Genomic DNA, 144,179 nt, shown 5'->3' with positions numbered 1-144,179 from the left:
CTTGAACTTCTGCTCATTTGGTTGGACACAAATTAAGGCGTCATTATGAACAGGAAGACAAATGTGGCGTTATCATTTCCAGCAGGGCCGGCCAAAGCCTTTTTGGGATCCAAAGCAAATTTTCATTTGGGGCCCCAACATGTCAACACCAGATGTTTCATCATTCCTGAGCTACTCTGTGTGTAACATAACTGCTATCATTAGCATCGTTTGTAATTAGTGTACATCATCCCAGTGATTTCAACCTTACAGGGGTAGCAAACTAAAAAAAGTTAATAATTTGGATTTTAAGCTGTAAAATGGTGTTTCAGTGCCACATTGTTTTAAATATTTATTTCAGCTGATATAGCAAATTTGCATACTCTAGTTAGCAAGTTTGATATCTTACATTTTCCCAACGGTGGCAGCAGCTAACACCAGGAAGAGATTCAACTTTTATTTGTTGAGCAACAAACAAGCTATAATTGTAGAGATGAAGAGGGACTGAGCCAATTTACATGTGCAACAGGATTGGTTAGTATGAATCAAAGTAAAAAAAAAAATATATATATATATAATTTATATAATTTTTTGTCATGCAAGCTCAGTGCTCTTGAGAGCCCCCTGGTAGTGCGGGGGTCCTAAGCAGCTGCTTAATTGCCTCTTGCTGCCTTGACTCACCACACTGATGTAAACTTCTAAAACCTGAGATCTGAGTGTTTGCGACTCCTGTGTGTATTTTGGTAATTGAGTGTGAAAAATACACACTTTTACACCCATTTGATACATGAAGGCTGTGTTGTGCAATTACGAATCGTCTCAAAACAAATTCAGAAGTAGAATTTGAAAAAGGAAAATGATGAGATGTTTACTGTTCCTCACCTTTTGACAGCTTGAGCATAAAAAGCTGAAAAAAGTAATTATATATATAAAAAAAGGTAGAAAACTGAATCAATTATTATAATGAAGCCTTTTGAATACAAACTTAAGAAAAAATTAACACCATTAATGACAATCAAATTTTATTAGGACCTGTTAACGGATCGCAAACAACTTGACGAAATGTTTTTAAACCTTGAAAAGCTTTGAAGTGGAAAATTAGCACCATCCAGTTCCTATTGTTGGCCCTCAGAGTGCATTTAGAGCTGCAGCTGAAGGTGAAATTTACAGCAAAGCCTCCTTCACACCAGATGAAGTCCACACTAAATCATTAAGATCCAGTCAGAGCGTGGGAGGTCGTAGCAGGGTCACGACAGGTCGACTAGCCTGCTGTTTTTGGCTTGAACAAAACTTTTGTAGTGGTTTGTTGTTTCTCCATATTGGTAGCATATCTGGGACCCCGAGGCAGCAGTAACAGCATATGGACTCTGTCCTACTAATGAATACAATGGGCTGCAGTGCCAGCAATCCTGAAAGTTCTTATAGCATTTTTTTTGTGTGTGGAACATCTACTAGTTTATTGTATCTTACCACTCCTCTTAAAAAGAAGAGGAGATTAAAAAAAGCATTTAATGGAGCAATTTGTGCTCTCGAAGCCAGTAAATACTCAGTATTCAGATACTATAATAATCTAGCTGAGATAGAAGGCACACACCTCCAAATTGCACCAACTCCTGTCGGAGATCAAGCACACCCAAACTCCTGAGTTTTTCAATAAACAGGACCCCTCTAAGCTAACAGTAAACACTCTCCATGTCATAGAATATAATATGCTTTACTGGTCTCCAAAGGGAAACTGGTTATTGGTTTATATCATCAAGTACTGCATCACACTCAGCTAAACTCAGCGGAGGAGAATGACACACACCTCTAAATTGTTCTGAAATTCGGCTTAATTCATCAGTTGCTGAATCAACCAATATGTTTGATGTAATAACATCCTTTAAAGTGTAATAAAACATTAGTTAAACCACAACATCCAATCATCAATTCAAAATGTAAATGTAAACTTTGAACACATTTCTAATAGTTTCTGCCACATTATGTAGTAACATTATTGCATTTTGCGCCAATGTTTACAAAATGTAGCAACTCTTATGAAAATGTGATGCATTGTGTAATGAACCACTATTTGTGTTCATCAAGTCATAAATCCTTTACTGCAGCTAGATAATATAATATAATATAATATAATATAATATAATAATAGACACATGATTGATGTCAATAGATAATAAGTCTGGTAGAATATACAGAATATTAACTGAACTCCGATTCAAAACCACACAGCATTCTGGGGGATGTAGGCAAAGGAAAGGCTTTAGCCACTCAACCTGTCACGGCTAGCTAAGCGAAGTTGGTGGGATCTACTAACTCAATCACTCTTTGGTTACCTAGCAACAATCTGTTGAGTAACTGGCGCAGCAGCAGTTTAATGTTTTGCCTTTGTGCCTCATAACTGCTGAAAAATAAAGGATGCGTCGGAGTGAAAACTGTGGATCAAACAGGAAAGGTAACTTCACCATCCTGGCTCAGTTTCAGATCTAAAAGACAAAATTGAATCAGTAATCATTGATGTTAACTGATATATGAAATGCTCATATGGTAAAGAGTTTTTCAGCCATATCATCCAGTCCATCCAACATACATCTAAATTGTAACTTTAGTCAATAAATGCTGAATCTTTGGTGAGTTAGTTGCTTTTTCAGACTCGCAGCCAGAACCCTCAATATTAACCTACATGTTGTTCAAGGGCTTCGACTTGGGAAGCTGGGAACACACTTCTTGTCGTATTTGTAGCATAAAGGTGTAAAATTTTGAAATTTCATGAGAAAATACTAAAAAGAAAAAACCTTACATGAGGAAATGCAATTAAGGCAGGAAATGGAAAGTTGCAGCAAACAGATCAGGCCAGAGACGGATCCCGTGAAGAACAATGAAAATTGAGGAGCTTATATACAAGACTGGTTGGAAATGGAGAAAGACCCAAGTGAACTAATTAGAGGCAAATGAGGAACAGCTGAGGCAGAATGCAGGCAGGGGTAGATGAGGAAGGAGACTAATTAACACAGGGAAGCAAAATAAAGACTCCTACCCACTACATATCAAAAGAACAAAACTAATAAGAATAATCAAAGAGAAATAAATCCAATGAATAGAGATTAGAACAAGAATAAACCAAATTAATATGGACAAGGAAGTGATCAAAAGCCAAACACCTCAGGATCATGACACGTCTAAATTGTGCCCATGATTGGCTGTGCTGGTTGCTGGGGGACTGAAGGAAGTTACAATCTTTTCAGGCCGCAAGAGTCGATGAGCCTTCCAGTGACAGCAGGATGTAGCAATTATAAACCATTTTAATAGGTTAAAAGGGTCACAGCAGCTGGTAAATGGTCTTAATCTAGCCTGAAAGTGTGGACCGTTGAAGTTGATTAATGTGAGAATCTACAGCAAAAGAAGAGCGTCGACATCACACAGCAGCAAATTGTTTACAAAAGTAATAATGGATGGAGCCACAAGATTATAGCAAGACAAAGAAAGTCAATAAAAACAAAGTACAGCTTGCATTGACCGCAACTTCTGCAAATTAGTCTTTTTAGACGTTTCGTCAGAACCAGGAGTGGCGGCGGCGGGATGTATTTCAGTGACACAGACTTATTCCATAAGTTCACTATTATATTATCAACTATTGTTTACATCCAATTTACTATGTCTGGCTTGTTCTGATGCAGAATCATGTCACACGTTTTGGATTAAATATGACTGTTTTGACTGCAGACGCTTTGAAAACAATCAGATATAAATCCACATCACATATGAAAGCCCACAGATCTTTTTCAACGGTGTGAAAAAGTCGGATATAAGTCGAATATGGGCAGAAAAACATCGGATTTGTTTTCCATTTGCTTGCTGTGTGATTGTAGCCTAACACCTACAAGTTTAGATGTTATATTATATATGAAAAAACTAACAGCTACGCAGTATTTTTAAAATCTATTTTTAAAATAGTTTTCAAACTATTTGCTTCCGAGTCGTAACATCAAAGTTTCCACTGTGAGCTGCAGGAACTTAAAGGAGACCTTTTCACCTCCCCAAAGACACTTTTAATAGCAGCGTGCTAATGAAATGAATCATAAAGCTGGTGTTTATTACCGAGGTAATGTCTCGTCATTTAGTTAATGAAAACATGTCTGAGGTGTTATAATTGTCAACCTGATGATTAGGAGATGCATTCACTCAGGTTGATCTTCAGTATGAAGGTAATGATTCCTGCCAGCAACTCTAGAATGGACTCACATCAGTGAAAAGCGTTTTTTCTTGTTCTTTTCTCCTTGTTTTTACCATGGTGATGAGTCTCCTTCGTAAACAGAAGGCTCATTAGTTTAATCCTGAGCGTATTCAGCTTAGCAGGAATTCATAAAGACCCAAACAATGCATCGGTGCACGCTAACAGCTTTCTGTCGGGAAGACTCTCCCACGGCATTTTATCCCTTAATGAGTCCTGATCAGCTGCTGAGGAAAAGGTGGAAAACACAGAACCACAGCAGAGGAACAACTCTTCAGTGCACTCAGGTGATTCAGCTACTGCAGAAAAAAGGCTGACTTAACCCATCATTTTGTTTCTGTTTCATTCCTTTTTGTGATGTACTTGAATTTGACGCTGCAGGTCTTGATGCAGCGTCAACGAACGAACGAACGAGAGAAAGAATAACACGGCGTTGTCTGCAACTTCTGTCTTTCAGACAGCAATTAGCAAAAGATGCTTAATACAAGATTTGATTTGTACAGACCTTTCACCAGGTGAAGATAAAGCTAATGCTTCTTGATGAATTTTCTGAAGGAAATATTTATAGACAAATGCTTTTTTGTTATTATTATCATTATTATTTAATGCAAAATATGTAGTTTTGTACAGTTTTGGTTTAATTACGGCACTGACTCTGTTATTCTTCCAACAAATTGCCTTTTTTTAAACTCCTGTGAACAATTAATCAGTTATTTCAATAATCCACTTATAACTATTAATCTGATTAATCGTTTCAATACTAGAGGAACCGGAGCTCTGCTGATAAAAAAAAAAAAAAAAACTATTGTAATTCGGGTTGCAGTGAAAATAAGTTCCTTGTGGGCTTTTTAAAGAAAGGAGGTCGATGCTGAATACCTTACGCTGTCAAAGGGCCATATAGATGTAAAGAAGAACGGCTTCTGAACGCCTGACAACCTTTATTCAGAGCTTTATGTAGCTGCAGAGTCCTTGTCCTGTCCTTTGTTGTGCTGCTGGGAGCTGCAAATTTAACAAACATATCATCTGACAGCGTCTCTATAAAACTCCTCGACGCTTGTGCATGATAATGAGATTCAAATCAACTGGGATGTGGGCTCGTTGTAAAACAGTGGGAAGGTTTCTCCTGCTGTAATAAAGTAATGCGGGGGCCTTAATTGCAAGTGGCGTTAAACCCATCAAAAATAAACCGATGCTATTTTTAATAAACGCCTGCAAATGTGACTTTTGCACATTTACCGAACTTAGAACAGGAACTCAGCCTATTTCCACACTGAAGATTATTTTTAACACCAGCGTAAGTGTCATTAATTTTTAATTAAAGCAGATTAATATGATTAGTTGGAGTGAAAGCAGTCCTTGAATTCTCATGTTTCCTCCAACTTAATGCTATTCAAAGGTGACCTCAGGGAAAAGTTGTGGTGCAAAACAGAAGTCAGATTTTTACTCTGAATTATCATCTGAGACCCGACAGAGGCTGGAATAAAGACAGCTGGCCAGCGCTAATAAAATTAACAGATGCAGAGGCTCGTATCAGCGGCGCAAACGAGTATCTGTCTGTTTATGAGCAGAAGATGGCTTCATTTCCTCTGCCTGCAATTACTGTGTTAATTCCTCCTTCCATCATCGTCTCATCAATATTGCAGCCAATGCCCTGATGATGATGATGATGATGACAGCATCAGATGCTCTGCTAATAGCTGAGTGGAAATGCATCAACAGCATGGGCATTAATATCACTTATGAGGCAACTGCGTGCAGAGATAGAAACTTTATCAACGGCTCGGTGGTGGCAGCACTGACGGCGTTTAAAATATTGGCTCTCAAAGGTGCAGACTTCTGATTTTGTAGGTTAAAAATTCAGGATTCTTCTCTGGCAAGAGTCTATGCAACATGTTGACTCTACAATATTAACGCACTCTGCCAGGCAAAACTTCTCCAACTATGTACTTCTGCAAATTGGGATTACGAAAACAAATTAGCTTATTGGAAACGTTATAAAACGTGTTTAAATTAGTGTATTTCACAAAACTGTAATGGAAACACTTTATTCACATCACACAAGTCACACCATCAACAAATGGATCTTACTACTGGCAGAAAAGACAAAGAGGAGGACGACGGCGCAAATTGATTCATGTGTGATTTTAATTGCGTTTATTATTTAACGCATTTGAGGAACACCTCAAATGCAAAACTGCATTTTTTGTTTTGGGGGATATTATGAGCGAAATATCAACAAAGTTTTGTAATAGAAACGTAACCTGTGAGGACATCTCTTGTCTATAATCCTCTTGAGAAAACTGCAAAAAATTCCTTCCAGGTTTAGTTTTGGACTTTCATTTTATTATTTTTTTTATTTTTCTGTTTTTATGCCTCCTGCACAACCAACAAGTGGTCAACAACAGCAAAACACTGGTCTTTCCCAGCAGCCATTGTACAGCACATATAGCGGTAAAACCAGCTGACCAACAGTACTGGAGCGCTACTTGGGTTGCTAGGTAACGAATGCGACTCAACATTAAATTCATTCAAAGTGAAAGTGAAATTAAACAAAATTGAATTGAATTATATTTAATTAAATTGAAGTAACTTTAGATTTCCGAAAGTAGCATTTATGATAATCCCAAAAGTAGCAACATTATTTAATTTAATATTTCAGGAGGTTTTTGAAATGCTTAATTTTTCCAAAATGAATTTATCGCCAGACAATTGGTGGATGGTTTTAGAAGCAGCTCAGACCCACAAAGACACACAAAATATGTCCCTTAATTAGGCTTGACATTTCATCTGGAAAGTTCACAAATGATGGCTTGACTGTTCCCACAATGCTCATTACCCACACATAGATAGCTGAGAACGGAAAAGCAAAGAAATTTGCTTTATTGTAAAAGCAGCTGCCAGGCGTTACTATTCCACTCATTACATGAGCCATAACAGATTTTTCTCTTGCTTCCTTTATATTGAGAATACAAAATTCACCGATGAATACCCAACAAGAGGATACAAAAATATCACAACATGTTAGATTTATCCCCTAATCGAGAGGTAGCTTCCTCTCTCCCACCCATCAGCCGTAATTGCTTTCCAGGCGTGAGCAGGAAAGAGCCCGGAGCTGTGTTGTGTTTGGCGGGAGCAGAATGCACCAGAGATGAGTGGGAATCCAAAAGTATGCTCCAATTGGGACCAGTGTGGTGGAACCAAATCCCCATTCTCTCCTGCTCAGGCGAAAGTGAGCATTTTTAGTATTCTAAACAGAGCTTCTGTTCAAAAATAGAACGAACCGCTGCAGTTTTGTAATGTGGTTCAAAGGCAGCCCTCACACAGACACAAACACACAAAGTGCAGACTTCAGTGGTGGTTCGCATTAGCTGACAGAGTCATCGACCATAACGGCCTAACTGGTGAGGCTTTTTTTGTTTCCCCATCCAGCTGCTGAAAAGATAAATCCTAATGAGCGGTGAAAAATGACTTTGCGGCTGGAGGAAAAAAAAAGAGATGTAGCTGTCAGAGATGAAATATTAAAAATCTCAGTTCTCCAGCTGTCACCTTTGCTTCGGTTCATAGAAGGATGCCTTGTCATGTCTCCTTGGCACAGATAGACTCCCACTAACGCCTTCCAGCAAACTGTACCAAGTCAGGGAGAATTTGCAGCCTGGATATGTCTAAAAGTGACTCTAACCAAGGCTTCAGCTGAAGAATATCTCCTTTTTTTAAATTCTCTATTCCATCTCAGTGGGGTTTTCAGAAGCTGCTCACAAAGGAGGAAGCACAGAGACACTTCAGATCTACTTTTTCTGAGGCAGCTCAGCAAAGACAGAACTTCTCCTAATTTGATAAACATTGTTAAAAAATTGTTTAAACTTCCACAGTTCGTTCGCAATTTCCATCTAAAGTTCACACCCATACCATCCAAAGCTAAAAACATCTTTTTAGCAAAACATCAACACTTAAAAAACCCACTGAACTTGTCTTTCATCAAATGTTATACACATCCTGAGTATTTACAAAAGTTTCCAACTTAAATTTTCAAAAAGATTTTCAAGCAATTTAAACCTACAATGCAGCTGGTTGACTTCTTTAGCATTTGAAGTGCAAAGAATACCGAGACCAACAGATGAAATACATTTTTGACTTAATTTCCCTGACAGCGACATATTTATTTCTATTTAACATTAAATAAAAGTTAAAGCATCACTCTAAATATCAACTTCAGCTTTTCCCAGACCAGTTTATGCTAAGTGGCAAGACCCTTAGCAAAAATGGACATAACAGATGCTAACAATAAAGAGTTAACATCCGTTTCCATTCAAAGGTGGACCATTTTAAAGGCATAACTTTTTACTTCATGTACTTGCTGACAAAGGAGTATGATATCATGCACCTTGGCTGTATGATTTATGGAAGGCAGACAAAGTCAAAAGTTACAAATACCAAAGACACAACAACTGCAGAACGGTCAAGAACAACAAAATCTGTCCAGGAAACATCACTGCAGAGGTTCTGGCAGTAGAAACTGGAAACTTACAACTAAAACAGCCAACATGTGACCGACTGGCTGATGGAGCAAATGGCAAACTGGTCGAGATTTGAAACAGGAACCAAAACCCAGACGGGGTTTTCTCACCTGATAGTTCGGTGGACTCGGCTAGATTAGGGACCAAGATGGAAACATTTGTTACATTTTCAGCTGCTGCAGTTCTCTTTCACACTGCATGGTGTCAAACTAACCAAATCTAGGTTAGTTCCTAGGAATTGTAATAGAAAATGTATTAAAAGGTGGAAAAGTCAGAGGTTTCTTACCCACCTCATCCTCAAAATCCAACATGGGTGTATTTAACAAACGTGTCACTAAAGTATTCGAAAATGCTGTGAAATTATTAGTTGAATATTCTAACAGTCATTAGTCGTTAGCACCTTAATTAGCAAAAAAAAAAAAAAAACTGCTTTTCTCTGTTTCACTTTTTACTATAAATACTTGCTCCAATTTTACTTTCATACACGACCTGACAGTTAATTTGGTCTCATTTACCCGGCAATTAATCATCAACATTGTCCTGAGCTCCATGAAAGGCATTTAAAATTATGAGACAGTGGTTATAGACAAAATACAGGTTTATTGGTCGACCTTATGAAAGAAAAATCAACAAAAGCTGAAGAAATTCTCTAAAAAGGTCATGTAGAGAACCAAAACAAGAGATAATAGGCAGCCAAACTTGGAAGAAAGTTCAAAGAACTATTGATTGAAGAGCATGAATTCACTACAAGAAAGTCTGAATGCTTAGAAGCAAAAAAAATAAAGCAATTAGAGATGACAGACACGCTAATCCCCAACCGGGAATAGAAGCAGAAACGTCTGAGGAGCAAAGCCGATTCAAAGTACTGAGGATTATCGACTATGACCCGATAAAAACGTTCCCAGCTCCTACGGTTACGTCTTAAACAAAGCTGAATTTTAAAAATGAAAAGTTTTATTGTCTGTTGAGAGAAAAGTGAGTTTTCTGGAGCTTTGTCGTCTGCTTGAATCCAACATCTTGTGGGAACAATATGGCTGCCCCACCGCAGCCCAAAACAAATGAATCATCCGAAACAAATTTGCGAGGAAAACAATAAAGGAGAAAAACTGCGACTTCAACGGTTGCCAGAAAAAGTTCAAGGTTTTCCTTTTAATCATGTGAAAATCCTCATTGTGAGTCAGGAACAGGAAGCCACATTTGTTCGTCTCCGGCTCCACATCAAGGTGCCCCTCCTGTTTGACAAGACTCCTCCATTACTCCCACTGCACCTGACTTCCCGCTCAGGAATCTGCATGACTCCGGTGTCAGGGCGGCAATCAGGGGAAGAAGCTCACGCATCTCCGCTGAGAGGCAGGCACCAGCGTTTTTTCTTCTTCTCCTCAGTGAGAAAATAAAAAGCAGGATAGGACTAAAAGAATGGAGGCCCCGCTGGGATTACACGCCATCTTTCACGTATGTGTTGGTCGGTGTCTTTCCCCTCTTTCGATCTGCTGTCTTATTCGCTCAGGCTGAACCTTTTCTGACTCGTCTATTCTCTTTTATCACCCTCTCCTTTCTATACCCTTCCTCATCTTTGTCCTCTCATTCTCTTCGCCCTTCTTCTGAAAGAGTTTCTCCATCCCCTTCATCTCCAGCCTAACTTTTCCTCCTTATCTCTCAGCAGCACAAACTGCAGAACGGCGGCACAGAAAAATTGCATTTTCATTTAAATGCACTGCAGCCCTGTTTAGTCCACTTTAATCAAACTCTGGTTGATTTTTCTAGAAAGTCTGGTTCGTTTGGGGAGGCGTGAATGTAAAATCAAACTCTGACTAACCAAAAAAGCGAACTCCGCCTAAATACTGAGGTCTCGGTTGAGATGAGGTAAACTCTGATGCAAGCGGACTCGAGCAGGAAGTGCAGGGGATTCTGGGTAAATACAACCAAAACAAAAGGGCTAGCAGAAGAAATGACTTGTGGTCTTTAACCAAATACAAAAGAAAAATCCAACAACCGCTAAAATCCGTCATCACTACAGTTCTTTTTTACATTTTGTCAGGTTTTCATGTCGTTCCCTTCAGTAGTTTTTGGTGCAGCGCCCCCACAGGCAAGGAGGGGAACAATTAAAACTAATTTGAAATTAGTTTGGATTGTTTGACAGTGTGAAAGCAAATCACACCAACTGAAAATGTCACAAGTGTTGCAGTGCTGGTCTCCAATCGGACCGAGTCTCCTGGACTATCAGGTGGGGAAACATTCTTACATTACAATGAACAGCGTCCCATAACTTGAACAACAAAACTATTTAACTAACTAAACCAAACCCATGGGTTCTTTTTTTGTATGCGAGAACTACTTGTTTGATGCAATTGGTGTATTTAAGCAAGTTGTATTGTTGCAGTTATCAAATACATTTGTAATTCAGTACATTTAAGTAAGTGTTTAAAAAAATAAGCATTTTAAATCAGTTCAGAACTGTTTTACGACATCAAATCAGTATTGATCATAAAAAAAGTAAATCAGTGCACCTATTGACAAAATGTTAATCTATATACAATATAAAATGAACAAACAGACAGCTTTGGTGGGGTGGCCAATCAGATTTTAAGGGGAGCCGGACCCCTTTAGCCCCCCTTGTGGCTATGCCCCTGTTATTTTGTCTCTTCCCTTTGCAGGCCTACCAATACTGCTCCATAAGTAGAAAGAAATTACCCTTCATTGTGACCCAAATCAAACATGCAGCAGTAAAAATATTAAGCGCGGAAATCTTTATGGATTTTCAGGAGCAAAAATAAGGCAGAGACGGTGGAGGAAAAAGTATTTAAAATTCCTGACGAATAGCACACAGCCTTTCTGACACTTTCTGTGTTGTGAAGGGTTTAATACTCTTGTGGAAGATAAAGTAAAGCGGTCAAAGGCTGACTGGCATCGCACCGCTGCGTGCCGGCTGGCTTATATCTCAGACAGATCAATATAGCAAAGAGGTCAGGCAGCAAAGAGGAGGAAGACAAATGGTCAAGTCGGAGGATTTTTCTAAACACTGATCATTCAGTGCTGCAGGAGAACAAAAATGAGATAAGGATGATGACTTTTACAAGCCATGTGGTATCCTACAGAGGACGCAGTCCTCAGAACTGGAAAGGGCAGCGTTCTGGAGTGGAAAAACGCATCTATATCATCAAAGTATTGATTACAAGAAATATGTGGGACGATAAAACGGCTGGTGTGGAGAAGTGTAACCGATCTGCAGAGGAGCCGTGGCCCCTAATGATGTCCCCTGTCACCAAAATGCCAATAAGCTAAAAGCGGAAAGAAAGAAAAATAAATAAATAAACCTGCGGTTTACTTATGATGCTCGGCTGCTCCGGTTCACTCGAGGAAAATCAATTCTCATCCACAGCTGCGCTCAGTGACGCATCGCAGACAAATCCTCATCAAATCAAAACACACATGGTCACCGAGTATTGGCTTTTCAGGCCGGGCAAAATGTGCTGCGTCCTAAAATACGACATATAGCACATTCATCTAACGCCGAGTTCGATATGTGAGCGATCAGAGTGACTGAAGAGAAAAGACTAACTGCACCTCTGGAGCACAGATTACACAGATTTTGTCTTCTGTCAATAATCTAAAACCTATACTGATACATCAAGTCAAAGCAAAGATTTTTAATGATTTGAATTGCTAGAAAAAAAACCAAGAGGCCCACATACAAACCACTTTTTCCCAACTGTAACTTTAAATCAGGTTAAATGTTGTTTAGTTGGTATTAACTAAATCATTTCTATTTGTTTAAGGGCAAAATAAAGCAACTTTTTAAATGACTTTCTTAAAAGTTAGGTTTGGTTACCAGATGTAAATCATTTTAATGAAAGCAGACAGGCACAGTTTGAGGCAGGGTGTCACATTGGCCAAAATAAAAAGTAAAAAAAAGGGACCAAGAAACAAAAACTAACATTAAGCAAATAAAGTTCTTCCTTTATTTGTAGGAATGAAGTTCATTTTAGATCCAAACCTCAAAATAATGTTTTAAAAGAAATGCATCCAGTTTTCATGTTTTTTTAGGCTCAAATGAAAGTTTATTTCATTTTCTTTTTAAATGCTTTCTATATTTAGCCAAATTTGATAAATTGAGTAAATGCTGGACGAGGCGTTTCAAAGTCATCTTAAAATGCGAGGTTCTACTTGTAAAAAAACTAATATTTTCGTGTTAGGGTTTAAAATTGAGTTTGTAATAATGTCACCCAAATGGAAAAATTTATAATTTAATAAACAATTTATCCTTCTTTAACTTGCAGTTGGGATCACAACAGAAAATGAACAGCTCACACACATCGCTTCTTCGTGGAAACATCAGAAGACATTTTCCAGTTCCAGTGATTAATCATTACTGGTTCTGCAGAAGAACCAGCTCACATTTCCACAACCAGAAAGCCAAGATGGAGCCACATCTTTACATCAACAGAAAGGTTTCATTCGATTAATGCATCTTGTCCCTGTTTTATTCTTCATTTCTGAAACACATAAGTGCTTTGAGACAATTTCACCAAACAAATCATGTGATTTATCACAATATACCTGCAACCAAGTGCCTTAATATCACCACCTTAATTTAATAACACTGTTTTAAACGAGCACTGCATGTTTAATACGATCTAATTCAGCCGATCTCTCATCTGCAACAGGACTGAAACACAACTGGAGAGATTTATGAACACCACCTGGCGATCTTAAACAATTAACAGAAGAAGGAAATGGTTTTTTTATGGATTTAATGAAAAATAATTAGTGAGTGAAGCTGCTGATTCCAACTTCAACTACATAACCCCATGATGGATGGCATCAAAATAACCTTGGAGGTGATGCAAGACAGTTATTTTTCTGAAAATGTTGTTTATTTGTTCAAAACGAAAGAAAAACTAGACTCCAAAGTTTTTGGATTTGTTTGGCCTGCTGTTCCCAGTGAGGCTGTCTCCAACTTCTGATGAAACCGATTCTTTCCTGTTCCAGAACCAGAGCCTGCAGCCATAGAAACACAAAGAAATTGTACCAAATACCAGCAAATTCTCCCCAATGGCAGAGGATGAAATTAGTCTGAGAAACACAAGGAATCCATCTCAGACTCAGTTTTCAGTTAAATTTTATTACAGGACAGCCAGAAAAGCCATGAACAAAAACTATTTAGTACACCCAAGAACGTTTTTGACCATTTTTGAGAAACATCTGCAATAAACTCCCAGCTATCAGCACAAAAAAGCGAAGGAATTTGTTTTATTTGTATGAATTTCCATGATAATTCTCAAGAAACCGGAGGACCTGATTGATATAATTTGGCAGTAAACAGATAAAAACTGCACTGATTTGAATGGTAACAATATTTAAGCAGACTTAGTGTTTAGTCTGTAATCTCTAGAGCCACATAAACAGCCAATGATGATTGGCCAGATGACTAATCATCACCTGTATCCAAAACAAATCTGTGATTTTACAACAAAATGACTGAAGAAAGAAAGAATAAACCTCAACAAACTAAAGTAATGCTGCAAAAACAAAATAATTAGTCTGTGAGGTGATTTTACAGTTTCACTACGTCCTCAGACTTTGGGCCTTACAGTTGAAATTGTGCTTCCTGCCATAAATTACTGCTGAATGATTGTTTAACTCATAAAGACTAAATTTAACTGCATCTCTTCCAGGAAAGCAACCAACTGAAACTGTGTTTATTTGACAGAACTAAGACCAGTCTTTCTTTTTTATACTCGTTTTAAAATATAATCCAGATTTCTTTCAAGACATATAAAGTTCAGGGTTTCCCTCAGTGTATTATAGGCCTGGCGGGCCACCAGACTTGGCATTGCTTATTTATTTTAGTTCTTCCTTTAATTATTGCCTTTTTTAAAGACTTTATAGTTGGTGTTTATGCATTAATCTTCCAGTCTACCAATAACGCATAATTATCAGGTGATATGTTCAAATTTCCTGTCAACTATAAACATATTTTATCTTAAAAACATGGCTGCCAGCTGGACGGATGACTGCCCTAAAGCCCTGAGAACCATGTGGGCTTAACAAGTTTTCTTGGGTAAAAGTATTTATTGCGATATACAATCATATTGTGGTTTTGAGACCATTTTCATAATGAAAGTAATGCAAGTTTGGTCTCTCAAAGACTAATAATAAACAACTAGCAGTGGAACTGGAAGACATAATAAATATTCAAAATAAAACAATCAAAATGATAAACACAGAGGAAATGAAGCCATAAATAAAATTGATTATGAAGTCTCCGTAAACAAAACTGACCTTCAAAAACTATTAACCATCAGACTAGAAATTATAAATATAATTTTAGTTTCTCATGTGATAAACTGATTAATTAGTTATTGTGACCAGCTTTTATATAATGTTGAAGTTTTACACATTTGAATGTTTCTGTTTCATTTTTTTGTTTATACCTCCATCAAGGCTGAGTTTAACGTTGACGGTCATTTACCCACCAGGTTAATTTTTCTGGTGTTCAGGAACGACATGTCGACTCCTAAAGCTCTGCAGCAAGCTTTGCATGCTGTTGATTTTCTGTAATCTGTACAGCAGCAGCCTTCTGTAAATGCACGCAGCTTGCCGTGCAATTACTCATATGCAAATGCCGTAATCTGACAATATGCGCTTTCCAGAAGCTGGCAGATCTCCCCGAGACAGAGATGGCAGCAAGAATTGAGCTGCCACTCATGGTGTCCACAGTCCTGCCACAGATGGATTGGAGAACGGGCCAACTAGAAACCAGACCAGGAACCCGAAGCCACAGCAGTGACTTTTCATGTCGAGATCGTCATATAGAGGCAGGGAATGCAAAATGGCAACAAAGAGAGGCAAAGATGACCACAAAAGGACAGCAGGGTACAAAATTACTCTGGATACAAAGAAGAGAGAGAGAGTGGAGACACCCAATTATTTTAAGACGCAAGATTAAATGTGGATTGATACATAATTATAGAGACAAGAAAGAAGCAGAACAATAGAGAACATTGTACTCATAAAATGTCAAAAACAGAAACTGAAACCAATTCATAACGGCTATAGAAAGAAGGGAAATAGAAGCGGTAGAGGAAATATCAATTTCATCTAGAGAATAATTAAAAAGAATAATAACTTTCCAAATAGCAATGAAAAGTCATTAAAGGGAGTTTAAAAAATTACATTCATAAAAAAGAAAATATGGATTTAATTTTTCCGGAAAGTCAAATGAGTGAACAAGAACATAGAATGACCACAAACAGATGCAACATGTGTGGAGATAGAAACACAAACCAAAGACCGAAGCATCTAAAACGGAGAGAAGAAGTGCGGAAAATAGCAATTCAGACATCAAAGTGTATAAAACGAAAAGTAATTCTTCTCAAGGATGCAGCACTTCAAAACAAAGTCATCAAATCGCAACAAAGAGATGCCAAATGAAAAAAAAATATGAAAGGCTACAGAAAAGTCACAGAGATGTGAAAAATAGCATTTAAAATATGCAAAAAATGCCATTGAGACAGTTTGAAATATTACATATGACAGATAGTAATTAAGGATGCAAAAAGGACAAATAAAAAAGGCATAAAATGACCACAAATAGATACAAAATGTTTAGAAAGATGCAAGAGACTTATGAAAGTTTCAAAATGGCTGCAGTGAAATAGAAAAAGCATTCAAAACAAATAGATGTCAAGGTATCAAATGAGATAAATATGAAATAAATGATTGAAACATCTAAAATAGGTACAGAGAGAAGAAGTATGCAAAATGCCAAGTCTGAGATTTTCAAATATATGAAATGGAAGGATCTCCTCAGGGATGCAACGCAAAGTCATCACATCATAACAAAGTCATATGAAATGACAAGAAATACTAACGGCTGCAGAAAAATCCCAAGAGAAACATGAAAAATAGCATCTAAAGGTTGTAAAAAAATGCCATTAAGACTCTTTAAAATACCACACAGGACAGATATTAGTAATTAGGGACACAAAACAGACAGATAAAAGGCATAAAGTGACCACAAGTAGCTACAAAATGCTGAGTGATGCAAAAGAATTTTGAAAGTTGCAAAATGGCTGCAGTGAAATGGGGGAAAATATCGTGCAAAATGGGCACAGAGAGATGTTAAAGTATCACAAATGGAGGATAAGAGCTCTGAGGGATGTGGAATGGCTGCAGAGAGACAGAAAAAGACCAAAAACCTGCAGGACAATTTTTATTAGAATCAACCTGACACAAAAGGAGTGATGCACACCGTAAAGTAACCGCCGTGGGAGAACAACTCCTGTTCAGTAGAATAAAGGAAGATTCAGCCCGTCAACAAAATGTTGCCTGAATAAGCCTTGTGAGCAGGTAGGTCTGCTTTACTTGCAGAGCCTTTAGCTCCCTGCTACTCACATTGATTGTTTTCTCCTGGTAAACAGATGGAAGTCGATACCCGGCGGTGACGTCAGGGTTCGGCTCGCTGAGGGTCTCCTGGGTTTATCAATTAGAGGGGAAGAATGCAGCCGAGGATTTCATTTGTAGCTTAAACCGTTATTAGCAACGACAGGTGGGTATTGAGTGTGGCGCAACACTGTTGGAGAAAATTGTGATAAACGGCAGAGAGGAGCCTCTCCGCCTCTAAGTAGATGAGTGGCGGACGGCAGTAAGAGGGAGCATGTGTGTGCTTTCATGTTGGAGGTGGAAAACGAGAGCTGGACTCCTAATGGAGGAAATTTGAAACCGGCTTCACCTTCAAAGGCTCCGGCTGCTACTGTGCACTGCATTAGATGCACATTCAGAGTTTTTCACCCCGCTGAATTACAGAACAGCCACATCTGCCTACCTTATGGTCGATGATGCCGATGTATCCCTGGAGGGCCGGCAGGTGAGGCTTCGCCGCGCTGCCGGAGGCTTCGGGCGGCTGCTGCAGATGTTCATGCTGTCGGCTGCGGGTGTCGTTAGTTTCCCTGGAAGGACTGTTGAAGCTGCCGTTGTACACGAGGAACAAGCTGGCGCACAGGAGGAGGACGAGAAGCACGGCTACCCCATGGCGCTGGAGACAGAGACGCAGATGCAGACCGATTAGCCGAGCTGAACTTGAACTGGGCCGGTGGAGTCGAAGGTCGGCCCTCAACGCGCGGGCGTTCCTGCGTGTTTCACACCTGGAGCTAATGAAGGGTTCGTTACCAGACCTCTGCAGAGTGATGACATGGTGAGGAGGTGATTCAACCACTTAAGCTTCTGTGTTGGCGAAAGACTGAATTTAAAGGAGGCCTATGATGCAAAATTCACATTTTTAGTGTTTTTATGCTTCTGTTTGGTTCTCAACTGCTTCTAAAAAAACTGTTAAAATTATGTTTCAAAGCACAGAGGCAAAGCGTGACCCGTGGAGGCCTTACTCCTTGACGCAGCAGTCACAGGTTCATGTTTGTTTGTTAAATGGACTTGAAATAATACAAAACGCAAGAAAACATCATCTCATGCCCCACTTTCCTGTCCGACAACTGCTGAATAAAGGCCACTGGAGCAGACGAGACTTTAAAAAACAACCAACAAACATCCAGACAGAGCTTAGCAATAAGTTTGTGTTTTTTGGTGTCTGGAAAATGAGCCGTTTCAAAAACGTCCAGATTGGTAACGTCACCAATCAGCAGGAACTGTTGATTGGTGACAGTTCCTGCAACCCCAGCGGTACTCCGTCAGCAAAAATCACAAAATGTTGCTGGTAAATTTGATCCATTTTCTACTGGAAATATAACATTTGAAACATTTGATAGTAACAAGTTACTTTTCAGCAAGACATAGCAGCTTGTTTTCATTAATAATCCCTTGAGATTGATGAAAGAGCCAGATTATTTCTCTTACAACAAAACATTTTCCCATGAGATTGAAGCTGGTACTTCTTTTTTATCATCATTGAAAAATTATTGCCTTAAAACAAGTCTGCTGAAAAATTACTTGCAAGTTAGTTTTGTCTTATTTCTAGCGCACTAAGACATCTGCAGACCAAAAATACTTGCTGAAGATTTTTTGTTTTTGCAGTGTGTTTATTTCTGCGACTATAATGAATTTCCGATCTGTTTAAACTGAGAAAATCTTCACTTGTTTAAGCTAAAAACAGCATCTGTGCTGTCATTTTGGGTGTTTTTATCTCTGCGACAGTCAGAGAGCAGAGATTAGGCAGAGGCTCCATGCCGCCGTTCGTCTCGCCGGTTCCTGCCGCCTCTCATTCTCTGCCTGTGTCAGTAACAGAAGGACTGTGAGCTTTCAGCTTATATTGTTACATTTAAAGCAAAGAGAAAGGCGTCGCAGCGAAGTTTAAAGTAAGGGAACGAGAAACATTAATAACAGGTTCCCACAGAGACAGATATGTGCGTTTGCGTCTGACTGGCTGTTATCTTGCCACCGCTTCGAGGAATTACTCACTTCCCAACAAACCCACAGCGATATGACATTTTCCACCAACAGGTAGATTCATTACCTCGGGAGGGAAACCAGAACCAAACACCAGAACACAAATTCAGGAGTTTATTTAGCTGGAGTTTAAAATGTAGGTCACGTAAAACAAATAAAATAAATAATCCTGGTATTGTTTGGATTTTTTGAAACCACAAAACCTTTAAATTGATGCTTTTTTAATGCTTTTCCACTGATGTCACCATTCAAACAACCACATTTAGACACCAGTTCATTGGCGCCTCAATGTGAACTGATAGACCTGAAAGTTTCAAAGTCTGTAAATCATGTAAAAATGGCATAAAGTTTAAACAGCCATTGATTTGGTTTAGTATGAATTTAATCTTCTGTTTTGCTGTAACATCAATGTGCTGGAAAAGACTCTGAATGTTTAACTTGCAGGCAGGAACTGGAGCGAGAGAAATCATATTCATATCAGTAAAAACGCAAACAGGCACAACATTATGACCAGCTCGTGTGTCGCCGGTTTTTCCACCAGGCATTTTTACAGAGACACCTTGTGGATGCTGTGCAGCTGTGACTGAACCAACTAGAGGCAACTCAGCGTCACTGCAAAAACAAAAATTTACCAACTATATTTGGTCTCGTTTCTTGTGCAAATACCTTGGTACACTTGAAATAAGACAAAACTAACTTGGAAGAAACTTTTCAACAAGACGTAAGAGCTTGTTTTAAGCCAATAATTCCTTAATATTGATTTTAAAATGTACTAGTTCCACTTACAATAAGACATTTTTCCCATAAGTGAAATTCCAGTGGAACTAGTACTTCTAAAAATCAACGTTATGGAATTATTGACTTAAAAGAAGTTCCTATATATGTTGAAAAGTTGCAAATAAGACGCTAGCTATGTCTTATTTGAAGTGTAGGAAGATATTTGCACTAGAAATCAGACCAAAAACATTTGGTAAGATTTAGTTTTTGCAATGTGTCACTGACATGCTGTGTAATATAAAAAGACCAACATTTACATAAAATGGTGCAAAAATAACTAATTTCATGATATTTCATTATGCATCAAGTCCATTTAATGGTGCTGAAGAAAAACATCTTTCCTGGGAGTCTAAAGTATCCTCCTAAAAAAAATGCTAAAATGAAAAAATAAATGTTGGTCGCTGTCAGAGGTCATAATGTTATGCCTGATCAGTGAATCATAAATTATGCACATTGTAAATGCATAGCAGGTTCCCCACCTTCCACCTCTCTGTGGATGCAGCGCAGATTTTAATATTTAAAAGAGTAAAAACAAAATCTCCCATCTGCTATAATTAAAAACTAATGTTTTATTCCCATGGATAAAGAAAAAAGTTATAGAAATGATAGAAGTGATTATTTCATGCAGGCATTTTCAGTTTGAGTTCAAGTTAAAACAAAACACATCTAACCTGCATTTGCAATACAATCTTCTCCTCGTTTGTAAAATAAAAATACTGCTTTTATACGGACGAAAACGAAAGAATAATGTTTTTTATTCCGCGTTTATTTTATAATTTAAACGTCACATTCTTTGCTTATGTGCATCAACTGGACGAGTAAAACTAAAAGTTCAAAGAGATTCTATGAAATCGCATCAAATCCAACTGACTTTCACTTTTCCAAGATCAAAATTCGCCCCTAAACATCCAATAACTGGAGATTTATTGCACTTTTTTGAGCTGGGTGAATGAAATGTTAGCGTTGGGACGGCGCGCTGAGGTCCGGGCTGTGGCGGAGCTCTGGTGCCAAACAGCGCGCACAGCTGGATGTCCAGAGCCTCTAATCCCCTCAGCGACATCGAGATGCAATGAGGCGACCTGATCTGGCTGCACTCGAAGAAACGAGAAGAAGAAATAATCCCCCCAAACAGTTGAGACATTTACCATAGGTGTCTTCATTTTGCTGCGCGCTGTCTTATCGCTGCGGCTCAGTGCGTCTGGCTCCACTTTCTGCTCTCATGGTCCGGACTCATCCTCCCCGCCCCTGGATCCGCTCCGGTCCTGATCCCAGCCCGCCTCGGAGCGAGAGTGTCTCCAGACTGGAGTCCGGGCGCGATTCATACGGAGCGCAGACCGCGGCGACAGATGTTTGCTGTACTGTACATCTGCTGGGTCTTAACGCCGCCCGGCTTCCGGTGGCGCTGGAGGAGGCGCAGCGCAAAAGAGGCGCAGCGCAGAGGAGGGAGACCCACAACTTTCACTATGGGGTCGAAATAAATGCATAAATAAATCGTGACTGCTTTACGGATGAGGATTAAAGTCACTGAAAACAGAAAAAATAATTCAGAGAAAATACAGTCTTTTTCTTCTCTCACTTCTTCTATGCAGTTTAAGTCAATAAATCCTTAATATTCACTTAATCTGTTTATTTCAATTGTAACATGGAAATGTTTTCAGTGAAATAATCTCCCATTGGAGTTAGTTTTTTTTATTATCAATACTGAAAAAGCTCCTTATTGATTTAGAACAAGCTCCTGTATCATGCTGAAAAGTTTGTCTTATTTACACTTGAAACTAGACTGAAAATACTTGTTGTGTTTTTGCAGTGCAGGTTGTGAGGACCAAAGCCCTCTTCAGGTTACTTCTCAGATTATCCAACATTTAGTTTTGCACTTTGGCTCCACTTATTTCAAAAATATGTTTTTAATTCAGGGGTCAGAAATAAACCTTATTTTACAACATCTTTTCTATTTCCCCCTACAAACCTTAAAATATTCCCCAAATCAAAAAGTTTTCAGTCTGTTTATAATCTTTCAAATATTCAGATGAGTTGCTGAATGTTTTATATAAATAAATCTGACAAATTAAACTAAATATAAGATACCTGGTTGATGTACCTGCACTTGATCTCAGTTTATATGAAATGCTCATTAGATATTTGTATGATGTGTAATTAGCTGATTCACTAGGAATGAAATTATCTTCCAAGCTGAACACATCTGCTGTGAAAAGTTTCTTACTCTGCATTAAATACAGCTGATGATGTTGGATAAAGATGTTTATCTCACCGGGTTAAGAAAAAAATGCATTTTGACCTTTTAGCACAAATTTAAAAAATAATTTCTTTTTCTATAATAAAACCTCTTAATGCCACAACATTAAAACTTGTTTCTTTCCTGCAACATTTTTCTATTGTCTAACTTTCCTTTTAGTTAAACGGTTGGTTAACGACACATTGCAAAGAGTTAGCAAAGCTTTTTTTTTACATATTTATTTCATAATAATATCATCCAGTTTCTTCCTCGCCGCCACTAATGGACCAGAATCCGGTTTTTAGCTTTTAAGCTGTAATGCTTCTAATGTTTTGAGGTTTATCTTTCAATCAGTGACTCATAATTTGTTTTTTGGTCATAAAGTAAACAATGTTTCAAATTTTCCACCCAATTGAGGAACATTTACCATTTATGTCTTTATATTTCATGAATTTATTGTTTATTTGTGGTTAGAAGCTGCAGAGTTGACTGGCAAATTAAAAGAAAAGTGCTAATATTTTTCCAAATCTTGACAATAAAAGGGGTGTTTGGTCTTTTTTCTTTTCACATGGGATTTTAAAAGCTTTAAAACTTTTAGCTTTAATTTCTCTCTAATCCTGCTGGATGTGATGCATTTCATATCTCACGCACCAGCAGCGTCTTTTAATGCATTAATATTAATATCTTGTGTACTATAAAGAACTTCTCAAGCCAAAGTTCAAAGAGCTGCTTGAAGAGAAAACTTGAGACAACAAAATGATGCAGCTGATTTGCAGAAAACATAAAATATTTGTTGTTTCTTTTACAGATAGTAGAAAAAAAAAACTTTATAAACTGAAAATTGTTTGTAGTTGATTATATAACCACAACCAGATGTTTTAAATGCATATTAAATGCATAAGTAAAGAACAACTGTGTCATTTTTGATCAAGATGCGTCATTTAAATCCTTTATTAAGCAGGTAAGTCTTTCCTCTCCACTGTCGCTACATGCATGCTTCATATGAGGGATTGCTGTTAAGTCAACGACTCAAAGCAAGCAACTGTTTACAGTAGCTACATCAAGGAGGAGTGAATGTCATCTTCTGGGTTTCCCAAGATAGAAAACTTTAACTACTTGAATAATTAACTGCACTTAAAGCTACAGCATATCATTTTTATTTTTAAAAATATATACGTTAATCATCATTCCAATGTGACAGTATAAGACATAATCGGAAAAGAAAAAAATCTAGCTCCTCTGCTTTCTCCCAGTGCTAACTACAAATTTACACCACTCTGTGAGAAACAACTAATCAGAGCCGAGAGGAGGGTCTTAGCGCTGCCAATCACTCTTGAGCTCACCCTCTGCTATTCTCAACTACCTCATGAATGCCAATAATAGTTAGCATGGCCACACTTGAGGCTGAAAAAAGGTTTTCCCGCAACAGAAGGTTAATTATTGATGAACAGCTCTAAGACCCGCCTCCTGGCTCTGATTGGTTGATTGTTGTGCATTTTTTCAGACGGCAATAGCAGCTCAGGGAGGAGGTGGAGATCAAGCTTTTCACAGATTATATGTCTCCTTTTACATCAGACAGTTTCAACAGATGTATAAAAGATATTTTTGTAAAAGTTGTTTACTGCAGCTTTAATTCACTGTCTGATAACTAGGATCAAATTAAGTGTATGACTAGATTAAACTTTTTAGCAAAATGCCTTCAAATGACATGTTGTGAATTGTCGCTATATAAACGAAGTGAGTTAAAATTCAACAAAAAAACAAAACAAAACAGCAGAAACAAGTAAACAAAGAAACAAAGTAACTACACCAAAAAAAGAAGCTTGTTTTGGCGGTCCACCAAATTGTTCGGTGATAAAATTAAAAGTAAAATATTACACTGCAAATAAATTACTTTAAAACTGTATAGCTGTGAATTGCAGCTGGTGAATCATCTTTAGGTTGTGGTTTATCCACCTATGGACAGTGCCATAACAAAAATTGGGGGCTCGTCCGGGATAGCGTCATCTAACGGTGCTTCAAACATCAGGCACGTTTGGTTTACATAAGAGAATAGTCCAAATAAAAACCTTAACAGTTTGAGATTAGTCTGGAAGAAAGTGTTCTCATTACAAATGAACAGTGAGAAATATTTGCAGTCTATCCAAAGTTCAACATGAATTGACAGAATTACAAACTCAGCTGTTTTCTTAATCAAAATTCTGAAAATTCAAACATGATTGATGTTTGAGTTTTTCCAAAAACAGAAACAGAAGCAGGGATGAATTAAACAAAAACAAGCTGTAAAGATTTGAGTTATTCTGTGTGTTTATTTTAGGTTTCTGTGTCCTTTGAGTCTCCGTGTTGTCCTGTCTTCTCCTTGATTGTTCCCAGGTGTGTCTCGTTCCCTGATTACCTCTGTGTATTTAATGCCACCTGTGTTTCTGTGTCTTTGTCGGGTCTTTGTCGTATCTGTCCAGCTTAGCTGTCTTGTCACGTCATACCTGTTGTTAGTCTTCCATTGATACCAGATGCTACCAGTTTTTAACTTTAGCCTTCTGTTCAGGCTGTGCTGCCTGGACTTTGGATTATTTGTGCTTTTTCTTCATTAAAACATCGCTCTTTCATGGATCCTCAGCGTCATGACACAAGCCAGTCAGAGAAAAAAAACACAGCTGAATGTTATTTTTAATAAATCTTTTAATTTTAATCTTTCAGACTTTGGTATTAAAATATCTTTACAGGATTTTTCCTTCACATTCTACATTTCAAAGATAAAAACAAGCTAATCCTGAGAGGAGCTGCTGAACCGTTTCGCCTGTTTGCCTGAAATTGCACTCAATCGACTTGAGGTTATAAACAGTCCTGAAGGAATAGCTGGACTTTCCTGAACTCACTTCAGTGTTTCCATCAGAGTCACGGGAAATAACATGAAACCTCTTAGTTTGGATCGGCTAACAATACCTTCCAGAAAAGCAGTTTAACTCGAATGATTTTTTCTTTCTTTCTGTGTTTGTTGAAGGGAAGTAATGGGAAACTGGGAGTTTTTAATCTCTAGTAATTTTACCCTTATACAAGTGAAAATGGTTCTTCTTTCTATTCAATTAGAGCAGTTTGGAGGTTTAAGTGTAAAACCAGACCATCAAAAGTTCTGTGGATCAGAAAGCAGCTTCTACCACAAAAACAAAATCTAAACATGTCACAAAAGGTTATTGAGGCGTCTTATTTTCCAGTTCCTTTCTCTTGTTATTTCCATTTTGTACTTTAAATGGAAATAGCAATTTCCATTTAAAGCGATTTTATTTGGATTGCTCAAATAAAATGAAAAGAAAAGTGATGGTAGAATCAGCTGCATACCTGAACTCTGTTTAAAAATGATTTATAATTTCTTTAAAATGAAGATTTCTGACTCAATTTTTGCTATAGTGAAGGAAAACATGTCAGGCTTAAACTATGGCTATAACATAATATATATGAACATATTTGGTGATGATAACCTCCAAAGTTTGATGATTGTACATATTTCACTGTCTATGTCAATATTTAGCAGAAATGAGGAAGTGAAAAGATCTGTTGTCTTGAATTAATTTAAAATAAAAAATGTGTCCATTTTTGAAGTAGAAAACATGCTTCTACTTACAAAGACAATAAAATTATGAAATTACGAGGATAACATAATAAAATTATGAGAATAAAGTTGAAATAACACAAGAATAGTCATAAAATTACAATAGTCAAGATAATTTGATAATAAAGTCGTGCGAGAATAAAGTCACAATAGTATAAAAATAAAGTGATAAAATTATGAATATAAAGTCAAAATAATACCAGAACAAACTTGTAGTATTACAGGAATAAAGTCATAAAATTATGAGAATAAAGTAATAGTTACAATTAAAGTTATATTATAAGAATAAAGTTGTAATATTACAAAAATACAGTCATATTACAAGAATAATCACAATTCAAGAAAAAAGTCAAATAAATATGATAATAAAGTTGCATTACAAAAATAAAACCAGAATGTTACAACTTTATTCTCATAATTTTATTAATCTATTTCTTACTTTGTCGTATAAAACAGATTTCCTCTGAACATCAGACCAACAGAAAGATTCACTTCTTTTCCAGCTATTTCTCTTTTCAACTCAATATTTAGCGCTGCTCTACTTTCTGTTTGCGTTCTTCGATTGTCTCAGTATTTGTTTTTTATCATCTGGAAAGTTAATTGTAAGAACAAATCTTGGTGGAAAAAAAAGTGAACATGGAAATATTTTTTCCACAGGTGAAATAGTGTCTCCAAACAGTGAGACACATTCCTGCAGTCACACTCCTGCAGGTGTGACTTAGTTTATCTAAAGGTGTGACTTTAGGAGTGAACACATTAAACAAATACAAGCCAGTTGTTTATAACATCTTTATAATTCCTGCTCTCTTTTGTTCTCCAACTGTAATTAAGATACATTTCTACTTTTTAAGCAGAGATTGATTTACCAGAGGAGACAAATTAGATGAGAAACCTTTCAATTCATCCTTCATCTGTTTTTGTCCAGTCATTTGAGAAGTGGGTATTGCAAATAAAAGTGATTTTATTTCTTTTGCATCTTTTATTATTTTCCAGCAGATTTTTTCTTTCTGCAGTTAAATCATACAGAATAAACATCACATTATGTGTGGAAGAAGTTTTGAAATGATTTTTTCACATCTGAATTTGAATGGTTGTGCATAAACGATTGAAAACCCTGATCTCTTTGCATGAGGATGTAATTTAAGACTCAGAAGAACAATTTTGGTTTGAGTCTCCATGAAAACCTAAACAACATAAACAAGAATAAGTGATTAGATCCAGCAGAGATAAAGTTAAAAGCTTACCTATCTAACAGGTGAACAGGGAAAAGCAACAGTGGAAGAACATTTTATGGAGCAGACGTAACAATCGCATCTTTAGGATTTCAAATGTTGGAGATTAGCAAAAAGCAGCCCTGGACTGAAACTGGAGAACAAAAACTTTTGTATCCTCTTGTGCATGTGTTGCATAATAAAAAACAAATTCTCTTCTTCTATTTGAGCATAAGGAGAAAACCTATTCTCTAAAATCAGAGGATGAGACTCCATGTAGCGTCTTTCTATGTGAAGTTTGACCTGGAGCGCTGAATCAGTTTATGAACCACCTGATCCAGCTCTTTACCCCCAACCCAGCCACCCCTGAAACTCGATCCCCTCCTCCATCACGCCTCAGGGAGCAGCTTAATTAAAGACCTGGTTAGAGCTGGGGCTTCCCATCACCTTATTCTTCATGCATGCACAGTCATAGCACAGAAGCAAATCCCCTAATGGACACTGTCCTGACCCAATACACAAAGCGTCAATACAGATCCTGCAAACAGGTTGTTTTTAATGACTGACTGACTGAAAAAGTAGGAAGGATTAAATATTGTTAAGACTGAGGCTAATGATTGACACAGGTTTACTGAAATTTACCCCAAGTCTAGATTGAAAGGGCTTCATTTGGTTTTGTCCCATCAACACAGTGGTGTCCAAAAGAAGGGCTCAGGGTGGCCATGGCCCCGTCTTTAAAAATGTTGGCCACCGCACTGGTCCCCACAGAAAATCAAGTTAAGGTCATAGAAGGGCAGGGGGGTCATTTTCTTCAATCAAGACTGAATATATATACACTTATACATATACATGTATTAAATCATATATTTTTACTTTAATTTTTAATCTAATTATCAAATTAATTGCACTTATAAAATGTAACTACCATAAATGCATATAAATATATTTATTCACTTTTCAAATATATAAAAATATATATTTCTAAATATTCTTAAATATTTTCTTGAAAAAAAAAACATGCACAAGGAAGAGGAAATGGCAAAAGAAAATATATATTTCTTGATGAAAATCGATGTGTAAGGACAGAAAAACTTTTTTAATTAAGTCAGTTTTGGACCTCTATACATTTTTAGCTGTGCCCTCCTAAAACTTTTACTGGGCCGGTCTTGTCAATCTAAAAATCTACAGATTTTCCAGTGTAGCTAAAGGCTAAAAAATATATATAAATAAATACAAAACAGACAAGAAACAACAACACTGCATCTCTGTGGAACAAACCATAATATTTGTTTTACTCTTAGCATCATCAACTGGGAATTATATACTTTTATTTCATCTTAAACATATTTAAGAACAATAGATAAACTAAATGAAGACAAAGATAACTGTATGAAGAGATTTGAACAAATTTTCCCAAGCTCTGTAATATTTATTCAGTTGTTTTGCTTGGTAAGATCAAATATTTAAAATTTTACAAATACTCTGTCTCCTCAAACCTTGTGTAAACAATCAGCATCCTTGAGTTGCTTTCTGAATAGCATGAAAATTCAAATTTTTTTCTCAAAGAAAAACAGCGTGCTGTCCTCCATTTTCAGTAGAAATTGGAAAATGAAGGTTTGAATGAAAAGCAATGTCAAAGTGCATTCCAGACGAAAAGAAAAAGCAGAAGAGAAAATTAGAATCAAAAATATGTACAGCACTGTTTAGATGTGAAAAGCATTTAAAAATACGTCTCACATGGCTTGTGATGCACTGTTTCCCTCTGCAGACACTTGAACAAAACATTAAAATAAGCATTTTGAGAACTGGTACCAAAAGGTGACATTTAAAAATGTAGACCTGAGTGTGAAGATAGATCTACATCCTCTGCCCGCCCCAACCTTTAAATCTGTTTAACATGCAGGAGTTTTCTCCTGTTTATTTTGGTGATCAAATTAAAAGCAAAATCATGCACTGCAAATAAATTACTTTAAAACTGTATAGCTGTGAATTGCAGCTGATGGATCATCTTTATGTTTTGGTTTATCCACCCCTGGACAGTGCAGTAACAAAATTTGGGGGCTCGTCCGGGATAGCGTAATGGTGTGTTCACACTAAATGCATTTTGAACATCAGGCACATCTGGTTTACATTCAAAGTCTATGTGGAGGCATGTTGAAGGCCTGTTGCAGTGCATTCCATACTTCGAGGGCGATTTGATGCATTTGACACATTAAGTGCTTCCGACAATTAGGAAGGCAACAGAAAACAATGGCTAGTTTGATTTTGGTGCCTCTGACGCATCTCCATATATCCTTTGAATGCCTGACGTGCAAAACATTAGGTAGGTATAGAGCAAACTGGTAAGCGTATCTGCATTCAAAGTGCACACGCATTGGATGGGTTTTTGACACGCAAAAGGTGTGAACACATCAGAAGTGTCAAACTCCTTTTAATTTTAGGCCATGTCAAGATCATGTTATAACCACAAAGGTCTATTTGTGGCAGAATATACAGATAAAATCTATTAAATAATAATAAAATGCTGTCTCTGCATTCGATGAGGACTTCTTGAAATTAAGTAATATTTAACGTTTATTCACAACGATGTCATTTGGTGGTATACAGAAAAGAAAAACTGCTCTGATTTGATTGATAAAATTATTTTTAAGAACACAATTGTTGTTTTGAAAGTTATATTTATGTAACGTAGAGTGCAGTGGGCCAGATAAAAAAATATTTTGGGCTGGATTTGGCACAAGTTACATATCATCGCCACTTGGGCAAGGCTGTACTCATGCAAATATCTTAGTTCACTTGAAATAAGGCAAATTTAAAATTTCAAGTAACTTTATAGCAAAAAGCTTGTTTTAAATCAATAATTCCTTATTGTTGATGAAAAAGTTCTTGTTCCACAGGCAGATTATTTCATCTGCAACATGGAAATAGTGTCTTGCTGAAAAGTTACTTAAAAGTTAGTACACTTGAAATATTGCTAAAAACTAGGCAAACATTCTTGGTAAGATGTTGTGTTTTTTGCAGTGTATTTGAATGCTGTTTATTAACCTGAACCTGAAAAATTCCTGACGTTTTTGCTGCAATCTTGAACCAAATAGCTTGCGTCTGTGCACTATGCCGTCAGAAATCCATTTAACATTTAGCATTTATGGCTTTTCTCATCTCGCTTGCATGTGATGTTGCTCATTCACCCCAAACAGGACTTCCAGAAAGCCCACATTAAAACATGTTGGCTCATCATTTGTCACAGGGCCCAGGGGTAATGAACAGGGTGAATTGGATGTACTCTAATTATGGAAAGGACAAAAAGCCAGTCAGAGTCCCCCATCAAAGTCCCCCTGCAGCACCGCAGAGGAGGAAAGCTTTCACTCATAAATCAGAGAAAGGGTCAGGATCTGCAGCCAATTACAGAAAACAAGAAAGTAAGAGAATCAAACCCAGGATAAACAATAACTTTGCAAGAGCTAACAGATTCATGCATGTTAAAGAAACTGATCAGCATCCCCCACCATGAGCAGCCTCATCATCATGATCGAGCTGGCCCTGACAATACGCCCGGAGCGCCCTAACCTTGGTGCTACAAGGGGCCATTATGATCGATCAGCATGCTCCAGAGGCTGCCCACCCGCATGCTAGGCTGCTTACAATTTAAATCTGTGGGTCTGTTCGTGGCCTGATGGTCACGGTGAGGTTATGCTGAGCTGAGCCGCCCACACAGCGCGATCTGTTGCATACTCACACCAAGACTTGCTCCAGGAATGACTTGAGTTAAAGTTCACACAAACCTGTTGTTTTGAGATTCAGTACACATTTTTTTACTTCTTTTTTTCCCCCCATTTCGATTCTGTGGGTGTCGAGGAGCAGGATTACAAGGGTAGACTTAATCAGTCGAGGAGCTGTGCGCTGCAAAAAACAAAATCTTGCAAAGAGTTTTCCCCTTAATTTCTAGTGCAAATATTTGTCTACAAATGAATTAAGACAAAAATAACTTAAAAGTAACTGTTTAAGCCAATAATTCTTGAATAAAGACTTACAACATGAAAAATGTCTTGTTACAAGTGAAATAACTGCCAGTGTAACTAGTACTTTTTAAAATTAACATTCAAGAATCATTTACTTAAAACAAGCTTCTATATTTTGCTGAAAAGTTACTTTTAGTTTGCTTTATCTTATTTCAAGTGTACTAAAATAAGATGATGAAATCAACATCTGAAGTAACCACAACCCAGTACCTAGTAAGGTGCCAGGAGGAACTCCACAGTAAATTGGTGCTGTAGATGAAGAGCATTAATTCATGTGGAATGAGAAACTTAAAAATATGACCTGATAATTGATGTAAACAAAACTAGACAACAGTGACATCCATGTTTCTAACTGACAACCAAAGTTTCCGAAAATAGTCACCTGACTATATAGACAATCGGGACGTCATTTCATTTCGATGGCTTCCACCAAATCCATTATTAGCTCTGCTATGATCCAAGAAAACTTTGAACAAACTGTTAAAACATTTTATTTGCGCACTGTTTGTGAGTCATTAATGTTTTGCAGAATCAAAACCACGTAGGCTGTAACAACGCTGCAAAAACGCAAAATCTTACTGAGTATTTTTGGTCTAGTTTCTAATGCAAATACCTTAGTGCACTAGAAATAAGACAAAACTAACTTAAAAGTAACTTCAGCAAGATATAGAAGCTTGATTTAAGTTAATTCTTTACTGTTGAGAAAAAAACAGATAATTGTTCTTATAACATTGGAAAAATGTCTCATTACAAGTGAACAAATCTGCCAATGGAACAAGTAATTTTTCAACAATATTCAGGAATTGACATAAAACAAACTCAAAAATCTTTCTGACATTCTTGGTACGTTAGTATCTGTCTTATTTTAAGTGAGCTAAGATATTTGCACTACAAACTAAACATATTTGGTAAAATTTTGTGTTTTTGTGTGGAATGTAAATTACTAATATCCACAGTGGATTACTGTGGATATTTACATTCCATGCTTTAATCACTGCTGTTTTCAATCTTTTAATGCTATAACTGTGTACATTTTGTTTTGTTCATGTGTTTCATCATTTTGTGCAATCTCTTCTGTTTGTTCTTTTTTCCTCCTTTCTTTATATTTGCTCTGATGTTTGTTTTTTTAGATAAATGAGTTGTTTCTATACTGTGGTACTTTGAAAACCCATTTCTGCTGTTATTTCCTTCCTTTTTTTAACTCAGCTGGAATAAAGAGCAGCACTTTTCCAATTTTCTGATTTCCCAAAAAGAAAAATCTCTGCATAATGCAGCACTTCTTAAAATATTGCTACCATTAATGCATTTATCCACCTCTCCAGCTAATGGAAACTCAAATTTAGTCCCTCTCACAAATAGCACCATTGTCATTTGAATCTTTGCAAATAGATGTGCTGAAATCCGAAGTAAATTCCTCCTTGATGGTTGGTTACGGTTTGTGTCAAAGGTAATTTCCAATTTCTCTCCATCCTGAATTATCCTCCAACAGAGAAACCTGCTGTCTGTCCAAAGCAGAGGATTGAGGGTCAGGCTCCGTCCTCTCCAGCTCCACTTGCTGGTAATTACTGGCCGCGGTTCAGAGGCCTGTCTCTCTTTTTTTGGCTTCCGACTAGTTTGGCTGCAGGAGTAACAGCTAATTAACTTCCTGAGTATTGTTGTTTATCTGACTTTATGATCTGACTGCGTGCCAGTTTGTCTCTGTCTCAGAGACCGGCCTGGATTCCCCTGACATTAAACACACCACATGGTGTGGCTGTAAGCTCAGACCCGGAGGGTTGGCAGTGTGCCGCGGCTCCTGCTTCACCGGGCTAATGTAAATGCTCCGTCTCATCATCAGGGTCCACAGGGAGCAACTCACATCCGCCCCGACATGCTCACTCTAGCAGGGGGGAAATAAAGCATGGCCAGATGCTGGGAACAGCCTCATGGGTGAAGAGGGAGCTACTGGAGGTCAGAACTGAAGGACTAAAGAATACCAAAGTCATTTATTACTCTGTGCAGGAGAACAGAAGCTGCGGATTTACAGTTTTAAGAGTTGCAACTGAAGAATATATAAGTTTGGTTACCATAACTTCAGAGACAGTCAATCTTTGTGCATATGAAATATTAAATCTAGCATGAACATTTTGAGTTAGGTAAACTTAGAAAAAGATCCACAACTAAAACAACGGTTGCCTCTAAACTCACATAAATTATTAAAGAGGGCCTTCAGACAGGGGAGTATCCAGCCACAGAGAGTTTATCTTTTATCAGAATCAGTGAATTCTTTAGTGTTGGTTTAAGAGTTCAGTAAACACTAAAACTTGTAAGAAAAGTCTTCTCTGGATAATCAAATGTATTAAGATAGTTTCCTTAAGCATTAACAGCACATTCTAAATAAGTAGTCTCTAATCATACTATTTGCATGCATTTTATATTACTGAAATACAATAGGATCAGGAAACTATTTTACCTAAAATATTTTCCAAAATATTTCAGGTATTCCAAGAGTTTTTCCTAAAAGAAGATAACCCTGCAGTTTTTAGACCCAAACTTATAGTTATTATTTGGCATTAGATTTTTGTGCCAGTTTGTTTAAAATAGAAATCAGTGTCTTGTTGAATTACTGAGACAGAGAGCCATTGCTTCTAGCTGCAGGTCATAAATTTTCATCTGGAATGTAAGAAGGAGTCGGCTAGTACGAGCAGGTCTCAAGCAGGGTAATAAAATTAACATTAAAACAGCCTGCAAGGGAGGACACACCTTCTAATGCATATATTTAAATTAAGGGAATACATATTCTTACAAAAAGGTCTGTTTTACAGTGGAAGATCGAATTGCTTGGTGCTCGGGTGAGCAATTCCCAAAAATGCATTTTTGTCTTTCCTTTTCAACTCGTTGCAGGTAACTATGTTTGTCATGTGTTGGACTTTTTGATGATCTGGGTGTAATGCTAATGTAAAATGTTTTATGCATTGAATTCTCTGGATAAAGCTCTAGATATATCTGAAGTCTGATGTCGAATGGTTGTTTTTTTACTATTCCCACTGCATCTGCAGAAACCTGAATCTGAGGAACTAGAGGAAAATTAGCGAGCCAAGTGAAGTTATTCCTCTCGTTTTAACACCACTTCTTAAGGAATGTTTTGCCGCTTTAATTTTGGGAAAATAAGCGACATCTCAGTCCAATTGAAATTGCACAACAATGAGCCAAACTATAACATCAAGACCAACTCTGACCTAGTCAAAGTCTGACTGTGCCTTATCAAATTTATTATTATTAATGTGATGATTCATTAATTAAAATAATTGTAAGCTAATAATAAAATAATAAGGACATATCCTCAAAAAACTTCCAAAAAACAACACTCAGAGCAGTATTTTTTTTTCTCTTACATGCACCACTTTTACATATTTACAGGCATACTTAGTTTTTTTTTTAAATATTTTTTTTTTCTGTAGCCAAACATTTTGTTGCCAAATTATGTGCAATGAAAATAAATAAGCCAAAACAGTATAAAGAATAAACAATGCATACATTTTGCATTTTAGATTAAAAACCTTTTCAGTCTGTATGTGTTCTACACAGAACTTCTCAGGTGTCTTATTATAAATATAATCTTTATTTGAAAACCAGAAGTTTCACCTGGTTCAAATTCCGGGCGTGTGACGTCACACTTCCGGGAATTTTGTCATAGCGACCGTCAGTTGCTAAGACAACAATAAACGAGCCACAAGCTTAGAACCAGCTCTCGTCTTGTTCCGATCTACTTATAAACAATGTAAGTATATTATAACTATTACTAGATTACAGTTTCCGAGTACTCTGCCCACCTCTGTGTAACACTAAGATAAATATCAGAGATATTTACTGTAGTTCTTACTACCGGACTAGCAAAATTAGCTTAGCTAATGAAAGCTAAGACGGACACGATAGTGTTTGTTGCTACATGTACTTACTCTTCCGGTCACCAGAAGCTTGTTATTGACGTGAAGAGTTAGTAGTTCCTTCACAAATCCGTTTAAACGTCAATAGTATGCGTCCATGAAGCTCCTCCGTGGCGTAAAGCCTCTTCCTGTTCACCAGGTGGTGAATGCGACTCGTATACGACATTATCATGACGGTCTGAACGACACAGGTCGGATTCTTTTCCGATGCTTCCCAGGCCACTTGCATATCCGATGTATCCGATTCCAGGTCGCGGTCATCCGAATTGAACGTCATTGATACTCGACAAACGTCATTATTCTGCGCCCTGATATAATGAGGATTAAGTTGTTAAAGTGCGGCTCCGGTCGGACAACTTCAAATATATATAAGCACTACTCCACCGTTAGCATCCACGTTTACTTCCGCAAACACCGAGCACTTCTTCTTCTTTTTATGGCGGTTGGCAGAACACTGAGAACGCTGCTGACGTTATTGCGCCCCCTACTGCGCATGCGGCGTATTTTCAGGTCGTTTGTCCGTTCACGCTGCAGAACACATACAGGTCGAATTTATTTGGAAGTAAAGAAAAAATCGGATTTGACAAAAATATCGGAATTGTATCACTTCAAGTTGCAGTGTGAACGCAGTATCAGAGGCAGATAGTTCACATTGTTCAAATTTCTCTTGAACATTCGTTAAAAGTTGATATATATGTACTTTCTTTTTGTTGAAGCTCATCTATCAGGCGTTGCTGCGCTTCTTTAACAAGATGGCGGTTCACTTCCGATTCAGAGTTTTGGAAACGATGTATTAAGAGTAACTTATTAATTGGAACAAGTGATACAGGTCAGCCCTACATTGTGTTGATGTTAAGTGAGCCAGAAGGAGTTTATTTCAGAACTTATTTTGCATTTACTCATCTGTAGATGCATTTTTTGCTACAAATGATCAAGCATGCTGAATAAATGCAATATTTTTGTATTTTAGACAATAAAGTGTATTTTATTATTAAGAAATAGGAGCTTAATTGTTTGTTTCTATGTATTTTTAGTATATTTTAGTATTGCATAAAATAATCTTACTTTGTAAATAAAAATAATTAGAATGTTTACTCTTTTTTCCTGATTAATTGATAGAATAACCAATTGCAATAATAATCGTTAGCTGCAGCATTAATTATGACCTTAAACAAGCTGTTCATGTTCGGAAATCCTCTGAGATAGCTGAATTAAAATAATTTTGAAAGCAAGAATGGACAAAAATAAATGTATTACCAGTCCAAGCACTGGATCCCAGTTAAAGCCACCACATAAAATAGCTGCAACCACTTTTTCATGCAGGGTAAGGCTGATATAAATAGTTATTTTCCCTCAATAAATAAAATCTTTATTTGAAAACCGCATTTTGCATTTTCTCAGTTTATCTAGCCCAAACAAAACTGGACAGAGGAGATACCTATGGAGGAAAATACTTTTTCACAGAACTGAATCTGCAAAGACAGCTGGACATCTTGTGGGTGCAGAGGGATGCAAAACCTTTCATTATATGCAGCGTTTTTTCCCTTTGAGCATGTGTTGCTGTGCGCCATGTGATTACTGTGTTATGTTCAGGAACCCTCTGAGAACAATTGAGATTGAGAAACGTCCAAAGACACCAGAAAGCCTCACAAACAGAGCCGGCGGCCATGTTGAAATAGAAAATACACACGTCAGGCTGGGATGCATTTTCTTCTTTGCTAAAAATCCTCTTTCACCGTCTGCATGTTTTTGGCAAAGTTAATGGATTTTGAAGATTCATCTTGCCATTTCTCCTGAAAAGGTTGCACAAGCAACCCTTCTGAGGCAGTTACATTAAAATGTCTTCTTATCGTTTCCTCTGGTAAGATGTTCCTGCAAACCCTTATAATTCGTTCCAGAAGGTACAAAATACAAAAAGCATTCCTTAGATGTGTGGAAAAAGAAGGACTCATAAGTGTCAGCACTGAAAATAATTAGATGACTGAACAAAGTAAACCAAAAAAAAAAAAAAAACATATTTAGCCAAATACAAACACAGCAGAATCTACAAAAGGTAACTGAAAATGTTAAAGGTTTGAAACACAGGCTGTGTGTCAGAATGTATCTTTTGGATTTGCACTAGAAACTAGACCAAAAATACTTGGTAAGATTTTGTGCTTTTGCAGAGCAGCCGTGTATTGTTCGCTTTAATCAATATCTAGTCGTTTGTGTAGAGAGTCAGGTGTGTTTGTGGTGTGAATGCGTAATTAAACTAATGCGGACAAAAGCGAACTCTGGTCAGCCTAAAAACTTCGTTCCCCGTTCTGTTGACGTGAACTCTGGTGCGGTTTGAATAAACATGTGAATGCAAGTGGTTCCTTCCAAAAGCAGGAAGCAAACTATAGCGCAGGGCATCTTGGGTAAATACAGCAGCTTGGGATGTATTTACCTAATACATCCAATACCAATATCTTGTCAAATAGCAAACTCTATATTTCAGCTTCATGTAAAATATTTTAGCTATACTCTGTGAATGGGTGAATTTTTAATGAATAATTTTGGGTTATGTTCCACAGAAAGAGCAGCAAATACGGAACTCTGAACATAAAAGTGTCTATTTATGTCATTTTTAAAGGCAACAAAAATAGACCAAGATTTGTTGAATTATGGGACGTAATTAATTTTTTATTCTGGATTCATCTTTGTTTAATAAATAATGATAGCATGGAATAAATAACTTTACTGTTGCCCCAAATCTGTTTTAAATTTGGACAAAAAGGTAAAAACTACTTTTCTCAGTTTGAGTTTACTTTCAGATATACTTCTAAAAGAGATGACTACATTCATGCTAATTTGCATTTTGATTAGATCATTTGTAGAAGTTTATTCTCTAAATGTTTTACAATAACTAGTTTATTTTTTAGAAAATGCTTCCAGGAACAGAGCGATCTCCAGCCTCCTTCAATGCAGCTGACGCTTCCTGGCATTGAATTTGACGGAGCAGTCAGTCACATTGTTCAGCTGTCACACACTGCAGGACGTCGTCGGCACAAAACTGAAAATGTCTGAAGGATGCATAAAGAAAAACTGTGGCTAATGCATCTGCAGGAAAAAGCTTGAGAGCGGCTTGATGGATTGAGATGACTTTTCAGGAAACAGCTCAATTTTACCCAGGCAGGCCGGAGCTGATGGGGGGTGTAAAGTTTTATTACAATCACGTGAGGAGATGGATGTAAACAAGGACATTAAACTGAAACATTATTGGAGATTGTGGTTGTATGTTGCACAGCTTTCACTTAAGTTCCTGCTATATTTTTGCTACTTAAGTGGTTTAATGATTGTATGGAAAATCTCAGAAGAAAGCCATACATGACAACAGAGATTTATTTCGTCAGAGCTGCAGCTGCAATTAGTCACAGCTGAATGTTTTCTGTTTCCTCAGATAATCTCAAAATCGTTGACATTTAGTGTCAGCTCCCGTACATTTTCCTCCGAGTGTTTGGAGAAAGCGAAGGCAGGAGCCGAAGCCACTGGAGGGGGGAGAGGTAGGCGTAATCAGTCTAAACACCAGCTAATTAGTGCAGCCGTCGTATTTCTTTAGTCAGGTGGGTGTAAGAACAAGGCCACCGAAGTGAAGTCGACACCAAAGCAGCAACATGGAGGCTTTGTGAAACCTGTATAAAATTAATTATAAAAATGACACACTGCTTTATTTTTCACACATTTTCCAATTTACACATGATGTGAACTGTTGGCTGACAGAGAAGACATAAATAGACCAGGATCTGCAACACCTCAAAGCATTTAAACACTTTATTTCCTCTCACTACCTGAATGAATATCAGACTAAACTTTTTCTGATTTAATTCAGTTATGAGGTCAAAATTACTTCCACTGTTACCAAGTATTTTTGGTCTAGTTTCTAATACGGATATCTGACTTGAAATCAGACATAAATAACTTACAAGTAACTTTTCAGCAAGTCTTAGGAGCTTTTTTAAAGTAATAATTCCTTAATATTGATGAAAAATGTTTGTTATGAGTGAAATAATCTGCCATTTGCTCACAAAATAAACAGCAAACAGGAAGAAATATCTTGAAACATCAACCAAAAAATCCTGGGCTTGTGTTGATCTTTCAAATGGATAATGGCACTGAAGCCAAATTGGTTAGAAAATGGGTTAAAGTTACCAAAGTCAAATATTTTGATGTCCCATAAAAATATCCAAACTCGTTCTGTCAGAAAAATATTGCAACAAGCTGGTGGATGTTACAGTTTCAGGCAATTTTAACAAAAACTACAAACCTGTTTGTCATTTTGGCATTTCTTAATTTTGGAAATCTTAACTAATCCAAGTCGAGAAACTTTTAGTCTGACTTAATGCTACAAACGAGGGGGAAGAAAGGTTTATGTGCCGTTTCACTCAGTTTACCTAAAAATCCGGTTACAGTTCAAGGAGTTTTTCAGTGTTGAAATCAGTGAAGTGCACCAATTAACAGGATGCAAAAATCAGGCAAAATCCCCCCAAACACGACGCACATGTCTTGTACTGATGAAATATGCAAATGAGTCGACGCTGCAGAGAAAACAAACACAGCTGGAGATGAGCGCCCAGTGGAAGGTGATTTGTTACGCCGAGCCTTGACTTGATGTTTGATGACTAATTGGCTGTCAACAAAGCACCGAGATGGTCGTTAATGCAACATGTCAGGAAAACAGGAAGTGATGACAGAGGAGTTTAGTAAAAATGAGATGTCAGAAACATGGATAATTAGATTTAATGATTTTTCAAAAACAACTCTCAGCCTCACTAAATTTATGTGATGTGAATATTGAAACGCTAGAAAACTTTTCTTGTTAATCAAGTTTTCTAAAATATGTCAACCACAGGAAGCACAATATTATTTGCATTTGGACTTTCTGCAAATAGTTTTAGGACATTAATTAGTCAGATAAGGATGAAATAAACTCGGCAGAAATGTAATATGCTTAAAGTTTTTATTATTATTTTAAAATTAAAAATACGACTACGTCTCAGTCTAATAGAAAACCTTTGGGATGGTGCAACAGGAGATTTGCATTATGGATGTTCAGCCCACAAATCTGCAGCAACTGCATGTCATGTTCCCAGTACTTCGTTGAATCTGTTACAAAGGGCAGTTCTGAAGGCAAAATGGGGTCCAACCTGGTAAGGTGTACCTAATAAAGTGGCTGGTGAGCAGAAACTGCCTTAGCACTAACACAGAAGCTAATATCTACAGACTTCCTTATTTCCACTATAGCCACAAGCCATCCAATACCAAGTCAAGTAACTTTGAGCTTTTTTATTTCTTGCATTTTCTTTGGAGTATCTCACAGAAAAACAGACACATTTTCCATTAATAATCCTCAAAGTTTTGAACCTGTGAATACTGAGCTGTGACTAGGCAGTTTCCATGTTTGGACATAAACTGTGCAGGGAAATAATTTTCACAGTTCACAATGTCTTTACAACAACAAAGAACCTTAAAAGAAAAGCTTCTGTGCGCAGAAATTTAAATGTACCTAATTTTGAGTCTTCATGATGTGAGCATTTCCATCCACCACAGCCTGATTGCATTTTAGTCTGGAGTGTTTGAATGGCTTCCCAAACCATTCAAGCATTAAAGAATTTTTATGAGGCTGTTAAACAAAACGAGCTCCATTCAAATATTTTCAAAGGCAGAGCAGAAAAAGCTAATATTTGTACAGTTAGGACTTTCCACCTCTCTTTCTTCCCCTCATCTCTCACGTTTCGCCGCTTCTCTCCTAAAGCGTCCCTGAGCTACAGTAATTGTATATTCCGCAGCACCATCTGGCCCTGGAGAGCACATTTCTCTTGCTAACATGTTTCAGAGGTCAAACGCTCAGCACGAACAAATTTGCACACATTGAGTCCATCCTGATCGTCTCATTGTCCTTGCACAGTTTCATTTGCAACAGAAAATCCTAAAATACACGGATTCAGATTGGACTGTAATCAGTGCGAGCAAGACTGAGTTCACACTGCAGCCCAAAGTGAATCAATTCCTATTTTTATTTATTTAGTTTTGCCTTAATGCTGCCTGTATCTGATGTTTTTGTGACAGACTGAACAGCACAGGTTGGATTCTTTCCCAATGCGACCCGGACGGACCACTTGGTGTCCGATACGCATCCGATTCAAATGTGACCCAAAGTCCAGGTCACATCGATCCCATCTCAACGTCACCGACAAACGTCACTATTCTGCTTCCTGATACACGTGGAAAGAAAAACAACCATAACAAACTATAACGAGGATTAAGCTGTTAATATGCTGCTCCAATCAGACGACTTCAAAATTGTAAGCTACGCTCCACTGTTAGCATCCATGTTTAATGCTGAGTGCTGCTTTGTCTTGTCATGGCAGTTGGCAAAGCACTCAGAAAGCTCTCTATGCGTGACTTTATTGCGCCCTCCACTGCGCATGCGGGACGTTTTCGATCACATACGGATCGCATGTATTTGGCAGTGTGAACGACCAGGGCAAAAATACGAAGCCTAAAGTAAAGCGTCCTAAAAAGCACTTCTCCAGCAGCTCATTAGTTCTCCCGGCATTATAAATTACATCATGTCCATTACTCCTGCACAGCTCTGTGTATACAGCACTTTAGAGAAATGAATGGGCTCGGTAGCAACGCTCGCAGCCATTTGGTTATTAGTTAATACATCACCCTAGACACTGTACCTCCTCAGACTCTCACAAAGACAGCTGGAGACGTGTGGATCCCTGACACCTTTGGTTTATTAGCTGTCACTAAGCACTACCTCCATTTAAACATTTCTGCTGATTTCAAATCAATAGTTTTATTAGAGACGCTTCTTCCCTTCTGAGCTGCCATAATCCATTGTGGGGAAGATTCAACAAGGTGTCATAAAAATACCTTTGAGATTTTGACTCCATAGTGACAAGATAACGCAACACAGGATTACTGCGTGTTTGTCGGCTGCACATCTATGTTCATTATCTCTACAAAATGCACCACAACCCCAATGTGCCCAGTTGGGTTGTGATCCCAACCGTCTGGAATAATCTGTCCTTTCAAGTCCAGAAATACTTTTAAAACATGTTTCTTTTTTTGTTTTAAGAGGTTAACCATCTTTAAACATGTTTTTTTTTACTATTTTTGATGTGATTTTCATCTGTGCAACTGTTTGTGGACCTTAGTTTATTTCACAAAGCTCTATAACTCTGTGAAGGTGGTACAGTATGGTGGTGTATGGCAGGATGTATTAGTTAAATCTGATGCGCCTTAAAGGGATGGAGTGTTAAAATATTGAGCAGTTTGTGTTATTCTCCATGTAGGTGTGCAGAATCATGACAGAATCAGAGCTCAAATAAGACAAAATACACTGAATGAAGACGACTGAAAACAAAGTATTTGCTCTTGGATGAGACCTGATTGCATCAGAATCTGAATTTAAATTATATTTGAAGCTGAAAGTAATTATGTTTACCTTTTACACATCAAATTCTATGTCGAATTACGAAACCATCCTTCATTTCATTACGTTTGACTTCCAAGGAAGTAAAACATTTTAATGAATTTGTCCAGATCAACATTTGTTCTGGAGATATTGCAAGATGTTTGTTCATACTTGATACTTTAATACATTATTTGCACTCAATTATTGTTCAGTAAATGCTTATACAAATGCAATCTGAACAAGTAGAAGAGTGAAAAAGTGTTGGGCCTAAAATAAACATTTGTCACAGTATCTGAAAGCCAAATCCTCAGTTTAAAGATGTTGCAACATGTAAAAATACATGTTAATCACATGCTTTATTATGTGATTAAATAGAAATAAACATGGATTTTGTATCATTTATGCTCGGCTACTTCTTTGTTTATTTCACGTTTAATCATCATCTGATCATGTTGGGCTGAAAGTTATAATCAGTCTGTTTTCCTCTAAGTAGAGGCGAGATGTAATGATTTAAAGTTTAATCATGATAGTTTGTGTTACTGTGGTGTGGAGCATGCTCTGCCATGGTAGATATCATAATGCATAAGGTGTAGCGTAGTGTGGGACAGTATGTTTTGAATTATTTGAGGTTGCTGTGTTAGCATCTGGATCTCGACTAGAGGCGTTTCTGTAAAGCTGTTTGTGTCGGTTCATGTGACCGGATGACTCTTCAGAGGACAGGAGACTCTGCAGCTCACTGTTAATAAATTAAGCTGAGGTCAGAAGGGGCGCCACAGCGGCAGACATGTTTACTTTCCCTGTGCTGTGTATCATTTTAATAAACAGAACAAAACGCCTGGGATCCTCATAGGCTCTGCGTGCAAATTAGTCCAAAAACATCGTATAATAAGGAGATACTTAATTCCCTTTTCTTTCTAATTGCCCAGTCTTGGTCAAACCGGTTGTCACTGGAGACGTCCAGCAGGAATGAATATGTCTCAGACCTGATTGATGCTAAAGGAGACTCTTATTATTGCGACAAACCAACTATGGTCTCATCAGGCTTCATTTCCACCCATGAACCAAGTGACAAAATGCATCTGAGAAAAATGTCGACAGACTTTCACTTCATTAGAACCGAACTTTGACGAACTGGTTTAACTTTGAGCATCGAATCACAAAGCAACTTTACAGGAACTTTGATTTGTGCGAGTATTTTACTGGGTTTATGATGCATTTCAGCATAAAATACAAAGTGGGGTATTATTTTACGGTGAACAGCAATAGGAATCTGAAAAGTGTGGCGTGCAAATGTTTTCTAGGTCCCTTTATGCGGATTGTCCTAAATTAAATGCAGTACAACCGACGACCTTCGCTGTTGAACACCTTATGCTGCCTTCACACCGGACAAAGGCGCGTCAAGTTGGACGCGTTTGCACTTTGACATTTTCTCTGTGCAATGGCAGATGAAACTCGTCTTTAAAATGCATGGAAGTTTGTGATCATCAATATGACAAAACATGAACTACATTGAAGCAGTGTGAAGGCACACTGCAAAAACACAATTTTTGTCTAGTTTCAAGCACAAATGTCTTAACATTAGGGAAAACTAACATCAAGTAACAAGATGTGGGAGATTATCTTGAGTTAATAATTCCTTAATATTAATTTGAAAAGTTCTGGTTCCATTTGTAGATTATTTCACTTGTAATATGTGAAAAAATCCAGTGAAACAAGTAACTTTTCTATCAATATTAAGGAATTGTTGACTGAAAACAAGCTTTTTATAGTTTGACTTATTTCAAAGATATTTGCATTCAAAACTAGACCATAAATACGTGATAGGTATTTATGTTTATGTCTTCAAAACCATCCTCCATCCTCATTTACTTGGAAAACATTTCTGTTGTCATAAATTAGAGGGATTGTATCAGCTAGTCTTTTAATTTCTCCTCTTCATATTTTATGGATTGCTGTGGCAGAAAGAACACAAATGAGTGCATCGATAATCAGGCTCCTGTTCATTTGTGCACAGATTACATCCAAACCGCAGCTGTCGGGAAAAGTCTGGACTCAGCACCGTCTCTTGGCTCGTTTTTAAAAATCTAACAAGACGCCTGATGTGATGTGACGGCGCCGCCCGAGTCCCACACTCATGGAACATGAGCGCGTCACCGAGTCGGGCGTATTCTCATTCTGCACACTCACTTTTGTCTTGAGAGGAATTTAATCACACAAAGATTGTTTGATGGATTTCTTTAATCCCCGAAAAGAGAATAAAACACACAGAGGACAGAATTTACATCAGAAAATCACAGTGAATCTAATTATAGCAAAAAAGCAGACAGCAAATGACAGACTAACAACATATAATCACTTCTTAACAAAACGCACGCTTCAGCAACATGCAGCAGGAGTGTGTTGGATGTGTTAAAAAAACATTCTGTGCAGCTCAAACTCTCCCTGTGATACAATTTTACAAGGACACTTGACCTGAATGATTTAAAGGAATGGAGTGCCACAATGCAAAATAAAAAGCACAAGAAAGGAGGCGACAGAAATACCGTTGCGAGAAAGCACTTTGAGAAATTGGCAGCTGAATTCACAAAGAAATTCAGAAAGAAAGAATTGAAGTCAGACCAGCAGGAGTTCTTTGAGGAGCTGCTCCTGAACCCGAGGAGGCAGGTTTCACCTCCAGAACCGGAGGAATGAGTCCCGTCTTTGTGCAACTCGCTTTAATTAGAAGCCAGCAGCTTTTCAACTATTTTTATTTTAAAATGACCTTCAGTTTGCTTGAACACTTGTTTCTTCTTTCTTTCTTGGTTTACAGCAAAGAGAAAAAACATAGTAGAAAAAGACCCTCATCAGTTTCAGGTTAGAGGAAGGATGGATCTGAACTGTGAAGATAAACAGGCAAAATGTGTGAATGTGAAAAAATTATATAAACCCAACAATCCTTTGGATGAGTCAGATTCAAAACTGAGTAGTAGAAAATCCTACAAGGAGTTTAACACCTTGGTTACAGTATATTTCATATGGAATGAGTTGAATTCTCAAACAATATATAACATAAAATATATATATATATATTTTAATATTTCATCATGTTCCCTTAGCGTGAGAGACGGAGACACTCGCTGTTCTTGAGTCTTAAGCTCTGGTTTTAAAATTCAGTGTTCTGGGTCTCAGCCAAACAGTTTTTGGGCAACATACTGACCCCTGCACTGTCACTGATGTATTTTTAATTGCTTTGGACACCGCTGGGTAAATCTAATGTGTTTTTAAGGGAATGGAGTGTTAAAATATAGAGCAGTTTGTGTGATTCTCCGACCTGGTGTGCAGAATCATGTCAGAAGCTCAAATAAGGCAAAATAAACTGAATGAAGACTGGAAACAAAGTATTTGCTCTGATTGCATCCGGACCTAAATTTAAGCCTTTTAAATTATATCTGAATAAATAATGTTGACCTTTTAAATATATGATGTAACTAAATTTAATGATATTTCCAAAGATATTGATATGTACTGATGCTCTGATTGAAGAAATCAATTAAAAAAACAGCAAAAATAACAACACGGCTGATTTAAAAAAAAAAAAAAACATTATTAATTTGAAGATATTGTGTCGACAATAAATCAGAATTATTAAGAAATTTATCACAATAAATGATATGATAAAGGCCCACTCAATATCTAAGTGGTTTTATATTTGATAGATAATTTCTAATTTAGTATTATTTCATTTGAAAAAGTTTAAACTCCCCTATTTCAACATATCAAAGTGAGACACCCTTCGTCACTGCAGACAGAGTGTCTGCATGGTGTAACATGAGGTTAAGCAATTTTGTTGTTTTATCAATTCTACAAATTTCGTGACTTGAAATTTGCATCAAGAAGCAGAAAAGGTGAATAAAAAGAAAAAGCCGATGAAGAAGATGATCTGACAATGACTGTATGCAAACACAGAGGAAGGTTAATAGTGCAAAAAGAAACAGGCCAGGCTGACGTAGTGAGGAAACACAAAGATGAATGGTAACATAAATAAGCACAAAGTGCTAAATAACACCAAGGTTAAATTCAGAGCATTACAACCAACCACAACACAGAAATCAGACAAATTTAACTCAAAGTCCTACAAACTGTGACAGTGGCAGTCTGAGTTAGCTTGATATAACAGAAAGATAACACTGAATCAGCATTTACTTAATAAATGTGTCTGTGTGGCAGCAAAATGGCAGCTACATATGTATTTGTTTCTATTTAGTTGTTAACACAACCCCGATTCTTCCTTTGAGTTTAGGATCCGTTTTATAGATAAATTGTCAGAGTTGGATTCACAAACACCTAAAGATACGAGAAAAGCAGCCAGAGTTCACAGAAAAACCATCAGAAATCATCTAAACCGAGTGTCAAACTCAAGGCCAAATACGACATAGCTTTTTATGTAGATAACTAATAATATGTTATCAATCAAATCAAGGCAGTTTCTATCTGTTTGCTGCCAAATTATGTCAATTAGTCCCTCCAGGTTCATGAGAATATCATGGAAATTCCTGCAAAATCAACAAATCAAAATACATTTTTTAACACTAATACATAATTGGGAGTTTATTGCAGAGTTTTCTCAAAAATTGTCAATAATTTTTACTTGTACTAAACAGCTGCCTCAGCCTTAATTGATGTCAGATTATAGTTCATGACCCAAACAGCGAGTAATAAGTCGCATTTATTTCCAAATTTATGCCACAAACATTTTGATTTCTATTGCAAAAAAAAATCACTAAATTGAAGGGACTAATAATATTATTTAATTTTACGAATTTATTGATATTTTAACAGTTTGTGAACAAGTTTAATCAATACATTCTGGCACCACCGGCCCTTTAACAGCATTCAAGCTCTTGATTTGGCCCAAAACGAAAATGAGTTTGACTCGCCGGCTGTAGAGACTGAAGGATCACATGGAGACAAAACAAAGCAGAAAGAACTGAGGTATCAAGAGCTTTGCAGACACCTGTATGTAAAACCTTTTTAAATGTTTTTAAATCTTACAAGTTTCATAAAGCAAAATATCTCAGTGCACCTGAAGAAAGACTGAACTAACTTACAAGTAACTTTAACCACTGTCAGATCGATACCATGAGCAAAACATTGTTTTGTATATTTTTTACCTTGTTTTCAGAGGAGTCATTTTTACAGAGTTGAAACATCTTTTATGTTGAAATAACACAGAAACCAACAGAAAATGTCAGCCTGACCTTTTTGTGCTTTGCAGTTTGCACAAAACAAGATATATGATGTTATTTTGTGAATGTTAAAGGTCCTCGCTGTTCAATTTCACTTTTTGTTTTATTATCAAGCCATGTTGCTACAATTTCCCTCTAATTTCTTTTGTCAAGACGAAACTTAAAGATCATTTTAAGGTAGTAAAATCTTCTCAATCTCCAAATTCAGTCCCATTCAAACTTATGTGACAGTAATCAACTGATAATTCAATAAAACATATTCTTTCATGGGTTTTTGTATGTTTGCTGAACAGAAAATAAGCTACAAAAAAACTGCACCCAAATACAATAAAGGCAACTGTTATTAAAAGAAAAAAAAAAAACACAACAAAAGTCTTGGAGTAAATCTTGAAGTGATGTAATAAACATCCTGTTAAAGTCGCATTAAATGATGATACAACAGCAGAACTTTCCGCACCGAGTGAAACGCGGTTACAGTGTGTAAGAGTGATGAAGAGCTGCCAGATGACGGTACAATCCCAGGCTGAGAGGGAAAATCCTGAAATATGGTTGTTAAACTGGAAACAAGCACAACTGTGAGGGCTGCACTGCAAAAACACAAAATCCTACCAAGGACTTTTGGAAAAACGTCTAAGACATTTAAAACAAGACAAAACTAACTTGCTAATAACTTTTAGGCATGATATATGAGCTTGTTTTAAATAAATAATCCCTTAATATTGATGAAAAAGTTCCAGTTCAAGTGGCAGATTATTTCATTTCCAACAAGACACGTTTCCCATGTTATAAGTGAAATAATCTGATCAATACAAATTAATTATTTACTTAAACTTATATCTTGCTTAAAAGTTACTTGTAAGTTAGTTTTGTCTTATTAGATATTTGCTAGTTTTTCTAGTAAAAATTAGTGGTGCTGAAAAAACCCTGAATCAATTCAAAATGCTCAAAAAGAAATTTTTAATCTGCTTAATTCTATAAACTAAAATTATAGTTTAAAATATAGTTTGTAAAATAATGTTATTTTATGTAATAAAATAACAAAAAAAATTTTCAGAAAATTATTTTATTTTATGACATTCATTCATAAAATGATTTATGAAATCTCTGTAAACAAAATCATCCAGTTTTTCATAAAAACAAGGAGCAAAAAGGGAGAAACAATAACTCCTGCAAATGGAAACTATTGAGCTTATTTTAATTTATCATGTCATTAATTGATTTATTGCGGCAGGACGATGTACTGTTTTAAATAAATGTGTTGTCGCAAAATTTAAAGAGAATCTCAAACATTTAAAAAGAAAAGCTGAATTATGAATTAAATATCCAACAGATCCCTAAAAACTGGAATTTAATCCGGCAGACTTTTCATGTCTCACAAATAAACTTGGTGAGATTTTGTGGTTTTTTGCGGCGCGGTTTCCCTCCGGAGCAGAACGAAATCCTCAACTTGTTCAGCGGAAACCTGGACTCCCAGTTGCTGGGACCGCTGACCCGGACCAACCCCCAAAAACCTTCGGTCCAGCTCAGGAATTTAAAACAGGACAATTTTACATTTTGCTGATGCAGCAATGCACCTGTTGCAACTACAAGTATGCCGCGATTTGCAGGCAAAGCTATAATCACCATTTCAGTGAAAACTGAGCTAAAATAAAGCTCCTCCTGAGCTTTTAGTCGTGTTAGCCTTCATTTGCTTTATCAATTGCCAGTAGCCAGGAAGTTAATCTCTATGCATTTAGTTTCTGATAAACACTGGAATTTATTTGCCAAATTAAAACAATTACTTTAGCTTTGTGAGTTAAAGCTTTTCTCTGCAGACTAATAAGGAGCCTAAGCCCACAAACGGATTAATGCATACAGCAGCTTTATGGAGCTCATCATTCAGTGCATCTGCTGGAGAAATAAGCACAATTACTGAACGGATGAATCACTGGAGCAGCTGTGTTGTCTCACAAGGATGTCTCAGGATGTCTCTGAAAGGCTGGATTTGAGTTGGAGCTTTTTGAGATACAGGACTTTTCTACAGAATAATCACGGTTATGATTTTAATACAACATCATGGATTATGAGGGAAGGCTTGGAGGGTCTAGACCAAACACTTACACTGGTGCCACAAATAATCTGCTAATGTTTACACTCGCACGGGAAAATTATACACCTGTACATCTTTGAAAAGCAGAAGTAGAGCCTCCTGCACAGCCAACAAGAATGCAGCAAGTGGTTTCTGGATGGTAAGTCAACGAGAAAGCACTTATTTTTTCCAGCAGCCATTGTACAGTACATACAGTGGTAAAACCAGCTGACCAAATGTACTGGAGCTGAGCTTGTGTTGCTCAGTAACGGCGCAGCGCCTATAGAATGTGACTCAATAATCAGGAGGATTTTGAAACACCAAAAAACAAACATATTTCCAAACCCTGGTGTTTTTTCAAACCACTAGGACAGTTAAGACCAAAAAGTGATATTTTGCAGAACGTTTTGAAGGTCAATTTGAGTTACAGACACTTCATAATTAACTGTAATTGTTGTTTTAGTTTTTTTTTTGTTCATTTACTTTGAATATTTAAAATGTCTTATGGTGTTAAATGTTCAATAGAATTTAAAGTTCATAGATATTTGATCATGTTTATTATGTCGTTACATTTTATTCATGTGTTAATGATTTAAAAACACAACCCACATTTTTTAAACGGACAAATTTTTAAACGGACAAATTTTGAAATATTCTGCATTTTGCAGAGATTTCTGTTTTGTTTGTTGATTTGTGAGTTTCTATTTGCAGTATGAAAATCCCAATGTTGCCTGTTCCTGTCCTTTAAAGTCTATTTATTACCCACTTCTGTTGTTGAAACAAATCAGATCAAACTCCAACAATGACTTTATCAGCAGTGATAAAGATCGTCTCCTGGATTATGCGCTGCTGCATTTGTGTTTCTTGTTGCGGCTCTGCAGGCTGTTATTTCTGTGGCTTAAAGGGAGCTGAAAGAAGGTCTTAAAGGAGTTTAATTACCGCGTTTGCAGAACACAACTTGACAGAACGCATTTTGACTGAATGTGACTGAAGCTGCCGTTTGTTTGCAGGGAAACTCCACAGGGGTCCCTTTAACTTGAGGCACATTAACGCTGGTTTGTTTTCCAACAGGCTTTCAGCTCCATGTTAATGTTTTTATCCGCGGCTGAGGAAGAAAATCCATTACATGCCTTTTTCTTTTTCGGAAAAGCAGTTAGTTTATACCTCGACCAAAACTTTATTACTGTGGTTCGATATTTAGCTGCTTGTTTTTTCCTACATTTAGAGTCACGTTCACGCAGAAGCCAAATGCAACTCGAATCAGATTTTTTCACAGCAGTCTGAAACGGTCCAACTCTGACATTTTCGCCTGGACAAAAAAAATCCAATTTATGAGGCTTTAATATGTGCTTCTAAATCAGATTTGTATCTGAAATGTGTCTGTAGTCACATTTTATCAGCTTGCGTCACGATTTGGGACCAGAAGAAACCAAACGCAGTGAATCCGGATGCAAACAGCAAATGGAGCAAAATGAGCCGACGCTTCCTTCTTCTTGGCACGATCTTGTGACAATACTGTCGGCGCTGATTACTTAACAACTTATTGATCCAAAGACGGCGGCGTCCCATTTTTACTCTTGTAAACATCGCGCTGCTTTGCGTCTAAGTGGACATAGGCCACATGTGTCAAATTTAAGTCCCGGGGGCCAAATCTGGCCCACCATAGCTTTGTATGTGGCCATCCAGATGCTAGACTAAACACTAAGTCTGCTTAAATATTATGTTATTAATCAAATCAATGCAGATTTCATCTGTTTACTACCAAACTCTATCAATCAGTCCCTCCGCTTTCTTGAGAATAATTGTGGAAATTTATACAAAATCCACAAATTTCTGCACTTTTTTGCACTAATTGCGAGTTTATTGCAGATTTTTCACAAAAATTGCCAAAAACTTTCGTACTTGTACTAAACAGCTGCCTCAGCCTTAATTCATGTCAGATCATAGTTCATGATCTACACAGCGAGTAATAAATAAGAGCAAATATTTCCAAAATAGTCCTACAAATAGATTTTTATTGCACAAATATCACAAAAAAATTTAGAAAATCCTGGAGGGACTGAAAAGGAATTTGAGTTTAAGAAATTGTTGGCGATGGTGCCATTTGAATGCATATGTGAACACTGAGAAGACCAGAAAGCGCTCTAAAAGCAGGAAGTGGACTACAGCGCAGGGCATTCTGGGTAAATCCAATCAAAACAAAGATGACGTCACTCCGTCTTTGTTTACATTTTGTGACAAAGGAAGTTGCACTCAGTGTCTTCTGTGGTTTTTGAGTCTTTTACTTCAGTGGTTCTTGGTGTAGCGCCTCCACAGGCGAGGAAGGGAACAGATTTATCAATTATTTTGATTGTTGAAGTGTGAGAGCAAACCACAGCAGCTGAAAATGTAACAAATCTGTTGTAATTTTGGTCTCCAATTTGACCAAATCTATCAGGTGTGAAAACAACCTTTGAGTTCCTGCAGTTTTGATGATTGTGGCTTTAAAAAGCCATAAAAAGCATTGTACTTGTATACTGAATTGTATCACTTTTGGTCCTTATTGGCTAAGCATTATATATTATTTTAGTAATTTTGGCTAACAATGCACATTTTGTTCCAAACTTTTAGCCCAGTTTTCACATGTGACTACAGCCGACCTGCAAAGTACGATAATCCTGTCTGCTTACGCTGCAGCAGAAGCATCTCACTGTCCTCTGAGTTGCCTAAATTAGAAGTCTTTGACTCTTTTCAGTTGTCATTGCTGGTCCCACAGGCCCCAGCAGAGACCCACTGGTTATTCTTCACCGTCCTGTAACAGACGCGATGAGAAGGTACCGAGCGAGGGTCGAGCGCGCTGCACCCAGAGACAAACGGGATGAAGTCCACACGGCGACGTGTTACACAAAGAGGCACAAAGCTGGATGAGAAGATGAGAGAAAGAGAGCAAATGCATCTTCTTCTTTGTCTATACAATGAACTGCAAAGTATATTGCAGGCACAAAATGATAATGGGATACAATTAACTTCAAATGGTTTCACTGCACACATAAATCTCCTCCTCTGTAGGGGCACAAACTGCTGGAGATGGACTCTCTAATTGCACCTCGCTCTCTGTGCTGCGCTGCTCACATTGTCATTGGCACAGTAAATCAGAAAACCCTCCAGAGACTGAAACCAAAACCACAATGAAATTTAGCTTCACTGGATTATAGCAAGAAAAAGGAGCCGACATCTTCAGGATGAAACGCAACAAAAATGATTTACATCTTTACCGACAACCTGATTTTTATTTTATTTTTTTTTTATCGCTTTGTGAAACAATCTTGTTTGCTGAAGATTTTTTAAACGGATCGATGCAAATTGAAACCGACAGAGACGAAGCTTGTTACAGAGTAATTACAACCTGACTGGAGGTGAACTCCAAGAGGAAACAGCAGAGAAGCTGATGAGACGTCCAAGCCGACACAAATCGTCCGGTTGGAGTTCTTCCCCCCCAAAGCCAAAGCGAGTTAACGCCAGATAACGTCTTTTCGTCTCAAGGCGCCGCTCTTTCTGGACTCACAGAGCCGCAAATGTTTGGTTCTGCCAGTTGGAGCAGGGAGCGTTCCACATTCGTCTGCTGAAAACGTACAATCCAAGAAGCCGAAGGTATGAAAGATGCACGTCCACGTTTAGTCTTCAGATTTCACTTAATTCTGAAGAACCAAATGGGAACCAAATAACAGATACAGGGAGAAATCTGAAAACTGATGTTTGTTTTAGTGTAGATTTTGTCACGCTCAGGGTCGGCCGGGGTCACGACAGCTGCCACGGAGGGTTGAAGAACTTGATGGAGTGGGTTTTGGCCCACTTGGCGAAAACAGACTTCTCTGTGATGAAGCGGTGTCCGCCGTAGGGGGCGCTCTCGTGCAGATGGTACTCTGCACACTCGTCCCGGCTGCCCGCCTCGTAGTAGTGGTAGGGAACCTGCCTGTAGCCCTCAGTCCTGAAGGGAGGAGGAGAGAAAAGTTATCAGACAAAAATCCTTCTCTACTGAAGAGGCAGAGAAGCTCGTTACACATGAATGAGGTAATGAAAGCTTTTATTTTGAAGGAAGAGTTCATCCAGTTACCAGGTCTGGACACCAAATAGTAGGACGGTTAAATCTCACAACTAAAACTTTTTTGTTTTATTTTTTCTACTTAGTGGTGAGATTTGATTAAAATTACATAACAGGTTCAACAGTTAAATGCTCCAATTCAACGACTGTTAGCTGCTGCAACATGGTTAGCATTGAGATGCTACTTCAGGCTAGAATAGCATCTCTGAGAGGCTAACTCTTATTAGCACAACTTGAACACGTTTATGGTTTTTCTAGCGTTCCTTTACTTTTTTTTTTTAAGAAAAAAAATTAACCCCCAATGGACCAAAAGAATCAGTTTTGTCATCTATTGCTGTTTTTCAAACAGTGCTTGTGCATCACATTTACAGATGTACCATAAACACAACACGAAGGTTCCTCCTCTACACTTTAGTATCAAGAATATAAAAATGTACTGAACTGCTCTAAAATATAGACAGAATTAATTAATCAAAATTAACAGCTTAAAGTTCCAACCCTTAGTTAATTGATAGATCCAATGAATTACAGTTTAACATCTATATGCTGCCATTTTTACCAAATGTGTCACATTGGATGAAGAACATCAATGAAGATCAGTTTTCAGGCCAAAAAATGGACTTTAACTGGGCCAATGCGACATGAATGGTCTTTATAAAAAACAAAAGATAAAATTAAAAATGAGTGAATTTGACATTTGAAGGATTGTGGACTTAATAAGGATAGTATTGATGGTAGATGGCTTGAAATTTTGCACAGTTGAACTTTAGCAGGATAAAATTTTGCTCCATAATGAAACTACCAATTAAAATTATGCCTGATTTCAGAGTGAATGCGAGGATTTTGCCTCACTTTGGGCGCCGGCCAGCTTCGATGCTTCTGAATGAGCCGTTAACGTCTTCAGCCAGGATAAACTGATACATTCAATCAGCAGCCAAGTGCTCTGTCTGAGCTCTTATCCGTTTCCAAACACTTTCCTGCAACTACCGCTCCCAGGTGGCTGTGTGTAACACGCCGCATGGGGAATCAAGTTTCCCCATCCTGCAGCTCCCGGATGAACTGCGGCTGCATCTGTGAGCAAAAGGTTTATGAGCCAAAATCTTACAAATGCTTTTCAATCCCAACTCGTCTTACACAAAAGCTTTTCAGAGAATAAAACAGGAAAATCCCAACAACAGGGTTCAACCATCTGTGTTTTTATTTTAAAAAGAACAATACTGATACTATGCAAAAGTTTTAGACTACATTTTATTATATTCAAGCAGCTATTTGTTCTTTTGATCATTTAGCGTTTTCTTGGTTTTTTTACTGGACTTTCACTTTTTCTCTCATTTTCTGTCCAGGATGTTTCAATTATTCACCTAGAAGCAGATTCATTGTTAAACTCTGAGTGATAGGATTTAACCTTCACAAAAGTTTATCAATATTTGTTAAACAAATACTTACTAATTAAAAAAAATAACACGCAATATGCCTTTATTGTGTTATATTAGTGATTAGTAAGGATGCATGACATCAGAACAGCAACTATTTGGGACTGGGCAATTTAAAAAAACAATCATATCACAAAATCACAGAAAAATTAAAACTAGCCAATACCAATATCACAATATGTAATAATTCAGATTATTTGGTTTTGATGCTTCTGATTATTTTAAGAACAGTAGAAAACTATTTTTTACAGAATAACTTCTCTGTTTCTGTCTTTATTTGGGTTTTTTTTTTAATGTTATTTGTATTTTTAACATTTGTTTCCACCAGTAGAGCACTTTGTGCTTTTCTGACCTATAAAAGGTGCTGTGTAAATAAAACTGACTCACTTACTACCTTTAATGGTGCAATTAGATAAGATTTGAAGATTTTATAAGGTTAGTTTTGATTTCAAGATTTATTTTCAAAACCTAACCATGTCGACTTTCTGTTATGCCTATCGATTAAAAACATTTTGAGGTGTCAAATGTTTGGGCTGACTGTATTTTAAAGATATTCATAAATGTTTCCCAGAGGTCATCAAAGGTCAAGCAGCCAGTCCATGAAATATGGCGACAATCAACTGTGGAAGCAAATTGTTTCTGTTTGTGCCGTTACACTTTTTAAGATTTTTAATTTTTAAAAAGTTTCCAGAGGTCATCCCTCCTCATGTTAACAAATCAAATAAAATTGTTATAAATTTATTGTTTTTGCATCTAAAACATTTGTAGCACAGTTGAGTAATAATTATTCTTAGTATCTTTAAATTTATAACAGCACAAAAGCTTTACACCAATTTTGAGTAATTTGGGATTCAACTTCAGCTATTTTACTGCCATTTAATTGCCCAGCTCTAGGCAATTAAACCGTTTAATATTACAATTATCTTCATAATATATGAAGCGTCTGGTTGTATTTGCAGATGCAAAGTGTTTAAAAAACTGAGTTGAGTTTTTAAGTTAACTCAGAGCTGCAGAAACTCCTGCTGGGACGACATACGTCCTCGGTAATAAGACAATAAAAACACTAATGTAGACCAGGGCATATCGATGAAATGTAGTGTGTTATCTGAAGGGCTTTGAATTTAGTGCATCATGAGACATACAAAATAACCAGAAGAGTAAATGTGAAAACATGCAGCAAATGTCTCACTGCAGAGTAAAGGAAGTTATTGTGTTTTCTCCTAAATTTCCTGTTTCTAGTGTTTAATACAAAGAATATGAACTAAACCACAGCGCAGCGGATCAGGTTGAGTGTGTCCTCTGGTGTGTTTTTAATGGCGTCTGACAGCTTTATGAACGGATGACTTGTGTAACAACTGCATTGGGAGGATGAACGAGACAGAAGAGAAACGGTTGTAACAGCAGCAGAGAGCGACTGGCGTTCTGCCAGTTCCCTGTAACACACAGCCGCTTCTCCTCTGCGTCACACAGCGGGGCGCCGCGTTTAACAAATACATTCAGTTTCACCAGAGCTGGAGGAAATACGTGAGTGCTGGACAGTGAAGATAGTCACAGATGAGATCGCACTCATCCACACAACAGGGTAGCACGAACGCTAAAGCACGCTAAACGAAACATCAGCTTCGCTATCAGCGCATTAGCGGAAGTGTGTCCACTGTCGTATCAACGCTGCGGCTGGACAATAAATCAATAGCAATATCAATACATAATGTGGCTGAAATAACACCCAATAAACTCCCTGAACTCCAATCCAGAGCCGCACAGCATTCTGGGAAATATAGAGGTCAGCTAATCAAAACTGGTGGAGTCAACCCACTCACTCACTCTCTGGTTACCTAGCAACGCACTCTCTGGTTACCTAGCAACGCACTCTCTGGTTACCTAGCAACGCACTCTCTGGTTACCTAGCAACGACCTGTTGAGTGACTTGAGCAGCAGCTGAAGATTTTCTCATAACCATGTGAATAATAAAAATTAAAAAACAACAAGGAGTGAAAATTGTTTGGAAAACAAAGGTCACCAGAGCAGTTTGGCAGATATTTAAAACAAAAAATAATAAATCATTCAACAAATATGAAATGATGAGTTTTTCTGCCATATTTTACTTAAGAAAAGGTCCAAATAAAGTTGTTTTCTAGTATCCTGTAACACATTTTGCTGGATGATAAACTGTCCCAGAAATAATTTAAATAAATGATACTATTGTTGTTTAGAGACCATTTTCAAGTATTATAATGATAATAATGACATAAAAAAGCAAGAACATATTCTCAAAAATCAATAAACTTTAAATTCTAATGAACATTTAACACTGGAATTGGAAGATATTTAAAATCAATCATTCAATCAATAAAACAACAGAGACAGTTTTGGTACAATTAGAGAGAAAAGAGAAAAACAATAAATCAGCAAATGGAAATTGAGCCTGTTTTAATTTATCATGTGACTAATTGATTATTTATTGCTTATTGCGACAGGCCTAAGTACAGGTACATTAAAAATACACTCCAGTATACAAAGTACTTGTACTTCGCTGCATCCTGCCAGTGATTTCACCATCACTGCAGGATCTGCTGCAGCTTTGAATCTGAAAACCTTCAACCGCTTCATGCAAACATGGAAGTTGTCAGTTCGGAAACATGGAAAAACACAACATCTGCGGGCATCAATGAGGACGGGGGGAAATAAACGAGGCACAGGCAGAGAGGGGGAGAAGTATCCAGTAACTGCCTCACTAAATCATCAAGTCTCCTCCGTGCCGGTTGAATTACGCGCGCCTCTCTGCCATGTGTCTGCAGCTCTTATCTCAGCTCCCGCTGCGCGCCGGGGAACGCAGGAAGGATGAAAAGCTGGATTTCCAGCATGCATTTGGGAAGCGTGTTTGATTCGGGGGGAAAGAGGAGGTTCAGGTGGATGATGAGTTCATCGAGAATGCGACGCGTTTCAGAGGGAGAGAGTAAGAAAGAGAGCAGCGTGTTTGTCATCCCTCCTGCAGCCCCGCGGTAATCACTCAGTCAGGGAAACGACGACAGGCGCGTTTACAGGACAGACTCAAAGCAGAAGGGACAGCGAGACAGGCAGAGACAAACCCAGTAGCACCACAAAAAATCCAGTATGGATGCCAGAAAGGAAAGTTAACCATTAAACCCAACAGCTTGCCTTCAAAATGGACAGTGGTGGAATAGCAAGATATTTATTCATTTCAAACAAGTTTTTAAAAACAAGAAAAGCAATAAGCAGGACAGAGAAAACATGTATACAAAAAAATATGTCAAGTTAAAGAAATATATCACTAATTATCAAAAATGTTCAATTGAAACCATGTTATTGACCTCTAGCGTTGTGTGCATGTGCAAAATGTCTGGATATAAACAGTAACATGCAGGTGTTCCAGGTTTTCAATGCATTTGTTCTTTACTTAATTATATTTAATCATGGAAAATTTCAGATTTTATATAAAGTATCTGAACTTTCCAGTTCTCTACACTGTGAAAACAAAAAATTTTACCAAAACCATTTGCTCTAATTATCGTAACACAGTTGAAATGAGATAAAACTGACTCAAAAGTAACTATTCAGCATGACATAGCAGTTTGATCTGATGTTTTTATTTCCATAAGTGCAGGAGGCGAGGAGGCAGTGAGGTGCGGCGTCGCTGGTGTCTTACTTGCAGTAGGTGTCGTTTATCATGCCGTAGACATGGATCTCTTTGCACATGTCCATGGCCAGGATGAGGGTGAACCAGCCGGTGCTCAGGTAAGAGCCGGACTGAATCCTGCAAACGCAGGCAAAACAAAAAAAATCTTGGTCAGAATATTATCCATCACAATTCAAATATTAATTACAGAGTTTCATTACAGCTGTTCCAGGGACCTTTGCACCTTTTGCTGATGCGTTACAGCTCAACCGAGTCGTTAAATTATTCTAACAAATGCTTCCACTGAGAGCTGGATGTAAATTTGAATGTAACGGTAATAGCAGGTCAGCAGAAACACCACCGGCTCCTTGAACAGACGCCGAGTTCAATGTGATTTTCAATTTAACACTCAAGTTTTGGAGCTTTTACACTTGACTGGAGATGATTCCAAAAAACTACTGAAAGGCTGAGAAACAACAGGCAGCTCTTCAATTATTCAAGCACCTGGTGGGCAAATCAATACCAACATGTATAATCTTTTCATGAGCCCCAGACTATTAGTGTTTGATTTGTGGATGTTCAAAGTTAAGACATGTCAGCTTTGATCATTTTTATCCAGACAACATGGAGTTCAAGTTTCATCTTGGCTGGAGGTTGAGAAGAAAAGTCTGATGTCTGCAGGTCGGAGCGGACAGGCGGCCACAGACTCCCCGAGGCTCTCTGCGAGCCAAAATATACCGAAAACAGAAATATATGTAGATACATTTAATTTTTATTTTATTTTAAAAGCACCTGTGGCCATCTGGACTCTCCAGAGACACAACAGACTGAAAATCTAAGCCATTATTCCATAAGAAAAAGAAACGCCAGAAGAAATGTGGACCAGATCCCAAAATTAATGACTTGTTTTCTTTCCATTATTTGAGGTATGAAAGCTCTGCATCTTTTTGGTTATTTTGACCTTTTCTCCTTGTCTGCATATAAGAACTAAATTTTTTCTTGAAACATCAGAGACATGTTGTCAGTAGTTCATAGAATGAAATAATGCTCAAAGAATGAAATAATGTTCATTTTGCTCAAACAAATCTGAGAAACTGATCATTTTAAATGCTCTTTTAATTTTATCTAGAGGTGTATATTGAACCTTATTCGACTGAAAGTTTACGAAACAGCCTAGTAAATTAGCGCTTCATAATTTATCTGGAATTAAATATTCTTTGTGTCAAACTTAAGGCCCGAGGGCCAAATCTGGCCCGCCGCAGCTTTTAATGTGGCCCTATAGATTCTTGTCTAAACACCAAATGTTCTTAAATATTATGTTATACAAATTAATGCAATTTTAATCTGTTTACTGTCAAATTATACCAATCAGTCCCCCAGTTTCTTGAGAATTATTGTGGAAATTCACACAAAATTAATGAATCTCTGCATGTTTTGCACTAATAATCAGAAGATTATTGCAGATTTTTCTCAAAAATTGTCATTCACTTTCTTACTTGTACTAAACAGCTGCCTCAGCCTCAACTGATGTAAGATTATAGTTCATGAACAATACAGCAATAAATAAAAAGCCGCATTTATTGTCTTAAATAAGCGCAAATATTTCCAAATTAGTGCCACAAACACTTTGATTTTTAGAGCAAAAATGACAGAAAGAATCACAAAATTCTGGAGGAACTGAAAAGATGTTCAATATTATTTAATTTGAGATATTCATTGATATTTTAACAGTTTGTGAACAAGTTTAATCGATACATTCAGTTACAACTGGACATTTAAGAGCATTCATGATCTTGATTTGGCCCAAAACGAAAATGAATTCGACTCTCCTGTTCTATGGGAAACAACTGGACTAAAGTTAGAAAAAATTCAGAGGAAACACTATTAAAGATCAACTTTTCCATGAAAACGACCTCTAGCCAGACAAATTACTTACTTTTCCTCCCAGACCTGAAGCCGAGCGGAAGCATCACTCGGCTTTCACTCTAAATGTTTAAAAACAGTTTGCAAACACAAAGCTCATTAAATGCAGCGAAGTCAAATAGGAAAACAGGAGAGAGATTTGCACTATGTTTGTTTTACAGTGCTTATAGCTCTGAAAAATGGGATGGGAGCTGAAAGTAAGTAAGTTCAGAAATAAACACGTTTTGGGGAGTAGTAATGATCCAGTCTCACGCTGCCCAGTAATGATGCCTCTGCTCTGCAAATAATGGGAACAACAGTTCATCTCTGTGCCTTTCGTGCCCAAACTGAAGACTTTATGAAGCTTTTTAGTGCATTTATTCATGTTTGCCATTGAAACAGGTGATTAACAACAAGTGATTAGATCATGCTAACTCTGGAGGAGCTGCAGAGATCCTCAGGTCAGGCAGGATATTAGGAAAACATGATTCAGCTGAAAATGCATAAGTAAAAAGTATTAGCAAATCCAGCAACTTGGCTAAAAAGAGATAAAAAGAACCATCCCCCTATTAGCATCTTGGCATGATTCTCACTCTCTCCTGGAAACTTTAAACATCGATTTGAGAAGTGCAAAAGTGGAAAAAACATTACAAGAGAGAATTAAGAGACCACTTAAAATGATCAGTTTATCTGATTTTACTTTTTATAAGTTTATGTTTGAATAAAATGAAAATTTGTTCTTTTATTCTCTCATATTGCAGGCAAAATTTAGTTTTTATTTGCAGAACATTCAGACCTCAAACAATGCAAAGAAAACAAGTTTATATTAATTTAGAAAGAACAATACTAATGTTTTAACTCAGGATGAGTTCAGAAATCAATATTTGGTGGAGTAACCACGAGGGGTTTTTACATTTTTTCCAGAGCTGCATAAAACACCATTTATTTTTAAACAATTTCTGTGTGATATGGATAAAAACTGTCAGGAGAAACTCTGAATAAATAATGAGGAACCACTGCGTCAGCCAGAGATACCAATCCAATCCAGAAATGTAAGCAAGAGGAATCAATTTAGAAACCAATCATCTGCTAACTTTCAGCTGCATTATTCAAAATGTTTGGATTTTGAACCCGACAAACTCCTTCAAACACTGATCCACACACGCGCTGGAGGTTGTTGGGGAGGAGAAATTACCAAAAAAAAAAAAGCTATTTGTCGTAATAAAAGGGTGGAATAGTGTGGAAGGGAAATGGGACATCATCACCGATACGCGTCTCGGCAGCTCTCAGCCGTCTGAGCTGTCAACACATCACCATCACCCTGCATTATTCATTAGCAGTTTGCCACTTCAGCAGCAGACAAACAGGCTAGCACGCAAACACAGGCCGGCACATGCACCACGTCCCCGACGGAGAGCTGGAATAAATGAATGGGGAGGAATCTGCTGCACTGATAACTAACATTTCAAAGCTTGACGTCTGCTGGATGCGGAGGCCCAGAGAGAGAACGTCTGATAGCATTGGAGGCCCGAAACAGGCAGCAGTGTTTACCTGTGACGGTTTTAATGGGACAACTTTGCGGAGAGGCGGCTGTTATTGTGTGGTCAATTTAAAAGATAAGGCAGGCTGTGAAGTCGCTTCGGCAGGCGACAAATAACATCCACAGCCCGGGGACACGGAGAATGCAATTTGCCTGTTTGGTTACAGCAGAAGAATCTCCTTTTACTCAAAGGCGGCAGACAAAATGTGTCATAAGGTCTGACTCGACGGCGCTTTGCTTTTAAGAGAATCCCTTTTAGTCTCCACTGAACCTCTTGTCTTGCAAAAAGAAATAAACAAAGCTGGAAAGAAAGTGCATAAAGAAACTTTCTTTCAATAACCGAGGAGAGGTGAGGTGGGAGTTGCTAGGAACAAACAACCCCCTAAATCTGAGCTGCAGCTCGTCAAGCTTTACATCGAGAAGCTAAGCCGGCGTGGAGAACTGCCCGGGATCCGCCAGACACTCATCTGCCTCCGATTCCGCTCAATAACTCGCTCTTGACATTCGCAGCAGGAGAGCTGTCCATTTGTGTGAGATAATCTGCAATGACGGGCGATTCAGCTGAACCGTGGCGCGTGATGGCTCTGCATGCTGCTCCGATACGATCTGTCACCTGTCAGAAACACTCAGAGGAAAATACCTCAGCGCCATTGTGGCAAGCTGATGGCTCAGAGAGGACGTCATGCTTACATGGGATTCAGAGTCGGCTTTTCAGGAAGATTTTTGTTTTCTTGCCCAAAATTCAGCAAGATGATTGATACACCTTTCATAGATATTGTGAAGTTTCCTCTTCCTTCTTTGGCCTGCAAGCAAACCTCCTGTGGATTTCCCTTTTTACAGGTTTAAACGACGTAACTCAGGTCAGAGGTGTCCAAACCTTTTGTCATGCAAGCCAAAATTGCCAACTCGAAAGTAGCTGTGGGCAAAAAACAAAACAAAACAAGAAACCCATTAAGGTTCCTTGAAGAATTTTAAGGAAACTTACTATGCTTCACTCAACAGGTCACAATATGGGCAAAACAAAACACATATTTCATTTTTTACACAAAATCATCCTTAGATAACAAAATTTTAGTCTGCTCAGTTCTGCTTTTTCACTGTTCTCGGGCTTTAAGTATAATTGCTGCTGATGCGCAATTATACAACAACAGTAAGACCAGCTGACCAAACATGCTGGGCTCAGTTGGGGTTGCTAGGTAACGGCCCAGTACCTGACTCAATTTTCAGACACCAAAAATATTAACTTGTTGACAAAAAAACAGCTGAATGTTTTTTTTAATAAAAAAACAAACAAAACATTTTGGTGTTTTTAGAACCAGTAGACACACAAATAGAAGAACAAAAATGTATGAACTTTGAATCCCAGGTCTCCTTAAAAGACTTTTTTATTTCAATCAACCTTTCCAGCGAAGGAGCTTTGAGGTCACTAATCCGTTCAACATCAGACGATGTGAAGGGCCGATAGGAAGAGAGGAATTTCTCCATATTCCAGGCCATGTTGATCTGTTTCTTTTGTTTCTTTTCTCCTGTTCCTTTGCTTTGTATCTGGAGCTCTTCTATAATCTACTTATGATCCACCAACACACACTGTGAATACTTGTCATTTCTTTCCAGGTCTTCAGGTTTTAGTGTAAAACGCTTTTCGGCTGCAGAGCATTGATCCATGCACATCCTGGGTCTTTTAACCAACTTGATATTTTTCATAACAACCTGGTAAAACCATTTCATCCGGCCTCTTTCATTTCTGAGAGCATGTCAAGCATCTGTTTCCCTTTGCATCTTCTTTGAGTCTTTCTGTGTTACTTTAAACAAATTGTCATTCAATCACAGCCTTCAGTATGTAAACAATAAGGTCTCTGGCTATTTCACTGCTTTTCCACTAGACAGGTTCTGATATTTTCCTTCTTCCTCATCAACATGTGAGCTTTCACTCCCTGCTGCAGACAAGTTTGTTATTAGTTTCTTCCTTCGCTCAGCAGTAATATGAGACAGGTTTTTTGCCTGTGGGCGTTTCTGCATAGAAGAACATCACACAACGTCTTCCTGTGTCGAAAACTAAACTGCGACGCGTCCTCTACCCCGAGCCCTCCGCACCGGGAACAAACAGTAACAAAAACAGGAGGCTTTTATTGGTGGTGCGTTTTTCCTTGAGGAAGACCGCGGAGCAGAGTAATTTATTGTAATGATAAAACAAAGGAGGCAGCTGTGTGGGCTTGCTGAGCCGGTCTCTATTGCTGCCGCGAGGCGCCGTGAAGCATGGCGAATGACCTCCACAACCTGCATTATGAAAAGAAAATTTGCTCTTTTTTGAAAAGGCCTGGTTTTTGTTTACTTTCATATACAGAGCCATTAATAAGGCAGAGAAAGGAAGTTGGGCCACGGAGAAAACGCCTTCTGCTGATGAAGGGGAGGCTCAGCCGATTGTTTGACGGTGATTTTGTCTTTGACTCCCATGATTCGCTACAGTAAAGTACACTGACTTTCTTTTCATGCATATTAAGCAGGTTAGAGCGTAAATTTGATGTGATGAAAGAATATTTGGAGTGTTTCCTGTATGCAGATGAAGAACTGGTCCAACGTTTTCCTTCAGCTCCTGTTTCTGTTGTTTTCTGTCCTGCAGCTACAGCAAACAGGAAACTGAAGCTCTTCTTCTACTGAATATCTTTTCTAACATTCAGCTGCTTTCATATTCAGCATGAGAAAGCACCAAGGTAACAATGCAGCACAGCAGCAAACAATGTCTGCTGATTAACTTTGGCATCTTCAATCTAGGGAGACATCCTGTTTAAAAATGACAGTTTTCTAGTCTTTACTTCAGCCTCACACTTTTAAATTTTACATTTCCTGCAGAAGAATGAATATTAATGAACTTTTTTAGTAATTTAAACTACCACTACTACTTTTTTATTTGTATAGGTGGCCTATTACGCTTCCTTGAACAGGTTAGCATACACAAAACATGTTGATCACATTTATTTCACACAAAATTATTAATTATCATTAATTATTCTTATGTAATGAAATTTAAGTCAGAGCAGTTCTGTGCATTTTGAGCTGCCTTCAGCATGAGCTGTTTTAAGGCGTGTTGTCACTTTAAATCCAAAAACTTTTATAGCCCACGCCCCCAACTCAACATTCACACGCAAATGGGAAAATGGCTGCAAACAAATGTGTAATTATACAGCCGTGCATCTTTGAAAAGCAGAAGTAGAGCCTCCTGCTCAACCAACAAGATTGCAGCAAGTGGTTTCTGAAAGTTGAGTCATCAAGAAAATAGTTGGGGGGTTTTCCAGCAGCCATTGTACAGCGTGCACAGCTGACTAAAAGTGCTGGGGTCGCTAAGAAACGGTGCCTGTGATGCCGAGTAAAATTAGTCGTTTTCAAAACGGCTCATTTTCCAGACACCAAAAAGGATAAACTTATTGCCAAATAACGGCTTTGTGTTTTCTTTACGGTATTGGGTTGTTTTTAGAAGCAGTAGGAGCCAAAATGAACTTATAAAAACATCCAAAATGTGAATTTTCCTTAATAGTTCCCTTTTAAAGTTAGATATGAAGTTATCTCCTCCAGCCATGGACAGGAATGTGGGAACCTTAAACCTGAATTGACTCAGATAATCCTGCCGATTCAAAATGTCTGGTTCTGTTCTGTCATGTTGGTTCTTTTACTTCCACAACTCAGGAAACAAGCCAACAAACCCCTTTAATTAAACTCTAGAGAGACCAATGAATGATTGATGACAGCCAGACTTTATTAAATCTAATAATTTTTAGAACCTTCATTACTTATTTATTATTTGATGCGTTTCATTTCACGTAATTAAATCGCAGAAGTTTAAGTGATTAAAGATTAAAGAAACTTAATAAATGATGATGGTGTATTCAGTGATGATAAATCCTTTGAGGAATACGCACCATCTAGATTTGTGATTAAAGCTGTTTCATTGTAAAGTGAAGTTTACTGGTACAGCACATTTCAGCAATAAGGCAGTTCGAAGAGCTTTACAACATAGAAATATTATAAAGTCACCAATTATGAAACAAGCAATAAACATCACGTTTTGTTCAATGACGACATCAAAATTATCAAGCACATCAAATATGATATTGATCAGTGTTCCGGTTATTGTTAATCAGTTTTTAGCCTTGATTCAAAGGAACTCGGTGTTTCAGCAGTTTTGCAGTTTTCTGAATGCTTGTTCTGTAGAAAACGTTGCGAATCGTCCTTTGTGTCTCTCGTTTGGACTCCAGTACCGACATCGCAGAAACTGAATAAACACGCCTTCTCATTGAAGGAGCTTGCAATTTTTCAAACATTTGTCCTGATCTGGAGAAAGTAAGGTGGGATCGCTATTTTCTTATATTTCTCTCAGAGTCCCCTAATGGCAGTCCATCTACTTTCTGAAAGAAAATGTTTTTATCATACTCCTAAATTACAAATAGCTCTAAAATATTATTGATGCAACACAACACTTGTAGTAAAGAACTGTTTTGATCCGTCCTCTTGGAATCTTTTAAAACACCTGAGTAGTCGTGTCGATTAGGACGAACGAAGACAATAAGTTAAGACGCTATTTTCATTCCAGGTTGTGTAAATTAAGGTGTTGTTAAGTTAGGTGGTCCGTGATTGGGATAAATGATCCCCGGCCTCAAAAACTTTCCCTGAAAGGTAATAATTGTTTGAATCAATGATCATTGGCATAGTTTAGAGGTAAACATCGTTTTTAGGCCAGGTATTGTTTTGAACGTTGCTGAAGAGTCTTTCAGTTCTGTAAAAGAAACAAAAGCCAGCCTAAAGCAGGTATAGTTTATTTCTGTTTTATGATACTTTGTATTTTTTTTATTATTATTATTGTTTTGGAGTGTTTACTAAACGCTGCAAGTGAAACTTTCATCCTCAAACATTTCAGCTGCACTGACTTTATTCTAGACGCCAGTGGGAAGGTTGTTCTGTTGCTTTCCTTTGTTTAGTCCTTTGATATGCATTACTTTATTTTGCAGGGATTAGTCTGTCATGCTGCAGTTCCTTAGGGGATAGAGATATTGAATTTTTACTCCCTTGAGTTCCTCTTTGCTTTTGGTTCAATATTCTGCACCATTTTCAAATCTCCTGTCTCTCAGGGGATTCCCCTTCCTATCACTATTTTCTGTGCCACTCCATCTTTGCTGCTGGTTTTTATCAACCCTATCAACAATTTTTCTCTCCGACCCTTTAAACCTTCCACATTGCTCTGTTCGTCTCTCTCACAGAAAGAGTTAACGACCTTGTATTCCTCCTGAAGCACCTCCAGTGAAGACACAGAGCAGTGGTGCTAAAAAGAAAGAACAAAAACACAGAGTCTCTATTCCACAGTAAATTTTAAAGCATTTTCAGGTTAAGTTTTCAAACTTTTCAGCACCACAACCAAACAAAAAGTGTTTCGAATCCCTTCAACTATTGATAATTTGAAAAAGTAACCACTTTCAAAGACTTTTCTTCAAGCACCTTTACAAACTCTGAATATGATTTTCCAACTGAACTGACTTGATAATCTGGGTTGCAATGAGTTTCCTACGCTCAGAGTCACATTAAGCTCCGTTTAGGTGATGATGAGCAAAGAGAGAAGACAATGCCATAATGAAAATATCACTGCAAACAGGAAGAAATTTATTACCCTTGAGAGCTGCAGGAAATGTCAGCGCCACAAAGCGTGGTGGTGTCGCTGCCCATGATGGTGGCACATTTTATTCCGCCTCTCTGTCATCATTATTCAGCCTTTGCTGTTGTGTCTTTGTGGAAACTTGACAACTTTGACGTCCGAGACCGTTGTGAAATAAGACAATTATAACCTTTAAAGACAGTTATTCATGGAGCGCTACACACAGAGAGAGTTTGAAACAAGACCTAAACGCAACATTAGGCGAGTTTTACATTGAATAATATGAGAGATTCACTATGTAGAGTCTGAGTTGTTGAATTTGCAGTCATGGGGAAAAAGAAAGATGTTGACAATCAAAGTGGTTCATTTAAAATCAGCAAGTCTCATCACTGTTATTAAAGCAAGTTTTTGCAGCTTGCTGTTTTAAATGTTATAGAGTTTATTTAATCATCAGTGGAAAACATTTCAGAGAGTTGATAGTCTGTCAACGTCACTCCAGAAATTGCAAGACAACTTCCAAAGCTACATCTCAGTTCCAGCCACCATTTTAGGAGAATTAGACATTTGGAAAGGTTTCAAAAGGGAAAGTTGAGCTTCCAGGTTTCTGGATTAATTAATTACTTTCAGACAGATGAGACCAAAGTGCAAATGTTTATCTCTGACACACAGAACTATATTTGTGGAAAGCCAAACATCATGTCAGCAAAAACACGTCATCACAGCTGTTAAGCATGTTTGATGACGTTGACTTTGATTTTTATCAAGTTGTCACTAGAGCTTTAAATATTTTAAATTGCAGTAATCTTCACAATATCAACGCTAAATGTTTTCGAAGTTAGCAAAAATGCTAAGGTGCCATATGAAGCAATAGCTCTGCTATTGGGCAGTAAATCAAGACCTGAGCAATGTCAGTATGAATATTCAATCATTTCACTGAACACAGCATTCTGGGAGATGTAGGCAGAGAAAAGGCTTTAGCCATTCAACCTCACAGCCTAGCTAGGCTAAGTTGGTGGTTTCAACCCACTCTCTCTTTGGTTACCTAGCAACTCACTCTCTCTTTGGTTACCTAGCAACTCACTCTCTCTTTGGTTACCTAGCAACCCACTCTCTCTTTGGTTACCTAGCAACCCACTCTCTCTTTGGTTACCTAGCAACAACCTGTTGCGTAACTGCCACCAGTATTTCAAATTTCTAAAACAAAAAAATCGACTCAATAATCATCGATTTCGACTGATACGAAGCCATTTGATCGTGTTTTTGAGCCATTAACCGTCCAGACCTAATTAACACGAACATGTCTAAAGTAATAATTCTTCAGTTACGTTTATATAAAAACGTAACTCCAGCGCTAAGTGTAATTTATTAAAAATAAAACACCAATTTAAAATTTTGAAGTATTTTAGAAGATCATTAAACCCAAGATTAAAAACTCAGTGACATTATTATATCTGCATGGTCGAAAGCCTTACGTTAAATAAAAATCAACAGAGAGCAGATGAAGACTCCTACTAAAGCATCACATTTTAATGATGAGCAGTACGGTGTCTTATTTTTCCTGACTCGTACTCCCTTGCTGCGCCCTGCTTGATCTTGGCTGCTCTGTTTACTGACACTTTGCATGCAGAGAGCATCTATCATCCTATCTTGCTTCACACCGGTCGCATTTGTCCCCCTGTCAAGTTTACAGGGGAGGGAAAAAAAAGCAAACACAAACACCCAAATGACCGAGCAGATGGTGCTAAACGACGGGAGCCAAAACAGAACATATTTTCCTGCTCTCGGCCTCCCTTCTGACGCGCGCCGAGCCTGATCTCCTCGTCTCCGCCTGGCAACCGGCACTTTAATAATTCTCTCAGAGCAGAAGACGTTGTCTGGTGCTTTCATGCCCACCTCCTCCCCAGCAGTTTTCTCTCATTAATTCTGCATCACCCCAGTGAGTCTGAGGCAAAGACTTTGAGGAGAAGACGGATGTTAATCTGCGACCGTTAAAGTCTGAGGTAAATGTCTGTGAGGTGTTTGTTTAACAAGCAACCTTACATCCTTTGTGCCCCGAGCGGGACTGCCCGGTACTGATAAAGTACACTCCTTTTCTCATTTGTGCTTCATTTTGGGGGAGAAATCTGGTCTGAACTGAAAAGATGACATGCATCTCACTTTGGATGCTGCAGCACCAGCAGCTACATCTATGGAGAGATTTATTAGTCATCAAAAAGCATGAAAATCCACAGCTGAGAACATAAAGCAGGGTGGCAATGTTTATTGCTTTCCTGCTGGATTTCCACTGCTGCCAGGCCTCTAAGGGAGTTTTCACAGGAGCCATTCTTCCGATAGCGCGAGGCCATTGCATTTGGTTGTATTTACCCAGAATGCACTGCGCTATGGACACCTTCCTGGTTTTGGAGCGGCTTCCGGTCCACTTGGTATTCACATACGGATTCAAATCGCACTTCAACCAGAGTTCTGTCTGCGTCAGAGTTTGATTGCACATTCCCGCCTCCAGAAACAAACTGGACTTTCTAGACAAACGAACCAGAATTAGATTAAAGTGGATTAAACATGACTGGTGTGAATGCACCGCAAAACTACTCATGTTTGTTTCTGCTCCCCAACCTCTTTAAAGAAACAAATATAGCAAATATGTGATAATAAACTGATTTTAATTATTTAGAGTACATTTATGGTTTGGTACACAGAGAAAACCATGAAAAAAAAATCCAAGCTTTCAGGACTTCTTTGAAGATTATATATTTTAATTTTTCGTGTTTTTTTTATGGTTCTATGAAAATGCTGCGATGCTCAATAAAAAGTAGAACATGCTCTATTTTTATTTTGTACGAATGTTAAACAAAAACTACATATGAAAGTATAAAGATTATCTAAAAAAATCTGAAAATATATTAAACTTTTTGATTACTCTGGTACAGAGATTTAATTCACCCAAGAAGTGACAATTAGTTGGGGCTTACAAGCAAATGTACAATCCAAAAGCACTGATAGGGTTCAATATGTAATGTTTGGGTGAAAAAGCCAAAGAAAAGTCAACATTTGTAAAGTTTTTGTTTGGAATAAAAATGTTGCAATATTACAAGGATAGAAAGAAAACCAGAGATCTGGAATATCAAGCAAAAATTGATCATATCCATAATAAAATAGGGCTTAACTAAATTAACTTACATTGCATCAACTCTGCAATATAAAAGAAAAGAAAGTAGTAATTGTTTACTAGGATGAAATATGTTGGAAAAGAAATGATAAATTAGCAAAGGGATGAATTGATCTGTAATCACAAGTTTTTACTTTTTGTTTTGTCTTGCAGAGCTTTTCTTGCTTGGTTGCATGATTTGCTTTTACTTAATTTACCTAAGCTGTGATCAGCGCCAGAACTCTTCATGTCTGATTTACTCTTTCAGTGTGAATCTCCCATGTCTAATTTTTGGATTTTTTTCCATTTTAAGCTTTAGCTGTGCAGATTTTTAAGAATTAGCAGGAATTTTAGCTCCGGTTTAGAAGTACTTCTAGTCTGAATATTTAGTTAATACTTTTTAAATACAACTCTTTTCAATAAATCAGTAAGATTTACTGCATTTATATGATGCTGAATCATTCATATTTGATCATAAATCATAATTATGCTTACTCCAGAAGTAGGCTACTTCTAGAATAAAAAATTCAACAAAGCAACAGTCTAAATTGTTAAATTTTTTACATCCCAGAGGAAAAAATACAATATCTGTACAGTAGAAAGAGAGGTGTGTGTGTCTGTGTAACATCGCCATTTAAGTTGTTAATTGAGGTCAACTGGCTGCACTCTAATGCCTGAAAAGTGAATCACAGTCAAATGCAGCCGTCCTCTCTGATAGTCATTTCAAACAATTACAGCCCACAGACATGCCATCCTCTCAGCCATGCTCCGCTGTGGCTTCAAAGCTCGTTTCTCCTTTGAAACAAGCAGGCAGATTTTTCAAAATGATTGCGTAAGCTCGTTTCTCATTTCAAAAGACAAAGCTCGATCCGTCAACCACCCTGGACGCTAATCAAAGGCAACCACACACAATTTTTGGCTACGTTTTAGGAAATTCAGCAGCGGTGATAATCCTCAGTGACTCCATCGGTGGGATGACGTGATGCTAGGAGTTATTGTCTCCTTTTCTCGCCTATGTTGTTTCCCAGCATTTGACTAATAAATTATCTTTCAGTGAAATACAATGAAGTCCTGCAGTATATAAGCTAATAAAGGGTGCATTCACACCAACCCTGTTGAGTCTGATTTAATCCAATTTTAGATCGTTGGATTAAATCAGTTCTGTTCGTTTTTGATGTGGACCAAAAAAACAAACTAGTCCACTTAAAAACCTCGGTTTCGGTTCCGTTGAAGTGAACTCTGGTGCAGTTTGAATGCAGATGTGAACACCAAGTGGACCGGAAACCACAAAAGAAGGAAGTGGAGTACAGCGCAGAGCATTCTGGGTAAATACACCCAAAACAAATATGCGATTGTAACGCTAACGAAGTGTTGTCTTTTACCAAAGACGAAAGAGAAATTCTGCAACCGCTGAAATTTGACGCCACTCCATTTTTGTTTACATTTTGAGAAGAAGGAAGTTGCCCTCATGTCTTATGCAGAGGTTTTTGGTGCAGCGCCCCCACAGGTGAGGAAGGGAACCACACCAGCTGAAAATGTAAAAAAGAAAATGTATTTCCTTTGTATTTATTGTTTTTGGTTGTTGTGTTTTATTTTGGATATTTAAAATGTCTTCCAGTTCTGGTGTGGAGTAAATTAATCTTTATTATTCTATGAGGGCAAACCTGCATTTATATTAGATTAAAATGTTCTCTGGACATTTCAGGGACAATTTATCATCCGGCAAAGTCTGTTATTGCGAAAGGCTTGATGTTACTGTGTCCAGTTTTTAGCAGCCTGCACTAGCAATTTACTTTATTTACGCATGAATGGAAGAAAAATATCCTTTTTATCTGTTGTAAATGAAAAACATACATTTGTCAGGTTTTTTTTGTGCCAAAGAGGTTCTGCACTCTTGATGCACAGAGCTATGTTGATAACATCTATTTCACAAGGACTCTGCTTGCCATATCTCACCTCAAATAAATCCAAAAGCGTAAGGTATGCATTCTGCACATGGGTCAGTAATGACCTTGTGCCCTAGCGTCATGGACACAGACCACCTGTCACATGTCCACAACCTCAATATTTATGTTTCAGCAAAGCAAACATTAGGACGGTAAATATCAGACGCTTGACAACTGAAAGTGAACATAAAAACCTCAAAGAGTCACGCTTGTGAACCACATGTAGGCTGAATGTGGAAAAGAAAAAAAAAAAGAGTAAAACCTTTTATTATGTGGACTTTTATTCTGCAATACCAGCCACATAACTGGACTGCATGAATCCAAGGAAGTGTGCATCTGTATTTCACTTGTGAAAAAAAGAAATAGCTGAATGCATAATTTATGTTCAGAATGAACGAGAAATAAAAATTACTGTACAGATTGAGTTCATCCAGAGTCCAAGAGATGACTTTTGGCCAATCTGGCAGAGCAGCATTGATTACAACGCTTCGTGGGTCAGATATGGGACAAGAATTAATTAAAGGTACCCCATTATGCTTCCTTGAACAGGTTAGTGTATAGGCATATGAGCTATAAAAACATGTTCATTACATTTTTAGATAATAAAAATTTAGTTGCTCAGTTCTGTGTATGATCTGTTTCAAGGCTTCTTGTCACTTTAACTCCAAATAAGCTGTTGCTGGCCACACTCCCCAACTCATCGTTTACACTCGCCCGTGAAAATGGCTCCAGAAAGATGCACAAACATACGTCTTTGAAAAGCAGAAGCGGAGTCTCCCGCACAGCCAACAATAATGCAACACGTAGTTTCTGGATAGTAAGTCAACAACTAAACTCTCGTCTTTTCCAGCAGCCATTGTACAGTGCATATAATGGTAAAACCAGCTGACCAAACAATCTGGAGCTCCTCTTGGATTGCTAGGTAATGGACTGGGCCAGGGTTGCTAGGTAATGGCGCGGTGTGACTCAACTACCTGGAGGATTTTAATTCGTTTCATTTTCCCGAAAACCACTAACTTAGCGAGAGAAAAAAATTACTAGGTGTTTTTGTTTAGAAGCACTTAAATCTAATTTCTGAAGTCTACCTAAGAGAACTCCAAAATATGGTTCAATGCCTAACGCAGCCTCAACCAGTAGCCAGATTCTGCAGGAATGGAAAATGGATGAACGAATCTCCTGTTGTTTTCATTGGACCACACTTTTCCCTGGATTTCATGAAATCTTGATTTTTGAATTCTGGATTCCAAGATGAGAAAATAATCCCACGATTATTCCAAACTGTGGCCAAGACCAGACAAAGCAGCATGTCTTTTGGTAAAACAGATGAGTCTTATCTATGCATTATTCAAGGTGAGTCTGAAGCGTCTTGGTAATCAAAGCCCTAGTGCCAGCTGAGAGGCTTTTTCAACCAAAGCCGCATAACAGATTATTGGTTTTGCCCTCGCAGAGGAGCAAAGTCCAGCAGGGTTGGTACCAACACAGCACTGCTACCTTCATGCACAACTCCCATCAACCATTTATGAGTATGTAATTTACATAAAACCAGACCTTGGTGTGTTTGACCTTGGTGTGTTTGAAGGTCTGAGATGGTTGGCAGGGATATGAATACATTTGTCATAAGTGCAACTTTTCCACTCAAAAGCGAGAGTGGAAAACAGCATGAGGCAAAGCTGGAAATTTCTTCAACCTTTCCAGCATAATAACAAGGAGCCGATCTAAGATGAGAGACTAAAAACCGAGGATTAGTGAGTCTGATGAGGGCCAAATTCAGAGGTTTCTCCAGGGGCAGAGATCAAGACAAAGACCTAAGACCACCTATTACACACAGAACCGCTGATTATCATTGATTTAGAGCTCAATAATCAATTAATCTCACCTGGTTTGCTGAATAATTTAGAGCCGCTTTGAAACTGGAGCTATTCCTTTTCAAAACCCGACAATAGGGAGTAATCCCACTAACCGTGGCGCCGGTAAGCTCTCCCTCGCTGCTCTTAAGCCACACCGGGTCCCCTCTCATACAGTAAAGGAGATTTATGTAGGCTCACATATAAATGTGCTTTGAATTCGATATGTAACACCCTCTAGCTCCTGGTTTTACAGGAGGCTTAGAGAGCACACCGTCGTGACTCTACATTTTTATTTTCGTCACGTCGATGGTAAATAATGCTCCGCACAAATCAAAAACCCTAACCAGGGTGACAGATGGAATAATGAAGTGATCATTCTTCCTTTAAAGGGATATATTCTCATCAGTTTGGCACTTTTACTAAACACAGGGCTTCCTTTTCGGTTTTTATGATTTAAATATTTCCTTATTAAAACATTTTATGCATCTATAATGTGTTTAATCCAGAGATGTTGCAACTTTATGGGAAATGAGAGGCGGACGCAGTGTGGGAGGTAAGAGTGGCTGATGTAAGCAAAACTGGAAGACTTTCATGATGAGAATATATTTACCAAGGCTTTGCAGTGAGATTTTTATTTATTGTTTTGATTATTAGTGTAATGCTTTTCGTGTCTGACAGGAGTGGATGAGAGGAAGCTTTCCACTAACGATTATTCTGATGATTCACTGGATAAATAAACTGACACATTCTGCAGTTTTCTTATTAAATAATTTAAGCCTTTTAAGTACAATATTTTAAAAAAGCACATAAACAAATAATTCATTTTTTAAATTAGAAAGTGAACATTTTATTTCCTAAGACGTAATAAAATTAATTTAGAAAACGCTACCATATGGCTGAAATACTGCCGAAATAGTGTTTCTGTTTTATCCACAGTTTTCACTCCAAACTGTTGTTTATTTTTAAGCCGTTCTGCTGCACAGAGGAAAAACCTGAAACTACTGCTGCACTATATACTCAACAGGTCGTTGCTAGGTAACCAAATTTTGGGCGGGAACTTCCTGTTACCCAGCCGGTTGTTGCTAGGTAACCAAAGAATCAGTAAGTTAGCTGAGGCTACCTGAATTAGCTCAACTAGCTAATGTAGGTCAGCTACTAGGTTGAGTAGCTACAGCATTTCCTTTGCCAAATGTATTATCTATTGATCACAAATCTATCGGGATACGAAGTTATTGATTTATTGTTCAGCCCCATAAACGCCTGATCATTTGAGAAGTTCAGTCGTTTCTGCTCGACTTACAAACAATACAGAGTAGTTGTGACTAATCAACAAACTTTTATTTTGATTTTTTTGTACTGATTTTAAACCAGCTAAATCTATGCCACTTGAGGAGCTCTAGGTAGAACATTAAACATTGTTTACATGTGTTCCATTTTTGTACAGTTTTGGGATTATTTTTTCTCTAAATATGTTATTCTTTCAGCAAATGGCCTGTTTTTGACTTTGTATACTCCTGATTAATCGATGAATAAATTAGTTAATGACTATTTCAATAATCGATTCATCACAATTAATCGTTTCAGCCATAAACCTTTCACCATAAAACTGCAAGTACTTTGATTTTGTAATTTCAAAAATGATAATATGTAACAGTGGTGAAATGAAGGCAATTGTTCCAGCTGCATTTCAAAAAGTTTATAATTATTACCTGGGCTTTTGGGCTGAGACACAAGAATGTACAACGTCTAATTTGGCCTTTAAGTCTTTGCTGGAATTACTATAATTTAAAAATCAAAGTTGGAGGAAGGTGCCAGCCCCCGTTTAGTTTAAAATGGCTCATTGAAGGTGGCATTTATCAGGGGAAACCCACAAAGGAAACATAACTTATCAGTGGTGGAGAAACTCTGGTTTTGGGGATTTCAACACTGTAGCCATGAGGTCACTGCCGCCCATTTCACACAGCGTTGTGTATAATTGGAAGCGAATAGTTCACTTTTAATTTAAAGTTGAGCATAGAACACTGACAGGATGCATTACGACTGATGGGGCACAGAGCATTATGAGCGCACTCATTTTTCTTGCTTAGGACACAAATTTGAGATCCATCTTTGTCTGGACTGCGACCGTAAATGCATTATCTGACATGACGGAGTGACTGTTGCCTCGCATTAAGCAGCAAGCAGCATTTTAAATCCAAGTGTCCTCTGCAGATTTATTGATAGTGTCTCCAAAAAAAAAAAAAAAACAGCACATCAGAGAACAAACACCAGAAACAGTGTTTGAGATTCAAGATATGCAGCAGTTTGCAAAGTATTCCTTCCAACTCAACATTTTGAACCACACAATTTGATGGATTTCATTGGGATTTTGTAAGATTGGCCAACACAAAGTAAAATAAATCAGTAGAAAAAAGCAGCAGAGTGAATGGGAAGATGGGTGGAGCAAAATACAGAACAACCGTTCCTGGACATTATGGTAAAAATTAGGCCATTGATGCAGCAGGAAGAAGTTGTCCAAACTCTCCTCATGCAGGCAAAGAAAACTATTTTGTCAAAGACATGAACCTCGCTCCATTTCTATATGAATGGCCATGCTAATGGACATTTCTGTTTTGATAAACTTGGATATTACGCTGATAGTGCGATGGTCATTTTTCAGCAACAACGCAAAAGGGGAAAAAGCTGCTCACTGACGATGACTACCATTGATTTTAGCTGTTAAATTAACAATATCACACGCTAAATCTGAAATATGCTACATAAAGTAAAAAGGGACACAGTGCCTTGCTACTAATTGTCCACGGTATCCCAACCAGCAGCAAAAACTGCCAGGGAAAGAGGAGCAGTTCAGTTATGCTACCTTGACTTTGACAACCGTAACACGTGGACGTGATGTGGAATTAGGTGTTTTGATTCAGTTACAAAATAAAAAAAAGGTAAGCCACACCAACTCTGACGGATCATCAGTACAGCAGGAGTTTAAATTAGCTAATCAACCACCCCTGTGTTAGACAGGTAATAGCAAAGGTAGCTAATCTACCACTGCAATCACTTATTAATAATCGCAAAATAAACATCAGACCTAAAAAAAATAATACTGTAACAGACTGAATGTTCGGTTCTAGGTGTGGAAAATGTTTCAGTGTCTTGTGATGTTGAATCCTGATACGTTAGTGGTGTACTGTATGGGTCGGCACCAACTGCTCTGATGAAACGGTTCTCACCTACATTAGCTGCAATGTGAAGCACCGAGGTGGGAAAAGATAAAAGTGGACAAGAAACAGCAGCGGAAGGTGGGAGAGTGGTAAAATTTTACAACATGGAAAACTGGGAAATATCTCACACCGTGTGCGATGGATGGCACACCGCTCTTCACACGTTCTCACCTTCACACAGAAACACTCGGTTCCCACACAGCAAAGCGCTGAAAACCTGCTCCGTTTTCTACATCAATCACACAAGCAGAGCAAAATAACTCTCAACCCTTGGCTTCTTTCACAGCAGGAAAACAAGCTGACCAAACATTCTGTAGCTCAGCTTGGGTTGCTAGGTAGCGGGCAGAACTCCACTGTGGTTGCTAGGTAACGGGCAGAACTCCACTGTGGTTGCTAGGTAACGAGCAGAACTCCACTGTGGTTGCTAGGTAACGGGCAGAACTCCACTGTGGTTGCTAGGTAGCGGGCAGAACTCCACTGTGGTTGCTAGGTAACGGGCAGAACTCCACTGTGGTTGCTAGGTAACGGGCAGAACTCCACTGTGGTTGCTAGGTGAACCTTCTTCAATTCTAACCAAATTGATATCAAATGTTTGTGCAGGAAATTTTTCATTTTGTTGCCATCATTTTAAAGATATTTAAAAAGGATATTTTTAACTGCTGTTTTTTTTTTTACCCATATAGCATTTATTCATATTTCAGTTTTTAAAAGTTAAGAGGGAAGATGTGAGTTTATTCATTCAATCTACCCAGATGGCACTATGGGAAGAAATTAAATTTGAGCTCAGGAAAGTGGATGAAACAAATATTGGAAAAGATGACAGACAAGGACTTGCTAAATTGATTTGCTGCTGATAAACTGAATTTGAATGCGAGATTAGACTGACTCAATTTGACAATGTGGAAATGTATCTGTGTTGGATAAGTTTACTTTATGTTCCAGGATTTAAAAAACCAACAGAATAAGACGAACAGAAACCAAGAACATGATGTGTGGAAGGATAACAAGGATGAAAAGGAGGCAAGGCTGGATGAAAAAGGCTCATAAGAGGGAAGAAAAAGATTGGAAACAGGAAAAAGGACAATGGGTGAAGGAAAAAGACTTGAAATTAGGTAAATTGAATGAAAACAGGTTTAAAAAGAGGAGAAAGAAGAAAGAATGTCTGAAAGACAAATGAGGAGGATGGAAGAGATAAATAATGGGTCAGAAAGTGGGTCAAAGGGAAAACTGAATCACAGGAACCTACATGAGAATTCATAATAGTCATGAATACTTTGAAAACCCAAAGAACTTCCTATTTCAACAGTTCAAACACCAATTATACATAAAAACATCAATACAAACAGGAAACTGTATTAGCATTACCACAGTAGCTAACCTCTACAGCAGGGGTGTCCAAACTTTTTGCAAAGGGGGCCAGATTTGGTGTGTTAAAAATATAGGGGGGCCAACCTTGGCGGACGTTCTTTACATATAACAGCAATTAATTTAAATACATTTCAGCGAGCTGTTGTGTGTTTCACATTTGCTTTTTTATTTTAATTTCAGCCATCTTAAGCATATGTTTTGGTTCATTTGAAACATACATATCAAAATTCAATTAACATTGAAAATTGAAATTAAATATTCATTTAACTTCACTTTTTTAACACTAACTTTTTTGTAACAGTTGAAGAGAAGTAATTGTACTCTTGGGTGCAAATTACATTTGAAACATAAAAAAAAATCTCAAAATGGGAGTTTAATATTTGCAGAATTTTTAAACACAATAACAGAGAAATTGTCATATCAACAAGTGCAGGGCTCATTTAAAATATGACAGTAACTATAAATGTTGATTGGCACACCTCTCTCTCGCTTGGCGACCCGGGGACAGGACGCGCGGTGATGATGTGCGCACTAGTGAAACGGTGAAAGGTTTGCAATGCTTTGCGATCAGCGCTGCTACCTCGTAACTAGCCTTTGTAGCATTCTCGTTTGACTCTCGAGCTTTTGTAAAATATTGCTGCTGTGAGATTAAGCTAGCTTCAAGGTGTTTCAGTTTCTCGCTGCGTTCATTACCTGTGATCTTGTCATATGCCTCAGCATTTTGTTTGATAATGTCGCTTCACATTGAACTCTTTAAAACAGCCACTGTCTCTTTACAAATGAGGCAGACACAGTTGTTACGTATTTCAATGAAGAAATAGTCCAATTTCCACCCATCCTTGAACCGTCGGCCCTCGCAGTCAACTTTCCTCCTTTTGCTAATTGCCGCCATTTTAGAAAATTGGGGGCCTCACATACTAATTTGCTGTTCCTATTTGAGCCTCTAGATGTCAGCACTTAGAACACGCAAGTAACAGCGCTGCTGCCCAATGTATTACACGCGGGCCAGGCGTTATTGATTCTATGACGGAGGCTGCGGGCCGGATGAAAATTGACCACGGGCCTCATTTGGCCCCCGGGCCGGACTTTGGACATATCTGCTCTACAGTCTTCCATATCTCCGCCCCTTGAGGCTACAGCCAATCAGATTCAAGCAACATAAATCCCGCTCCTAGATTGGGTGCTTTGAAAATGCCAGCCAATAGCGTGACAAGTAGGATTGTGCCTATATTTTAGCTTCTTAGGCTGTTTTTATTTTAAATATTCTCACTCAAATTTCAAAACTTAGAATCCATGAATTCTGGACTGCAAAGAGCACTAATATAAAATATCAATATAAATATTGAAATTTATGCTAAAATCATCAGTGAGTTGGCAAACAGCTCAGTAGTCACAATATTTAATCAGAAGCTGCAGTAAACAATGTCTACCTTCCAATAAAGTTACATGTAAGTTAGTTTTGTCTTATTTCAAGTGAACTAAAATATTTGCATTATAAATATTGAAGGGCATTCACTGTTTTTGCTTCAAAGCACTTACAACTATTCCAATTCTATGCATTTGATTTAAAATGTTCAGTAGCAAACGTTTTTTCTTTTGTGAGTTGGCAAATTGATTTAAAAAAAAAGAAAACCTGAAAGCCCAAAACCTGTATTAATTTGTATTTAATATTTCCTATTTATTGAAATGGTTTTGGCCAACTCATATCTTTCAAAAAATAATGGAATATAGTAAATACATTTCAAATAAAAATGAAACAAGAATACTATTTTTAATTAGCTAATTATAAAAATGTAACATTGTACAAGAAATTCCCTTAGTTTAAGATCTTAATTCATATTTTTTGACTGTCCCAAACCTTATTCTTTTAGTATAATGTCTTCATCTTTCAAAAAGGTAATTTATTTTGCTCTTGCTGCTATCAAAGTTTCATTCAGTTCTTGATGCTAGACTAAAACAAGATGTTGAATAAAAGCCAACGGAGCTGTAAATAAGTAAGAATCTAAGCGGTGACAGACTGGAGCTTTGCGTCACAAGTCTATTTCACCTGTTTACATTTGTATTTTCTAAAGCAACAGCGTTTGATCTAATTAAGCTTTTAGACGAGGCTGACCTCCAACATGACTGGTGGAGCAGAAGCGTGTCGCTTTGCTGCTGTGTGGTTCATTCAGGCGCAGTAGATCAGAGCAGAAAATGCATTTACAGCTTTAGAGTCTGGAGGCTAACCGTGTCTACTGCCTGCTTCCCTGCCCAGCTGCTACAACGAGCGATTCATGTGAGTTGAATGCGATTATGTTCGCATAAGAAGGTGCAGCAGTTTCTGTCAAAGCCAGTAAGACAAACGTCTGCCGGGTTCGTAACAAAATTATTGGGAGTAAAAAGGCAGACGGTGAATCTAATCTGGTATAAATATGGGAGTAAAAGGCATAAAGTAAACACAGCATGTTGAGCTGGGCTCCAGGAAAACTGTTGGTGTTTTAACTAAAACATTGAATAAAAGTTTTATTTCATCAGAAAACTGGTACAACCAATCCTTTTAAATAAAAAAACAATTTTTCCATAAATCTGTAATACCCAAAACTCCTCATAGTTTTAGCTTCAGGTGATTTATATTATGAATAAAAAAGAAAAGATAATCTCCTACTAAACATATTTTCTATCCAATTATTAATTGGTTAATAAGCTCTAAACTGCATTGATGTTCAGTGCTGAGTTTTCCGACAGGTTGATGTTATCTTGTTATTCTTTTTGGTTGAATTGCATCCTTTGCTACATATAATCAAACGTTCACGAAAGGAATGCTAAATACTTTTTTTTTCTTAATTAAAAAAGTATTTAATTATTTGTTTATTTGCATCTTTAATGCATAATTGATTACTAAAATAATTTTGTTTCCTGCTCATATGGTGTGAAGTGCACCAGTCCCTCCTGAAGCAAAACACCCTCACAAGATGAATAAAATGAAAATATTACATTATAATACATGTTTTCAGAGCAACACCATGAATTTTTGTACTACTTCAACCTTCTTATTTTATATCTGGACATTTACAAGAAAAAACAAACTTTTACTATTTTTATTTTGCCTTTTTGTATGTCTATATTTCTGATTGTGATTTAATTTGACCTTTAATTGATCTCAGAAAAAGTATTTCTCCCCTGAGTTGATTTGCAAATAATTATCTGTATTTTATGTTGATTTCGGACTTGTTTTACGGAAGATAATGATAATTTCAAGTTAAAATTTCTGAAAGTAGATCTAGAAGTGCACTTTCACAGTAACATCGAAACCTTAAAATTCTTCTTTGCAAAATTCCTATTGTTAATATTCCGTTTTTAGTAAATATTAATAATTCGGTAATCTTTTCTGACCAAAAATAGGAAAGGTTTAATTAAAAAAAGGTGTATTTTATACCATTTGTTTAAACATCTGGTTTTAATTAAGAAATAAATTGTGAATTTTTTTATTACAATGCTGGCTTTTTAGATCCACCACATGTCTGAAACAGAAACTTCAACACTGACCAATTGTTAAATGACTTGCATCTAATTTGTGAAGGTAATAAAAGTGAAGGAAGCGAAGAGTCACACGGCTTTGTGAGCGAAAGTCCTGAATCACCGAGGATAAGAGCTATTCCACACATTTAATAACAGAAATCTGCTGACCAGCTCAGTGTCGCGTTCCCTGCTAATAAATTTGCTGGTATCATCCGAGAGTCATTACATTATTAAACCATAAATGCAAATGACCTTTAGGGAAGACTGCACTCTGCTTTTATGTGACGGTTTGCTTTTCTCCCTCTGATGGGGTCACACCAAACACAGGAAGGAAAAATCTTCCTCCTGCTTTGGGAGAGGCCAGTTCAACGACTTTTCCATTTGTCTGAATTGACCGCCTTTGACCCAGTGAACTCCCAAGAATTAGTTATTCAAGCCTAAGAGTTTCCAGTGGCTTCACTTAATAAGATAATTTCACACCAATTACAAGCTCTCAGCGCACAGAAGTAATGTCATTACACGCTTGCTTGGTGACAAATTCTTGGCCGGGATGAGGCGAGACGTGCCTGAAAATCATAGCTACACGACGGGAAACGGTACAATAACTCCTCCTCCTGCTCTATGTTCTCCTTAAGGAGGTCATAGTGATAAGCATAAAATTACAGCTAGAAATAACGCGCTTACGCCTCCTACTCGACAAATCCTGATGCCGGCTGTTTGTCGTCTTGTCAGGGAAAACACAAGGCAATTACAGATACAGTTGGGCAGGACGCAGGGGACCGCGCGGCTGGTGACTTATTTGACACCAATTCACCGGCACAGCGATGCCGACTGAATTATCAAAGTTCTCTGATTGTTTTTTAGCGCATTAATTCATTTTCAGTTGAGACACTTCAAGGTCTCCAATCGGGTTTTCTTTTTGTTTGACTCGTTTTAAAGGCGGTGAAGCAAATATTTCTTTTCAATGAAAAGCCAGTTGCTTCGTCAGAGAGTTTTAACAGCTTGAACTCCGATTGATCGCAAACAATCGGCTATTTTGGCCTGTTAATAATGATTTGCAAAGAACTACAAACAAAGCATTGGAAGTTCACCAGAAAATCTGTGATTTAGGTTTTACTTCAAATATCTTGGTACACTTACATAAAGTAACTTTTCATAAATATAAGGGAGTTTGTTTTGACTAAATAATTTATTAATATTGATGAAAAAGTATCACTTAATACATGGGGGAAATGTTATAAGTGAACGAATCAGCCAATCGAATTAGGCCTGTCGCAGTAAGCAATAATCAATTAACTGCATGATCAATTAAAAGAAGCTAAATAATTTCCATTTGCTTCATCACTGATTTATCGTTTTTCTCTTTTCTCTGTTTCAACCAGAAACTGGATAATAAAAATCTTCAGTTTGGTGATTTGGTCTCAGTTATCTCTAGTTTTATTGATATAAATGTTTTATCTTCAGCTCAGACCATCATTTGTTTTGGCCAAACTGTGTTATCCAATGGGTTAACATCGGAGCCCTTTGAAGATTGTGTTATTGATCCTGACAGTAAAACCTTTGAAACGATTAAACCAAAAGATCGTTTCGAGGAACTGGATTTTTTTTGTTGTTTTTGTGGGGGTTCATGTTCTTTCAATGCAACGAACATGCACCCGCGTGCCCTAAGGCCCCTGGTCCCAATAACCCCAAATATAGATTCTGAAATTAAAATATCCATGGGGCACCCAATAACGCATTCATTGTACATGAATCAGCTGTATCAAATGTAAATATTGTGCCCCAAAACAATTAAATAATCACATCGAAAAGTTTAAACGTTGTCCTTAGTTGTTTTTATTTTTATCATTATTATTATTCCTATATATAATAGTGTGTGAGAGATCGTGTCAGTAACATTCGTTAACTTAAAATACTTTGCAGAACGGCACTTTACGAAGTTCGATCCATTTACTTGTATTAGCTTGCTGGCAGATAAGCCACTTTCAAAATGGCGGTCGCTATAACGTATCGCAACAACGGGCAAAAAGTACCGTCATCCAATCAGTGATTTCACAGGTCTCCAATTGGGACATACCGTTTCTGTTTTGATAATGTTGCAGTGTTTTTGTAATCTGTAATTGTGCTTCGTTAATGTTGTGGTGTTTTTCATTTTGTTGTTGTGTTTTTATAGTTTGTATTTGTGCTTTCAACTTGCACCTCAGGGCCACCATAGGTTCATGTTCCTTCAAATTCAGCAGAATATCAAAGCTGGAAAAATATGAGCTATTAAACCAGGAAGTGAACAAAGAAAGTATTTATATTCTCACTTGTACCAGAAAGTTTCTGAACACACAAATCCCCCGCACTGATATTTAAATTAAACTGTTGGAAAGTACAAAAGCATGCAGCTGTTAAAAGGCTGTTCATAAAAATAAATAAAAAACAGGCTGAATCTCTGAGTCGGCGACTACAACAAAGACGAGAAGCGGTTCAGCTGAACGGTGTTTCGTTAGAAGCTATTTTAGGATGAGAAAGCGGCGACTGCCAGGGGCGCATACAGTTATGTGAAGTGGACAGCTGGAGATTATGGAGCGTGATTACACAGTCCTGACATTCACAGCAGAATGTGACTAATTTGTGACTACAAAATGCAGATTTTTAAATTTAGTGCTTCTTCAATGTGGACGTTACTTAAAAAGGGTCTGTTTTTGTTCCATTGGCGTTAACTTTCAACGATCCTCTTGCTCCTTTTAACTTTGGAAAGTGTCTTCATGTTTTATTGCTCATTTTTACGCATTCATATTTAATCGCAACTAGAATATCTGCAGCAGATTCTGCTTTTTATGCTTCAACAAACAGAAAAAAAGCCTCATCAGAAGAAAATTCAGCTTGTCATCTAAGATTTTATTGCTGCCATTCTGCCTCCTATTCCATTTAACTCTCAGTAGGAGTTAAAGTTGAATGAAATGGATGTTGTAAAATAAGAAAAAAGAAAAAAAAGTTATATAATTTCATGCTTTCTGCGTTTCAGGGTGATTTCTATTACACAGAGATAAATGAGCCATGACTAAATGACATCTTTGTTGCTGAGAAGTTTTTTACTTATGGATGTTTTTTTTTTCTCAAACTTTTCTGTCATTTTTATTTTTTAATTCATAATTCATCAACTCACTTATTTTTTTAATGTGTAAAAAAAATATATCAGGTTTTTTTTTGTAATTGTTGGCGATATAACATCTGATCCAGAACATATCTTTAAAATTTGTTATTAGCTGCATTTCCTTGTCAAAACTTTGTAGGTATGCCACAAATGTTGAATAAACACAATTTCATAATTGTAGTGTTTCCATTAAATAAGAAAAAATTTAAATCATGTGTAAATAAGTTTTATCACACAAACGAAAAAAAAACAAACATTCTGTGCCTTCATCTTCCAACTACTTCCTGTTGTCTTCTTCATAGTTTTCAGCAGTGGTAACATCCGGGTTGTTGGTCATGTGACCTCCTATGTGACACAGAAAAAAAGAGCTTCCATTGCAGTTTGTGAAATACGAGCAAATTGGTGTTTAAGCAAATTTAAGTCAGTATTTCCTATTTGCACAGATATACAGCTAGAGAGAAATATGGTGTTTGTTTTTTGAATTAATTGAATAAATAAATATACAACCAGTTAAATACAGGAACATTGCAGTATTTCCTGATAAACTGCAGGCAGGATGCAGAAGAGCGTGTGCTTCTGGTGACGTATTTGACACCAATTCACCAGCGCAGTATTTCAAAACTTTTTGGTTATAAGTGAAATAAACCGCCAATGGAACTTGTACTTTTTTAACAAATATTGGTAAATTATTGACTTGTAAGCTCCTATATTTTGCTGTAAAGTTACTTGTAAGTTAGCCTTGCCTTACTTTAGGTGAAATAAGATATTTGCGCTATAAACTAGACCAAAGCAGTTTATTTGGAAATAAGTGACTAGAGGCCATACAATTCCTCACAATAGGCTGAACTAAGCAAACTGATATCTCATCTTTCAAGAATATTTTGTGCAAAAAAGAAAAAATATAATGAACATGTTTTGTGTCACGCATAGATCCCATCTTTACCCCTTTAAAACCTTAATTTCCCTGGCAGGCATTAAGACTGTAGAAAGAAACTGGCGAGTGTGTGATAGATTTCAATAATTTAAGAGTGATGAAGGCTGAATCAACTCAAAGCTGCTGGAAACAGCAAAGCCCCAGTTTGAGGAGAAGTGTGCGGATGGGAGGCGGAGACCCCGGCCACACAGCCGCTGTAAAGTGACAATGTGATTTAAGTGCGGTGTCTTCGTCAGGTCCGTTATCTGCCGCCGCTTACAGGAGCGCGCCGATACGCTCTGACAACCACAGGAGGCAGAGCTGATAACGGAGCGGCTCGGCCTGTCCGACATCCGGCCGCAGCCCACACTTACATGAATCACAGGCTGAGGAGGCTGTCGCACACATTTACAGTCACAGCTTTTTATCATTATATGTTACGATGAATTCCCTCCTTATTGCTTGGAGAGAATCAGGATGATCAGAGGCAACAAACGCTGTTTCATCTCAGTCATCAATCCTCTAAACTTAAAGGTACTTTCTATACCTCACATGATTCTCAGCATGAATGTCAAAATAAATGACCTGGTGTAACAATGAGAGACACACAGTAATTAGATTCTTTAGAATAGTTTGTGATCTGAGATTTTTATCTGGAAAAACAAATAAAAAAGGTAGGGGTGCACCAATTGGTAGTTTCTGGCCGATCGTGGATTACCGATCTTTTAAAAGCTTGACCTGTTAACAGTTAACAAATTAACAACAGTTGCTACCAACTTAGTGACTTTCTTGCTATATTTAGCAATAATTCAGACAAAATACAATTAGTTTCAGCCAAAATCTGAATCAGCAGTTCAGGCTTGTCAAAGATCGTAATCAGTAATCGAGCAGAAAACTGCAATCAAGGCACATCTAGTTATAAATGAGTGGAACTAGAACTTTAACACTAATATTCTGCAATTATTTACTTAAAACCAGCTCCTATATCTTGCTGAAAAGTTATATATAAGTTAGTTTTGTCTTATTTCAAGCACACCAAGATATTTACACTAGAAACTAGATCAAAATTACTTGGTAAGGTTTTGTATTTTTGCAGCGTGTTCAGCTCTGACACGGCGTTTGTCTTGATCAGGCATGCAAGTGGAAGCTGAAACGCCACATCTTCTCATCTGCTGGCGGCAATGTGGATAATTAGAAGTAGTGTTGATCTCTGTTCCCTCTTTTCTTTCTTTTCCAGGCTGATTATTATCCATGCACCAGTATGGAGGCGCTGACAGTACGCCACTGCATGCACAAATACAAATTACGGAGGAGCTGCTCCAGTAATGCGCTCTTTAGAGGGTTTTTTTCTGGACTCGGGTCTGAAGTTAGCTAAGAGAGCAACAAAGAGCTGCAGGGTTGGATCAGTTTGAATTAGCTCCAGCTAATGACAGCAGTTATTCCCTTCTGATTACAGTAAGCTACACGCCGTATAACCCAATTTGAAAACTGTTTCCGTGGATATTCATTGTGTCAGAGCGCTGAAGTGTTTGCAGCCAAAATTGTGACAAGACAGGCACAGGCATGTAGAGAAACTACTCATTACATATTCATTCAAAGTGCCTCATTGTTGCTCTTCGAGTTGAGTCTGTGTTACCAATCAGCATCGATTGACGGTTCGCGTCTTCCCGGGAGCGTAACGTCCCGTAATGAGATTCCTCTCCCTGAGCATCCATCCCTAATCCTGCACCTCTAGCTGCGCTGTCTGGGTTTCTGCACAGCTGAGCCGCACTCAAACCGGGACGCCGAACATGAAATTCAGTGTTATTGCTGCCATCCTGAATGAGAACCGCACAATGGAGCTGAAATGAAATGGATGCTACGCATATTACCGAACATGTTAATCCTCTTAAGAAGTTAAGAGAGGTCTTGATGGCATAGGGGAGCGGCAGGAGAGCGGCGCTCTGCGGAGATGAGCAGGAAGAAATGAGGTTTGTCCTCAACAATGGCACGCCTGCAGCCGCCTTCCTGCAGTCATTAACCTGCAATTCTCTCAGGCGGATCAGCAGACAAAGAGGAACAACATGAGCAGCTTTTAAAGGGCAAATATATCCCAACCTAAAAACACTGAAAGAATGAAATATGCTTCAATAAACTAATTAAAATGTATCTGATAGGAATGCACCGATTGCAAGATAGATTACCGATCTGTAAAAAGCCTGACCTGCCAATTATGATTTGTTTTTGACTGAAATGTTGATAAATATCACAGGAAAGTTGCAGAGTTGGCAACAGTGGGGCAACTATTGTTAGCTGCAGACATTCAGACATGAAACCAAAACACAAGAAGTTGATTATTTTGGTCAAACATGTAAAAAATACTTTCTGAAAAACCTGTTAGATTTTTCAGAAAGTACGATAAGAAATTCTAAATATAATGTAAAATAAATAACGCATGATGTCGCTCAGAGCAGAAAATATAGAATTAGACTGAATAGAACCTCCCCTATAGATCAGGCATATTGTCACCGACACAAAATCTAGAATTTTTTTAAAATATCAGGATCGATATAGATATTGATGTCGGATCAGTGAATCTCTAATCATGAGTTGGTCTTAAAAAGGCAAATATATTTTAGATCCAGAAAACCTATAAATACTAGAAGTAACTATTTAAAGTAAGTTTGTTGATAATCTGTCTAAATAATTATCAGCAATCAATCTTTATGTTTTTGTGCAGATTTTTTAATTTTCATTTAAATTTGTTTAGTTCTGCAATATTTTTAGGCAATATATATATATATATATATATATATATATATATATATATATATATATATATATATATATATATATATATATATATATATACACACAAGATTATGAATTATACATAGAAGTAATTAAATATCCATGTCTGAATATGTCAGAGAAATAAATACACTGTTGTCTTTTAGATTATGAGCTAAATAAAAATCCTGAACGCAAGTAAAGATGAAACTTTGTAAAAAAAAAAACATAATTTGTTCACTTTAAGGTGGAACATTACACACGTTTAGGTCAACTGTTGATAAAAATTATTGTTTATCTCACAGAAAACTGACCTGCAGCTTTAATTCTGAGTTTTTTTATTTATTTTACAGAAAATGGAGCGAGTCAATCTGTTAGGGCAGCTGGATCTCAGAAGGAGTGCCAAACCCGAGCTGCCTAATTAACCAGCGTTTCCCCAGACCAACAGTTTTGGATCATCTCCTTCCCTCTGCGGCTGCTCTCCACAGCTACTCTTAAACGGCCTCATGTGTCACTTTGAACCTCTTTACAAGTAAATCCAACTCTGATGAAAGATCAGAGACGAGATGATCTGAACTGCTAAATTTAGAAGACCTCATGGCAAAACAGACAAACAGAAATCAGGAGTAGGGCTGCAGCTATTGATTATTTTACTAATCAATTATTCTGACCAGTAATCAGATTTTTTTTTTAAATCAGCTGATTTTTACATTGAGCTGCTTAAGCTTATTTTATACAATACAAAAAGTATGTAAATAGTGCTAATGAACAAATAATTGAACTTCAAATAATGGAGAGTTGACATGCCAGTCTTATCCACACCCCAGAATGTGCTGCACAAATAAACTTAAAACTTGATTGATTAAATTAGGTGCTGATTATTTCGATACTTGATCTTAACTCCTTTGTGCCGAGCGAACAGGAAGTGCTGTTGGTCTCACCTGTCTTTTCCCGTCTCCTTCTTGAACACCATGTCGCAGTAGTTCATCCGGTCCTCTGTGGTGGCGTAGATGCGAGCGTGCGGGTAGTTCTCAGACGCCTGGCGCAGCATGTTGTACACGATGCCCTTCCCGTCCTTCCTCATGTTCCGCAGCGGCCCCCACACCACGTACACGGTGTCGTTGCCCTGGCCGAAGAAGTGCTGTGGTTTCTGCAGCAGCAGCGGGACGCTGGTGTGAGAGACGACCCTGAGCGTTGTCCGCCGCCCGACGTCGTTTTCGAACCCTCGCGTGGGAGCGTTGTTCATGCGCCAGATGCAGGGAGAGCGGTCGATCTGCGCGCCGGCAGCCTGGCCCAACATCTGACCGGAGCTGGACACGATGCTGCACAGCTCGCAGTTCAGCTTCAATGGCTGGGGGGGAAAAAACAGAAAAATATGTTTTTAAATTATTTTCTAAAGGTTAAAGATCAGGGTCAGCTACAGAAAAGCAGCCAGCTTCCTCTCCTAAAAATATATCGATTTGAAGAGCAAAAGTTTGGTGGATTTTATTTTAGTAGATGATTTGCAGAGAAATCAAGTCAATAGTTCAAGCAAAAATAAATAAACTCTCAAGTTTAGTAAGAGATAGAGTTCAGAACTGAAGAATCTGAAGGGTCAGCCAAAACTTTACTCTTTTTCCAGTAAGAAAGCAAAAATAGCTTCTTCCACTGCATAACCAAAGTAACGTCAATATCTCCACCAGCTCTGTACATTTTGACTGACATTTCATATTGAGATGTGAACATTAATTTTAAACTTTTGTTTCAAGCGCTGGACTTTGACTGGACCATTCTGGCACATAAATACAATTTGATCCAAGCCATTCAAAAGCTTTGTCTACATTTAGAAAGGACCTATTAAGAAAATTATTTATTTTTTTTTATTATTATTTTCATTTGTGCCCAGGCACTTAAAAAAAAAACATATTTTGGCAATAAGTTCATGTTTTTTGGTGTCTGGAAAATGAGCCATTTCAAAAACTTCCCAATTGTTGAGTCACGTTTAAGAGGCGCTGCACCGTTACCTAGCAACCCCTGCAAAGTTGCAGCCTATAACCTGTCAAAATTAAATGAAAACAAAATAACAAAAACAAGCAAAAAAAAAACAAAATGAAAGACGACGGGCAGGATATATGTAATTTTTGTTATTGTTCAGCAAGAGAATTCAGCCTCTTGCTGAATTCTTGTGGTTGTGCAAGAGGCTCCACTTCTGGCTTAGTTTAGTTTAGTTAGAATTCACATTTAACTTCAGCAGCAAAAATGAAAAGACAACATGTTGATTTACCATCCAGAAACCACTTGCTGCATTCTTGTTGGTTGGGCAGCAGGTCCCACTTTTGCTTTTCAAAGTAGAAGTAATAAACATTGAGTTGGGATGGGGGGTGGACAGTGGCAGCTTATTTGGATTTAAAGTGACAGGAGGCCCAAAAAACTCAAAATAAAGTCAGATTTCTTTTAATGTGCTGAAGGACGCATGATAGGTCACCTTTAATAAGTGCTTGGGCTGCAGCGGAGGGTCAAATGCCTTGCTCAAGGGTGTCTCCACAGGCAGCTTTGTGGGCTTTATTTCAGCGTTTCCCACTGAGCTGAGCCAATCTGTGTGCGCTGAAAGGCGTGATGGAGTTATGAGGGCGGCCTGCGATGATGGATGAGCGGCTGACAGCTCAAGGCAGCTCTTCGGCTGCAGAGTGACCCGGCCAGGTGCCGAGATTATTTCATAACCCTCTGATTGCATCCACAGATGAGAGGGGAGAGAAAAAAGAAAACAGAAGATGGAGTAATTTACAGAAGATTGATGTCTCTTGAGAAAGGAGATGTTTTTGTTTCATTTTAGGGGCTGATCTCCTGTAAGCTCGCCGTCGAGTCGTGAGCTCAGATAAGCCAAGTGGTAATGAGAGAATCTGCTAGATTATCTACTGTGACGATGTTTACAACCGCTGTTCATCTTTAAATCAGGGACATTTCACTGAATCTCCATTAAGTGCATGTTAAATAAAGCGTCGGCTTCTGTGTTTTGGTGTAAGTGAGATTAATCTCATCAAAACAAACTGAGACGCAAACAGAAAAATCTGAAGAAGAAGGCAGATTTTATAGACGGCAGGAAAATGGAGGAAAATAAAACATTTAATCTACGAAACACGTCTTGATTGTCCGTCCAACCAGCCATCCAACAATCTATTTATCCAACCATCTATTCATCCAACCATCCATCCAACAATCTATTTATCCAACCATCTGTTCATCCAACCATGTAACCATCCAACCATCTAACCATCTGTTCATTCAAAGAACTAACCATCCATCCATCAACCATCTATTCATCCAACCATCCATCCAGCAACCATCTGTTCATCCAACCATGTAACCATCCAACCAACTAACCATCTAATCATCTGTTCATTCAAAGAACTTACCATCCATCCATCCATCCAACCATCTGTTTAACCAAAAATCTGTTCATCCAACCACGTAACATCCAACCAACTAACCAACCATCCAGCCGTCCTACCAATCAACAATCCTACCATCCAACCATCCATCTGTACCAGAACAGACCACGATAATGCGTCTCTTCTTTTCAGACCTTTCATGTAAATAATTGAAAAAGTCGCCTAATTCCTGCCTTCAAGTTAAGCGACTGATTGATCTTCACATAAATGAGTAATTCTATATTTCAGTAATGTCCTTTCAAGGTCTTCAGATATTCTAAAGGTCAAATACTTCCAAATCAAATAAAAAAAATCCTCCTATATTTGAGCAAACTGGACAGTATACCAATCAGTTTGCAATTGGCTGGTTGGTATTATCTGTCTGAAATTCTTTCCATTGAAATGATGAATGTTCTGTATTTGCATCATGACCCTTTCACAAGCCCGTTATCATTTACCCCTTGTTAACCTATTGTGTCTTTCGTTGTCTTTGGTGAGGTCAAGATATATACAGAAGGCGAACATTTCCAGCAAGTTTTCTGCACTTTCAGCTTTTCAGTGATGGAAAACGTGCAGACATTGTTCTAAAGCTGTAAAACCCAGAGATAAGGCTCAGCAGCATTTCACAATGTGATAAATTTAGGTTCTCTTGGGTCTCTGTTCTAATTAACTGCCTTTCCCAGGGCTGTATTTTATGAACTGTTGCATAGCCCTGCAGAAGCTGCACAGATAGACACTAAAGGAAGTCATAAAGTGCTTAATCTTTAATTAGAACTGTAAACTTTGGATTTAGGTAGAGCTAACTGACAAATCGCAACTCCTCAGTTAACTTTGAAGCAATAACACACACACACACACACATTTCTTTATAATCACTTGTCGACTGTCACAGTATTTATAACTGAATAAAACTTTAAAAACCTTCCCTTTCAAACGAGAGTCTGTGATTTCTTTTTCCTGAGATAAAATCAGTTGAACTTTTGACGCCTCTTAATCTGAAATGACTTGAGGCTTTAGGTTGATTTGACTCAAACCTGTTCTTAAACTTCTTTTTTTTTTAATCAGCACACAGCTTCAGATATTACAGCTAGAAACTCGCGACCAGGCATAAAATCTGACCTGAACCTTCAGAGACATATAAAGACGATTACAAAGTCGGCCTTTTATCACCTGAAGAACACTTCCACGACTAAAAATACTAATATCTGAGCAAGATCTGGCTTCTTCTGAATAGCCAATCAACCTTTGTTAAATGGAGAACCAACCAACATTTAGCTTTATACTTTTAATATTGGAGCAACTACTTTTAGTTTACTTCGTAACCCAGAACAAGAATCAAACCTGGAGAACCAACATTTAGATTTATACTTAAACAACATTTAGTTTTATACCCCTCTAATCCAGAGCAAACAAACTAAAGATCAGGAGACCCTCGGTAGTTTGATACATCAGGAATCAACATTTGGTTTTGTACTTTTAGCTTTTTGTCCTTCTTTTGGTTTTGTTGTTTCATTTGTATTTTCTTCTAAGTTGTGTATAAATTCAATTACCATACCTTACCCGCAAGTGAGTGTAAGTTTTTAACTGTGAAGAAATTAGATAACAAATAATTTTGATAATCCAAACTGAGCCAGAACAGAGATAGTTTTATTTTTATAAAGTGTATGTAAACATCTGGCTCCAGTCGGAAATAGATGTATAAAAGCTGGTCTAATGAGAACGAATCCTGGAATCAAGATACAAACAAATCTTTGTGATTCCATGAAATGTAAACTACCAGTAATCACAACAAAGTGCATTTTTATAATCCCACTAATCCCAGCACTCAGCAGAGCCTCTGATATGAAGCCATGAGTGTGGAAATATGAAGTGGGTTATTTAAAAATAAAAGCTGCAGCCATAGTCGTCGTTAAATTAAAGCGCTGGGCTGTGAACTTAACCTTGACGTTCGCTAAGTTGCTTTAAACTCAATTAATTAATAAGTAATAATGATTGCATTAACAAGCTGCAAATCGCAGTGTCTCTGTGGGAATTTAAAGTCCTTCTTACAAAAATAGTCTTTGCCGTCGTGCAGAGATCTAATTCTGCTGCCGTCAAATAATTATTTTTAGCGCTTATTTCTCTCTGTGCAAATAAATCTTCCAAATTAAGCTGGATAATATAAGAGGGCGAAAAAGACTGAATCCTTGAAACGATTTGGGCAAAAAATACCAGTTGAATCTTCTGCAAAATCTCAACTTAAAGGAAAAGTTAGTTAACAGTTCAGACGATTCCCTGACGCATCTCTGGCTAAACAGTCTTGTTTTTAATGGTCAAAGGCAAACAAAATAAAATCAACAAGAAACGCTGAGAAATGCAATTAAAACCAATTTTTGATTTAACATCAAAATCCAGGTCATAAAATCTGCAACTTGCAAAAACCAACAACTTTAATTAACTAATAACTCAGACTGAAAGTAAATTGATCAGAAGCTAATAAAACAGCTTCTTATTTTAATCTCAGAGGTTTTTAAACATTCAGAAACCCTGATTTTAATTCAACTCACAGAGGAAAGACTTCGAGTTTCTCCACTAACTGATTAATAAATAATTACTTTGCTAATTAGGAGAACAAGTTTGGCTTGGGCAATGCAGTTTAGTCAATCTCTTGTTTGAATTAAGAGCATTAAAGACGACAGAAGGGAAATCTGAAAATATCTGAGCAAATGCTTCTATAAACCTGATAAAATTGAAAAATTTCTCTAAAGTTGCAGAATGTAACTTTTGTAGAAATAATATATATATATATATATATATATATATTTTTCATGTTTTCTGAAAGTGTCACTATGTCATGACAGTATAAAATGAGGCAAATCTGTGGAAAAATGGAGCCTTCTTCCAGTGCTAACAAGAAACAACCAATCAGAGCAAGGAGGCGGGTCTTAGTGCTGTCAATCACTCGCCTCTGTTTCTCTCTGCTGTTCCTGATAGCATAGAATGTTGTGAATGCTAAGGCTAGTTAGCTTGGCCACCGATGACAGTTGTTTCTCTGCCATCAGCACATTTGGCAGTGAATACATGAGTGTAATTGACAGCGCTAAGACCCGCCTCCTGACTCTGACTGGTTGTTTTTGGTCAGAAGTAAAGAAGGAAGGAAAGAAGTGGAACAGATCAATCTTTTCACAGATTATGTGTCTCATATTAACATAACACAGAAAACATATTTTTTAATAAAAATTAAATACTGCAGCTTTAACAGGAAGCATCCAGAAGAACTTAACATTTCATTCATTTGACAAAGCGAACAGGCAAAAATCAGCATGCAAAAGTTTCTGCTCGGCGTGTGACGGACCGGAGGGCATGAATGCAAAGTGCTGCAAGACAAATGTTTTGCATTTCTCAGAGAAAGCAGAACAGGAACAATAAATCACACCTGCAGACAGACTCAATCAAATGAGGAAAATAAGGCCGGGAGCGAAGGCAGCTTCCGCTTCTGCCAGGCTATGCATAATACATGCCAGGGAAATGACACCGTTGGGTGGATCAGGTAACACCGTCAAACAGAAACATCTCTGCCTCTCCATGCTGGTCTGTTGCTCAAAAGCTACCGCAGACGTTAAAGCCCATCGCTTACCATTCAAGTTCACAGCAAAGAACTAGCAGGGAAAGAGCGAAAGAAGCAAAAGTAATTCTGCAGAGCCTGCCTTTCTTTTCCAATGACTTCCCTAAATCTCCATAGGGAGAGGCCGGTGATTTAAGCAGGCTCGTCTGAAGGCTGGAGGAGGCGCAGACGTAGAGATTGGTGTAATGCATGATTGCCTCTGGGCCCGTGTTTTGTGGATGAAAGTCTCCAGAGGAAGAGGAAGATGCTGCGCATTAATCTGCCAATATCAACCTTTTTTTTTTCCCCTCAAATGCAAGACATCCACTTCTCACGAAGGACGAAGCGTCTTCTGCTACTCTGAAACGCGCCTGCAAACTAAAACCTTCATGTTTTTTATCCTCATCCTCCTTCACCTTTTGCTCTACAGATCTTTTATTTATTTGTGTGGCTATTTATTATTTTATTTGTTAGCATTCTAATCCTTTTTAGATCACTAAAAATGATTTGATGTTTCAATTTACATAAATTACAATGGAAAGATAATAAGAAGCAGTTTGAAGGCAGTCAAGGCTGTTTGTGTTTACACAGAAATATGGCCAGATTTAGGTACAGTTACATTTAAAATGTACTTTTAGGAGTATTTTTTATTACGCTGTACTTTTTATTTTTACTTTTATGAGGTATTGATACTTTTACCCAAGTAAAATTTCTGGATTTTCTACCCACTGATGAAAAACAAACATGTTTTAACCAAAACTCAGACTCACACCTGCAGTTTTTGTTAAGGTTTCATCAACTTTTTTATTTTAAAAAAACTTTTCTGTTGAATGATTTTGTTCATTTTGTTGCTACTGATATGAATTATTGTCATTTTAATCCTTAAAATACCAACATTTACACTTAACTTTATAATTTGGTCCATGTGATTTTTAAATATCAAATGATTGGTGTTTTGATCAGTTACACAGTACTTGAGTAGACTTTTTAATCAAATACCTTTTTACTTTTATTTGAGTAATATTTTTGGCTACTTGTATTGCAGACAAAACATCAGACGAGACATTTTGGGATCAGTTGCACAGTTACAGTGAATTAAGGAAATCTTTACGAAGATGCTATGTTTGCATTTCATAATCTCTTCCTGTGGATCGGAGATGAGATGAACTATAAACACGAATCTATTCAATATTTATGTGATCTGAAGATTTTGACCAAGAAAATAAAACTAAAAGTGAGAAAAGGATGCAGCCTGTGCAGCTGTTTGTCATTCAGAAAGCAGCTCCAAAGGCCATTTTACTCAAAACGGGACATAATTTACAAAATGGGCATCAAGCTGAACTGAAGATTGGAAACAAGATTGCTGTCTGGACTAAAATAAGTCAAAAGTTTCGAATCCGATCACGAGAAACATCATGTTGAGATTAATGTGCTCAAACAGACACAATGTAGAAGAATTCAAGGAAATGGGGGGACAAACTGTGGCTTTGAGAAGACCTCTTAATAGTGGGGTTAATTTACATAAAAGGCTTCTGGTGGAAACACATTAACCTTTACTTGGCGTGATGGACGCCTCACACATCATGCCAAGATCCCTCACAGTGCAAGATGAAAATGTAATGGTCAAAAATGACAAAAAGACATTTTAAAAATACATCTGATCAATAAAACATGCCAGTTTAGAAAAAATCTGTTTTGTTGTTTTTTTTCCACTTTTCTTGCATTAACAAGATGTTACTACTGGTGGAAACTACAAAGAAGAAAACAACAGGAAGTTTTAGGAAAATGATGTTTTTTAATGACTTATCACATGAACAAACATATTCATGTGTAATTTTAATTCCAATTTTTTATTTAAAGGAAACACCGCAATTAAAAATTTTGTTTTTTCAACATTCATTTCAACTGAACAAAAATGCAGGTTTTTAGGTGGACCAGAGTTGACGTTTCTTGGTCCGCATCAGAGTTTGATCAGCTTTCACAAACAAAATGAACTTTCCAGATAAAAGAACTGGAGTTAGATGAATCAGAGCTGGTGTGAATGAACACTAAATGTGGAAAAAACATAAATTTCAGCTGTTGATTTTCATTACGTATGTCTCTCACCTCCTGTTTCGGGATGCTGACGTAGCCAAGGTGAGGCTTGAAAGCCTTGTATGACTGCTTGGAGAACATCCAGTGGTTGCTGAACGTCTCACCAAACACAGGCTGCAGGAGGAAGTTCTGCGAGAAGTTCACCACGACCACAAAGAGCGAAACCACCACAATCAGGCTGGTGGCGATAAGAGACTTCCTCTGTGGAGAGAAAGGAAGCAATAAGCAAAACCTGGAGATAATATTTTACGCGATTCACTGGCTGCAAATCCAAATGTTGACATAGAACAAATCTGCGGCCAGACTGTGGCGCTGTAAAACCAGCGCAAGTTTCACCAACTCAAATTTAAGACTTTTTAAGACCATTGTAAACATAATTTAAAACCTGTAACAAAACAGAAATGTACAAAAAAACAAATGCAAATAAATAAATCGTATGTGCTCACAGCAGAAGTGACCCAATAATGAATGTGAACATCATTCAACCAACTGGTGAAAAGCTAACTAGCTAGCAACGGGATATTAGCAGCTAGCTACCAAGACCTGCAACCGCGTTGCGTCACAGAACGTAGCAGTAAAGTCACATGAGAAAAAGGGAAATTACATGTAATATCTGAGATTAAATAAATATTTTTTCCATAACAGAATTCAACATATGTGATTAACACATTTAAGAGCAACTTTTTAAAATTAAAGACATTTTAATGTCTTGATTATAGATATATGAAATTAAGACTTTTTAAGGATGCAGTTTTTAATTTTGGAAAACAAAACAAGATTTTTTTATACAGCAAAGCAATGCCTGGTATATCGGCAGTTGCCCAGGGCGGCATTCAAAAAGGGGGCACATGAACACAGAAATAAACATATTTATTTATAAACAAGTGTTTTTTTGCTTTATGAATGTGAAGTGAAGTTACTGGAGTAGTTTACCACATGAGACTATAATACGTTTTAACATTTGGCTAAAATATGGCTGCTAAATACGCAGATTTGAAGTCAATGTTAATGAAGGAATAGAAATTGTCTGTTGGTTTGCAGTTTTTGTTTGGTTTTAGTGATCTGATCTGAAAAATAAAACATGTATTTAATTAATTACTAAACTGGCTTTTCACCAAATCGTGACCTATAAAATCAGACTTCTACCTGTCCAGGTGTAAATTAGCATATTTTTCTACAATCCTTCTAAAAGCTTAATAAAATGATGTATGCTGCCCGCATATAAATAAATAGCAGTACAAGCAGGAGAAATCTAATTTACGTCCTTTAATTGGTTGGTGGCCTGCAGAAAAAGGGTCTTGTCTCTCTGAGACGTTTCACAGCCACTTTTTATTTTCAAATAACAGCCATTATCTACCAAAGAAAATTCTCTATCAAAGAACAACACGGCCGATTCAACCTTTACAGAGTAAATACTTTAATTTTAAGTCTTAATTACCTTCCAAGTTTAAGCTAATTTGGAACAAATTATGAGTCAGGAAAGTAGATCTGAGAATTGAAAGCTTTCAAAGCAGCAAAGGGACTTTGAAGAAAGTGTTAAATTCAATCTTTGCCTTTTTGATTCAAGGCTAATGACTCAGTGTAACATCTTCCCTTAAGATCCAAGTATACGAAGGCCTCTCCTCCTCCTTCATCAGTCAATTTGCAGAGATTACCTCTTAATCTCCGCTCACTGAAGTGCATCATTTCATCCCGGATGTGAGGGAGAAGATATATTTTTAAAAAGCCAGCTCAGCTTTTTAAAATGTTTTATAGCGATTGAAAAGTAACGAGTGGATGTTGGTCCACCAGCTGAAGTTGATACAAATTCACATCATTTATTAAATAAAGTCCACAGAGACAAACCAACAATAGAGTCCCTTCAGGAAGATCAATGGGACTTTAATAAAACACTGAAATGGTCGACTTGTTCAAATACAAAAAGTACAGTCACTTTCTATTCAAGGGTTTTATCAGGACAAACTACAACATTCTCGTCTTTAAGAAACTCACAAAACAAGCATCAGACTTCACACTAGCTGCGTTTTCATCCACCATATAAGTGTGCAAATTGTAAATTCACTTAATGCAAATGCCACTTTTGAACAATTTTAATGTTTTTGCCTTGGAACTAAGTGTTTCTTTCTCAAACAACCAGAAGTTACTACTGGCAGAAACGACGAAGAAGACGACAGGAAGTGGTAGGATGACAACATCACATGTTTTTTTAATGATTTATTAAGAACAAACTTAATCATGAGTCAATTTAATTGTTTTTTATTTAATGGAAACACAATTGCAAAATTGTGGGTGGGTTTTTTTCAAAATTAGTGGAACGTCAACAAAGTTTTGCAATATTTGCATTGGAAAGTCAGCCACAGCTTTTATTTTAGTGTATGAAATAAAACACTAAATGGAAAATAAAAATCAATACTTTCCAGAATTACATAGTGTTTTCAGTTTGATTGATGTTTGCAGACATTGGTAAAATTAGTTTTAACCGGAAAGAAAAGATTACAAGAAAGCATGGAAAACTACTAATAAAGACCACTTTAAATGTTTGCAAAAGATACAGAAACTTTAATTTCAAACCTTTGCACATCACTGCCACTTGGCTCCAACAACAATCAAGCAAATTATAAGCTTCCCCCATATGAATAAAACTTCTGCACCTGTTATAGAAGGAAAGAAAGAAGTTCTTTACTTTTCCATATTTTCTCCATGTTTCCTCAGCTGACTCACCCATGGGATCTGCATTGCAGTGCCACAGCAAAAATAAAACTCGCTATAAGATTCAAGGTCCAGAGATTCAAAATATAAACCTGAACTGACTTGTTATTGCAGCACAGCGATTGACCAGCGGGACAAACTGGCAGTGACATATAAATGTAACTGTGCAAACTCAAAGTGTTTTGCTTAAGGATTATGAACAATGTTCACTTTGCATAATCTGCTTTCTCCCAGTTTCTCCAGGTAAAGCAGCATCTGGGGCAGCATTGTTTTACAGATGGCAGAATCTGGAGGTAATGGGTATTATGGTCCAGCAGAAAGAGCTGGGAGTGATGAATAATAAATAAGCAATGGAGGAGGAAAGGTCTCATAGAGGAGAAGCAGAACTGGAGATCAATGCACAGAAGACACAAGAAATCAGGATATGGTAAAAAATAAATAAATAAATTATCTGATTGCTACAACAACTCAGAGCCTGAGGCTGATGATACAAGATGTTTCATTTTAACTCGCGTTTACTGCAGGAAACCGCTAATCCAAACAAACAACACCAGAGTAAAACTCCAGCTTTTGGAAAGTTGGTGTTTCTCTTTGAAGATATCTGATGGTGAAATGATTGGATGCAGTGGAACAGCAAAAAAACGTGGCTGCGAGCTCTGAACTCCAATATCAAACATCCTAAAGGAGGAGGCGGCGGAGGCTTTGCATCAAGACGAGATCAAACAGCTGTGGAGCAGCAGGAGTGAAGCTAAAAAAAATAAAAATGGTGGCTGCTAAGCTGGCCTGGAAAGTCAACCTCCATTTAGCAGATGTATGCAGAGCACCATGCAAAGGCATTGCTTCTGTCACCTTACAACTAAAAAGCTTCAACATTTTTTTACAGGAATTTTATGTGACATTTTTCACCCACTTTGAAACAAACCGCACTGAAAAAAAACCACCAAATTTTACCAGGTATTTCTGCCTGGCTTCGAGTGCAAATATTTTATATCAACTTGAAATGAGGCAAAACTAACTTGCAAGTAATTTTCAGGAAGAAATATGAGCTTGTCATTCTTTATTTTGATGGAAAAACACTTGTTCCTCTGGCAGATTATTTTAAATATGGTAAAAATGAAGTAATCCTCCAATGGAACAAGTAACTAATATCAAAATTAATGAATCATTGGTTTAAACTAAGCTACCGTTTCTTCCTGAAAAGTTACTTATAAGTTAGTTTCATCTTATTTTAAGTGAACTAAGATATTTTTACTAGAAACTAAATTAAATTACTTGGTAGGATTTTGTGTTTTTTGCAGTGTGCATACAGAAACAAATGAATTGTTGTTGGAAAAAAAGTCAGAAATGAATTATTTAGTAATTTTACTGATACTTGGAAACGGGCGTCCTGTCTTGTATGTGACTCAGAGTCTGAGCGGATATAAAGATTAGGGTGATGGCAATGAGGCTTTCCAACCTAAAACATTTGTAGCACATCTCCAAGTATAACCACAAAAATACCAGTAAAAATATACAAAAAGTTGGGAAAGTATGAGGAGAGTCCGATTGCTATAATAATCAATTAATCATTGAAAAATGTAAAAGTCATTTTCCTCAAAATTGTTACTCGTTTACTCCGTTTGTCTCATTTTCTCTTAGAAACAAACTTCTTGGTTGAATTAAAATTATTTAAAGGGGACGTATTACAAAGTTTTATTACTTCATTTGGGTTCCCACTGCTTCTAAAAACAGACCAAGCACTTAAAAAAACACCCAGACAGTTTTTAGCAATAAATTAATGTGTTTTTGATGCCCAGAAAAAGAGCTGTTTCAAAGTCCTCTGGAATGTAACATCACAAATCAGCAGGCAGCCGTTACCTAGCAACCCCAGTTAAGACCACCCAGTTACCTAGCAACCCAAGCTGAGCTCCAGCATGTTTGGTTAGCTGGGTTTACCGCTGGGAAAGACGAGAGTTTAGCTGTTGACTTGCTATGCAGATACCACTTGTTGCATTCTTGCTGGTTGTACAGGAGGCTCCACTTCTGCTTTTCAAAGATGTCCGGTTGTACAATTGTGCATCTGTTTGCAGCCATTTTCAGGGGCGATTATAAACGTTGAGTTGGGGGGAGGCAGAATAGGCAAAACTGATCAGGCTAAAATATTATCCGAGCATGATTTTGTGCAAAAACATGAGGTGAACATGTTTTGAATAGGCCACACGCATCATAACCTGTTTAAGGAAGCATAATAGGTCACCTCTAGGTACAGGAAGAAATTGGAGGTTGCTGAAGACATTAGGCTTTTTGAGGCCCTAAACCTACAGAGAGACTCTTCCAGATTTAAATTAAAAGCATGCCACACTTTATAGATTATTATTTTATGTTATGAACATAAAATTACAGGAAAACTCTTTAAAGTTTGTGGTTATAATGTGACAAAATTGGACAGAGGGTTCAAAGTGTGTGAATAGAGCTGTATTCTTTAACGGCACGCCGAGATAATTTGATGCAAAAAGATTCTCTACCAGGAGTAATTCTGCCTTTTTCTGGTTTCTTCTTCCACTTTTGTATAAAAGCTGCATATTACAAAGGGGCACAGCCAGTCTGTCCTATTTTATTAAAAAAATGCAGGTCATTTTCTGAAAATGTGCCGTAATAGCCTATCATCAGGCCTCCATTACAGGGCTTGAAACCAATTCCTTGTGATGCAGAAGGGTTCTCCGAGGGAGGCTAGAAACAACCTTCGGCTCAGCCTGCAGAGCTGAAAAACCTCGGCCTGCACTCGGGAGGACGGAAAATTTCCTCGTCTCCATCAACCTCGACCTCCTTGTCACAAATCACGGGGGAAACGATGTGTCAGAGTCTGGAGGCGACCGGAGGCCTCAGCGTGGGCGTCACGGGGCGCTGAACCTCAGCCGGTGGAGAAACTCAAAACTGGCGCCTGTTCATCCATCAGGGGGACGTTAAGTCAAATCATCGAGCCGTGAGACGCCACAGCGAGGAGCGGCTCGGCAGAAGTGCAGTACAGTGGGAGAGCGGAGCCATTAACGCCATCAGAGAGGCGGCAGATGGCTATAAAGTCCGAGCATTAAAGCTTTTGGTCAATGTTAAAACATTTTCCTTGAAGACAGTGGCCCCATATGCGACTGCATTGACCTTGTTTGGCACCATCGGATCAGCCGATGATGGCCGCTAACTGCAGCGCTATTTACAGCTGCAGCCTGGGGACGTTTTATTTAATCTACCCCGGCTGAAAGCTTCGAGGGGGCCATTCCTGAAGGTGCTAAAGCTTGTACTCTGATGGACTATTGATCTTGGTTCTCTGAGTGTGCCGGATCACTGGGACCTGCGACACAAGAGAGTCATAACTTTCCTTCAATCTCTCCTGCAGCACGTCAGAGGGGCCACATCACATCCAGGACGATCCAACCGTGAGGCGTTTGAGCCAACAATGGTGCTGCACTGGGATGAAATTAAGGAACTGAGGGAGCTGTGCACCAGAGTGGGGAACATTTACCAAATTTGAGGAAATATGTCATTTCAGAACATGTCTGAGCAGGAGATCGATTTGAATTGACAGCCATTGCAGTCGTCAGAAGTGACTGTTGTTACATGGTTAATTCATGTATTTTTCTCATATTTCTTTTATTTAGGTTAAAGTATATCAAACATGTTTATATTAGGAGAAATAACTTTCAGTAACTGGCCATTTTTATTTGGATTATATTCAGTGAAAAGCTAACATTGGTCAGTTGAATGACCGCTATCCTTCAATAACCCATAACAAGTTTCAAAACATTTTATTGTTGTTTGCGATGTGGGAGCTTCTGTTTCCTTTTCGCCTCGGCGCCGATCAATCGGACCCCCGTCGGCTACTAGCCCTCGCGATAGCATCAACTGTGTCGTTTTGCCTCGGCGTTGCTAAAATTCAGATTTTCAAATGTCAAAAATTTGCAGCTTTTTAAAATGAGAACATAATTAAAAGATGCAAGATTTTTACTTTTGAAACTCAGAAATGTCCAAATTTTTTCTAGAAAACTTCTGAGACACCATTGTTAAAATCTCTCTCAAGTTTTGAATCTACAATAAACATACTTTTTTAAAAAATGTTAATAATTTTTTTTAAAAATCAGGCTACTTTATTTGTTTCTACTTTTGAGTTGTGAATTTTGGCTTCCTTGATAAAACGTTTAAATTATATAAAACCTGGTTTAGCAGGCTAAAAAAACAATTACATTCAAGTTTCATTAACATTTGTCAATATCCCACAAAAAAATGAAAGAAAACAACTGTAAACATTGTCCAAACACCATCTGTATCCGTTTCTCTGGCTGTTTCCCTATAATGTGCACCAAGTGGGTATTAAACCTCCAAACTGAAGAGTTGCCTACAAGGAGTGCTCAGTTCACTAGTGTGATGAATGGAGATTCAAGGCAAATTAGCTGTTTATTTCCTCATACATATTGGGCAATCAAAATTTCACCCCCACCAGGCTCTATCTGGGCATGAAGAGAATACAATTTCCCACAATGAATAATCCCCCAGCTCAGTAAACAACAGGACCGCGCCGCAGTTCAATCTAAAAAGTTAATGGCAATGGGTCTTGGAATAATGAGAGGTTCAACCTGAAGGAAACAGTTTGTGTTTAAAAAAAACAAAAAAACATATCTGCCAGCTATTTTTGAGTCTCCTGGGCAGCAGGCACAAAGAAAAGCTGAGATTACATTTGCATTGCAAAATCGCTGCTTCCTCGGCACCTGATTCCTGCCATCACGCTTCAGCGGCCAGTTAAAACCCAATTTCAATTAAGGTGTTTAAGAAAATACATTTAGTCTCTCCCTCCGACGTTTCTCTCCGAGGTAATAAAACCCAGATAAACAAAAATCTGCTCCGGAGATTGAAACCGTAGAGCTGTGGATTTCATTCGTGCCGCGTTTTCTGAAGAACGTCTCACTTCAAAAGTCATCCCAGTACAAGATAATAAAATATTGTTTCCCCAGAGGACGAAGAGGCTGAGTGTTTGCTGCCAATAAAGGAATCACGTACGAGCTCCTCTCCGAGTTTCGCCCACTGGAGGTTTCACTGCCGACCTGGGAACCAACGTTAATGCAGTTTACATGAGTTACAGCAATCAGATTTGTATTAGGGCCATTTAAGATACAATTCTAGAGAAAAAGAAATTCAGATCCTGAAAAGGGAAAACATTGCTACAATATTTTCAGAAATGTTGAGATCAAGCTCAGAAATTTTCTAGAGAAAAATTTTTTTTTTTAATTCTTGTTTCAAAAGCAAAGAAATTTCTTGTTTTTTCCAAATTATTTCTGATATTAATGTCAAAATTTCTGAGTTTCTCTAGCAAATTTTAAACATTTCAAATTCAGAAATTTTCAAAAGCAAAAAATTAATAGAAAATTTTCAGAAATGTTGAGATCAATCTCAGAAATCTTCTAGAAAAACTGTTTTAAAAAGTTTCTTGTTTCAAAAGTAAAAATTTTTTTTGTTATTTTCCAGATTATTTCTGATGTCACTGTTTTTCTAGCAAATTTTAAACTTTTCAAATTCTGAAATTTGCCATCATTTTCAAGGAAATGTCAGATATCAATCTTAAAATTTCTGAGATTTTCTAGAAAATTTCTTAAACTAATATCAAAATGTTCCAGTTAAAAAATTTTAAGTTCTTTTAATCTCAGAAATGTCAAATTATTTTCTTGAAACTTTCAGGAAATAATGTCAAAATTTCTGAGTTTTTCCTGAAAATATAAAACTTTTCATACTCGGAAATATCTCAGTATGTTCTATACAATTTCTGAAATTAATTTTCTACAAGCAGAAAAAAAATTATGGCAAATATTTGAACATCAGTTGAACTTTTACTGCTTTAAGAAAAATCTGTTAATTAAAAATCTATAGAAATAATATAAGATAAATTAACTTTATTGTCTCCTAATATATTTTTTTAAAAACTTAATATTTTGTGTTAGTAAATGTAGCATCAAATTTCAACTCTGTAGGGCTTGGCAATAAATAGATTTTATCAATGAATTACACTTGCTGTTCATGAACATTTAAATTTGGGAAGAAATATGTTATCTGGTTTGTAAAAATGTTCTACAACCTATATTTATTTGGACTTTGAATCCAGGTCATCACTCAGAAGAGAGGAAGTGAAATCCAGTTTTTGAAAATATTTTATATTATTTGCAATTTCCTTTAAGAAAAGAAACTGACAAAAAAAATCAATTACATTTCAGAAAAATACCATTTAAATTTACTAAAAATGTGACATCAATTAAGCGCAAGACAAACCTAAACAACAAAGAATGACTCAAATTACTTTTTCAGTTATGTTACGCATGAAAACAAAAAAAAAAACTCAAATTGAAGAAGAAAATTTGTGTTTTCAGATGCAAATATTTCAAGATGACGCCGTTTATCTCATGGCTGATCTGATGCAGGATGGTGATAGAGAACACGACCAGCAGAGGGCGCAGTCTGCTCACAGAGATTTGATGTAGTGACCTTGTGACGAGAGCTTTCATTCATTCATTCATTCATTCATTCATTCATTCATTCATTCATAAAAATGCAAAGGGGAAATAATCCATTCCATTTCTTTTTATACTTTGCTGACTGAAACAAAAAAGAAGCAATGCAGGATAAAAATCAACAAAAAATGGCTGCAGTTAATTTTATTGTACAAAATATTGTTGAGATGCCACTAAGTTTGTAGATTTCTTATTAGATTATTTGTATTATGTGATTGCAATAAAGATTTGTGTATCTTTATGCAGTATTGTACAGTCCTGGAACATTTTCAAGGTAAAAAAGTGACAGATGGTTTGATTAGTTTTGGAAAAATCCTGCTGGCAGAAAGAAGGTAAAAGAGACAAAATAAAAGCTGGTGAAGAGAAAAAACCTGAGATAAAAAATAAAAAATATATCAATTAGTATGAATAACAGGTAATAGATAAACAACACGTTTAATCTTTTTTTATCTTTGTTTTATTGGAACGAGTCATTGGAAGGGACTAAAATAAAATTCATTATTTTTATTATTATTATTAGAAATAGAAATAACTTTATGGTCATATGTTTGTACTTCATTATCTCAGTTCAACAAAATTGAAAAAAGTCACAAAATAAAAAAAAAAATCAGTTTTTTTTTATCAAATAAAAACAGTGATTTTTATTTATTTTATGAAAGGGAAATAAATAAAGAAGGAAAGAAAAGATGTTTACATGTATTTATCTCCAAAACAACTGAAAAAATATGTGGATTTATGTCAATTTTAAAATGTTAAACACATCTATGTCCAAAAGAAAAAAAACATGTCAATTTTAGATTTTTAAACAAATTTATCTCCAAAAAAAAAAAAAAGTTAATTTGTGTCAATTTTGAATGTTATCCGAACATAAACCTTTCAACAAGCCATTTAATGGCTTTTATTATGAAAGATGCTCTTCCTGCTAGTCACCATTTGGAGTCATGAAAGATTCAACAGAAAAAAAATAAAAAAAGATGAAAGTGACATTAAAGCCTCTATGGCAGCTTTTCGTGGTCCAGATGCCCACGTTGGCCAACGTCACTTTCTCCTCATCTCTGCAGAGCAAAATGTCCTGATGTTGTTCCCTCAGTGGTATCACACTTATCAGCCGTGACATATGAAAAGCAAATCCTTCAATCCAGGTCAAATAAACACTAATCTGCTCTGCTGGCGTCAAACTGGATCATTATGGAGCCTGAAGCAAAACGCAGCATCTCAATCAGGAACGAAAAGGAAGACGTTTGATTTTTATGCGGCTCACACAAACTAAAGGTACGAAAAAACATTTTAAATGCAAACAAACCGTTTTACCTTAGTGAGAGTGAAAGTAAATCTGCAACAGGATGCAGAGAAACCAATTGGACTAATGCATATCTGATATCAAATGGAAATTAATCCCTGCAAGTACAGAGGATTAAATTCCCGACAGCATTCACCTCCCCATCTGGAGAGCAGGAAGGAAACTTTTGCATCTAGGTGATATTTGCAAATGTTGAGAGACAGTTTGGTGATTCTCTACGGTCCGATGCGTAGGCTGACGCTCCAGAAAGTGCAAAAAAGAAAGAAGGAAGAAGCTGTTCTTCATGGTAGAATAAAGTTTTATGTGACGGTTTTCAGTAGATCTGAATGTTTTCCTGGTAAAAGTTGCTGCTTCTACCCGAGTACGTGTCTAAACAGCAAAATTCACACAAAATTCAGAACTTGTGATTCTACCGTGAAATGAAGGTGTGCTGGTATAAGGGGGCGATGCTGAGTTCATAAAGGTGACCTGTTATGCTTCCTTTTGACAAGTTCGGATAGGTTTATGGGCTATAAAAACATGTCTTTCACAGCTTTTGCTCAAAATCAATTTCAGAATAAATGAAATTTTATTCTGCTCAGTTCTGCCTTTCAGAATGAGCTGTTTCAGGGCCTCTTGTCACTTTAAATCCATAAAAATTTAACGTAACGTTTACACTAGCAGGTGAAAATGGCTGCAAACAGATGCGGCATTACACAGCCGTACATCTTTGAAAAGCAGAAGTGGAGCCTCCTGCACAACCAACAAGAATGCAGCAAATAGTGAATCAACGACAAAACTCTTGTCTTTTCCAGCAGCCATTGTACAGAACAGACAGGGGTAAAACCGGCTGACCAAACATGCTGGAGATCAGCTTGGATTGCTAGGTAACAATGCCAGGGCCGTTGATTGTGGCCCAACAATAGTGAGGTTTTTGAAACTAATAATTTTCCAGGTACCAAAAAACAATAACAAATATTTTAATTTTTTGTTTTTAGAAGGAGCAGAAATGTGGATTTTGCTGCAGTATGCAACTTTTATTTTCTTTTTTTTAAACTATCTTTTGTAAATATTTATTAAAACTGCCACTATGTTCTGATAATATAATACAAGACAGATAATCTATGAAGAGACTGATCTCCTCTAACTCCTCCCTGAGCAACTATTGAAGAAATGCACAAAAAATAACCAAGCAGAGCCAGGAGGCGGGACTTAGCGCTGTCAATCAATCTCATGTATGGTCTGGAAATGTCGAGAAAGAATTTACAGTTGCACTAAAACCGTTTTTATCAACCATCATCAGAGGCTATGCTAACTAGCCTTAGCATTGCCAACATGCTATGCTAGCAGAAAGGAAGAGGCTGCAATCGGCAAATAAATCTATGTACTTCAATTATCGATATTCAATCACTAAATAAGTTGACGATTAGGCCTGTCATTATAACAAATTTTGCTGGATGAAAAATTGTCCCAGACGTTATTGAGATAAACCAAAATATTGTTTTTCGAGACAATTTTCAAGCAATTATGGTAAAAATGGCAGAATAATGCAAGAACAAATTCTCAAATATCAATAAACTTTAAGTTCTAATGGCCATTTATTAGCATAACTGGAAAACATATTAAATATCCAAAATAACACAACAGAAACAGCAAATAAAATTAATGATTAAGTCTCTGTAAACAAAATAATCCTTCAAAAATAAAGGGCTATAGTTGAGACCAAAACATCAGACTGAAGAGTTTTATTCCTCAGTTTTTGGTAGAAACTGAAAAACAATAAATCATGCAGATGGAAATGACTGAGTTTGATTGTTGAATCCAATTAATTGTTTCAATAAAAATCATCCTTTGGGTTCAGAAACCTTCCCTCCAAAGAAACCTTGAGAAAACCAGTAAACTTACTGCTCACTTTAAAGAAATCCATTGATTCTTCAGAGAAAAATATAAAGAAATGAGTAACTGCTCATATAGTTTAAGTTTTTTAATCTGTTTAATTTAAAGTTTTGCTTTCTCTGAAAAGCACTTTGGGCTACACTTGTACTTGAAAGGCTGCATAAAAATATAAAAGTGACAGTGAAAGAGAAGAAGAGCCAACCTGGCCTGCAGAAAGAGGCTGCTGCACAGATTAAACGGCCCTTTGAGTTGCAGGTCGAGCCAGAATATCTCAAGGCATTCAGCCAGAACCAGAAAACGGCCTCAGCTGCTCACTTATAACAAGAGCCCCGTTAGCTTTATTGTTCTGTGATATCTCAGGGTCAGAGGCTCCCGGCTGCAGATGGCCGGCAGGCGGGAAAGACCTCGCTGCCGGCCAAGGACAAAGCTACCGTACTGTAAAGCATCAGCTGCTCTCTATGTGCTGCAGATGTCCTGACGTTGGGCCAGATGTCATCTCTGAACATGAAGCCTGGAGTTTCTCTGCAGCAGAATTATAAGAAGCAGAGGCCGGGAATATGTTTGTTGTGAAAAACACAGACTAGGGAAGATCCATTTCAATTTGCCAAATGCCAGAGCAGGATTACTGACATTTAGCGACTGCTATTTTCCGCGAAACTCAATGAAATCCCTCTGCAACTCCATAACAGAGGCTCCTCTCACCGACGGTGATTACACGCAGCAGGACTCCCGCTCGGAGAAATCTGAGCAGATATATGAAAAGCTGGAAAGCACACAGACATCTGAGAGGCTGGACAGGCAGACGAGGCGAATTACAGAGCATAATTCAAGACGGAGACGCAAACACGCTTCTTCTTCACTTCAGAGGTTTCCCACAGGTGTTATTTGTTAAAGAAATGTTTCAGAGGGGAAAAAAAGCCTTTCCTGAAGGTAGGAGAGCTTTTAAAGCAATAAATGGGATTTGTTGTGTTTGGAGTTCAGCCTTCGGAAGGATGACGACTGAAAAGCCAAAATAAATATTCGTTTTGTTAGTTTCCCTTCTAAAACAAACTCTCTCCATAAAAAAACAACAAACTTTTTTAAACAAGTTATAAAATCTGTTTTATTACTCGTTTCACTGTTTCTCTTAATTTTTTTCAATTCATTTTAACCCTATTTATTATCAGAGGTGCACCGATTCTGGCAGATCGCTGACCTTTAACCCTTCCAGACTGAATGTTTTGGCGACTACAAGCCAAATTTAACGAACCGTAACTCTGCAACGCTTTACGTTACCTGAAAAACTCCAGCAGTTTCTGAAAGGGGAGACGTTGCGCTTGATATGAGATATTATTGATCGGCCGATGCTTACACGTGAAGCTGATTTTATCTGCCAATCTTATCAACTTTGGCTCAGATCTGAAAACTGCCCAATGTCTTCTTCTGCAGGACCGGCCCACCAGGTCATGTCTGCAGTAACAATGTTCACCCCGCTGCTGTCTGAAATGTTGCTACATTGAGCAACATTTCAGACAAAAAAAAGAGAATTGATATGAACCGATCTTGGAATCGGCAGGTCAGGCCTGATTTATCGTTTTTGACTTTTCTCTCTTTCTACCAAAACCTGGATGATGAAACTCTTCAGTCTGGTGTTTTGGTCTCAACTCGCCATCTTTTTTGTTTACAAAGACTTCATAATTTATTTTATTTGCTGTTTCTCTTGTTTTGTTTATTCAATTGGGATATTTAAAATGTCTTCCAATGTTAAACGATTATCAGAATTCAAAGTTTATCAATCATTAAGAATGTGTTCCTGCATTATTACGCCATTACTATACATTACTTCAAAATGGTCTCAAAACAATAATATTTTCATTTATTTCAATAACTCCTGGGACAAGTTATCAACCAGCACAAGTTGTTATCGTGTCAGGACTATGTATTGCCTTAAATAGGTCAATTATTCTTTAAAACCCTCAAATGATTCTGCAAAGAAGAGTGGGTTATAATTCCTCAACAGTGATGCTTGTTTTTTTTTTTACTGTGATGAAAAACAAAAACAGAAGATGCATGTAGGAGTAGAAACCTTAATACGCCTGCAGCAGAAATTTCCCTGCCTTTTCTGTCAACTGAGGCTTTCAGATGATTAGCAAGCGAAGTGCTTTGATTTCCATTAATCCGCTGCTTCTGAATTTCCACAAAGAGCTTCAGCAGCAGCGACATGGAGCTACAGCAGCTGTCGGGTATAATAAACAAACCATCCAGGTGCATCGAAGGCCACCCGGTCCCGCTTTGTGGTAAACACACGGCGGGTGTTTGGGCTGCAAAACAACAATAACGCTCAGAGAGTCAGAGTGCGTTGTGTGAAAAAGCCCTGCGGCTCCGCTGCGCCGCGCTGACAGATCCGAAGGTGGGAGACCGGTGGCATTCGGCGTGTGAGGGGTGTAGTCGTGTCAACAGCAAACACGAAAGCAGCAGCAAGCGCTTGCAGTTTGTCAAGGAGATCAATACGAAGGAAATGAAGAGGGGGGGAAAAAACAATGACTAAGCAGAATCAGTGACTCTAAAGAGCATTTTGGAATCATCTCCACTTCTTTTTAATCAAACCGCCACAGATGAAGGTTCACGGTCGCAGCAGATTACATTTCATCAAAAATATTGCCTCCCTGACTAATTCCTTGACCTGTTGACCTCTTCAGCTGGCAGAGGCAATCAGCCTCCCAGTGGCGGCGTCCAGAGCTCTCCCAGCTTCCAACTGGGGATAATAACAGAGAACCTGCAACCTTTTATTATCCCAGTTTGCACAAGAGCTCTCAGAAAACAGGACTCTGTAATATCAGCAGCAGGCCATCTACCAGAGAGCACAGCGCCGACTTTACACCCCAACCTGACAATTTCAGCAAGAGACGGGGATTCACGCTGGGTATCTGATGCTGTGCTATCTGCAGCTCTGCAGCAGTGGGGAAAAACTCCAGCAAACATGTCAGGGTGATAAATTCAACCAAAAAGCCGATGTGGAGGGAGCGGGACTGGCCGAAGCATTGAGTTGGACCACACTAATGCAATTACAGGGATTTTCTGCTTACTCAGAGGCTTGGTTGAAGGGCGAACTGAAATCTGGAGCCAAGCTGCATAAAATCAGCCGTTACTCAGGGCTTGAGCCAAGCCGACTCTTGCCACCTCGCTGTCTGGGAAAGCCGATGAGGAAATGCATACAGGATTACAGCCAGATCAAAGGTCTGCTTCTTCGGTAAACTACGTAAACTTAGCTTTCTGTAGTTTACCTAAATCAAATAAAAGATGAAAATAGACGGTTTTACAACACGACCAAAGACAGTCTGACTCAATCTCAAGTCCTAATGCTCATCCATTTCACTGAGATCTGATTTCTTTTTGTGGTTCACATCAAAAGGTCAAGATAACTATAAAGCTTCACACTTTTGTTGCATAAAATCATTCTTAGACAACAAAATGTCAGTCTGACCAGTTCTTCCTATTTTGAGCTCTTTTATCTTGCCTCTTTCAATTCAAATAAGCTGCAGCTGGCCACCCCCCAAAACTCAACGTTTACACTCTCACATGAAAATGGCTGCAAACAGATGCGCAATTATGCAACCATACAACTTTGAAAAGCAGAAATGGAGCCTCCAACCAACAAGAATGCAACAAGTGGTTTCTGGACGGTAAGTCAGCAACAAAACTCTTTTCTTTTCCAGCAGCCATTGTACATCACTACAGCTGTAAAGCCAGCTGACCAAACATGCTGGAGCTCTGATTGGGTTGCTAGGGATCGGGCTGTGCCTGCCGATTTGTGACGTCACATTCAAAAGGTTTTTGAAACAACTCATTTTCCAGTCACTGAAAATAATTCATTTATTGCTAAAAGCTACTTGATGAGTTTTTTAAAGCGCTTCTTCTGTTTTTAGAAACAGCTACGACCCAAACGGAAGCATAAAAACATATAAAATATGAAATTAGCATAATAGTTCCCCTTTAATGCAACCATCATCAGACTCCACTGCAAACGTTTTTGAGTGAGACCATCATGAATCTTTCAGATGCATCCCTGCACCAAGAGGCTGCCTGAGGACCTGAACTTGTTTATGCGCCATAAAGAGACTCGCATGCACAAAGGAGACACAAAGTCACATGTAGGCCTTGTTCGTTCTTGTAAATATGGCTGACACACATGTCAGCGTCTGAAGTGTTCATCCGGTTGAAACTGATTAAATTACAAGAAGGTTAACAAACTTTATCTGCTGAAATGTTTTCAGTCTTGTTGAAATTTTTATTCTGAAGCAGATCGACTCCAGAAACAGGAAGCTGATGTGGTTAGCCTGATGCTCATGTAAAGAGACGCTCTTGAATCTTACAACTTCTAACTAGTGTAGATTTATTAAATATTGTCTCCATCCATTGTTTCAGCTTCTCTAAGATGGTTTTGTCATCATACATTTTACTGAGCTCAATCAATTTAAAAAAATACAGCCTCTTTCACCCGAATGAAGGGGCTGAACTCCTAAACAACCAGCCTCAACCCTCGAACTCCTCAGCATCAAACTTTAAACTTGACTCAATGCCCAGCGGACGCACTGGTCCTTCGGTTTGCAGGCAGAGTCAATGTAGTCTGTAACATTCTCCACTTTTCACACAGAAAAACACAGTTTCATAGTATTGATTGGAGAGTGTTTTTCTGTAATGTCAAGACGAATAATTTCAGAAATATAGCTTCACTCCCTTCAGTATGATTTCCTGTGTGCGCTCCAGTTGAGGGATAATTAAAGTGTAAAACTTCAGCGTTGACATTACATCTCCTTTGTGAAAGCTTGTACTGTAATAATAGGGGTTATGGCCCAGAGGTTCGCAGTGAGTGACATGTAATTTTAGGCTGCTGACCGTGGCTACAACTAAAGAGCAGAACTTAATTTCCAGGCTGCCATATCAACTCTTTTATTAAACCCCGGATGTCTTTTCTTTGTGTTTTTGCCCAACAAGAGGGTGAAAAAAAAAAAAAAAAGAAGTTATGCTCTGGCAGTTCCTGTCAGCAAAGTTCAAGCAAGCTGAACTTTCAGAGTGGCACTCGATTAAACAGTGCAGGATTAGAGAGCACCTGTACAACAAGACCGGCTGCACAAAGTCCGATCCAGCAAATCCTTCCTGGATGCTGATATGATCTCCCTGTGTGAGCACGGTGTTGGCTGCTGTGACTGCTGCTCTGGGGGATTAGACAGCAGGAAGGTTATCGCCGCTGGTGAATAAAGCTAACCTTACTCTGCAGCAGCATGTCAATGTGTGTGTGTGTGTGTGTGTGTGTGTGTGTGTGTGTGTGTGTGTGTGTGTGTGTGTGTGTGTGTGTGTGTGTGTGTGTGTGTGTGTGTTTGCACAACAGATGTAGGTTACATTTCCATAAGAAAGCAGCCGCGCGCTTAAATGCGCCTCTGTTGGTTCAGAGAATGGACGGCGACGGCAGAGCGCGACACAAAGACCGTCTTTCAGGACGTTCAGGACAGGATTCAGATGGACTGAAATCTGATTTCTCCACTTTTCTTCCTCAAAAAATGTATCATTTATTCAAGTTTTGTTAAAAACATGTGCAAACATTTCTACTTAACTGACAGTAAGTCGACCTATTGCTGGAGAAGAGAATTCAGACAACTTCCTTGATTTTTATCTGAGATTAAAGTCAGAATTTTTGGATTAAAATCAAAATTCTAAGAAAAAGAGTCAGAATTCTGAGACCAAAGTCAAAATTCAAAGGTAAAAGTCGCAATTTTTCCCCATGTTCCTAATCCTCTTTCATATATTTTTCTTTTAATGCAAAAAAAATAATAATAATCAGTGTGAATAAACTTATTCACATCTGATTTTAATTGTGTTTCTTATTTAATAGAAACAGAATTGCAAAATTGTGTCTATTGACAATGTTTTGTGCACATTTGTAATAGAAACACAGCTATAACTATCGTTTTTTATTAGCAGGATTTCTTCTATCCAAAGAATATTTTTCTAGAACTGCGTCGACTTTTTTGGATGTTTTTTTAACAAAGTTTAATCTAGTTTTTATATTCCTTACTCTTACAAGTGGCTGGCTAGCTTCTTGGACATACAGGGTTTTTATTTTGCGTGTCTGAATCCACCAGTCTTTTCTTTCTTAAGTTGAATCAAATTGTAGTTTCTGACACTGCTGATATTGTAGCAACTTTTCTGTTTCTGAAAAATCTTCCACATACAATCAACTCCATGTCTTTTATCTGCTTAACTTATAAAGACAAAACAAATGAAATCCCCATGGATTTTAGTTATTTGAGGGCATTTTCATTTATTTACTTTCATAAATTAGTCATTATTTTATGAAGAGACCTACTTAACTACAATGGAGATGTTTTTTAACTGTTAAGGTTTTATGCAGGAATCTTAAGAGCTTCAGCGTCTAAAATAAGGAAAAAAGGACAAAAGCGTGAAACATCTCAAGGGGAAAGAAGAAAAAAAAAATCTAAACCAGAGCACCAGCTCCATTCAGCCTCTCACTAGAGTCCTGCGCTTTATTTAAAACTATGAGAGAGCCCTATTTATTAGGTTTTTATGTAGTTACACAAGAGAAACTCTGTAAAAAGCTCCATTCATCCCTGGTAAGAAGTGGGCCACTCACAAAACGCTCCAACAAAGCCTCTCAACACATGCAAACAGGAGCCTGTTCACATGTTAACCCATTAATTAATAAAAATCTTCAAATCAGCCGTGGTGCAAAAACACAAAATATTACCAGACATCTCTGATCTAGAGCAAAAATCTAAATAAATTGCCGCAGTAATTATTGCGATAAATGATAATATTGCTCTTTTGAGACCATTTGCAAGTATTTTATCAATAATGATACAATGCAAGTTATCTCATTTTAATTTTGTGAAGAACACTTAACACTGGAAGGCATTTTAGATCAAATATAAATAAAAAATAAAACACCAGAACCGAAAACAATAAATAAAACTGTCATTAAAAAAAACATACAACTGAAACGAGAAATAAAATAGATTATTAAATCTCTGTAAACAAAATTGCCCTTCAAGAAAAATTATAATCTGAATGGAAATTACTGAGTTCACTTTAATTTATATGTGTACATGCTTACTTAGTGCACTAGAAATAAGACAAAACTAACTTACAAGTAACTTTTCAGCAAAATACAGCAGCTTGTCAATAATTCTTAATATTGATAAAGTTCCAGTACTAGGAAAGTATTACCATGTTAAAAGTGAAATAATCTGCTGGTAATATAGTTTTTCATCAATATTAAGATATTATTTACATAAAATAAGCTCCTATATCTTCCAGAACAGTTACTTGTAATTTAGTTATGTGTTATTTCAACAGAAACTAGACAGAAATACTTGCATATACTTTGCAAGACTAGTTCAGAGGAACTGTTGTGAGCAGCAGCAAGAGACGAGACGCTGAACTCTTGGCTGCTGGGACAGAGCAGTCAGCTTTCAGCTGCTCTTCATGCATGAACTCTCCTCAATTAAAACACAACCTAACAACGGTGGGAACACTGCATGCACCACCGCGTTCAGCAGGTATCCTGCACTTACAACCGCAGGAATCGAGAATCACACAGAGGCGCAGAAGAGAGATTAAGAACTGAGTCGCTCGCGTCATTATGAATGGCTGTTTCTGCACAGATCACACCCAAACATGGCAACCTACCAATTATACAACCTGGTTTATCTGTCTAAACAGCTCCTAAAGACTATGATTCAATTAAGGCTGCAGCTAATGATTGTTTTAGTAATCGACTATGCTGACGATTAATTAATCAATTGGAAAAAATTCTACAGATTTTTAATTTAACCACTTAAACCTTTTTTATATTAGAAATACACCAAGAGAAGCAAAAACACCCCCAAAAAACAAAAACTTTTTATTTTTTAAATAAGAAAATGAACATTTTATCACCTAAAATGCAATCAATCCTTGGGTGAATTTGATTCAGATTAAGCTAAAATACCAGTTGAGGATAAAACCTATTGACAGACGAAAGTGTTTTATCTTAAATGTAAAATAAATACAGCTATGTAAAAAACTAAGGCACTGCACTGAACCCACATATACTATATACTCCAGTTAAGGATGAATCTTAAATAATCGATTCATCATGATTAATCCTATTATTTGTTTTAGTCCTGGATTCAATATTTGGTAACCTTACATGTGTGAAACTTGAGGTCTGGGGACCAAATCTGGCACAAGGTCCCCCCAGCTTTTAGCCGTTTTGCTACCTTGGAAATTCATGTAAAATGAACAGATTCCCACATTTATTTCCTGCTAAAGCATAACAGTGATTTTATTGCAAATTTTCAATACAAATAGTTAAAAAACTTTGGTTGTAAGTGAGGCTAACTCCCACCTGCAGGTGGCAGTATTTCTTACTTCTAGTAGTCTGCTGTCTCACCCTCTTGATGTGAAGTTAAAAGTCACATTTACCATGTTACATAAGCACAAATATGGCAAACTTTCTAACATATGACCAATAAATACGCTATTTTGATTCCACAGAAAACACAAAAACAAATCAACTAATCAATATGAAAAGATTGATTATTTAATCTGCTATTTGTTAATATTTTAGCAGATTGATAGGTTTTATCAATTCATTCTGGCCCTTACAGGATGTTTCCCTGATCTTTACTATGATTAATTTAAATGATATTGAATGTTTTTTCACGTAGATCTAATTTGACGTAATTAATAAAATAACATTTCAGCACCAACCTGCTATCTTGAATGCGTCTGACTCATAATGTGATGTATTTAACGGGCCAGAAACAGAAAAATCCAGGTTCTCCCTAAACTTCTTCAAAAACTTTGCATCTGAACTCAACTTAAAAAGAAACCATAAAAATTGACATTTAATTTAAAGCCACACCTCATTTCCTGCTGTCCACCTCCAGATTACATTTCCTCCAGTCACTCAGCGCTTTGTACAGTGTAATTATTTTTCCTTTGTTCCTGTTTTTGAGATATATTAACACACGATGCAGCCAAATCTGGTGTGAAATTAACCGCTGTCTGTGATAACGAGGGGAACCAGCAGACGTGGTGAAGCTTTTGAAGTAAAACACTGTGGGAAAACCGTTTCCCGATGAGGAAGAGGAGAAGGAGGATGAGGGTATTAGATGACTGACAGCTCAGAAAGTTAATAAATCTCGTAGGTGGCTTATATGTTAAGGTTTACCCAGCAGAGTTGTTTCAAAACATGAAGCAAAAGCTGGAAATAAAAACCTCAACACACTGAGATCAATGGCATTGAGCGACTCTGCTATGGATTAGAGAGGGCAATAATTCAATATCGCCACTTAATGAGCTTTGGCAGAGTTAAACTGTGCTGCAAGCCTATTATATTCCGCTTCTGCAATTTTTTTATTGACCTTTGGTTGTAAACAAGCTGATTTTTTCAATTATTTTGACACCAAACTACTAGAGGCCAAAATCACATCAAATTTCTTCTAGAATTCATGTTAAATCATAATTACAGATGAGAAAGCGTTGTATTCATGTTCTCATGTTCTTCTAGACTGCTTGTCTTGCTGATTATGTATGAATAAAAAGTTTCTTCTCCCAGAGCTCCAACGTTACAACTGACCAAATGATGCTATAAACAAACAGTGACGCAGCAGCGCAGCTCAGTCTCGCCAAAACTTCTGCAGCTCAACAAAAGTAACTGGGCGAATAAAATAGACCAAATAAATTAAAAAAAAGAGTGGCTTACCCATAACTTTAAAAAACAGTAATCGTTTAATTAAATACTTCTAGAATGTAACATTTCACAGACGTTCAACCTCCAACCGCAGTGAAATCTCACAGCGAAGGTTGCTTGAAGCTGCATCATGTAACTTCAAAAAATAAAAGATTTTACATTTGTACTAAAACTTTCACCGTCCTAACATAAAACAAATAATCTGTGGTACATAATCAGTCTCCTCTGCCTTCTCCCAGTTCTGCAGAATTACTCCAATTAGTCAAAACAGCCAATCAGAACCAGCATTACTCAGATCGCTTTGCTCTCAGGAAGTTTTGATTCAGTAACTCAGGATTGTTCATTTTGATGCATTTGACTTTGAATTAATGTTTATTTTTTACTCGACATCATTTGATGTAGGCAGCGTTGTGAGATTTATTTGACTCACGTACAACAGTGCGCGGTTGGTAGGACTGTTGCCTTGCAGCAAGAAGGTCCTGGGTTCGACTCCCGGCCGTTCTGCACAGAGTTTGCATGTTCTCCCTATACATGCAAAAACATGACAGTCTTTCCAAACTGTCCCTAGGTGTGAGTGTGTGTGTTCCTGGTTTGTTTGTTTCTGTGTTGCCCTACAACAGACTTAATAACAGGTCAGTTATTTGTCGACCTGTCCAGGGTGACCTCACCTCTCACCCGGAACCAGCAACTCCCACCCAACCAGGGATGAGGGTGAACAGATAATGGATGGATGGAGGTTATGGATTAAAATGGATTATGAATCTGAATCTGGACTGTGCATAGAAATTGGATTCAATTATTTAAAAAGTGTGTTGGATTACATTTGCTCTGCACTGGTGCTTCAGACAAAAGCTGGAATCTAAACTGTAATGTGTTTACTTTGTGGTTGAGATGATTTGTGGTTTGAAATGCAGTGTTTGTTAAATATGAGAGCTTCAGAGTTCAGGTTTGTTTACTGCAGCTCAGCAGGTAAACACCTGCACCTGAAGGATGTTGGCCTTCACCAGTCTGACAGCACACCAGATGGAAATAAAACAACACACCTCCAAAAATCACCGAGCAATAAGGAGAGAAACCGGAAGCGCACATCTGATATAAACCGGGGGATTAATTACCTCCATGGAGCATCATTCCCACCAACACATGCTGCTCCTATTTCACCTTCCGTCAGCTAAAATACTGCCAGACCAAGACCCACCCGCGTCTCGGGCTCCATATGTCCGCTCGTTTTAATTATTTTCAGGAGGACTGAGAGGGAGAAAGCAGCTCTTACCTTCCACATCCAGGCCATTCTTCCAAGTCCTGCGCGCACAATGGTGGACCGCTGCCGTCCCTCGGCTCTTAAAACGCCTTCGCCGCGGCCGTTTGCTCCAACGTGACCATCACAGGAAGCGGGTTTGGAGGCGGGACGGTTTAAATGCGAGGGTCGGCGGGCGCCATGTATGTTGGACTGAACCCTTATTCGGTTTTCTCCGTCTCTCTCGGGTTTCCTCCCCTCCTTCTCCCCATCCACGCGCAACACAGAGCCGCTGCTGCGCGAGCCTGCTCGCGTTCTGCACTGCTATTGGCCGGTGGCGCAGAAGTCCCGCCCACCCGGCTTGGTCACGTGAGGAGACCACCTTAACATCAACATGAGGAAAAGGAGCCAAGAAAAACAAAAAGCTGCTGTGTTTCACTTCATGAAGATACGTTAAATGTACGGCGGCCTGTTAGGGCCAAATGTAGGGGGGAAAAAAACGAAGACAATTTCTGCCAAAACACTCAGAAATTTTTAGATTAATTTCAGAAATTTTCAAGAAAAACAGGGACATTTCTAAGTTTGAAAAGTACATTATGAAAGAAAAAAATTCAGATTTTTTTTCTTGGAAAAACAGAAATTTCAGAGTTTGAAAAAACAAAAATTAGCTAAAATGTTTTTTAGATTGAGCTCAGAAAAATTTTCTAGAAAAAACAGAAATTTCTGAGTTTGAGAATTCAAGAATTAGCTAAAAGAAATTAAGATTAATATCAGATATTCTCAACAAAACAAGAACATTTCTGAGTTTGAAATGTCAAAAAAAATTGATAGAAAAAAGTATATATATTGACATTAGACTGAAAAGTCATTGAAAATACACATTTCTGAATTTCAAAAGTGAAGGTTTTGACTTCTAAAAAATTTTCAATTGAGGAAAAACAAGGTAGATTCAGAGTTTCAAAGGTAGAAAATGTTTTACTTTTGAAACTAAGAAAATATCCAAGTCAAAAATTCTCAACTTTTGAAATTCAGAATTGTTTTGGGTTTTTAAATGAAAATTTCTCAGAATAATCTCAAAATTTCAATTTTTTTTGACCAATTTCTTGACTTGTCAAACTCAAAAATCTCAGAATTTTTATTAGTCTCAAATTTTCTGGCTTTTTGCTGCTGCTGCTAGTCTGTAGGATCTGAGGCAGGGAGAGTCTCATTTATGAGACAGAAAATCATAAATTCTGTACTATCAGGATCTTTAAAGCAAAAATTATATTTGTATGAATAAGCTTACTTTTCCCTGTACTCTCCTGAAGCTTCATGAGTTTTATATGAAGGTTGCAAAATATGTCTTCATTAAAAATAAAAACAAAAGGAAAAATCTTGGAGGGTTAGGAAGAGTCCTGGGCTTCAGTACTTGTAAGTCCAGGCTTCAGATTAATTAGCCAACACAAAATTCACGTTTTGCACATTTTTGTGCCTCCATTTAGATCTCTAACGCTTCTAAAAACCTCCCAAATAATAAAACACACACACAAAAAAAACTGATTTTATCTGACAGATTTAAAATAAAATTTAAGCATACAACTGTTATCTTGAAATTCTATTTATGTGGAGCCTTAAGGGCCACATAAGTAGCTGTGGCGGTCCGGATTCGGCCCGGGAGCCTTGAGTTTAACTCTGGCCTCGATTGATGAGGAATGGAGGCCATGTTTGTGATTCAAATATTTCATTTGGTTTCGGTTTTATGTTGGATCGGCTTTCTGACAGCAACCTATGTAATTTATCTTCACGGTTCACACATAATGCGCTATTAAAGTAGAAAACAGTAAATGGAATACTATGACTTGTTTTGCAGTTTCTGTTATAAACAGGTAAAATAGATGTTTTGATTAATGTTTGCTTTGTTTTGTTTTTGTGTGATTTTATGCTGTTTGTCAACATCAAACTAATAATCTTGCTTTAAAATACATATAAAATACAAAACAGCACTGTGGTCCATCTAACACTGAGTTGAAATATTGCATTGCACTGCATTATGTAAATTTGATCCTATAAAGACATTTAAATTATCCTGCAGCAGTGACATTTTGAAGATGAATTACTCTGAGGTTCATATTGGAAGTGGAGTTGGATTATTGCACCGCACAACAAAGTTTCACTGCGTAACACAACATTTCCATCGACTGCAAAGTGCAGAATGAGTAAAAAGGCTGCAGGAACACAAACAGTTGAGAAGGTTGTTGAAATAACCAATCACTGTTCAATACAAATATTACAGCAGTGGAGAAGATGTTTTTGAGTTGACTTTTTTGGAATTTGATCCAGATGAATTGTTAACCAGAAATGCTAAAATAAATAATCCTTGATTAAATTTGATAATTTGAAAATGATAACCAACTATAAGGTTAACTTTTCCTTAATAACATGATATAAAATAAAGAGAAATGTTCTTAAAAATATCTTGAAATGGTAAAAATTGTAAAGAATGGGAACTTTAATAATTTCACTCATTTCTGTCATCAGAAATTATCTTTCTTCTAAACATCAATTTATTAAAGTTTATTTTCTTCAAAATCACTGAGAAAGTGGATTCAGTTAAACTCTAAAATATTTTACTCTATTTAATTGAGCAGAAAGGATCTCCTGTAGCAGTCTGCGTTACAGACTATCTGAAGAAGCCTCTGACTGAAGACACAGGTGATATTTTTTTCTGCATAATGTTTTCATTAAACTTTTAGAGACTAAACAAATCATATTTTTGTATTTTATCTTGCTGGAAAATCCCATTGAGATACAATAACATATGTTATTCATAAACTAGAAGAACAAAACCAATAACTTAAAGAGGAAGAAGAAATCATAATAACCCAAAGAACTTTTTTAGGTAATATTCAGATCTAAGAACATTACAAACAAGCAGCTTTCACACACAAATGGACAAGAGAGAAAAAAATCTAGAATAGAATATAATTTACATGTAAACATCAAGAAAGATGTTAAATCATAGAGTTTGCATGCAAACCAAAGAACAATTTTAAGATGTAATAATAGCAGTCTGCTAAATATGCTTTTCAAAGTAGCTTAAAATCACAAAATGAGGCCAATCAATCCAAGGTTCAGGAAACTGTTTCACAGGAGAATAAATTTAAGACGCATCAAAACACTGATGGATGCATAAAAAGCAACACAAACATCATCAACATGTAATCCAACTTACTGAGACGTTTCCTTTTTGCTTCATTGTGTTCAAGTTCAGAAAACTCAGGCTAAACAACTTTTTCACATCAGACACATGACTCTTCGAGGCACAAAAAAACTAATTTAACCTCCATTTTGTAAAACATTTCGCATGAAGAAACGAAAGAACCAAAAGTCAAACAAAGCGGAAAGCAGTTTCAGTGATATCTTTGAATTTGAAAGTCTTTGTCTACCAAGGAGAGATAGACGTAGAAAACAAGACACAATGTTCAAAATCTCTCAGATGAGTTCAACTACTTACTCGCATGTCAATGTGACAAATATAACCAAAGTAGATAAAAACTCCAGATTTCAAATGAGTGTTTTCTTCGTTAAGCTTAAGAAATGTATCTGAATTATTCACTGTGTGAAAAAGCAATTTGTTCTTTATTAGTTCATAAATTTAAGCCGATCCTAAGCGTCTTTAAACGGGTTAGGATTGGTAAATTCATTCTACTTTTTATACAAAATCGTTCTTCGATAATCAGATTTTTAGTCTGGTAACTTCTGCCTATTTTCAGTTGTTTTATGACATCTTGTTCTATTTTAATTCAAATAATCTGCTGCTGATAAACTCAGTGTTTACACTCACACCTGAAAATGGCTGCAAACAAAGGCATTAATAATTTCTACTATAGAAATTTTGCTGTCATTTTTAAATGACGTTGTTCTATTTCTATTTTTAGTTACGTAAACATTTGTAAAAACAAACAGCTATTCATTTGTATTTTAAGTTTGTTAAAATTGTTTGCTTTAACATTTCAGTGACAACATGATGCATGCAGCTTTCTGCAGCAGAATCACAATTTAAACAGAGGAGAGATAAACAAAGCAAACAAGCTGTTTGTTTTTGTCAGAGATGATTCATCTCTGACAGTCGTCTCTCCCGCTACTGAGAAGAAGCAGAAATTAAAATCTAATCACCATGTGGCCTTTTGAACGCCGTGTCCTGATAATCTGCAAATGACTCGAATGCGACACACATCAACAACCGGATGACTGAGAGGGAATCAGTCTGAGGACGATCAGAGGCGACTGATTGAATCTCCACCTCTTCATCTGCTGCAGGTTCTCTCTATTTCTGCTCTCAATGGTTTTATTAATCAACTGTATGGGTGTAATAACTACTTTACACTTAAAAAACACAAAATATAACCAAGAATATTAGTTTAGTGGGTGCAAATATCTTAATACACTTGAAATAAGACAAAATTAATCTTTAAGTTGGAACAAAATATGGAGCTAAGTGGAAATCTTTGGTATTTTAAACAAGAAAATGACAATAACTCATATAAATAACAAAAGATTAACAAAGTCAGGCAAAATAAAATGTTTCCAATCAGTTTCTTTCATTAAAAAACTGCAGGTGAGTTTGACTCTGGGGAATTTTGCAACATGTTTGTTTTCCATTCAGTGGGTAGAGATCCAGAAATGTTACTCAAGTAATAAAATTACTCAAGTAAAAGTACAGCATAATAAAAACACTCCTAGAAGTAATTTAAAAAAAAAAAAAAGTTACTCAAGTTAAGTGTGTCTGTCCATTTAAGGGTTAACGTGAGGCGAATTGTGAAATAAATGTAAACAAAACAACCGTGTCTGATTTATTTGGGAACAGAAAGTCAGTCCTTGGTTTCAGATGGTGGTGGAGAATAGCAACAAGATGGTAATAACAACAATCTGTATGCAAAGGTTCCCACCGGCTGCATGTGTTGCTGTGGATGTTGGTTGTGCCTGTGGACTAATCCAGTAGTTTGTGCTGAGAGATAGAGGAAGGATGACAGGAGCTGGAGGAAGATAGGGAGGAGAATGCGCTGCTGCTTTCTATGCAAACAAACATGACTGAGAGTCGAGGGCTGTGATCCGTCCATCTGTCTCCCTGCTTCTTTTCCTCACACTTCTTCGTCCTCTTCATCTGTCTCTTCCGCACTAATGAGCGCCGGTGGGCTTTCTCGCAAGCCTAACAACCAGGAAGTTTTGTCTCAGCCCAGAAACGGATTACTGCTGCCTGTCAGCTAAATAAACACTGAGATTCAAACAGGACTCACATATGGAACAGGATTAGGGCCACTGAATGAAAAAGAAACCAGTTCTGACTTTAATCTTAGAATTTTGAGATTAAAGTCAGAATTCTGAGATCAAAGACTGAATTCTGAGATTAAAGACAGAATTCTCAGATTAAAATAAAACTCTGAGATCAAAGACGGAATTCTGAGATCAAAGACTGAATTCTGAGATTAAAGACAGAATTCTCAGATTAAAGTCAGCATTCTCAGATTAAAGACAGAATTCTCAGATTAAAGACAGAATTCTGAGATCAAAGACAGAATTCTGAGATTAAAGACAGAATTCTCAGATTAAAGACAGAATTCTGAGATTAAAGACAGAATTCTGAGATTAAAGATAGAATTCTCAGATTAAAGATAGAATTCTGAAATCAAAGACAGAATCCTGAGATTAAAGACAGAATTCTCAGATTAAAGTCAGAGTTCTGAGATTAAAGACAGAATTCTCAGATTAAAGTCAGAATTCTGAGATTAAAGTCAGAATTCTCAGATTAAAGTCAGAATTCTGAGATTAAAGTCAGAGTTCTGAGATTAAAGACAGAATTCTCAGATTAAAGTCAGAGTTCTGAGATTAAAGACAGAATTCTCAGATTAAAGTCAGAATTCTGAGATTAAAGTCAGAGTTCTGAGATTAAAGACAGAATTCTGAGATCAAAGACAGAATTCTCAGATTAAAGACAGAACTGGTTTATTTTTTATTCACTGGCCCTAATCTTATTCCATACTCACAGGTTCACTTTGCAGCAGGAAAATCCCATGTAGCAAGAGAAGCTACATACTTGCTAGTTGCAGCTAGCATAAAATACATGATTAGCATGCTAATTGTAGCTACTAACTGCTTCCAGCATGATTGAACATTGAACTTGAATTTGTTGTTGGTCCTCTGACATGCAGAGTTGGACAATAACTCGCTACATTTCCGTCAGTTTACTTCTAGGAGTATTTTCAAAACTTTTATTAGTTCAGAATTATGACTCGTGTCTCACATTGATGACGTAAAAGTCAGAAAGAACACGACATAGCCGTTAAAAACAGACAGGCATCCTATTTAATGTATATGAAAGTGACACAAATCAGATTTTCTTTTCCTTTTTGAGAGTAAAAAGATTGGATTGGATTGTTCAGTCTACCATGAAAAAAACTATTCTGGCGTTGCATGCTAGAGGTATTCTTCTCAAATTATTACGTTATGGATAAAACACTCTTTTATTCATTTATTTAATATATTTTATTAAGTGAATGTGGCTTTGGAGGTTTTGGAACGTCTGAGTTGGACTTTATGACAGAAGAGACACATTACACTGTCAAATGCAAACCAAAAACAAGAAAATCTTTTCCCATTTCCCACGTTATGGGAACATTACAGACTTCTCGCTGCCGTCCTATTAGTGATTGACGATAATGATTTTCGGTACAACTTGTGCTATCACTTCGTTATTTGTCTGGCATTATGAAGCCAACTGTTAGAGATTGTTCCTGGGAAAGTGTCATTTTCTTATCTCGCTGCACTGCAGGGGGCCGTCCTTGTCTCCATCACGAGGAGGAGAGAATTACCTGCCTCTAATTACTCAGCAAGAGCTGTGAAATAAAAACTGACGCATAAAACCAGCAGCAGTGGCATTTCCAGACTGCCAGACACTTTTCTGCATAAATAGATTCAATAATAAATAATTGTTTATTGCGACTGGCTTTACACCCAGCTACACTTTGTTTAAAAACACACATCATACAGTAGAAATCATTAAAATTATGAAAATATATGGCAGATTTTGCCTGCATATAAAGCAAATTTATTACGGTCAATACAAAATGTTGAGAAACATAATTTATATTAAACTATAAGATGTGAATTAGTGATATTTGTAAGAATGATTCAGTGCTTAACAGGCTGCTGTTTTCTGTTTCAATTTAAGTTTATCTAAGTTTTGTTTTTCTTTGCTCATATTGCCTGATGATATTGAAGCTTAGAAATAACTAAAGTTCTTACTGCAGGCTTAAACAAATCAAATAAGGGCAAAACCAAAACCAAGACAGTTTGTTATCCACACAGACTCCAAGTAGCCCAGTTTGTGCGATTTGCTCTGTGAATGCATTATTTATTGACAAAATAGCTTTGGATCATGTTTACACTTTTCTAAAAACTCAAAGACACGTTACAGGAATCAAGCAAAACTTAGATACATCTAGAAAATTTATTTAAAAAATATTATTTAATGTATTGAAGAAATTTGAATTCTGACTTTAATCTCAGAATTCTGATTTTTTTTCCCTCAAAATTCTGACATTAATCACAGAATTTTTAGTTTTTCCTCAGAATTTTGACATTTTTCTAAGAATTCAGACTTTAATCTCAGCATTCTGACAGTTTTGCTCAAAATTTTGACATCAATCTCAGAATCTTGATTTTAATATTTTTGGGAAGAAAAAGTCTGGATTCTTTTTCTGTTTCTTTTTTTAGTGGCCCCCCATCCTTTTCTGTATGCATGTCTTAGTTTTTTGTCTTTATAATATTTTATATTAATTTGTTATCCAAAACCCATGGATTGCACTTTCATTTATAATTATTTATAATTTCATTTAATTATAAACAAGAATCTTCTGTATAATTTAGAAAGTTTTCCGTGCTGCTATCGACCCGTTCAGTGTTTGGTTTTGGGATCTGAGCGGCAGAATGCAGAAACTCTCCCAGAGTATGACTGGGATCCCTCTGACAGGCTGCCACTGAGAACCGGACAGAAACTCCTCCATCATGCCGTTCCAACCCCACAGGGACAGTGACTCGCGCCGCGCAGCAGATGACTGACTGCCAGTCCGCGGGGCCCCAGGAGGCCCCCGAGAGCCACAGAGGAGTCGATGCATTCACACCACAGCCTGCTGCACTGATTCCTGCTGGCAGCCGAGACACGAGTCACAAATCACACGCCAGCAGATGGAGACGCAGCCATGGTGACTTCCTGCCAAATTACTACAGAAGAAACTAAAAAAATCTGCATATAAACTCTGCAAAAAAAATTCAGCAAGTATTTTTGGTCTAGTTTCTACACTGAAAAAAATCAACAGAGTTCAAACTTTTAGAAATTGAGTTAATTTGTTAGATTTAATCAAATTAAGTTTGTCAAACTTATTTAAGACATTTGCTATTTTTACTCGGATTAATTAGTTGTTTTCTTTTTTCAGTGTAGTTCAAATATTGTAATACATTTAAAATAAGATAACTTACAGATAACATTTCAGCAAGTTGAAAGTAAATTATTCCTTAATAGAGATGAAAAAGTTCCAATAGCAGATTATTTCAGTTTTAACAAGGAAACAATACTATATATTGTTATATATTGAATCTATTTTCATCTATATTAAGGAATCATTGATTGAGAATAAGCTGCTATATGTTGCTGAAAAGTTACTTGTAAGTTAGTTTTGTCTTATTTCAAAATAAGAAATTTGCACTAGAAAATAGGAAAAAATTACTTGGTAAGATTTTGTGTTTTTTCAGCTTCACTCTGTGGCTCAATAATGCCAAATACTACATATTAATTTAATATTAATATTATTTTCTTGGTTGATAAGCTACAATTTTAAAAACATTACTCTATTAAACAGATGAAATCTCCAGATTAAAGTCATTATTGCTTTATTGTGATATTTTTGTGCTGAGAGAAAAACAATAAATTTAATGGATGATTTAATAAAGTAACTAAAGGTCTGTTTAAAAGGGTGATGCTGCCATCTAGTGGCAATCAGCAGCTTCATGTTTCAGCATGAAGCTGCTGATGCAGGGTTTCTTTTCCACACTCAAAATTTCAAATATCTAATTTAGGGAGTTAATTTTCTGTTTTTGCAAACAAATAAAAACAGATTTATTTATTTTTTGTTTTTCCTTTTGTTACAGAACTCCTTCCAGAGAAAACAACAAACATTTTTGTTTGCTGTTCTTACAAGTTTTAGTTTCTTACTTAAGCAGGTTGATTATGATTTTAAAACAAATGGCGCACAATGACAAAATGTTTAAATGCTTTATAAAGTGTGACTGTAGGATCAACCAATCAAAATCAACTTTAAAATTTTTTAAAATATATATATAAAAGAACTAAAACTTATACAAAATGATTCGATTTCACAAATGAAAACTGCAAAATAAAAAAAAATTTTAATCTGTAGATTTTATTAAGTGACTATTTGAATTGTTTCAATTCAATCAGAGGTTTTATTCTTGTTTTTTTAAGAATTAAAAACAAAGATTAAAAATAGAGTGGAAATAGTTTGACGTTACTCAGAAATCAGTGTATACTTTATACATTTTTCTAAAATATTCTGTAAACTTAAAGATATTTTAAAGGCAACAAATGAAGAAGTGAGAAACAAAAATACCTTCTTAATTATTTTATCTTAATTTGTTAAAACATAGAAACCCTTCTCGTAAACAAACTATTTCTATAGTAATTTAGCAAATCATAATTTTTTGTTTGGATCCAAACATTAAAACACTGAAGTTTGTTCATAAAGCTTTATAACAAAACACACTAAGCAGTTATTTTCTGTCAGTGAAAGACGAGGAGATTTACGGATGTGGAGCGAAGCTGGAGAATCTGTTCAAGATGGAGTAAATATTTCCTGCAGAGCGACAGATTTCAATAAATAGTGCAGTTGGAATATTAAACATAACAATTACAGTTGAAATGAAAACTCCCCCGGTTGAAGCAGCTTCGCTCACATCGAGCTGATGGAGGCGCATAAACCAGCTTGCAGCTCCTGTGGCTCGTCTCCAGCTGAGTGGATCATTATCGCAGTGGTCTGGGAGTGCTAGAGAGCCATAAACACCCTCTTACTTTAAATAGGCCGTCACTGTTTCATTACTGACTGAGCACAACAAACTGAATTTTCTGACATTTTTTCTTTTCCTGTAAAGAAACTTTTGTTTTTTATGATAAAACTGGAAAATCTTTTTGGTTTAGGACTGATGAGGGCAGAAAATAGGGCTAAAACGATTAATCAATTATTTAAATGATCGATTGTTATTGAAATAATCAATTGTGATTAGTCTATCATTGAAACAATCAATTAATCATGACTGATTGAACTGACTAATCACAATAATTAATTGTTGGAATAATCAATTAATTGTGACTAAGCTATGATTTAAATAAACAATTAAGTGATTAATCATGACAAATAATGATTTATAACTATCATTTATAAAACGCTTAAATAAGAATTTTGCAGAATGCAGCAGTTCTACTATCTGATTAATCACCAGAACAATTGATTAATCAATAACTAAAATAATGCCCTCAAAATATGTCCACCATTAGCAAATTTTTACATTTCAGCCAAAAACTGCAAAGTATTTTATTGAGATTTTGTGTGTTAGATCGATACAAAGTAAGATAATTGTGAAACTGCAAAATATTTTTCACAAATAAAAACCTAAAAACAGCATCATAAATAAACTCTAGGCTGACAAAAGGATCAATACATCAACTTTGTATATTTTTAATTTATTTGTAAAAATGTAACATTTTCCTTCTACTTCACAACTATGGAGTACTTCCAGTGGATCCATCACAAAAATCCCAATAAACTACAGTGAAGGTTGTGGTTGCAATGTGAGGAAATGTGTAAAATTTCCAGGTTTTCCTCCTAAAACCGACTTGAGAAACGAAGGAATGTCATTTTCTGATGGATTCTTCCAAACAGATTGAAGAAAAGCAGTCCTCTATCCACATCCAGGGTGCAGCTGTAGTGGTTATAACTCAGGCTGGGGGGCGCTGTGAGGGGCGGAGCAGCGTTTCAGTTCGCCATGATGATGATGTGTTAGCTTAGGCGCGCTAGCTGAGGAGGTCAGGCTGCAGGCCGACCCTCTGCAGGACGTCTTCAGGCATACACAGGACGGGATTCACCGGCTTGATCGACTCGTCGCCGAGAAGCGAGAGGCCCGCCACACCGAACAGAGTGTGGAACGGATCCACCTGCAAGAGGAGGGGTCAAGAGGTCACACTGGTGCATAATGAAATCCTGGAGTACTGCTGCAGTTTTAAAAGTTTCAACTGATTTTGATGGTTTGAGGAAACATAAAATGCAGTTTTTTGGAGCGCAAAAATAAATCCATCCAAACTCTAAACAGCAGAATAACATCAAAAGGTTGTGATTAACATCATGTGGAGTTTAGGACCAGTTCTGAGTGCAGAGATGATCAGCAAATAACCCACAGATCAGCCCTAAACTGTATTTGTACTATACTTTACTACAAATAATCAAGCAAACACTGAATGAATGATAGGTTATTGCATTTTAGACAAAATATTCATTTTATTATTTAAAAATGAATTTAAATTATTTGTTTATTTGCATTTCAATGTATTTCTAATATTGCATAAAAAGATTTAGGTGATTAAATGAAAAAAATCTTCAAATTATGTCAATATCCTTATCCGATTAATCGATTATTTTGACGATTAATCATCAAATAATTTAATCAAATATGAAAATAATCACTAGTTGCAGTCCAAGTATTTAATAAAACTGAATTAATTCTGGTGGCTAGTTGCAGTTTATTCATGATTTAATAGGTGACATAAATCTTATAAAGTTAGTTTCACTTTTTTCAATTGAAAAACTGCATTTTGTGTTTATTCAGGTTATTTTATGTGACAACAAAGTAAAAAAAAATTAAAATAAACCTTTAAAATGTGCGGCATAAAGAAGGAAAATAACTTGAGAGAGCAAAGCTTCAGCAGGAAGTCGCAGCGTTTCTTTCCTCACCATGTCTCCGGGTCGGTCAGCGAATCCTCCCGTCTCCTCGTCCTGGCAGGCCAGAATGAAGCGCTGCAGCTTGGCTTTGTCGATCCAGTGAATCCTGCCGATGATTTTCAGAGACGCCAGGACCCACCAAGAGTAGCAAACGTCTGGAAGCTGAGAGAGACGGAGGTTTGTCTGCGACTCTGAACATCCAGCTGTGATCAAATCAAACGTCTGAACTGATCCTTCGTTACAGGAAATATCATTTTAGATCAACGCTCCTCTCGACTGATGCAGAAAAAAGACCATAAGGAGAGATAAGCTTCTTCAGCGGCTCCAATTTTGGCCCTTAAAGAGGGAAAAATATTTTGAAATTTGTTCATTTTAAACCTTTTTTTTTCTTTACTAATATGAACTGAGAATTTACTGAGAGATGTTGAGCTATAAATGTCAGTTTCTGAATCGCATTTATAAATCTAGAGTTTAGCAGCTTGTTGGAGTCGATTTGCTTGGTTACATCTCATTTGTTCAGTTCAGAAGTTTTTGTTAATTATTCCCACTAGTTTTAGACGTTTTGCAGCTGGGAGCATTTCTGCTCTTACGTTTTTACTTTCAGGCAGTTATAAGGTGTAACCATGGCAGCAATGTAGTATTTTTAAAACTGGAAGAAGCTGATTAGCATCTTGAATAATAAACTTTACTAACAAATAAACATATCTTGCCTGATATTAGAAAAAAAAAAAGAAGGAAGATATCAAACAATAGCGATAGTTTCACAGTTACATTGACTTTGTTATAATAATTTTCTTTTTATTTGATTCTGGATGCAAACTCAACAACCTTAGTAAACATTAAAGAACAACAGTAATCCCGTGTTTTAAATGCGTTCTGGAACATTTCAATGCAGCTTTCTTGCCTTACAAGCAGAGAAACTTCATGTGAAGTGCACAAACCTTCTCGGGTCGCCCGTTGAGGCCTCCGGACGGCAGCTGCCTCTCACAGAGCCACCAGCCCAGCAGGTCGGCGTTGAGCTGGTGCAGCTGACCGGTGAGCGACAGGAAACCGGTGCAGCAGTAAATCTGACGCACGGACACGGCTGAATTAATTCATTCTGCGACCAACAGCCCCTCTGATCTCATTCAAATGTTTACATTTTGATTTAAAGACGTTTGTTGGGATGTAAAGAGCCTGTTTGGTTTATAAAGAGTACAGTTTTTAAAATGTCCAGGTGTGAACTCACCTGGCCAGCGTGCGACTCTGAGCCCGGCCTGCAGCCGAAACCTCCGTCGAAATTCATGCAAGACAAGACAAACTCCACGGCTTTGTCAACGTTTATGGTGTCCATCTTTCCCTGAGCGAGGACGGACGAGGACAGAGACGGATCAGGACAAGCTAACGCTAACTAGCATGTTCACGTTAAGCTATTTTATCTTTAACAAACTTGTAGAGAAACAAAAACAAACATACCAGCAATGCCAGCGTAGCAACAGCACAGAAAGAAAACCGTGTGTCAATTTCTCCTGAAAAGACAGAAAACTCCAGTTAAAACAGACTCTTATAAATGTTGACACTAAAATCCATGTAATCAAAACTTTGGTACTTAATTTACTTAATTTTTTAATTCCAAGCTGTAAAGGCAACAACACGACAACTTTTTCAGTTATTATTTTGCTTATTTTTTTTCCCATAAAACAGAATAAAAACAAATACATAAACATTTTAAAACCAAAAAAACTCACACAAAACACATTTATTTGAAAATGAACAACAAAGCAGCAAAAGAAGCACTGAAGGAAATCCAGCAGTTCAGATTGTTCACTTTTCTAGATCAGAAGAGTTAAAGGTTTACAATTTATAAAGACTAAAATACAAACTGATCACGATCTGAGTAATAACTTATAGATTTGTTACCCCATTTGTCTCCTGCAAACGAGCCGTCCTCCTGCTGAAGCCCCTTAACATATTCAACCACTTTGTCCACATCGATGGCATCCAAACTGTCATACAGGCACAAGATCTGGACAGACAGAGGACAGTCGGTCTGAACCAGGGGCTACAAACGTTTTACAAAGAGGGTCGAAACTGGTCAATTTAAATTACTGGCAGGTCCCAAAATTTACTAAATTAAAAATTCACGAGTCAGTTTGTGATGTTTTTAGTTTTTCTAAACAATAAACCATTTTTTAGTAAATATGTAAAAGGATCTAAAATATAAAAAGGGCTTTGGACTGTTGCCTTAAACAAACAATTTCCAAATTCTTTGTTTGGCTCATTGATTGTTTTCCATTTTGTTGGTCAAAGGTTTACCGTTCTTGATTTGTGGTCAGGGGCAAAATAAAACCATTTTCAGGCGCCACAATTGGCCCCCGGACCACATTTTGGACACCTCTGATCTAAACCAAAAGACCAGATAAAACAGATTGAAATGGAAAATATCTTTACAAAAAATTATTACAAAAGGTCCAAACAGATCAGCAAATACGATTAAAGCTTCGGATGCAGTGAAAGTCCATCAGGATTCACCTGGACGGCGCTGAGGGTGTAGAGCAGGTGAGGGTCGTGTCCGATGCTGGCGCTGATGCCTCCACACTCGTGCTGACAGGCTTTGATGAAATCGATGATCTCCTGGCGGTTCATCCGCTGCAGCTGGCCCATCAGGTCCATCACCGTCAGCCCCCAGTAGATGCCGCTCATCCTCAGGTACTCGGACAGCGTGTACTCCTGGTTAGTTCAACACAGAGTGAGTTCAAATTAAACTTCCTTAAAATATCAGAAGACCATCTGATATGTGGTTATATAATGTGACTTTAACACTTTCTCATAAGAAGCCCTTGTTTTTTTCACCGGTTTTGGGCTAACCAATTAATCAACTTTATTTCTACAGCCAGTTTCTTTCAATAAAAAACTTATAACACAAACTGAAGGTGTGTGTCTGCTAAATTTTTGGTTAAATCATGTTTGTTTTTTCATTCAGCGGGCAGCAAATCCAGAAATTTTACTGAGGTAAGAGTAGAAATACTTCAGAATAAAATTACTCAAGTAAAAATAAAAAGTACACCATAGTAAAAATACTCCAGATAATTACTTAAGTAAATGTAATTGAGTTAATGTAACTAGTTACTACCCAAATCAAATCAATGTCCATCAAAATGTTGGTAAATGTTTCATTCATCATGGTTCAAAAGCAGCTCTAACCGGGTGGGTTTTAGCCTTGATTTAAAGGAACTCAGTGTTTCAGCAGTTCTGCAGTTTTCTTGCAGTTTGTTCCAGGTTTGTGATGCATAGAAGCTGAATGCTGCTTCATGTTTGGTTCTGGGGATAAAACACCATTGCTAGGAGATCTTCAGGGTAACAATTTAAACCTTTTTAAAGTTTGTCGGATCTTGGATGACATGAAAGTTGAAACTTTATTTGTTTACTGATAGAAACAATGAATCTAAACTTATATGAATGTGAGTGGGTGTGAAAACAGATCCAGTTTACACAGATGTGGGTTGGGTGGATGTAAACAAGGCTTTGCTCACATAGTCATCCTTCTTGGAGCCGTAGGCTGCGATGTAGTCTGCATGTTTGTCCAGCAGCAGAGAGCTGGGAGCCTCAGCTTTGATAATGACATCCTTCAGTTGAGCACTCTGACAGAAAGACACAAAACCAGACGGCTTCAACAACCCGCAGAGAGGCAACGGCAACACGAAACACGGCAACCTGAACCACCGGGGCTTCAATCCGGTCGTTTGTTCACGTTGTTTAATGCAGAAAAGCGAATGAATGTAAATATGAGGAGAATTGTTGACAAGCCGCTAAATGCTAACATTGATGCTAGCTGCTGTCACAAAGTAACGGTCAGGTTTACGGTAAGAGTTAAACAGGACAAGGACAAAATAACAGTCAATTTTTACTGTTATATTCCAAAACATAACATGAACATTAAAAAAACAAGCAGTCGATTACCATCATGGGACACTATTAGCTGTGTCGCATTATCCGGCTGCCTTTCGTCTTCTTCCTGGCAGTTGGCGAACCAATTCAAAAGGCGCGTGATCGCCACCTGTTGGATCCTATGAGAATGACAGAAAAAAATATATCTTCCAGTAAAGCTGCAGTATGTAACTTTTATTTTTTAAAAAAAAACATTCTAAATATTGTTGAACCAAGATGGAGAGGAATGTCATAGCGCCGGTTTGAGCCTGAGCAGAAAGAAATAAACAAAATCCAAATAAATATAACATTTTCAATTAACTACCTCACAGAAAACCTCAGGTTGTTTGGTTCAACTCGTTCAACCAAAAACTATGGGAACAAACAAGTTTGTTTGGTTAATGTTGCAGCTGTAAGACATTTTATCTCTGCAGCAGATGATGGACAAAAGCTCTGTGATGAAAGTTATCAAAGAATTTATTCCCCAAAGATTTCATTTGTAGTAGATGAACTGAAGTGGACAGAGAAGCCAAAGGTTGCACTGAAGTAAGAGTAAAAATACTTCAACACATTTCTTCTCAAGTAAAAGGAAAAAGTCGTCATTCAAGAAATTATTCAATAAGACTAAACAAGAATTTGGTAAAGAGTCGATACAAATACTAACTGATCAAATTATCAATCGTTTTCTATTTAGAAATTACATTGTCAGATGGATCAAAATGTAAAGTTCAGTGTAAATTCTGGTGTCTTAAGGACAAAAATGGCAATAATTTATATAAGTGACAAAAATAACAAATGCAAAAAAAAAAAAAAAAAATCCAAAAAATTTTCTTTCAATAACAAACTAATGAAACTTAGTTTGTTATTATAACTTTTTGATGTTTTCACCTCTGAGATCTAGAATTGTAAGAAAACTCAGTAGCTGCTGGTAGGGGCCATTCAGGGTCATTCAGGGCCATTCAGGGCCATTCAGGGTCATTCAGGGCCATTCAGGGTCATTCAGGGCCATTCAGGGGCCTCTAGAAAAAGTTTATTTGTAACAATTATGAAAATATAACCAGAAACAGTTTTTCTAACATCAGACCTACATTTTCATTTACAAACTAGTGTATGAAAAAATATACACTAGTTTGATAATTTGATATTTAGAGGCACAGATCCTCCTCACCATAAACCCGGAGACTGAACAACATGGAGGAAGAGAAACTGAGTCATTATTAGACTGAGGGCAACCAGACTAGTTTATTTTGACAAATTATTTTATTTATGTAAATATTGTTGAGGGGAATAAGCAGGCCTTATGACATACAGATTAAAATAAATAATAACAAAAATTTTGAAAAAAAAAAAAATCCTCCAAAAGGGAGCTAGGAGCATCAAGGATAAAAGAGGCAGGGGCTCAAGCCCCCTCTTAGCCCCCCCTCTGCACATGCCTGGGTCAGCCCCCTGTTGTGATGCGTCACAGCGTGAATATGGCGCATCTGCCACTAAGTTATATAAGAGAATGGATGAAACCTCATGAAACGCGGAGCTACAAGGTATTTTAAGTTAAAACTGTCATTGATACTTTCTCTCTCTCTCTCTCTCTCTCACAACAATATATCTGGAAATCAAAGAAAGCACTAAAGACAGTTTCTAACTTTTTAATGTGATTATTAACAATGTTTTTATTTGATAGAAATGATTCTGGTCGTTTATATAGTGACATTGATAAAGAAACACACACACACCTTCACAGGAGTGTATTCATGGTTGCATAATTTAATATACATTTAACATTTCAAGATAAGAAAAAAATTAATTTCCTTTTAATTTTTAGATATCTTATTGTAAAGAATGAGTCACAGTTAAACATTTTTCTTATTTTGTTGTCACATCGTCCTTATTCTCATTAGTTTAAACTTAATCCAGGCAAATTCCTGTAGTACTTTTGTTTTTCTTATTGTGTATATATTTTTTAACTTTAAAACAGCAACATGACAGGAGGGTTAAGGGAAAAGAAACAGACTAATCGTTATTTTCTTAAATGAATTTGCAGAAATAAAAATAGTGTCACGAGGTAGTGTGGTGGTAAGGTGGTGAGGCAGACGCTTGGAGGCCCAGGTAGGTGAATGGTGAATCTTCAATAATGGAAACCAGTCCAAAATACAGTCAACAGAGTAGGCAGCACGGCTGAGCGGAAGCCAGGGCTCACACCGGTAGCATCTAGTCTTACAGGCGGAAATAAACAAATGACGGCAGACAGAGACAAAAGTGCGACGACTTACGACGAACAACGAGGACCCGACGAGGAACAGAGGACACAGGAGGGACTAAATACACTGAGGGTAATCAAGGGAACAAGACACACCTGGGAACAATCAAGGGAAGACAGGACAACGAGGAGATTCAGGACACAGAAACACAGAATGAAACACAGAAAAACACAGAAGCTGACAAATAGTCAAAGGTTTTTTTTGAGCAGAAGTGTAATAATTTAATGAGTTGGTGGCAAACAGGCTCAGAAAAAAAACACAGTTACAGTACAGAATTACATCCCAGAGAAATCTGAAGAAATCTGACTATAAAACTGTTTAAATCTCATTTTAAATTTAAAAACAGGCAAAATATTATTGACCAGATAAAAAAGCTGCATTTTTAGACATGCAAAACAGACTTCTAAACATTTTCTACACATTCTGTTCAAATTGAAAGATATTTTACTGTTACGCCCCTATTGGTCTAGGGGTTCAGGGCGGTAACATAAAAAAATGTCCAGAGAATAGGAGGGATAAATAAAAAGGTGATTTATTACAAAAGAAACAAAGTTCTCACAAAACCAAGACGCAATACCACTTAATCCAATTAAAACAAAAGAAAGGGCTGACAGCATTAAAAAAAAAAAGGTAAGTGCGAAGTAAATCACAAAGTGCCCAAACAAGTCAGTCCATAGCAATTCAAATAAACCAAAAGGAAAATGAAAAAAAGAACAAACACACAAAAGGAGCAGCAAGCCTCCTAAATACAAGTGTCTGGCTTGTGTTATCAACCAAATCAAAGTCAACCTGCTCTAGCAGAACAAACAACCAAAATATTCACAAAATTGTCAAAGACAATCACAAATCAAAGGTGGGGAACAGCAGAGCAAAACCTACTCCTACAAGCTGTCCCCCTGAGGAAATGATTTCAGGAGCCTTTTATAGACCAGGTGAGTCTCATTAACATCTGGTGGCTTGCAGTTCCCTTCTGGTCCAATGGGTGTAGTTCCTGCAGCTTCCAGGTAGCCAATCAGGAGATGAGCCATCACAGCTGAACCTGCATAACAAAACCCTACACACAGCCGAGAGGCCAGGGGCTGTAACATCCCCCCCCTTAAATTACAAAATCAAATTTTGTAACTACAAAGAACAAATCCATACTTACATTCTGGACAGGCCATCTGCGAGAACATTGTCTGTTCCTTTCTTATGTTGAATGTTCAGGTTAAATTCTTGTAAAAGCAATGCCCACCGCATAAGGCGCTGATTGTGGTTGTACATACGTGAAAGAAATACTAGCGGATTATGGTCAGTGAACACATCGATCGGCAAACTACTGGAACCAAGGTAAACATGGAAGTGCTGAAGAGCCAACAACAGAGCCAAGGTTTCTTTTTCAATGGTGGAGTAGTTCAGTTGATGTTTGTTAAATTTGCGGGAGAAATAACAAATAGGATGATCTAAACCCTGCAAATCTTCCTGAATTAGCACTGCCCCAGCCCCAACAGCACTAGCATCCACCTCTAACTTGAAAGGTCGGGTCAGATCAGGTGCAGCTAATACTGGTGTGTGGCAAAGGAGAAACTTAGCACTTTCAAAAGCAGTTTGGCATTCATCTGACCAAACAAAGTCAGTTTTTGGGCTAAGTAGATTGGTTAGTGGTTGAACTACTGAGGAGAAGTTTCTACAAAAGTTCCGGTAATAGCCAACCATGCCCAGAAATCTACGCAGCTCACGTCGTGTTTTGGGTGTGGGATAATCAGTAATTGCCACAATTTTAGCGTTGAGGGGACGGACTTGGCCTTGTCCCACCTCTCTGCCTAAGTATGTTACTGTGGCCTTGCCGAATTCACACTTTGCAAGGTTAAGGGTCAAGGAAGCTTGGGCCAAACTGTGAAATACTTGATATAGTGTTTGCAAATGTTCCTGCCAGGTTTTAGTATACACCACCAGATCATCTAAATAAGCACTGCAGTTGGAGATGCCGCGCAGTACTGTATTTATTAGCCTCTGAAAGGTAGCAGGAGCATTACACATACCAAATGCCATAACAGTGTATTGTAAAAAGTCATCTGGGGTCACAAAAGCTGAAATGGTGGAAGCCCTTTCAGTCAAAGGGACTTGCCAATAACCCTTGAGAAGGTCTAACTTTGTGACATATTTTGCGGCTCCAATATTGTCCACACAGTCCTCAATTCTGGGGAGAGGATAGGCATCAGGTACAGTGACAGAATTTACCTTACGAAAGTCAGTGATAAAACGTGGTGAACCATCTGACTTGGTTTCTAACAAACACGGTGAGCTCCAGGGACTCTGACTTGGCTTAGCTAAACCATGTTCCAGCAGGTATTCAGTTTCCTGTTTCATTAGAGAACGTTTTGTGGGATTAGCCCGATAAGGATGCTGTTTGATTGGTTTTGCATTCTGAACATCTATGTCATGTTCTAGGACTGTTGTAACTGTTGGTACATCATTGAATAAGCATGTGTACTTATCAATTAAGACCGTTATATCCTTTTGATGTTCAAGGGACAAGTGTTCAAGCTGGCTTTGCAGAGATTTTTGCATCTCTGAGTTTGTAAGGCGGGGACTGGAACAGATGGGATAATTCATTCTTAATCCGTCGGCATTGTTTAGCTCATCTACTTCTAGCTGCGTTGTGACCGCAACTGGAGCATACACCTCAGTAGGGTGTGGTGCAGGTCGAGAATGGTACAATTTAAGCATGTTTACATGGCAAACACGGGTTTTGCGCCGCCGATTAGGGGTGCCAATGATATAATCATTTTCCCCTACTTTGTCTAGGATGTCATAAGGGCCATCAAATTTGGCAGACAAGGCTGAGCCAAGAACAGGTAGGAGGACAACAACCTGATCTCCTACTTGAAAAACTCTTTTGACAGATGTTTTATCATGGTGATGTTTCATTTTTTTTGAGAGTCAACTAGATGCTTCTGAGCTAGAGCATTAGCTTGAGACAGGCGCGCACGAAAGTCTTGCACATACTTAGTCACCCTCTTCTTAGTACCTTCTGCAGGAACTAAGAAGGTTTCTTTTAAAGCTCTTAAAGGGCCACGGGGTGTGTGTCCAAATACTAATTCCGCTGGACTGAACCCAAGGGATTCCTGAACAGCCTCTCTAGCAGCAAATAATACAAATGGAACCCCCTCATCCCAACTTTTGTCAGTTTCCAAGCAGTACTTGCGTAGCATTGATTTCAAGGTCTGATGCCAGCGTTCTAAAGCACCTTGGGACTCTGGGTGGTAAGCAGATGAAACAACATGCTTAATGTTTAAGCTTTTAGCCACCTGTTTGAACAGTTTTGATTGAAAGTTTGTTCCTTGATCTGTTTGTAGAGTTTTAGGTAAACCAAACACAGAAAAGAACTTTGTCAGAGCTTTAACCACAGATTTGGCTGTAATCTTATTCAATGGGATGGCTTCTGGGAATCGCGTTGCAGCACACATAATTGTGAGCAAATATTGATTTCCACTCTTTGTTCTGGGTAAAGGTCCCACACAGTCTACTATGACACGGTCAAATGGTTGGTCCATCACTGGAATCGGGCATAACGGAGCAGATGGTATTACTTGATTTGGTTTACCTGTAATTTGGCACACATGACAACTACGACAGAATTTGGAAACATCACGTTTCATACCAGGCCAGAAAAAGTGCTTTAACAGAAGCTGGTATGTTTTGGTCACACCTAAGTGACCGGACCACTGACTTTCATGAGCCAAGGATAGAACTTTCTGTCTATATGTGGTGGGCATAACAATCTGTTTAACTTTACTCCAGTCCGAACCTTCTGCACCTGATGGACA

The 144,179-nt window shown here is 37.4% G+C and overlaps 3 protein-coding genes across 4 annotated transcripts in view; all 3 read right to left on the bottom strand.

The window, feature by feature from the left end:
• The window catches only part of st6galnac5a (ST6 (alpha-N-acetyl-neuraminyl-2,3-beta-galactosyl-1,3)-N-acetylgalactosaminide alpha-2,6-sialyltransferase 5a), a 62,840-nt gene extending 41,642 nt beyond the window's left edge, over positions 1 to 21,198 (bottom strand). For both annotated transcript variants that reach the window (XM_055058267.1, XM_055058268.1), the window contains exons 1-2: positions 21,042 to 21,198; positions 17,549 to 17,758 (exon numbers count right to left, since the gene is read on the bottom strand). In XM_055058267.1, coding sequence (XP_054914242.1) covers positions 17,549 to 17,758; positions 21,042 to 21,056 — 225 coding nt within the window. In that variant the 5' untranslated portion in view covers positions 21,057 to 21,198. The remainder of the gene's footprint in view (positions 1 to 17,548; positions 17,759 to 21,041) is intronic.
• A 31,683-nt stretch (positions 21,199 to 52,881) lies between these two features.
• On the bottom strand, positions 52,882 to 122,441 carry st6galnac3 (ST6 (alpha-N-acetyl-neuraminyl-2,3-beta-galactosyl-1,3)-N-acetylgalactosaminide alpha-2,6-sialyltransferase 3). Its single transcript, XM_055058271.1, has 5 exons — positions 122,205 to 122,441; positions 98,803 to 98,991; positions 90,648 to 91,057; positions 58,814 to 58,921; positions 52,882 to 53,599 (listed from the first exon to the last, which is right to left on the bottom strand). The coding sequence occupies exons 1-5, from the start codon at positions 122,220 to 122,222 to the stop codon at positions 53,410 to 53,412; spliced, it is 915 nt and encodes a 304-aa protein (XP_054914246.1). The 5' UTR covers positions 122,223 to 122,441; the 3' UTR covers positions 52,882 to 53,409.
• A 10,500-nt stretch (positions 122,442 to 132,941) lies between these two features.
• Positions 132,942 to 138,245, bottom strand: rabggtb (Rab geranylgeranyltransferase subunit beta). Its single transcript, XM_055058409.1, has 9 exons — positions 138,149 to 138,245; positions 137,722 to 137,829; positions 136,721 to 136,918; positions 136,109 to 136,214; positions 135,665 to 135,717; positions 135,438 to 135,548; positions 135,151 to 135,276; positions 134,222 to 134,371; positions 132,942 to 133,428 (listed from the first exon to the last, which is right to left on the bottom strand). Exons 1-9 carry the CDS (start codon positions 138,152 to 138,154, stop codon positions 133,288 to 133,290), a joined length of 999 nt encoding a protein of 332 aa, XP_054914384.1. The 5' UTR covers positions 138,155 to 138,245; the 3' UTR covers positions 132,942 to 133,287.
• Positions 138,246 to 144,179: the final 5,934 nt, after the last annotated feature.

The sequence above is a fragment of the Poeciliopsis prolifica genome, unplaced genomic scaffold (assembly GCF_027474105.1).
Source record: "Poeciliopsis prolifica strain line A6 unplaced genomic scaffold, Auburn_PproV2 SCAFFOLD050, whole genome shotgun sequence".
NCBI classification, from domain to species: Eukaryota; Metazoa; Chordata; class Actinopteri; order Cyprinodontiformes; family Poeciliidae; genus Poeciliopsis; species Poeciliopsis prolifica.
The sequence above is the reverse complement of the archived record's forward strand: the minus strand, read 5'-3'. Positions and strand labels throughout refer to the sequence as shown.

Bases quoted from the DNA above. Each gene is read 5' to 3' on its own strand.
- rabggtb (XM_055058409.1), bottom strand. The intron at 136,215-136,720 runs GTGAATCCTGAT...CTGTCTGTCCAG, and splicing joins ACACCCTCAGCGCCGTCCAG to ATCTTGTGCCTGTATGACAG. The intron at 133,429-134,221 runs GTGAGGAAAGAA...CTCCTCTTGCAG, and splicing joins CTGACCGACCCGGAGACATG to GTGGATCCGTTCCACACTCT.
- st6galnac3 (XM_055058271.1), bottom strand. The intron at 91,058-98,802 runs GTGAGAGACATA...TTTCCCCCCCAG, and splicing joins TCAGCATCCCGAAACAGGAG to CCATTGAAGCTGAACTGCGA. The intron at 53,600-58,813 runs GTAAGACACCAG...TCCTCCCTTCAG, and splicing joins ATAAACGACACCTACTGCAA to GACTGAGGGCTACAGGCAGG.